Below are 144179 nucleotides of genomic sequence, written 5' to 3' on the forward strand. Positions count from 1 at the left end.
CTGTTTTCAGATAAAGGTTAGACTGCATCTGAACTAAACTTCTTTGAACTGCTAGCAGCTCCTTGCAATTTGAAGAGGGGGGATAGATCTTTTTTCCCAACCTCTCTGGAAATCTATATCCAGCCCCCCTAACAATAAGGACTGGCATCTGTGGTAAGGAGAACCGGATTAAGTTTTTTCCACTCCAACACCCTTGACTTACAAGGCTAGGGTATTTCCCTGATAGAATTATGGGACTGTCTAGATCTCTCTGCATATCATCCCCCTACAAAACAAGACCAATTAACATTAATGACCCCCAAATCATGCAAAGAGTAAACTCAGGCATCCAGCTGGTACTGTGGTCGGGGTCTTTGCTGAAACCTCAGGTGAGTCCCACCTGGGGTCTTCCTTGGAACTCATGTTGACTTGTCGCAGGGATAGGCTGGCTGACTCCTACTTGGAGGCTGGTCCAAGTGTAGAAGGCCACCTAAATATCATCAGGCCACCTCTGCACCATTTTCAACATCTGACGCCATTTCCGGGACCCCGTCCGCTCTGGCCTGCTCCTGACATAATTTCTGGAGCCCCATCTCCATGAGGGCTCTGCGTCATTTCCAGTTTCCAGTTTCAGCAAATGCCGCCATCGGAACCGCCCGAATATCTTTCTTAAGGCAAAACAAGCCAGCAGGAACAGTCTGAAAGATCTTCCCAAGACTAGAGGAACCTACTGAGGATAACGACTCCTGCCTTAACCAGGCTCCCCAGGAACAGGAAACCACTGAGGCGGGTCTTCACTTTTATCCTCCAGGTTTCCTGTTCCTAGGGGGCGGAGTCCCTCTCTCATATGGTGCAGTCATGGCAAATCCAGACTTCTCCCATTGATTTGTACTATTCATAAAAAAACAATGCCAGTATGCATATAGGATCAACTTGGGAAAGTTTAGCCTATCATCCTACAGTGTTTACCAAAGGAAGGCAAAACCTCCATGATGCAGAAGACAATTTTCCTATTTGCATTCCTAATCCTTGGATCAATAAGCCTTTTCCACAATCTAGTGACTATAACCTGTAATTTTATAATACTCCAGAAATATATCCAGGCCCTTTTTAAACTCTTTGAGCTCATAACCACTTCCTCTGGAAGAGAGGTCCATAGTCTCACTGCGAGATTCTTTACTGTGTGTTGGTGTAGAAACCTTTTTACTAGGTGTAGAGAATTCCCAATTGTTATAAATTCCTGGGTATGAATATCTCAGGGGAGAGATCTTTGTATTGACCTTTGCAATTTATTATTTTACTTTATATTTGCACACACAGTGAAATCTCTTTGAGAAGCCACCCAAATTTGCACTACAAAAAGAAAAAAAAGTCTTCAAAAAATGTGGCCTGAAAATTGTTCACATGAAATCTGATCTGGATAATAGGGTGCTCTTCTGTAGAGCTTTCACTGTAATTATTATGTATACATAGTTATAGGTTGCCCCTAAGATGTCTATCTAAAAAAAAAAAAACTAAGTTTGACAATCTTTCTGTGTACTGTATTGGTCCTATTCCATTTATTACTTTGTATGCCCGCCTTTCATCTAACTATGTCTCTCTTGTGCACTGGGGCCTAAAACTGTACACAGTATCTTATGCATGGCCTAACTAGTAATTTGTGCAGTGGTAGAACTATGTTTTCACCATATGTTTTGATGTACCCCATGATTTTATTTGCCTTGGCAGAAGCGGTCTGACACTGTTTGTTACAGGTAAGTTTACTGTAAACCTACACTCCTAAAGCCTTCCCTATGTTAGTTGTTATCCCATTAAATACATTTTCCCATATTTTTTTTCCACCCATGGACATAACCTTACAATTATTAATGGTCAACCTCATCTACCACTTCTCAGCCCAAGCCTTAAGCCTATACAGATCTATTTGTAACAATGAACTGTCCTCTATTGTGTTATCTACTATAAACTGTGCACTGTCATCTATTGTGTTATCTACAATACACAGTCCACTGTCCTGTATTGACTGCTTTATAATCCCCTCTACAAGGTCATTAATAAATATATTAAAGAGAAAAGGCCCAGACCGACCACTGTTATACCCCACTATAATCAGTCATCAGAGCATGTACCATTAACCCTTTAACGACCACGGAAATGTATGTCCTGGTGCGGAGGTACATGACCACGAGCATCGGAGGGGTGCTTGCGTCATGCATTGCAGGTCCCGGCTGCTATCAGAGGTGATATGGAGTGATAGTTACTTTGAGATAAACAGCATCACTTAGAAATCCTTCAAAAATGTACTCTGTGTAGAAGTTTAAAGGAGTACTCCACTCCCCAGCTTCCAGAACATTTTGTTCCGGATGTACCCCTTCGAACGCGGGGGGGGGGGGGGTCTCACGACGTCAAGCCCCTCCCCTCAATGCAAGTCAATGGGAGGGGACATGATGCCCCCTCCCATAGACTTGCATTGAGGGGTGTGGCGAGACGTCACAACCCCCGCACCCCGCACCGAGTGTTCAGAACAAAATGTTCCAGACGCTGGGGCAGTGAAGTACCCCTTTAAATTGAGGGCCTATATTTTTCCAGGATCACTTCTTGAACATTGGTAAAACATTTGCTGTGCTCATGTCTGTGGCACAGTGTGTGTATTCCACCTCCTTGTCTCCCTCATTCCAGTGTCTCAGAGCACTGTCGTTATATAGGGAGGAGGAGACTGAGGAGACTGAGGATATGAATGCACATCTGTGTCAGACTGTACAGCAGCCCAGTCAGGAGTTTTTAAAATTTAGCCCATAGGCCTGGTCACAACAGCATTCTCTGCAACCCCTTAAAGGGGTACTCCGGTGAAAAACTATTTTTTTTTTTTTTTTTTTTAAATCAACTAGTGTCAGAACGCTGAACAGATTTGTAAATTACTTCTATTTAAAAATCTTAACACTTCCAGTACTTATCAGCTCCTGAAGTTCTTTTCTTTTTGAATCTCTGATCACAATACTCTTGCTGACACCTCTGTCTGTCTCAGGAACTGTCCAGAGTAGGAGCAAATCCCCATAACAAACCTATCCTGCTCTTAACAGTTCCTGAGACAGACAGAGGTGTCAGCAGTGAGCACTCTGGTCAGACAGAAAAGAAATTCAAAAGGAAAAGAACTTCTCCTGTAGTATACAGTGGCTGATAATTACAGCCAAAGGCTGTGTGGGCATGCTGGGAGTTGTCGTTTTGCAACATCTGGAGGGTCACAGTTTGGAGACCACTGTGTAGTGGTCTCTAAACTGCGGTTCTCCAGATGTTGAAAAACTACAACTTTCAGCATGCACCGACTGTCTGGGCATGCTGGGAGTTGTAGTTTTGCAACATCTGAAGTGGCACTATACGGTGGTCTCAAAACTGTAGCCCTCCAGATGTTGCAAAAGCACAATTCCCAGCATGGCCAGACAGTCAGGGATGCTGGGCATGTAGTTCTGCAATATCTGGCCCTTCATATGTTGCAGAACTACAACTCCCAGCATGCCTGGACAGTCTGGGCATGCTTGGAGTTGTAGTTTTACAACATCTGGAGGGCTACAGTTTGGAGACCACTACTTAGCGGTCTCCAAACTGTTCTTCCCCAGATTTTGCATAACTACAACTCCTAGCATGCCCAGACTGTCCAAGCATGATGGGAGTTGTAGTTCTGCAACATCTGAAGGGCCAGATATTGCAGAACTACATGCCCAGCATCCCTGACTGTCTGGCCATGCTGGGAATTGTACTTTTGCAACAGCTGTAGGCACACGTTGGGAAACACTGAGCTAGAGTCTGTTGACTCAGTGATTCCAACCAGTGTGCCTCAAGCTGTTGCAAAACTACAACTCCCAGAATGCACTGACAGACCATACATGCTGGGAGTTGTAGTCTTGCAACAGCTGGAGGCCCACAGGTTGGAATCACTGAGCTAGAGTCTGTTTTCTAACTCAGTGGTTCCCCACCAGTGTGCCTACAGCTTTTGTAAAACTACAACTCCCAGCATGTATGGTCTGTCAGTGCATTCTGGGAGTTGTCATTTTGCCACAGCTGAAGGTTTGGGGTGGGGGTGCCCCCCCCCCATGTGAATATACAGGGTACATTCACATGGGCAGGTTTACAGTGGGTTTCCTTGAACAAGTTTGAGCTGCAGCTAATATTCCGCCGCAGCTCAAACTCCCAGCGGACAACTTACTGTGAACCCCCGCCTGTGTGAATGTACCCTAAAAACACTACAATAAGAAATAATAAAAAGTAAAACACTACATATACACCCCCTTACACGTCCCCCCCCCCAATAAAAATGAAACGTCTCATACGGCAGTGTTTCCTAAACTGAGCCTCCAGCTGTTGTGGCAAAACCACAACTCCCAGTATTGACAGCCATAGACTGTCCTGGCAGGCTGGGAGTCTTGCAACAGCTTGAGGCACCCTGTTTGGGAAACACTGCTGTAGGGTTTTGGTGGAGACAAGCCCCATCCTTGTAACCGGGTCCTCCCCTATTGCAAATTCCTCATCTAGGCCTCAAATGCACATGGCACTCTCTCACTTCAGAGCCCTGTCGTATTTCAAGGCAACAGTTTAGGACCACATATTTCCGTTCTCCTTTTACCCCTTATGAAAAGGTAAAGTTGGGGGCTACACCAGCATGTTAGTGTAAAAAAATTTCAATTTTTACACTAACATGCTGGTGTTGCCCCATATTTCTAATGCAATTTCTTCTGAGTACGGAAATACCCCATATGTGTACGTAAAATGCTCTGCGGAAGAACTACATGGCTCAGGAGTGAGAGAGCGCCATGTACATTTGAGGCCTAAATTGGTGATTTGCACAGGGGTGGCAGATCGTTACAGTGGATCTGACATGAACACAAAAAAAGAACACCCAGATGTGACCTAATTTTGGAAACTACACCCCTCATAGAACGTAACAAGGGGTATAGTGAGCATTTACGCCCCACAGGTCTTTGACAAATTTTCGTTAAAGTTGGACATGAAAATTAAAAATTAGTTTTTTCCCCCTGAAATGCTGGTGTTACCCCAATTTTCACAGGGGGTAATAGGAAAAAAGCCCCCCAAAATGTGTAACCCCATTTCTTCTGAGTATATAAATACCCCATATGTGGATGTAAAGTGCTCTGCGGGCGAACTACAATGCTCAGAAGAGAAGGGGCGCCATTGGGCTTTTTGAGAGAGAATTAGGCTGGAATTGAAGGCTGTGTGTGTTTACAAAGACCCCATGGTGCCAGAACAGTGGTCCCCCTTTGCATGTGACCCCATTTTGAAAACTACACCCTCACAGAATGTAACAAGGGGTGCAGTGAGCATTTACGCCCCACAGGTGTCTGACGGATTTTTTGAACAGTCGTCCGTATAAATGAAAAATTAAATATTTTTGCACAGCCCACTGTTCCAAAGATCTATCAAATGCCAGTGGGGTGTAAATGCTCACTGCACCCCTTATTAAATTCTGTGAGGGGTGTAGTTTCCAAAATAGTATGCCGTGTGTTTTTTTTTTTTTTACTGTTCTGGCATCATGGGGGCTTCCTAAATGCAACATGCCCCTAAAAACCATTTCAGCAAAATTCGCACTCCAAAAGCCCAATGTCGCTCCTTCCCTTCTGAGCCCTCTAGTGCTCCCGCAGATCACTTTACATCCACATATGAGGTATTTCCTAACTCGAGAGAAATGGGGATACAAATTTTGTGGGGAATTTTCTCCTATTACTCCTTGTGAAAATGAAAAGTTTGGGGTAACACCAGCATTTTAGTGTTAAAAATCAAATTTTTCATTTTCACGTCCCACTTTGACGAAAGTTCGTCAATCACCTGTGGGGTGTTAAGGTTCACTGTACTCCTTGTTACGTTCCTTGAGGGGTGTAGTTTCCAAAATAGTAGGCCATGTGTTTTTTTTTTGTGCTGTTTTGGCACCATAGGGGCTTTCTAAATGTGGCATACCCCCCAAAAACCATTTCAGCAAAATTTGCTTTCCAAAAGCCAAATGTGACTCCTTCACTTCTAATCATTGTAGTTCGCCCGCAGAGCATTTTACGCCCTAAGGCTGGGTTCCCATTAAGTTTTCCCCCATACGGGAGCGCATACGGCAGGGGAGAGCTAAAAACTTGCGTTCCCGTATGCCTTTCTATGTGCTCCCGTATGTAATTCATTTCAATGAGCCGACCGCAGTGAAACGTTCGGTCCGGTAGGCTCATTTTTGCCCCGTATGCGCTTTTACAACCGGACCTAAAACCGTGGTCGACCACAGTTTTAGGAGCGGGGAAAAAGCGCATACGGGGCAAAAATGAGCCGACCTGACCGAACGTTTCACTGCGGTCGGCTCATTGAAATGAATTACATACGGGAGCACATAGAAAGGCATACGGGAGCGCAAGTTTTTAGCTCTCCCCTGTCGTATGCTCTCCCGTATGGGGGGAAACGTAATGGGAACCCAGCCTTACATGAGGTATTTCCATATTCAGATGAGATGGGGTTACACATTTTGGGGGGCATTTTCTCCCATTACCCTTTGTAAAAATGGTAAATTTGAGGGAAAAACTGCAGTTTAGTGAACAATTTTTTCATTTACACATCTGAAAAGTCGTCAAACACCTGTGGGGTGTTAAGGCTCACTGTACCCCTTGTTACTTGCCTTCAGGGGTGTAGTTTCCAAAATAATATGCCATGTGTTTTTTTTTTTTTTTTGGCTGTTCTGGCACCATAGGGGCTTCCTAAATGTGACATGCCCCTCAAAAACCATTTCAGAAAAATTCACCCTCCAAAATCCCATTGTTGCTCCTTCCCTTCTGAGCCCTCTACTGCGCCCGCCAAACACCTGACATACACATATGAGGTATTTCCTTACTCGAGAGAAATTGAGTTACAAATTTTGGGTGGCTTTTTCTCCTATTACCCCATGAAAAAATTCAAAAACTGGGTCTACAAGAACATGCGAGTGTAAAAAATGAAGATATTGAATTTTCTCCTTCACTTTGCTGCTATTCCTGGGAAACACCTAAAGTTAAACTTTCTGAATGTCATTTGAATACTTTGAGGGGTGCAGTTTTTATAATGGGGTCATTTATGGGGTATTTCTAATATGAAGGCCCTCCAAATCCACTTCAAAACTGAACTGGTCCCTGAAAAATATCCAAATTTAGAAAAATTTTTGAAAAATTGGAAAATTGCTGCTGAACTTTGAAGCCCTCAGATGTCAACTTTATGATGAAAATATAAAGTAGACATATTGTATTTGTGAATCAATATATAATTTATTTGGAATGTCTGTTTTCCTTACAAGCAGAGAGCTTCAAAGTTAGAAAAAAGCATAATTTTCAATATTTTCATCAAATTTTGGAATTTTTCAGCAAGAAATGATGCAAGTATCGACAAATATTTACCACTAACATGAAGTAGAATATGTCACGAAAAAAACTCTCTTGGAATTAGAATGAAAAGTAAAAGCATCCCAGAGTTATTAATGCTTAAAGTGACAGTGGTCAGAATTGCAAAAAATGCTCCCGTCCTTAGGGTTATAATGGGCTCCATCCCCAAGGGGTTAAGCTATGCCACTGAGTGGGAGTCCTAAACTGGCAGGTATTTGGGGGGGGGGGGGCTTTCCTATGCACTTAGCTGCCATCACATTCAATTGTGAACAGGGGAGGGAGGCAAGGGCTTGGCTTAGTTTGAAACCTGGTATATGTGCCAGCATAGCCACCAAGAGGGGGTACTGCAAAACTGAAAGGAGAGTAAAAGGACAGTAGACATGTGTGAACAAGCAAGGTCAATTCAAATACATGGTCGACCATATAATAAATAGTGATGCTAACTTCTCCATAATGGCTCTTCATGGAGTATACACAATGTAAATCAAAAGATACGTATCACAGTGACAACCTGATTTCTACAGTAATAAAACAAACCATAGACGAGAATGTTAAAAGAATTCACATTTATTGATTTAAAAATCTCTAACACTTGCTAGACATGCTCTTTAAAATACATTGGTCACATTTTCAAAAAGGTAGTGGAGTTACAGATACATAAAGCTGCAGCAGGATTTGTGCTGTACTAAAGTTGAAAAAAAAATGCAGGGCAAGGGGGTAGTTTTTCAATAGGGTCTATCTTCAATTGGTATTATCCAGAGAGGACACATTCCTGCTTTACATTATTTACACAAATACATAGAATTATCACAAATATATCATTCATTCCGAAAAGGCAGCTGCCAAAAATACAGGAAAGCTATACTTTATGGGAAATGCCCTGCCTTCCTGTTATTTGGGAAAAAAAATAGTTTCTAGAGGCTCATAGTGAATCCATTCCATTGTGATGTAAGTACTATATGCACAGAGTAGATAAGACAACACTCCAGTTGAGGTGAGATCACTCTTGTGAAGATTTAGGGGAATTCCTTTAAGAATCCCCTATGGCCTTATAAGCGCTGCAACTCCTATAGCAATTCAAAAAGGAGGTAGTTTTCTAAGTGAGTGTGGTCTGCTCCAACAGCATAGGAATCTCAGCGTGAGGTAGTAGTTAGACATATGTACTTTGGTTTCAAATTTCATGAATACGGATATTCTGCTTTCATTCATAATAACTACAAAAACAGCAATGTCTTTGATGCAGAATGATCTAAGACACAAGACAGTGGTGACACCAGCGAGGCAGTTCATACAGTTTTCAATTGTTTCATTCATTTGGACTAATCACTCTATTGGACTTATTCGGTAAAATGGTGCTACCAGTCAAAATCTGCTGAAAACTAACGGAAAAACTGATAACTCTAATGTACAACACATCTAATGTTGTCAAAAGAGACCCATTACAGAGTTGTAGATAGGAACTGTATAAGGTAATTATTAAGTTGACTAAGCACAATGAGATGCCTCCTGGCATGATGGACAACTCCGTTAGAGGTCTCTTTGTTCTAAAATTCTTGATCCTACAAAGAACCTTGACAGCAATCTCTGTTATAGTAAGAACTTCTAAAGGCGGGTACACAAATGTGTAGTGATCCAGAGTAGCTGTGCTGAATCAAAAAATTTTAAATTCAGCATTTCCAATATTGTGAGTTAACAAGTCCAACACTGTGCCCCATTTCAACCTGTGAAGACACAAAGGGTCCAGATCCAGCTTGCTACATTTTTTGCCTTTTCATTTGGGGTGGCTCCAGCTTAACCAGACATATCTAAACGCAGCCTTAGTCTTAAGATGAGCTCAAAAACCCCACTACAGTAAAAGTAAATATGTGAATTTCTATACTAGAATCCATCATACGTTTCTTTTATACCACACTAAACACTATAAAACTGCATGTGATGTTACCAATGAAGCTCATTTTTGGTGGATATTAGTCCAAATCTGCTTAAGGCAACACAAGGGGGAAGATGTTCTTGTGTGTGTTACATTTTTCAAGAATTGTCAATGATGCATTCGATTCCTATCATTAACTCAACAAAACAGAAAGTTTCTTGGCCACTTTGCTTTTCTGTTTACAGAGATGTGAATTAAAATATACGGAATCTGTCCTTGCACCACATCTTGAAAGCACTTTACAATCCACTGATATATGAAGAAATTTACATTTTTAAAGACTTTTTCTGAAAAACACAAGGTTAAAACCGGTAAGGTTGAATGCCAAGGATGCAATTAGACTCTTGGCCAGTCTTTCTTCATAAACTCTGCTATAGCACAAGCACAATATTAGGCACAACTACATTAATACATAGATTTCAGGCCTGAGGTTTTGCGTCACATGGTATTTGTACATGTTAGTGTTAGTGACCGACTCAGCCGGTAAGCATACCCGTATTACCACTGAAAAAAATAAAGGCTTTTCGGCTCGTACAGTCACCAAGGGAGGGGAAGAATGTTTAGATTTATGTGCGTTAAGAGTGCTATGAGGACACAATTGTGCAGCAGCTGAAAACCAGCTAGGAAGTCCCCAAAGCTAAAACACTGAGTGGCTTTATGACTTTTAATGTAGGTTTTTTACAACATATGTTAGAGAACCAAGATGGGTGGCTCCTAAACCATCATACAGAAGGTGTCATGGAATGAATTAAGATCTCCTCTAATTTTGGTGAAAGGTTGACCATTGACTTAGTGTGAGCAGTGACAGCGAGTGTATGGTTACCAACCCTTACTTTAATTCTTCAGACAGAAAAGATACAATGAGGTAAATAATTGGGCTGCAGTTTTGCATAGATAAGTAGAAATGGTTATGTAAAATCATCATTACAAAAATGACTTCAAATCTTTTGAAAAGCTGGTGATCCTGTAAAGTTGTTGGACCATGGGATGATGGAGATCGGATTACAAATGATGAGGGAAAACAAGTGATATTCTATGTTATGACTAAGGCAGGTACTGAGGAATCGATCAAAGTCATCTACCCAGTGTCCTGCACTAGGCATTAGGCCACTTTCACATTTGCATCTGTACGTATATAGGCTCCCATATATATCACAAAACAAGTTTGATAAACCTTTTAATTGTCTACTTTGGCAGCTTTCCGATACTCTGCTATCAGATGATATTGTGGCAAATAAGGATTAGGTATGTTGGATTTATACTGCCCCATCCTTTTGTTTTTTGGAAAAATAAGACAATGCCAGAGGAGCCTGGTGGTAGCTTATCTCTCAAGAGCGCATAAGTTCTTGACTGAGCCTAACTTGAATATGTAGAAAGGGAATAGGAGAGAGAGCTGGCGGCTGAACAAATGGTCTGCCGAAAGCTGTTTCATGTGTATGGGAACCTCAAGCCGTAAACTAAGAGTGTGTCCAAAACACAGAAAAGATGCAGATCTATCAGACTTTTTCTTGGTTTATGCTCTAGTTATAGCTTTTGCAAAATACTAACCAAGAAAAATAAAGCCTAACAAAGTAAATCCGCTTTTCCTGCAGGTTGCTTTTTATATGGAATTAAATATATCCAATAACATAATATCTATGCAGCCCAAAAAGTTTCTACTGCAGACCTGAATTGTTGTTCAATGTATATTTTTCTGTCATTGGGACCATTTCTCAATGTACTTGTTGGTCAATAGACATCTTAGCCAATGGCATCTTAGAATTTAGCTTCTCAAACCAAAAAGGGCAAATTTAAAGCAAGTAACTTTGTATAAAAAAAGAGGAAATCTTAAAATCATGAAAATAAAACCTCCTTCCCTCCGGCATAACAAATCACATACAATAAAAATTTTAACCACAAAAACACAAAAGGCAAAAACAACAAACCAAAATAACCTAAAACACAAAATTCAACAATAAAATGGTTCTACCGATGGTGGTTAGAAAGATGGTGGTACATGAAGATTCAATCTATTTAGGGAACTTGGTTGCTATGATCATTTCCTCCAATTTTACACTATACCATGGGTTGCGAAATACAACTAAAACTGCCCCAAGTGTTGTGTTATGCCCTCGAGGGTCAACCCCAACCACTTCCTATGATATCTAAAATAAGAGGCAAACAAGTGTTCATGTCCACCTCTCCAGTTAAATCAATGGAAATTGCAGAAACATATGAGTGCTCTTGTTCAGGACACTGGTGGGATTTCCCAACTCCTCGAACACTCCATAAATCACTACATTTAAAATGTAATATATATAAATATGAATCAAGAAACCTTCATTTATCTACACTAGTATGGACATGTGTCTTTTAAAGAGAAGGAATATAAGAGAAATGTATCTAATATTCCAAAATCTACTGTATGTAATCATGAGGAACAAACTGTGATGCCTGAGCTTAGAACAATGTATTTTACCCTGTTTAAAATTCATGGGTACTTGTGCCTACAAGAAGATGTGGTTGAATAGGCAAAAGACAATGCCCTCCTGACCTGGTACACAAATGACAAAGGGGTGCACAATCAAATATGCACCTTGGCGAAGCAGGTGCCCCTCTTACTTAGAAGATGATATCCAAAGACAAAAATAGCAATGGCATAAAAGGTGCTACAGTAAAAACTAATGCTATAGGATTCAAAAACCTAAATATACTGTATATACCATATAGTAAAGCTTAACCTTCCTTCATTTACAAGCAAATTTACAACAAGTGGCCACAGCTTAAGGCCTGTTTCCTATCCAAAAATGTTGGCTGGTATGATCCATGTGCAGCCGCCACACCCGAGTCTGTAGAGCAGCAGCTCCCCTTGGATGACAGGAGTTAACATTTATGGAGGAGGCCATGGTTCTTCTTCAACCAGCTGTGTGCTGTGAATATATTCAATGCCAGAGGAAAGCAGCACCTAACACCATGGCATAAAATCTATTTATTGGTCTACATGTAAAATTGGAGGATAACAAAAATGCTGAGAAAAACTCAAATATGTACTTTTTATTGTATTATTTGTGTAAAAAAAAAAAATCATTGTATCTGGCTTTTGTAATCCTTTTTGTAATGATGCTTCACCACATCATTCCAGCTTCATTTTATTTAAAATATAATAAAAAATATGAGATTTTAGGTATCTCCAAGACATTTATGGGCTTCAATGTTTTAAATAACACTTTTTACCATTTGGAAAATATTTTTTTTCCCAAGGAGAAGGCGAAATTATATGTATTTTTTATTATATATTTTATTTTTGTTTAAAGGACATCTGAAGCGATAACAACTTATCCCCTATCCACAGGGTAGGGGATAAGTGTTTTATCGTGGGGTCCCCCCCGTGATCTCCCAAATGGGCCCTGGCACTGCCGCTCTGTGAGAGCGGCTAATGCGCTTAGTGTCGACCTCAGTGAGATCGACGGTATGCCCCCTCCATATGCCCCTTCCCCATACAGCTCTATGGGAGAGGCACGAACGCTGCATCCCCGCCTCTCCCATAGAACTACATGGAGGAGGTGTATCGGCCGTGGTGTCATGCTGCGGCCAACACACCTCCTGCATGGGAGAGCCGTGACCCCGTGCAAGAGATCGTGGATGTCCCAGTGCAGGGGGGGGGGGGGGGGTCCTGTGGATAGGGGGATAAGTTGTTTTTGCTACAGATTTCCTTTAACATTTTAAAATTCTGTATAGTTTTTTAAGCAGGATGGGTTAAATTATTGCTTGTTGAGTACATCTTAATGTAGCTGTTGAAGTTGATGACAGCTGTTTTAAAGGTGTCCTTCCACCTTGGTTGAGTTGGCTAAACCCACTATCTTCTGCCAACTGTCAAAAGTGTATGGTGGCCTCCAGACTCTTCACTCACAGATAAGGTTGTGGAGAGAAGAGTGGGGCTTGTTAGTTTTTTACTGCCTGACCCTATTGTTTTGGGAGAGGAGAAGCCATCGTCAGAGCTGTCTGACTGTGGCTTACCGTTTCCCTCCCCATAGAGGAAACATAAATGTCATGCCAGGCTGTTATGTACATTCGGAGATTGGCTGAATGAAAATTCCACTGACATGGCCATCTTTAAAAAAGAGGGATCAAAGCTGGATTTTAATATGTTCAATTCTTTTGTTCCCAAGGGAGATAGGCCGCAGCTGTAGGTGTCTAGAAGCACCGGTGTATTCCTCTCTCCCTACCAAATTGGTTAAACCAAGCATCTATGAGAAGGTTCAAAAGAAATAGGTGTCAGACAAAAGAGCACTCGGCCAAAAACTATCATTATGAGATCCCATTGTTACCGGTATGATCTACACAATTTACTTCTTGCCCAAAGCCAGACAATGTAAATATTCACAAAATAAATCATAAAATTCAGGGGAAAAAAAAAAACAATTGCACAAGTTAATCTCAGCATTTTTAGCAACAAAATCTATTATTAGAAAAAATTCAAACAAAATCTATTAAAAAAAAGTAATAATCGAGGTAGTTTTCTTTGCTCAAACTAATGAAATAAATTCTCACCCACTCCCAAAAAAAAAAAAAAAAAAAGGTAAATTTAAGAAAAATTACACATAAAATGGCAACACTGTAACATATCTATCCTCTCCCATAACAAGAAGAGAATCCCTCCCATAAAAAGGCTTTAAAAATTTTAGGTCTGTAAACAGCAACAAAATGCAACAACTGCATTTATGTTTGTGCACCCGTGTTGAAGATAATACATTCAACTCTGTCAAGAAATAAATAGATAAGAAAAGAGTTTAAAAAAAAAAAAAGAAAATAAAAAACATTTTTCTTTTTTTTAAATCTCCCATTCAGGGATCTCTAATTGTCCTTTTGTTTCTCCATCAACTGATGCAGGACAGCCCTGGTCCAGCATTTCGGTCAATCTTTGTTCATTCCTTACTCTTTAGTAGCACCTGTCTTGCACGAGTGGAGAAAAGCTTTAAAAAGCAGAGGCAATTGCTCCAGAGGTACATTCAGCAGTTTTCCTGTAAAACGTACAACAAAATTTTATTTTTTAAAGTTGCAAAAATTAATAGGTAGCAAATCTTTTTAATAAAATACACAAGCACTTTCCCAACTGTTTCCCTTCCCCTGTTCTTCACCATTTATTTCCCCTTTTAATGATGCCCTGTATGTCGGTTCCATGGATAGCTTTTGTAAAGCAACTATACCAATATACAGGACAGCAATGTCATTGCATACTGAAGATTGGAAAATCTGATGGCTTGCAATGAGCATACATTGTTTAACCATAGTTTTAGTGTTTAAAATGTTTATATATATATATATATATATATATATATATATATATATATATATACATACACTCTAGCTGAGTACCAGGCCCGGTTTTCCATCCTCATCCTTGTTGGGGAGGAAAATCAACAAAGGAGGAACCTTTTGACTTCATCCATATATTGTTGTCATATCCCAACCCCATATCTCGACCTCCTATCCCGACCTCTTATTCCTCATATGCCATCCTCCTATCCAGTCCTCCTATCTTGACCTCCTATCCCATCCTCCTATCTTCACCTCTTATCCCGTCCTCCTATCTTGACCTCCTCTCTTTGTGAGATGGGGTGTGGCTTGCTAGCCGGATTGACACATTCACCAGGAGATGCAGAGCGGAGCTTGTGGAGTAAGGTACTGGAAGTTCCATATACTCGCATGGGACTTGAAACAAAAACCCATCTTTTATGTAAGGGTGTAGGTAAGGGTGATATCATATCTTTTTATATGACATAAGTAATATGTGTACCAGGTATTATTGAAATATCTCCAGCCATATGGAAGTTATGGGGGAACATACATTTCCCATTGATTTGCATGGGACTTTAAACGAAAACCCCTCCATTTCACAAATGCGGGTAGTTGAGGGTTAAATTATATATATATATATATATATATATATATATATTTTAAGTGGACATATAAGTAATATGTGACCAAGTATTATCAAAATATCTCCAGCCGTTTGGAAGTTATGCAGCAACATATATTTCCCATAGACTTGTATGGGACTTTAAACAAAAACCCTGCCCCTGCCAAATGGGGGTGAGTAAGGGTTAAATCACCTATCCTGTGTTTGTTGTTGACATATTAGTAACATATGTGCCAAGTTTCATGTTAATATCTTTAGCCGTTTGGACGTGATGCTGGACCATACCCACACACACAGAGTTTTATATATATACTAGCTGAGTACCCGGTGTTGTCCGGTTTTTCCTTCCTAATCCTTGATGGGGAGGAAAATCAACAAAGGAGGAAGCTTTTGACTTCATATCTCGTCCTCCTATATTGTTGTCATATCCCGACCTCCTATCCCGTCCTCCTATCCCGTCCTCCTTTCCCGTCCTGTAATATGTGTACCAGTTATTGAAATATCTCCAGCCGTACGGAAGTTATGTGGGAACATACATTTCCCATTGATTTGCATGGGACTTTAAACAAATACCCAACCCTCACAAATGGGGGTAGTTAAGGGTTAAATTAACTATCCTATATTTTAAGTGGATATATAAGTAACATGTGACCAAGTATTATCAAAATATCTCAAGCCGTTTGGAAGTTATGCAGTAACATTTATTTCCCATTGACTTGTATGGGACTTTAAACATAAACCCCGCCCCTGGCAAATGGGGGTGAGTAAGGGTTAAATCATCCTATCCTATGTTTGTTGTTGACATATAAGTAACATGTGTGCCAAGTTTCATGTTAATATCTTCAGCCTTTTGGACGTGATGCTGGAACATACACACATACATACACACACACACACACACGTTGAGTTTTATATATATATATATATATATATATATATATATATATATATATAGATATACACACACATACACGTTGAGTTTTATATATATAGATATACGCACACACACACACACACACTTAACATTCATTTAACATTGCACTAAGAATAAGTGGGGCAAACCGATGATTCCCAAAGTCCTGGCCATCATGCAAACTAGTTGCCAAATACCTACCAGCAATATAGCGAATCTCAGGCAAACACATCATGAGGTCTGGGAATCTGCTGGGTTGATGTGGATACCTATACTCTGTAAAGTCCTGGCACACGTACCAATACCTCTTATTCAGCTGCTCAAGCTGAGAAATACTGCTTAGACCTTGGATATCTGTTGAGAAAAAACAAAAAGTTAAAATACATGCCCCTGCAGGACAGGCTTTCAGTTGTACCTGCTAAAAGACACTCAGAAATTAAAGGGGTATTCTAGTGCTGTAAAATTATTGTTGAGGGTGAAACAGGACCTTTCAGTTCAGCCAATCACTGGCCTCATATGTGTTCCCTCTCAGCCAGTGATTGGCTTAGCAGGGGGGTCCTGCTCCGATTGGGAGGTGGGTGTGGGTAGACCACAAGGAACTGCAACAGGAGCTGTAGTGGGAACTGCAGGAGAAGGTGGTAAGGCAAGTATATATTTATTTTCTTTATTTCACCAGCCCCAGCAATATATCAACAATTTAGGGACACCAGAATACCCCCTTTAACAATTAAAAACCACAGCAAACTGAAGTAAAACCATAAGAATGCGCAGGTTTTGACTTTACCTCTCCTGTTACATATGTCCGTATCCTTATTAAAGGGGTGTTCCGGCCTTAGAGGTCTGTTCGCAGGGGTCCCACCACTGGGACCACCGCGATCTCCGTGCAGCCCCCGGAATTTGGTGCTCGACACTGCTCCAGACCGAGACGTGACAGCTACGCCCCATCATGACGTCACACCACGCACCCTTTATTCAGGTCTATGAAAGGGGGAGGGGGCGATTTATTATGCGATTTATAGGGGTGTTCCGGCCTCAGACATATTAGATAAGATTTCTGATTGCAGGAGTTAGTCAGGCTCCTTCCCACAGATATGAATGGAGGGGGTGTGACGTGATGTCACGAGGGGGCGTTGTCGAGTCGTCACGTCTTGGGAGCAGCGCCCGGTACAGAATGCCGGGGGCTGCACGGAGATCGTGGGAGTCCCAGCAGCAGGACCCCTGTGAGCAGACATCTTATCCCCTATCGTTTGGATAGGGGATAATATGTCTAAGGCCGGACTACCCCTTTAAATCTTATAATAAATAGTCACCCAGACTGATAATACCACATAGTGCTATAAATGTTGTATAAGGAGTGGTAGTAGGGTCAAAAAATTGAATTCATCATTATAGTTATATTTTACATAATTTTTTTTTTTTTTTTTTTAACAGCAATAATAGAAAGAAAATAGATAGTTGAAGTGAACACAGCTTTGTAATATTAATCCAACAAATGAGAATGACACGATGTCAACCATGAGTGTATTTGTGTGGTCAACACATTGATCTACTGGTGTCAACGTTCCCAGATAAAGGGAGAACAGCTGGTGATTCTTCATACAATCCCTACTTGGTAAGGACTAATCTTCCAGTGCTTCTGCCTGTAATGCATATGTGAAGTGACGCGTGTTCTGGCCTTGGTGGCTGCACTAAATTGTTATTAAAATGTGATTAATAAATGGAAAGTTACTTCTTGCTCAGTCACAAATCCCATAAAACTGCTGTAACGCCACCTAGTGTTAACCCCTTGTCAATGCAAACCACAAAGCAGCGGACACTCACCTTGATTCAGAAAGTTAATGGCTTTCATGCAGACGTACTCTTCATTGCTCACTTTGATTTGGCTGAACTTTCGAAACAGGTAGATGAGTCTCTCCATCACTTCCATGCCTTCCTCACTAAATCTGAAGAAAAGTTCAGAAAATTATTATCAGCATTGTTTGAATGGCCACTGTCAGATTCAAAAACTTTTTATATGTTGTACACCTACAATTTTAATCTTTCTAATATACTTAGAATAGTAATCATGGGTTATAAAGAAACCCCATACCATCCAGAACATAATCCTGTCTGGCTGTACCATCATCTTTGTTCACAGGCATGGACAAAATGCAGTAAGTGAGGGTGGGAGTGGAGGGAGAGAGGGAGTTACAGAGCAGGCTGCAGTGATTGGATAAAGAGACCCAGCACAGCACAGCAGAGACAGGGAGGAAGATGAGTCATGCAGAGTTAGGGTACAGAATGACAAAGCAAGTGAGCAACAGATAGAAGATATATTTGTGAGAAATATAGGTGCTAGACACATAAAAAGTATATGTACATGATCAGGTATGCTTTAAGGGAAAAGAACATCTTTTGGCCTCTCCTGGTTGCTGGTTGGGGGTCTTAAAAGGCTACTCTGGTGGAAAACAATTTTTTTTTTTTTAAATCAACTGGTGCCAGAAAGTTAAACAGATTTGTAAATTACTTCTATTAAAAAATCTTAATCCTTCCAGTACTTATCAGCTACTGTATGCTCCAGGGAAAGTTGAGTTATTCTTCACTGTCTGACCACAGTGCTCTCTGTTGACACCTCTGTCCATGTCAGGAACTGTCTGGATCAGGAGAGGTTTGCAATGGGGATTTGTTTCTGCTCTGGACAGTTCCTGACATGGATAGAGGTGGCAGCAGAGAGCACTGTGGTCAGACAGAAAAGAACAACTCAACTTCCTGTGGAGCATATAGCCGCTGATAAGTCCTGGAATGGTTAAGATCTTTTAATAGAAGTAATTTACAAATTTGTTTAACTTGCTGGAGCCAGTTGATATGAAAAAAAATAGTTTTTCACTGGAGTACCCCTTTAAGACCGATGACGATCAGCTGGTCGCAGTAGCAGCTCTTACATTAAAAGGGATATCTGGGATAAAGCAATAGCTACATAGACTAAACAATCTTTTGGGGCTTTTCACACTACTGAAATCCACATTCATCCAAAATCCATGGTGAATGTATTCAAAGTTCATGATATGATCCAAGAGTTGAATTAAAAATCAAACTTTATTTAATACATCTCAGTCAAAGTTTTAGAACTTGTTGATTCATACTAAAAGCAAACACATTTTGAGAAAAGGGTGTTCTCCAAATTTAGGGGGTTAATCCTATCAGGGACTTTGGATACCACCACTTCAGGGAATACCAACTGGACAGCATCCATGCACCCTCCTGAAGCGGTGAACCCAGTATACATGCCAACCTTTTACAGGCTGTATTGGACATAATTAATGTATTTGAGACATAAAACCCACGCAGATTTTAAGGTAGTATATTCCACCTTGTTAATCTGAACAAACCCTTACAGTATAAACCATAACATTAACAGCAACATAAATATCATCCTAAATCAGTGTTTCTCTGGCTGTTGCAAAACTATAATTCCCAGTATGCCCGGACAGACTGGGAATTGTAGTTTTGCAACAGCAAGAGAAACACTGATGGGGCATGCTGGAAGTTGTAGGCACCCTGGTTGGGATACACTGTACTAATGTTAAATTTTCCTGTAGCGCCACCACAAGGAAAACACAGCATTACAGAGTTCCTATTAAAATCAATGCACTGAAGTGTATAACTGTGATGGTTCTGCCACTGCAGTGTCTCCCAACTGTTGAGCCTCCAGCTGTTGCAAAACTACAAAATACCAGCATGTCCAGACAGCCTTTGGCCTCCAGAGCAAGAGGCTCTATTAGCAATCCCCTTCACCTCTATTCAGAGTACCCAAATAGTGTACAGGATTTTTTTTTTTTTTTTAAAGACTAAAAAAAATAAAAATTCAGTCGGTCAGACAAGTACCGATATTCCAACAGTTCATTCCATAGTAGTTTTATACAAAAAGACAAAGCCTCGGGAGCAGATGATTGTTATGAAGTCTTTAGACATTTCCCAGCTCGGGGAGAGATGATGGTGCAGCAGCTGCAGAACACAGGCTGGCATGGCCTCAGGTGGGAGTGTAGACCAACCCGGACAATACAGCATACAGGAAACACAAGAATTACTGAGCGCCCGGCCGAGCGGCACAGACACAACGGCTTCCCATATAATCCTACTAATTAGACAGATAGTAACTGTTCCCTTGAACTGCTAACCCGGGGGGAATCTATTACACCATGTATGCATTTACACGCTTTAACAACCCAACTACAGGGCTGGAACCTCCTTCCAGGCCAGGAGAGTTCTGCAGGATGGATGACTTGCAGACGCCTTCTGAAGATATATTTTATATGTTACCTGCCCTTGTCTGAAAGAGGGCTAAGCTATGGTATATATTATGCATCACAGTCTCTACTGTAACCCAGAAAACAAGTAAAGTTAAAGGGGTACTCCGGTGAAAAACTTATTTTTTTGAACCAACTGGTGCCAGAAACTTAAACAGATTTGTAAATTACTTCTATTAAAAAATCTTAATCCTTCCTGTACTTATTAGCTGCTGAATACTACAGTGGAAATTCTTTTCCGTTTGAAACACAGAGCTGTCTGCTGACATCATGAGCACAGTGCTCTCTGCTGACATCTCTGTCCATTTTAGGAACTGCCAGCGTAAAAGGAAATCTCCATAGCAAACATATGCTGTTCTGGGCAGTTCCTAAAATGGACAGAGATGTCAGCAGAGAGCTCTGTGTTTCGAAAAGAAAATAATTTCCGCTGTAGTATTCAGCAGCTAATAAGTACAGGAAGGATTAAGATTTTTTTAATAGAAGTAATTTACAAATCTGTTTAACTTTCTGGCACCAGTTGATTTAAAAAAAAAAAAAAAAAGTTTTTCATCGGAGTACCCCTTTAAAGAAGATTTTACTCGCTAGAAAAAAAAATCTAATTGTTTCTTTTCTGTTATATTTAGTTTTTTAACGATTTTGTTGCAAGATCTCGTTGAGGGAAAGTTGGGTGACAAGCAATATGGCCATCACAAAAGCTCCAGTGGAGGCTGCCTCTTAAAGGGTAACTTCTGTACATCCATAGGATAGGGGATAAAATGTCTGATTGTGGGGGGGCTGGACCTTGAACCCCCCAGATCTCTTGCCCAGCGAGCCGGTGTGCCGAACATTGGCTCTTCTCTCACTTGGAGCGGGCGTGGTCAGCACACCGCCTCCATGCATCTCTATAGGAGAGCCAAAGATACAGCGCTCGTGTATCTCCGGTTCTCCCATACAGATGCATAAAGGGGGCATGTTGAGAGATCGCTCTTTATACAAGAAGAGCCGGGGTCCCAGCAAGTTGGACCCCCAGTGATCAGACGCATTCCTCCCTCAGGATTGGTTGGAGGTACCAGCAGTTCAACATCTAATGATCAGACACTTATCACCTATGCTGTGGTTGTCACTATGGAATAACCCCTTTTATTATTCAGTGATGGCCCCCTTTAAAAAGGTATCACTAGAAAGATGTATAATTTAGGGTTCTAAGAAGGCTGGAGGACAACCTATGTAGGTGTATATTGGTCATCAACCAAAAACAGATATAACTAACGTTCCCTACACACTTTAGTCAAAAGTCATCCGAACCTTACAACTTCGATGGGACCGACTGTCTAAAGTGTAACAAGCCTTCTGCCTCTCCCCTGTCATCATCTGTGAGAAGGAAGGGGCATGTTGGATTTCAATTGCCTGCCCCCTTTGCTCTCACAGATATAAGATACTGCCAGAGCTGTCTGACAACAGCTTACACCTCCGCTTTCACTATCAAGAACATGTAAAAATTTGGCCATCTTGAACATTCATGTATATGCAGAGATTTAAAGAGATAACCGATCAACCGTCTGTGTATTAGTGCTGGGCGGTAAACCGGTATGAACCGGATACCGTTTTTTTTTTCTTCCACGGTATGGATTTTTGCCCATACGGCTATACCGGTCGGGCCCCTCCCCCATCCTCCGGATGAATTGTAGAGCCCAGCGCGGCACCCTCACTTGTCACGGTGTGCTTATGTGGCCCGATTCACAGAAGCTAATCCATTTACTGTGTCCCCCCGCTGCGCCTGTCAGCCAGTGTCCCCGCGAGCACGATCAATCCCCACCGCTAGCGGGATCCATGTGCCCACTAGCGGTGTCACAAGAATGCCTCCCGCGAGCACGACCGCTACCATGACCGCTAGCGGGTCCCTGTGCCCACTAGCGGTGTCACAAGAATGCCGAGCGCGGCTCTGTTCCCCGTCCCTGTCAGCTCTCAGGGTAAAGGAACAGATTTACAAGCCTAGCGTTAGCCCTACGCTATTTGCGTAGTACTGCGCATGTGCAGTACTACGTTAGCTGCGCGCGAGGCTTTTAAATCTGTTCCCGTACCCTGAGAGCTGACAAGGACGGGGAACAGAGCCGCGCTCGGCATTCTTGTGACACCGCTAGTGGGCACAGGGACCCTGCTAGCGGTGATGGTAGCGATCGCGCTTGCGGAGGGCAGATTTGGCACCGCTAGCGGGCACAGGGACCCCGCTCGCGGGGTGGGGGGACAGGCGGTAATACCGTGATAATAAAAAAAATACCGTGATATTCATTTTAGGCCATACCGCCCAGCACTACTGTGTATGACCAGAAATATACTACAAATATTGTGATAATTGTTTTATGGGATTATATAAGCCTTTAAAGGAACAGTCCAGTCAAAATTGGTGCCTAGATTTATTTTTCTGCCCAACACCAAGACTGTTTGATTCTATCAATCACAGCTCAGCTTTCATATCTTATCGAGCTCTGGTGAAATGAAAGCTCAGATGTGATTGGTTGTTAAGGGTAAAACCAAACAGTCTTAGTGTCAAGCAGATTGATAAATCTGGGCTAAAGGCTGTCCGGACATGCAGAAAGTTGTATTATTTGCAACTAAAAACACAACACATAAAATTATATTAATACATTAAATAATACAATATTATAATGCATTAAATATAAACTAGGACAGAGTGCAGGATTATAATAATGCCATAAATTATTGATTAGGGCCTGTAATTAAGACACAAGAGAAATTATCATGTTATGACCACTATTTATCTAATGTGTATAGCGAGCTGGAGAAGACCGACCTCATGTTCCACAATGCTCACTTCACAATAGGAATTGTATGTGTTTATTTCGGCACTACAAATCCACGCTACCTCAGCCAACAAAATAATATTGGAGTGTTGAAATTATTTTCACAAGACTGAATGCTCACAATAAGAAACAGCAGGTGCAGAGATTGCAGAACTGCCAGGTGCCCGGATCCCACGCTGAACCGTCCTAATGAACTATATACTGGTGCAGTGGGAATTCCTCTAATACAAGCGGCTGTGACTTCTCCTTATTCCTTCATTTCACTGCAGAATTATTTTATTTTTCAAGAGATGTACCGTATTTTTCGCCCTATAGGACGCTCCGGCATATAAGACGCACCCAATTTTAAAGGAGGAAAATCTAGAATACAATGTAAAGTATAGGACAGTTATCTTCAACCAGCAGACCTCCAGATGTTGCAAAACTACAACTCCTGGCATGCCCGGACAGCCGTTGGCTGTCCGGGCATGCCAGGAGTTGTAGTTTTGCAGCATCTGGAGGTCTGCAGGTTGAAGACCACTGGTATAGGAAGTAATACATGTCCCCACTGCTCCGGACCCGTCACCGCTGCCCTGGATGTCGCCCTCCATCGCTGTCGCCGCATCCCCGGGGTTTGCCCATCGCTCCAGAATGTTTCTGCTGCCTGGTATCCTCGCTCTCTGTCGCCGCCATCACGCCGCTACGCACGCCGCTCCTATTGGATGACGGGACGGCGTGCGCGACGACGTGATGACGACGAAGGAGAGTGCTGGCCATGCAGGGGATCCCGGCACGGAGCAGACACAGAGGAGGCAGGTAAGGTCCCTCCCGATGCAGCCGGGTTAATGTCACTTTCGCTTCAAACGCGGCGGTCAGCATGATGTCCTGTATTAACCGCGGGTCCCGGCCGTTGATGGCCGCAGGGACCGCCACGATAGGTGTTTATTCGCCGTATAAGACGCACCAACTTTCCCCCCCTTTGGGGAAGAAAAAGTGCGTCTTCTACGGCGAAAAATACGGTATATCACTTGGTTTTCACATATGTCGTACTTGTGTCTCTTACTCTGGAGGACCTGTCCTGTCCAGATTTACAGACATTTTAAAATGGGCTCTTAAAAGAGGTACCCAGCCACATGGTAAGCAGGGTGTTGTAGGGATTGTCCCTATTAGCAGTATAGGTTAAGAGAGACTGATTGCAGAGAGTCCTACTGCTAGAACCCTTATCGACAATAACAATAACTGTGGATAGGTGATAAGAGTCTATCTTGGGACAACTCCTTTTAGGATGCATTTACATGTTCAGGTTTTTGCAATTATTCAATACAAAGCCAGAAACAGTTATAAATGGACATGTATAACAGAAAGACTGAGGCCGGCATTTATCATTGTAGGTGTAAGTGAAGCATTTTTCTACACCTTTTTTTGTGTGCTGATAAAAAAAAATTTAGGAGCACCAAATGTATTAAATGGTCACAGAACATTTGATTAATTTTGTGCAGGTCACATTTTCTAAAATTTCTCTCTTCACATACACCAAAAAGCTAAGCTAAGTCTAAGCTTTGCGCTTTTCACAAAAAAGGCGCAGTTCATAAAACCCTTCCATATCATGTGTATTGCCAAAATCAGTGGATTGCAACTCAAAATCAGCAGAAATGTGTAAACCAAAAGGCGCAAATAAACCATGCTTGCGCCTTTTTTGCACCTTTTCTAGACACAAAAAAACGGTCTAAAGAAATGATAAATGTCGGCCAGAGAATTTCCTTTATAAATCCATTACTTTGTATTGAATACGTGTACTTAAAAACCTTCATATTATTTCAGTCTGTTATCAACTGTATATATACAGTCATGGCCGTAAATGTTGGCACCCCTGAAATATTTCTCACAGAAAAGGATTGCAGTAACACATGTTTTGCTATACACATGTTTATTCCCTTTGTGTGTATTGGAACTAAACCAAAAAAGGGAGGAAAACAAAAGGACAAATTGGACATAATGTCACACCATACTCCAAAAATTATTGACACCCTTAACTTAATATTTGGTTGCACAGCCTTTGGGAAAAAAATTACAGAAATCAGTCGCTTCCTATAACCATCAATAAGCTTCTTACACCTCTCTGCCGGAATGTTGGACCACTCTTCCTTTACAAACTGCTCCAGATCTCTCTTATTGGAAGGGTGCCTTTTCCCAACAGCAATTTTAAGATCTCTCCACAGGTGTTCAATGGGATTTAGATCTGGACTCATTGCTGCCACTTCAGAACTCTCCAGCGCTTTGTTGACATCCATTTCTGGGTGCTTTTTGACGTATGTTTGGGGTCATTGTCCTGCTGGAAGACCCAAGATCTCGGAACCCAGCTTTCTGACACTGGGCTGTACAGTGCGACCCAAAATCCATTGGTAATCCTCAGATTTCATGATGCCTTGTACACATTCAAGGCACCCAGTGGCAGAGGCAGGAAAACGACCCCAAAACATCATTGAACCTCAACCATATTTCACTGTAGGTACTGTGTTTTTTTTCTTTGTAGGCCTCCTTCCATTTTTGGTAAACAGTAACATAGTTAATAAGGTTGAAAAAAGACCAGAGTCCTTCAAGTTCAACCTATATCCCTAATGAGTCCCTACTGAGTTGATCCAGAGGAAGGCAAAAACCCTCATACTAGAGGTAAAAATTCCTTCCCGACTCCAAATATGGCATCAGAATAAATCCCTGGATCAACGTTCTGTCCCTATAAATCTAGTTTGTATAACCAGCGGTGTTATTACTCTCCAAAAAATGCATCCAGCCCCTTTTTAATTCTTTTACAGAGTTCCCCATGACCACTTCCTCTGGCAGAGAGTTCCATAGTCTCACAACCCCGTCTGTGCTGGTGTAGAAACCCTCTTTCCTCTAGACGTAGAGGATGCCCCTTGTTATAGATACAGTCCTGGGTATACACAAATAGGATAGGGGATAAGATGTCAGATCGCCGGGGTTCCACTGCTGGGGACCCCCGGGATCTCCACTGCGGCCCCCCGCTATCATTACTGCACAAAGCAAACTCACTCTGTGCGTAATGACGAGCTCAGGGAGGACAGAAACCTCCCGTGGAGCAGAAGGGCCGTGACGTCATGAGGGGGCGGGGCTGTGATGTCACGAGGGGGCGGAGCCTTGAGATAACGATGCTCCGGCCCCTGTATTGCCCGTCATTACGCACAGAGCGAGTTTGCTCTGTGCAGTAATGATAGCGGGGTGCCGCAGTGGAGATCTCAGGGGTCCCCAGCAGCAGGACCCCGGCAATCTGACATCTTATCCCCTATCTTTTGGATAGGGGATAAGATGCTAGGGGCAGAGTACCCCTTTAAGGTTTGTTTTTTTGCAGCCCGGGCACAATAGGATAAAGAAAAGCTGCGTCGGAGTACTCCTTTAAGTGTGGAATTTGATTAGGCTATGTTCACATTAGCGTTAAAATGACAGGACTTAGCAGAGAAAAAACCTGAATGTCAATTTTCTTTTTCTCTGCTAATATTATGAAAAATAATAGACATCTGAGGTCATGTTTACACCTACCATTTCTTTCAAAGTGGTCCAGACCAGTAACTCCCTGGAGAACTGCTGAGTACCCCTGGGGGTACTTGTACCCCAGGTTGAGAACTACTGCGCTAGGACTGCTCGAAAATGCGCCATCTTATAGATGGCAATGCATTTTCGAGCGGAATTCACAGAAAGAGTAGACATAGATGCTGGGATCGGAATTTGCTGCAGAAATTCCGCAATGTGCACAGTGGGACTCCGTTGTATGAACATGGCCTAACTAAACCCAGAACGACCCCATTTAAAGTGAAGGAGACCAGTTGGGTTCCATTGGTGCCACAACCTCTGCCCCAGCCACTTTATCAGTAGTTGTGATGGAGCTCCACACTGATGTGAATGTAGCATAAAAAGTCATTTTTTATAGGATGGACAAGAGTGGTGCTGCTTTAGAAAAATAAATAAATTAAAACCTTATTTTTAATCCTGAACATTTCCTTTTAATAAATCAATGTATCATTACAACTGACCGGAGGCTCACTAGACCGATGTAACACTATGAATTGGTCTTTGTGGTAAAGCTTTTGTTGCAGGCGATAAGATAAGAGCTCTGCTGGGAGTGGGAGTTCATAGCAATGTGAACTTCTCCCAGATTCAGAGTTTTCATGGCTGCTGAGCAGTGTCACCAACAAATGGAGGTGTTCCGACTGAATCCTGAGGTGTAGGAGTGCTAGAAAGGAGCCACATATACAGAGGTTCAGATATCTTTTGGGTGTACGAGCTTGTTAGTGGTGCTCTGGAGCTGGCTAGAGGCTGGTGCAGCTGTGTGTGAACCCACAAGCAGCCCTAAATCACACTGGAATCTGGCGTCTGATAAGGGGCTGATTATGGGAAACACACGTCGTAAATCACTGCACATATTACATAGCCTGAGAGGCAGATAAGCCTAGATTTAGAGACGGACCAATACATGCAACGCAAAGACCCTGGCTCATTTCTGTTAATAAATGGCTCCAAAGGCCAGGGATCATAGTTGTAAAGAAATGTTACATTTACTTTAATGTGATATCTGAACTTTGGTGATAGGGACGAGGTAACTTACAGGGTAATGTGGCACGGCTGTTCTGTGCCATTTAACCAACTATGCAGCAACTATATTTCTAAACAAAACGGTAAGTGTTCATCTTAGCTATAGTAAGTGTAGAGGTAGCCTAGACCCCTCGGCAAAAAATATTAAACAGAAAAAACTTTCAGCTCACCACATGCCTATTCTGAATGGAGAGAGTGTCCTGTAGCAGGGAGCACGGAAGATAAACGCCAAGCCATATCCTTGGTTATTCGACAATAATTTTAAAGGAACCCCTCCGCAGCGATCATGTTCTATTTATGATACTCGTGTTTTGTTATGTGGCAGAGGGGTCTAGGAAATCCAGAAACAAAATTTAAGGGCTCCAGCTCCACAAAAAATGTTAGTAAAAATTTTTTTAAAAAAATCCCAAAAGGACAAAGACAAACATAATGTGCTCTGATGAGTTAAAAATCCACGTCCACCGACGCATTTTGAACAATGTTCTTAGTCATGACATGAGACCCTCACACTCTGCATGTTGTATATACTGTATATACTGAGGTGTTCACCCTCATACAAACATAGCTCCACCTATTGCAGTTGGAGCCCCTTCCAGCTGGAAGGACTTGTAACAAATTATCCCAGAAGAAAGCGAACTTCAATTGTAAAAACAGTACATTCACACAAGACCCAATTCAGCAAAGTTTCAAAGAATCAATGGAAAAAAATCATATTCACTGTTAAAACATTGATAAATATACACTGGATCGCGCCAGATATTTTATGCAGGTTGTCCGTTGAGCGTGGATTGCAGGAGCGATCCAGTGTATATTTATAGATGTTTTCACAGTGAATATGATTTTTTTCCATCGATTCTTTGAAACTTTGCTGAATTGGGTCTTGTGTGAATGTACTGTTTTTACAATTCAAGTTTGTTTTCTTCTGGGATAATTTGTTACAAGTCCTTCCAGCTGGAAGGAGCTCCAACTGCAATAGGTGGAGCTATGTTTGTATGAGGGTGAACACCTCAGTATATACAGTATATACACCATGCAGAGTGTGAGGGTCTCATGTCATGACGAAGAACATTATTGTTTGAAACGCGTCGGTGGACGTGGGTTTTTAACTCACCAAAGCACATTATGTTTGTCTTTGTCCTTTTTGGATTTTGAAGCATTATGGAATAAAAATTAAAAATTTTTAACTACCATTTTTTATGGAGCTGGAGCCCTTGAATTTTGTTTCTGGATTTGGTACACCCCTCTGCCACATAACAAAACACGAGTATCATAAATGGAACATGATCGCTGCGGAAGGGTTCCTTTAAAATTTTTTGACAATAATAACTTCACATTAGATATATAACTTAAAGTGTTTCCCAACCAGGGTGCCTCCAGCTGTTGCAAAACTACAACTTCCAGCATGCCTGGACAGCCTTTATACACTATGTGTGACCCTAAGCTTAGGGTGTATTCACATGTACAGTATTATGCACATATTTAATGCTCAGGATTTGAGCTTGAGTTAAATGTAAAGCAATTGACTGAACATAGCTTCAAATTTTGCGCATACAATATGCGCAGGATATTGTATGTGTGAATACGCCCTTAGGGTAGGGTTACACGTAACTGATAAACAGTGTATTTTACGCTGCGGACCCACCAGTGACCCGACCCATAGTGTGCCTCCAGCTGTTGCCACCCTTGGCCCTATCTCGCCCCACCCTTGGCCTGCTCGCAACGGCAATCCGCCGCTCTGAGCAGCCACACAGGGGCCTGCGAATCGCCGTGCGCATGTGCAGTGTACTCAGACATCGCGGCTGCTGTGCTCAGAGCGGCGGATTGTCACTGCAAGCAGGCCAGGGGGCGAGGTAAGACAGGGCAGGGGGTGGCAACAGCTGGAGGAACACTATGGGATGGGTCACCGGCAGATCCACAGTGTAAATACGCTGCGGATTCGTTACGTGCGACCCTACCGTTCGTATACTGTGCAGATTTGATTTAATTTAAAGCTGTGTTTAATAATTTAGTTTACATTGTAATCTGCAGCAGAAAATCCTGCACATCAAATCTGCGCAGAATACTGTACATGTGAACACACCATAAAGGTGTACAGCATTGATCAAAATGAATTACAGACAGTAACATTATAGTGAAAAGTTAATTATTCCTGAATGTTAGAAAAAAAAAACCTATTCAGTAATTTTCCCATTCAGATGCTAAAATACTCTCCTTGTCATTTCCTATTCACAAAGGGCACAGTCCATTACAATAACAAGCTATGATATTCCTAATGGCCTATTAACTTGTGTGAGAATGTTTTCACTCACTGCCAGCTAGCAAAGATATTGACCATAGTGTGGAATTAAAGCACATGTTAGAAACTTGCTTAAAGAGAACCTGGCATCAGATTTTACCATATATAACACATGGCAATGCGTTGTGTATGGTAAAATTGCCTTCCTTACCGCACCCAGGAGACATTACTACTGTCAGCAATTGGTGAAGATATGAACTTTTTAAAGGGTGTCCCCTGCCAGCCGTGGAGTAGTCCCCGGGCAGGAGCCATTCTCTTTAAGTCCTGTCTGGTCGGACAGCAATCGCGCCCCCCCATTGTGATCGACAGCCTGTGTCACTGCTCTGCAGCATAAATCAAACTGCGGGGCATGGTTTACGCCTGAATGGACTGGACTACAAGAGGATAGCTGAGTAGACTGGACTACAAGAGGATAGCTGAGTAGACTGGACTACAAGAGGATAGCGGAGTAGACTGGACTACAAGAGGATAGCTGAGTAGACTGGACTACAAGAGGATAGCTGAGTAGACTGGACTACAAGAGGATAGCTGAGTAGACTGGACTACAAGAGGATAGCGGAGTAGACTGGACTACAAGAGGATAGCTGAGTAGACTGGACTACAAGAGGATAGCTGAGTAGACTGGATTACAAGAGGATAGCTGAGTAGACTGGACTACAAGAGGATAGCTAAGTAGACTGGACTACAAGAGGATAGCTGAGTAGACTGGACTACAAGAGGATAGCTGAGTAGACTGGACTACAAGAGGATAGCTGAGTAGACTGGATTACAAGAGGATAGCTGAGTAGACTGGACTACAAGAGGATAGCTAAGTAGACTGGACTACAAGAGGATAGCTGAGTAGACTGGACTACAAGAGGATAGCTGAGTAGACTGGACTACAAGAGGATAGCTAAGTAAACTGAACTACAAGAGGATAGCTGAGTAGACTGGACTACAAGAGGATAGCTAAGTAGACTGGACTACAAGAGGATAGCTGAGTAGACTGGACTACAAGAGGATAGCTGAGTAGACTGGACTACAAGAGGATAGCTGAGTAGACTGGACTACAAGAGGATAGCTAAGTAGACTGGACTACAAGAGGATAGCTAATTAGACTGGACTACAAGAGTATAGCTAAGTAGACTGGACTACAAGAGGATAGCTAAGTAAACTGGACTACAAGAGGATAGCTGAGTAGACTGGACTACAAGAGGATAGCTGAGTAGACTGGACTACAAGAGGATAGCGGAGTAGACTGGACTACAAGAGGATAGCTGAGTAGACTGGACTACAAGAGGATAGCTGAGTAGACTGGATTACAAGAGGATAGCTGAGTAGACTGGACTACAAGAGGATAGCTAAGTAGACTGGACTACAAGAGGATAGCTGAGTAGACTGGACTACAAGAGGATAGCTGAGTAGACTGGACTACAGGAGGATAGCTAAGTAAACTGAACTACAAGAGGATAGCTGAGTAGACTGGACTACAAGAGGATAGCTAAGTAGACTGGACTACAAGAGGATAGCTAAGTAGACTGGACTACAAGAGGATAGCTGAGTAGACTGGACTACAAGAGGATAGCTGAGTAGACTGGACTACAAGAGGATAGCTAAGTAGACTGGACTACAAGAGGATAGCTAAGTAGACTGGACTACAAGAGTATAGCTAAGTAGACTGGACTACAAGAGGATAGCTAAGTAAACTGGACTACAAGAGGATAGCTGAGTAGACTGGACTACAAGAGGATAGCTGAGTAGACTGGACTACAAGAGGATAGCTAAGTAGACTGGACTACAAGAGGATAGCTAAGTAGACTGGACTACAAGAGGATAGCTAAGTAGACTGGACTACAAGAGGATATCTAAGTAAACTGGACTACAAGAGGATAGCTGAGTAGACTGGACTACAAGAGGATAGCTGAGTAGACTGGACTACAAGAGGATAGCTCCCGCCCAGAGGACTACTTACGACCACCGGAGGACACCTTCCAAAGTTCATATCTTCACCATTGCTGCTGGCAGGAATGTCTCCCAGGCATAGTAAGGACGATGATTTTACCATATATAACTCAGTGCCATGCTCTATATCTGCTAAAATCTTATGTCAGGTTACCTTCAACTTTTCAATGGGTACTACATGTTTTTCCTTAAGAATAACTTCCAATGCCAACAGTATTTGTATTTGTCCATTTAATATGCTACAGCATAGATATTGTTAGGGGCGCTCACCTATGTAGTTCATCTTCAGATGGAGAGTATTTAGAGGTGACATCTGCTAGATCCCCGAATATCTGTTTGTTGTATGTAGTGAGTGAGGACAGCAGGATCAACTCCTGCCACGTAGTGCTCAACAGGCACGTGTAATCTTTAATGGAAAGATCGCAGAAAAAGGGCAACTTCTTCACCCATGTGATCTGACGGAAGAGGAGCTCATCTGCGAGCCGACACAGCAAGGCAAACAGCTCAGACTGAGTAACCTTGTACCTGCAGGTGGAGAAAGAAACGTTAGGAGAACAATGGATTTTTATTTTTTTCACAAAATCACAAATACAAAGAAGTAGCTGCATAGATAGAAATGTAATCCTACCAAGTCCAGGAATAAAGATGTATTATCCAATCACTAACAAATGGGCACTGTCACTTGGAAAAACTTTTTACATGTCACAGGAGCATGTCAAAAGTTTTGATATGTCTAGGTCTTGGTGCTGAGACCCCCACCAATCAGGAGAACAAGCCCAGAGAAATGTGTGGCACTGTCAACTTCCCATCTGGCAGCAATACTGCACATTACTCTGGACGCTGAGACCCCCACCTAAGACCCAGGACAAATTGGATTTCATTAGGTAAAAAAAAAAATCCCATTGACTTCCATGGGCTTTTACGCAAGGATTCCACCTGAAGAATGAACATGTTCTATCTTTAGGCGGAACAGAATTTAGCATTGGAATTCTGCTAGTAGAAATTCCTGAGTGTGAACAGGACAACAGAAAGTTAATTAAAGTCAATTGAAAATGCTTTTTCTGCTCCAATTTATTAATAAAGTCAAGTGGAATTAATTGAGTAAATTCCTCTTGAATTCCTCAGTGTGAACGCACCCCAACGTGGGATCTTGGCCCCCCTGTAGATGACTTGCTGTTTACAGTTGCCAGCTCTGTACATTTAATAGCTGGAAGATTCTAAAGATTGGTCATCAATATCAAAAGCCAGGAAAACCACCTTGACTTTTTCCTATGCTATTCTCATAACCAATTCTGGATAAAAGTGTGATGGCTTCTGGTAAAACATTGGGGCACTGTGCTATTTTTGTAAGACAGACTTTGGAGAGTAATAATATCTAATTAAGCCTCAATAACACTGCTATATTGTGCATAAATAATGGTGCCACCCAATATTGATCAATGGTATTATAAGTGATTATAAGGTATTATATATAATGGTGCCATTCTGTAAACTGTGTAAGGGTGGGTTCACACTACGTTTTCTCCCATACGGGAGCGCATACGGCAGGGGGGAGCTAAAACCTCGCGCTCCCGTATGCCTTCGTATGCGCTCCCGTATGTCATTCATTTCAATGAGCCGGCCGGAGTGAAACGTTCGGTCCGGTCGGCTCATTTTTGCGCCGTATGCGCTTTTACAACCGGACCTAAAACTGTGGTCAACCACAGTTTGAGGTCCGGTTGTAAAAGCGCATACAGCGCAAAAATGAGCCGACCGGACCGAACGTTTCACTCCGGCCGGCTCATTGAAATGAATGACATACGGGAGCGCATAGAAAGGCATACGGGAGCGCGAGGTTTTAGCTCCCCCCTGCCGTATGCGCTCCCGTATGGGAGAAAACATAGTGTGAACCCAGCCTTATACAGAATGAACAAAGTGAAGTAATAATGTTACATAGTTCCTAAATGATTTTATATCTGCGAACAATGACAATGGATGAGCATTGGTGTGAAGAGATGGCATGCTTTTTTGGCTTGATGCCACAATGGTTGTGTGTCGAGTTTGAAGACAGTTTTTCTTTAAGTACGGTACATTTCCTAGCCCAAAGGGACACAGCAGAAGGTGAGTGGCATTAAGGTGGCTGAAGTTTGTGGCTCCATTATCTAGCAAAAATGTAGAGGTGCTCAAAGCATGTATGTATGGGTCACCACTCCTATGCACTGGATATCTCCTTGGAGGGTTAAGAACTGGGTGAAAGAGGGGGAAGGCAATTTCTAAGACTGGTCCCCAGCACTTTCATCTGCAGGAAGACAGGATTTGCTTATATCCTATTGTGGCCCTCTAAGCTTTTAGGGTCCAAACTGTAAGGGTCCAAACTTTTTCTGCTCCAATTTATTAATAAAGTCAAGTGGAATTAATTGAGTAAATTCCTCTTGAATTCCTCAGTGTGAACGCACCCCAACGTGGGATCTTGGCCCCCCTGTAGATGACTTGCTGTTTACAGTTGCCAGCTCTGTACATTTAATAGCTGGAAGATTCTAAAGATTGGTCATCAATATCAAAAGCCAGGAAAACCACCTTGACTTTTTCCTATGCTATTCTCATAACCAATTCTGGATAAAAGTGTGATGGCTTCTGGTAAAACATTGGGGCACTGTGCTATTTTTGTAAGACAGACTTTGGAGAGTAATAATATCTAATTAAGCCTCAATAACACTGCTATATTGTGCATAAATAATGGTGCCACCCAATATTGATCAATGGTATTATAAGTGATTATAAGGTATTATATATAATGGTGCCATTCTGTAAACTGTGTAAGGGTGGGTTCACACTACGTTTTCTCCCATACGGGAGCGCATACGGCAGGGGGAGCTAAAACCTCGCGCTCCCGTATGCCTTCGTATGCGCTCCCGTATGTCATTCATTTCAATGAGCCGGCCGGAGTGAAACGTTCGGTCCGGTCGGCTCATTTTTGCGCCGTATGCGCTTTTACAACCGGACCTAAAACTGTGGTCAACCACAGTTTGAGGTCCGGTTGTAAAAGCGCATACAGCGCAAAAATGAGCCGACCGGACCGAACGTTTCACTCCGGCCGGCTCATTGAAATGAATGACATACGGGAGCGCATAGAAAGGCATACGGGAGCGCGAGGTTTTAGCTCCCCCCTGCCGTATGCGCTCCCGTATGGGAGAAAACATAGTGTGAACCCAGCCTTATACAGAATGAACAAAGTGAAGTAATAATGTTACATAGTTCCTAAATGATTTTATATCTGCGAACAATGACAATGGATGAGCATTGGTGTGAAGAGATGGCATGCTTTTTTGGCTTGATGCCACAATGGTTGTGTGTCGAGTTTGAAGACAGTTTTTCTTTAAGTACGGTACATTTCCTAGCCCAAAGGGACACAGCAGAAGGTGAGTGGCATTAAGGTGGCTGAAGTTTGTGGCTCCATTATCTAGCAAAAATGTAGAGGTGCTCAAAGCATGTATGTATGGGTCACCACTCCTATGCACTGGATATCTCCTTGGAGGGTTAAGAACTGGGTGAAAGAGGGGGAAGGCAATTTCTAAGACTGGTCCCCAGCACTTTCATCTGCAGGAAGACAGGATTTGCTTATATCCTATTGTGGCCCTCTAAGCTTTTAGGGTCCAAACTGTAAGGTGTCTGGTACTCCGGGTGTTTCAACAGACTTCATTTCCTTAGATTACTATGTAGATTCAAAAGGTAAATAGGGGCATTATACATTCCTTTCATTAAATATGGATGATTCAGGACCATTTCTGGCACAAAATGGCCTTTGCGGCACATTGTATAGTCTGTTTTAATTTTTTCCTTGTTTTTCTGTAATAAAATGTATTTCTACTTTTCTTGCCTATTGAGATTCTATTATAAATTTAAATCATTTCTTTTTTCCAGGAAGGGAAGAGTGCATTGTGGAATCTCTTTGAATCGCTATGCTAATGAGTGTGCTCCAATACTAGAACTTTACAGAATTTCTATACTTCTACCTGCAATTTAATAGAAAAGAATAAGGAATAATGTGAATTATCATTAATGAATTACAATGTACAAGGCTAACAATGTCAAGGTGATGTGTGTTGGGCAGGAGTTGTTCATTAGTTGTTCAAGCCCCTGAAGTGCTGGTTCAGCCCCTCGCCCCCCTCCCATCGCTGTTAAATTGACAGTCAAGGCTCAGCCTCCAAATCTCATTTCAGATTATATAATTTGGTGGTAAAACTGAGAACTGGCAGCTGTGATTACACTAGACAAGAGTTCCCCAATATGTAGCTTTACAGCTTTTGCAAAACTACAACTTCCATTATGCGCTGACAGTTTCGCAACAGCTGGAGTGCCACTGATTGAGGAACACTGTGAGTAGAGTGGGGGCCCTATTATCTGCTGCAGCCACCACTGGAGGCAGTGTAGTGGCTTAATGTATATTGTTGTACATTGAACTCAATAAAAACACAATAGACTGTAAGTGCCTGTGATCCCTCTAGTGCAAAATTTCCCAACCAGGGAGCCAAAGGCTGTCCGGGCATGCTGGAAGTTCTAGTTTTGCAACAGCTGGAGGCACACTGGTTGGGAAACTCTGCACTAGTGGCAGATGTTGGCTGACAGAATGTTTTTAGCTTTTTTTGTTGATATTCCCATCCAATAAAGAGATGGAACATCTCTAGTTAGTAGCAGGTGGGCTTATACAGTATGAACAAAATGTGTCCTAACTACCTAATGTTAGTTTTTGTAACTGTGCTCAGACACAAAAGAGCAGTGTACAACATGGGGATGAGTGACCAAGTCTTTTTGTTTTCTAAATTTGTTTTACAGTTGTATTCTGTCCCCCTCATTTTTTTTTATTGTTTTGCCTTGGTCCCAGCTCTCCACCCAGCCATTGTTAATTGGCAGGAGACTGCAGATGGGTTAATACCTAGCGTTTCCCGGTCTGGAAGCACATGGTGAGGTGAAGGGCTCATATGAACTGGTTTGGTGATGTATGGCGCCCACTGTCGCTGTGGCACTGTCTCTGTTGGGTGGCGTGGCCCAGAGTTGGGGGCAAGGTCTGGCAGTAATGAGGCCACCAAGCCACTGAATCATTCCTTGTATGTTCATGGGTGTTGCGGTGGTGGGCCCCACAACATTTTAAGTTAGGGACCCACTTAAATCAGGTGGCCATGAAATAGCAAGTGGGCATAAAGGGGTACTCCCGTGAAAACCTTTTTGTTTTAAAATCAACTGGCGCCAGAAAGTTTAACAGATTTGTAAATCACTTCTATTAAAAAATCTTAATCCTTCCAGTACTTTTTAGGGGCTGTATACTAAAGAGAAATCCAAAAAAGAAATGAATTTCCTCTGACGTCATGACCACCTCTGCTGACCTCTGGTGTCCATTTTAGGAACTGTCCAGAGCTGGAGAAAATCCCCATAGCAAACATATACTGCTCTGGACAGTTCCTAAAATGAACAGCAGAGGTCAGCAGAGAGCACTGTGGTCATGACATCAGAGAAAATGCACTTCTTTTTTGGATTTCTCTTTAGTATACAGCCCCTAAAAAGTACTGGAAGGATTAAGATTTTTTAATAGAAGTGATTTACAAATCTGTTTAACTTTCTGGCACCAGTTGATTAAAAAAAAAAAAAAAAAAAAAAATTTCCATGGGAATACCACTTTAAAGAGTTTGATCAAAATATATACTAACTGCCTGATGTTTGCAAATGTGGCGAGAAACAATAGATCAATGCACAAGATGTTCCTGTGCGTCCATGTCCTTTTTCTTTTATTTGTGTTATATCACTAGGATATGCTATTACTTTCTGATTGGTGGGAGTTCCACTACATGCGAGGACACAACGCTGCATCCCCTTATGAGTTTGTCTATGTAAAGAGGTGCTCTCAGGCCACCCAACCCAGCCGGGTCACTCAGAAGCACAGCTGTGTAGTGACAAACACATAAAGGGGGTTCAACGTTTAGTCCTATTATAAAGGGGAGAAACGGTGGGTGGGTGGATAGAATTTCTTCAGTAATTTCCTTCTACCCTGCTATTTAATTTAAAATGTCTATGTCATGTGATCAATGTATATAACATCATTGCAGTGGGCCAGTGGTGGTGGGATTACATTAAAAAAATGTACTTTTTATTTTATGCAGGTTTCGGTAGACAAATTTTAGAAAATCTTGGAAGACTGCTTTAATTATTGGAGTGGTAGAACATAGAGATCCAAGAAAAGATGTTCCGTCATTGTTCTTTTATAGAGAACACAAGTTTTTACTGTACTAAAACAGACATACTAGGAGACTAGTTGAGGAACTGATTATGTCAGTGTTTTTCAACCAGAGTGCCTCCAGCTGTTGCAAAACTACAACTCTCAGCAGGCATGGTGGGAGCTGTAGTTTTGCAACAGCTGGAGGCATCCTGGTTGGGAAACACTAGATTATGTATTACCATAAACAGTGATAGCTGCCATCATAGATGTCTACATTTGGCCCACTTACCCATCTTCAATCAGCATTGGGGTGTTGAGTGGTTCCATATCTTCTGCCGCTAGAAGCTGGTTAATAAGCGTGTGTGACTGAGGGTCTAGGCTTCGTGTTTGCGATGGGATCAAAGCAGAATGAGCAGAGTAGCTAAAAAGATGAGGTAGATACTGATAGTGCGTTGGTCCGGGGGTCCCCAAATACTGGTCCCGTAGAGAAGTGAATCCATTTAGCTCCATTGATCTACTGTAAGGACATGGACATCAAGGTCAGTATCAAAAGAAACATTAACCCTATCTGCCATCAATGCTCCAAATGTCCCCTGTGAAGTCTATGTTACCTTGAAGAGGGTGTGGATACAGGGGAAGGCTGGTTGCTCTCAGATACTCCATTGCCCGGTGAGCTGTGATCACTGTCTCCATTGTTACTCCAAGAAGTGTTGGCTTCCTCCTCAAACTCTTGACCAGACATTATTCTTTCAATCTCTTCATCTGAAATCTGATGGGAAATATTAGAGAGAATTAAATTAAGGTAACGAGCATTGTGTTTCCTGTGATGTCAGGTAGAGTCAACTCTAATACAATTACACAGCGATTTATTTTACATTGCAATGATAAATTCCACAAATGCCTTTAGAAGTGACTCAGCAGCAAACAATGACTATTTTCAACAGAGCAGTCTATACTATAAAGAGCATGTAATGACCTATACGCCGCTATTCATTTATGATTGGTGGGGGTCCACCTAGTGATGGCCTAATATAACATATAGCTGCTGGGGGATGAGACTTAGCAGAGTGAAGAGGCAAAGGCACATGCTTGAGTACTGAGTTACACATCATGGATCTGATAAGGACTAGAATACACATTGTGTAACTAAATCTACATCAAATCCGCTCGCAATACACCTCTGATGCAAGTGAATAAGGGGTTTGCTACCCTGTTCACAAGCATTGGAAGGACTTTAGATTCACCATTGCAGACAAGAAGCACCAAAGAGAAGGAAGAGCATGTGTATTCTTTTCATTTGCCGAAACGCCAGCGTTGGGTTGGTGTCGCTCTGGTACCTGTCCTGTTACTTTGTGGTAATGTATAGAGATGAGCGAACTTACAGTAAATTCGATTCGTCATGAACTTCTCGGCTCGGCAGTTGATGACTTATCCTGCATAAATTAGTTCAGCTTTCAAGTGCTCCGGTAAACTGGAAAAGGTGGATACAGTCCTAGGAAAGATTCTCCAAGGACTGTATCCACCTTTTCCAGCCCACCGGAGCACCTGAAAGCTGAACTAATTTATGCAGGATAAGCCATCAACTGCCGAGCCGAGAAGTTCGTGACGAATCGAATTTACTGTAAGTTTGCTCATCTCTAGTAATATATCATGTTTTATGCCTTGTACTGTTGGATTCTACTTGTAATGTGCTTTTTAATATTGTGATTTGGCCTTGCAGTATACTCGGCAATTTATTTGTATTTACATGATTTTTTACATAGATTTATTATGGCAGCCTGAGTGACACCTATTGTCTCCGCTTGGGTGGAATCCTTCCTATGTTTTATCTGAGTATTTAATAAAGATTTATATATGAGAAATATACTTTTTGTAAATGACTCCATTTTCTTTTTTGTATATGTGTATGGATTGTAGAAGGAAAGGCCCAGGATAAGCTTCACTGACTAGGACTAATCCCTGTGTGGATCTGCTGGCACATCTAGCGGAAGCTACACCGGCAGACATCATATCTGTCATAAGTAAATCCATAAGATGTGAACATACACATTATTGTTTATCCAGCCATAATGCCGTACATATGGGTGTGACTGGGCCTGGTACTGCAGCTCATATGTTCTCAATCATGTCCACTTAAATGGTTTATGCTGCAGTACCAGGCACGGTCACAATGGTAAGGATGGTGCTGTGACTGGATAAACACTAAACACTCCCGTCAGTGCCTCTGTTCTTTCTCTATACCGGCGTTTCCCAACCAGGGTGCCTCCAGCTGTTGCAAAACTACAACTCCCAGCATGCCCGGACAGCCAAAGGCTGTCCGGGCATGCTGGGAGTTGTAGTTTTGCAACAGCTGGAGGCACCCCAGTTGGGAAACACTGCTCTATACTAATCACTGTGGGTGGAGAGGTGCCAGGAGTCAGCCCCCACAACTCATATTATTGGAAAGCACGGAAAAGCATGTCAAAGATTTTGCTTACTTGTACAGGACCAATGCTCTTGTTTCTTCCACCCGGCATCCCATCTTCTCGGATTGCTATAAAATGAAAAATAAATAAAAATAAGTTAAAAACATAAATAACTTTGCATAACTCACATAAAATAATGCACATAAATTGACATAACATAAAATATTGCAATAATCATAGATGATAAAGATTGATAAGAGAATAATTAATTCTGAAATTAGCTACAAGGTTCTGAGGAACGAGCGATGTAAGCAGAAGCAGTACGTACGCATGATGGACACAAGGTGGCGCTGGATAACCTACAGCCGGGCGTGTGTTCCACAACATATACTACAAATGTCACTAGATAACATTTTTGGTGCACTATTTTCACCTAAAGTAGGCCAAATAATATTCTAAACTTAGACTAGACAGTCTGTAGATGCACCAGATTTATCAGTCAGCCTGAGCCCCTACAATAAATCTGGCTCACTTGTTGATCGTCTGTCTAAATTTACACAGTTTAAAGGGGTTATCCAGGAAAAAACTATATATCAACTGGCTCCAGAAAGTTAAACAGATTTGTAAATTACTTCTATTAAAAAATCTTAATCCTTTCAGTCCTTATGAGCTTCTGAAGTTAAGGTTGTTCTTTTCTATCTAAGTGCTCTCGGATGACATGTGTCTGGGGAACCGCCCAGTTTAGAAGCAAATCCCCATAGCAAACCTCTTCTAAACTGGGCGGTTCCCGAGACAGGTGTCATCAGAGAGCACTTAGACAGAAAAGAACAACCTTAACTTCAGAAGCTCATAAGTAATGAAAGGATTAAGATTTTTTAATAGAAGTAATTTACAAATCTGTTTAACTTGAGCCAGTTGAGATATATATATATATATATATATATATATATATAAAAAAGTTTTTTCCTGGATAACCCCTTTAAGAATTAGACATTATTAGTGAATTCCCTCTAGTGTATTCACTCCACCCAGGGTCTTAGAAAGGAGTGTAATGTAATAGTGTATAAACCAATCACATATGTAACTATGTATAGTCTTGGGGGGCAGGGGGGAATTTATCATGTATGTTTCAGAGGAAGTTCTTTTCTTTTTGAATTTCCTTTCTATCTCACCACAGTGCTCTCTGCTGACACCTCTGTCCATTTTAGGAACTGTCCAGAGCAGGAGCAAACCTATCCTGCTCCGGACAGTTCCTGACATGGACAGAGGTGTCAGCAGAGAGAGAACCGTGGTCAGACAGAAAGGAAATTCAAAAAGAAAAGAACCTGTTTCCTCTGGAACATACAGCAGCTGATAAGTATTAGTGATTAAGTGATTTACAAATCTGTATAACTTTCTGGCACCAATTTATTTAAAAACAAAAAGGTTTCCAGTGGAGTACCACTTTAATATCCCTTTAAAAAAAATCACAATGTTTTGAATAGTCGGCATCTGGGTGTTTAGACCCCAACTGATCACTAAACAGAGCCATGGAAAGCATGTGGCTGAGCGCTACTCTCCCTGACTTCCCCTGACAGGTTCTATTACAAGGCTATGGAGACCGTTTTCCACAGCTTCTCTGTACAGATTACAGATTATGTCTAGAGATTCCAGCAGCAGGACAGTCTGTGATTGGTTTATCATTATAGGACCTAATAGTAGAGTTGTCTGGAGCAGGATATGTATATAGGACATCTGCTTATGTAGTATATACCACTAGGTAAAGACATCGAGAGCTAACGCTGAAGCTCCCTAAATGAAGTTCCTGTACTTGTCCCCGCATATTACGACCTGTCCCAGATTGACAAACTCAAGGACTGCATTCAACCTACAAACCCCCTAACACTTGTTCAAGGTGTCTGCATTTCAAAGCACAATATGTCTCCACCGTAAATCTCAGCGACACTTCTGGCACTCGGCTTCCTGCCTTCCGACCTTGAATACAGTAAATGGTGGAGAAATGTGGATACAGTACAGTGGGCGAGTTACTAAATTCCTATGTCACCCTTTCCTAATAGAAAAATAACTGGGGTCAACGCTTGGCTTTTACTCTCCAGGGGGCACAAAGAACACCCAGGATAATGAGTCTTAGAAAAACATGGAGAGTGCCAAGTCATTAAGAGAAGAAATGTTAGTGTAACTGCCCCAAATGGCAGCGCATAGGTTTCCCAATGTAGAAATCTTGGGTTAGTACATGGGGATCTGCACCAGAACCTCTAATGTACAGTAGATTTCCATATATGTTGTTATAACTGGCCATATAGACTGGATCGGTGGTCTCAAACCTACAGCCCTCCACTGTTGTATCTTGTGGGTGGTAGTTATTTAGCTGCTAATAGGGACGTGCCCCTTTGATAGAGAGGAACGGTAAACAACCAGCTGTCAATTTATTCATACATTTTCTGAGGGAACGACAGAGAAATGATACAACACAAAGCTATAAGAAAAGATGCTCAAAATTTGTTATTTCATAAGGAATACAAGTATTTACTTAAAGGGGTACTCCCACCCTAGACATCTTATCCCCTATCCAAAGGATAGGGGATAAGATGTCTGATCTCGGGGGTCCCGCCGCTGGTCAGTCGCGACTCAGACCCTCCAGCGCTTCCGGACAAAAACAGGTCGGTGCCGCATGCAATACTGCGAGGGTCCCCAGCGGCGGGACCCCCGAGATCAGACATCTTATCCCCTATCCTTTGGATAGGGGATAAGATGTCTAGGGTGGGAGTACCCCTTTAAATAGACAGGTCAGAAGAGGCCACAAGGCCCCTTTAATAAATTATTATTATTATTAGGATATTTCTTAGGTTTATTGTTGGAAGTTCGATAAAGCCAAAGAGAAGATAAGACCATGATTTTGGTTATCTATAATCACAGGGCTCCGGCTTGTTAATGGTTGACAGAGTGTGGCCAAGCAGGTTCTTCTGGTGAACAGTATCTGCTATCTGACTATGTTTATCTCTAGCCTTGCCCTGGGGGACGAAGAGGGGCTTTGATTGCAAACAGTAACAGAGTCATTGTCTACTTCAGAGAGTCTCTCTCCACAAAGCTCCAATAGGGTAGATCTGTTTAAGCTTGTCTTTTCTTACCATGGCAGCAAAAAAGGCCATATACTTTAGGTAGCTGTTGACAAAATTCTTGTTCGGCCAACAGCTATGCCTCCAGACCTCTCTCCGTGGGTTGACCAAGAATATAGGTGTTTCAGTGTGGAGAAGGGAATAAGCTTCTTTTCCCTAGCATCTGCCATCGGGGGAGCGTCTGGACACCTTAATACATATAAAATAAAAGGCCGGGGGGTTCAGGGGTTCAGCCGATGTTCATACATTTGGGCACAAATCTACAACTATATCATGTAAAATCTTATACCCACCAGCTGCTCTTATACAGAACACATAGGCCTCCAATGAACCTATACGGATTGCCCATCAGCGTTTACATAAACCTACAATAGCCGATTCCCCTCTACAAGGTTGGCCATTAATGCTCTCAAATATTCTCTCTAAATTTCCTATCACAGCAGATATGGTACTGTTGTATATACAGGACGGCTGTCACCATAGGTATTCATTACCTTTTCTGCAGTCAATGTCCATGAGTCAAAGGCCCAAGGCCAGGGCTGTTTATATAAAGGCTTTTATCCAGATAAAATAGGTAAGGAGTGCAGTGAATGCCTATTGTGTTACTCAATGAGTCAAAACTAACCTTCTCAGGCTGATACCATCTCCTAATCCCTTTTCCTTATCTTTGTCTTGACTGCAAACTTTCCCAAAACTTCCAGGTGTCACTAGAACTCTCCATATTCCCTGGTGTAGATCAGACTTTCATTCTCCATTGTGTTAAATATATTGTCTGCCTGAATACTATGAACCTTATTGTAAATTTACCTTTGCAACCAAATTATTTAAAGAGCCCTCTCTCACTACCCTGAATTCTTTTTTTTTTTTTTAAGTTGCAGGTTATTTTTCTGTAAAGTTGTTTCTAGGAAGGTTGGACCACAACCAATATGGCTGCTGTAAAAGCTTTAAGAGAGGAAAGTAGGGGGGGGGGGGCAATTTATCAAAACCTGTGTAGAGGAAGAGTAGTGTAATTGCCCTTAGCAACTAATCATACTGCTGATTTTATTTTTCAGAAACCTTTTTAACAAAAAAACAACAACAAAAACCATCTAATTGGTTGCTTTGGTCAACTGCACCACTCCATGCGGGTTTTGCTGAAAAAAATTGCAAATTTTTTTTTCTAATGTGTATGACAAAGTAAAAATTATCCTAACCACCCCCATTTGCAAGGATGGGGGGGGGGGGGGGGTGTTGTTGTCTTAAGTCACATGCAAGTCTATGGGAAAAGTATATTCTGGAATAACTTCCAAATGATGGGACATTTTTAGATGAAATTTGGACAGGGTAAGAGGATGAGATGTGAGGAGGGGATATGAAGATTAAATATGAAGACAGGATATATAGACAGGATATGAGGATGGGATGTGAGGACGAGGGCGTCGTCGTTTTTTTTCCCCCAAGGTTTAAGACGAAGACCGGGCAACACCAGGTACTCTACCGTAACCATAAAAAGTATTAGGCAGTGCAAGTGACCTTTAGGGTGCGTTCACACTATTTGTTTATGCGGGTTTTCTGCTGCGTATTTGAAAGTGGGCGGGCTCTTCTCGGCAGTCCGTAGCAAATTTTCCATGGCGGAATTTACGCTGCGGAAAATCCGCCACAGTCCCTGTTGACTTCAATGGGGCTTGCGGCGCATTTTCCGCAGTGGAAATTCCTCCGTGGAAAATCTGCTACGGACAGCCGAGAAGAGCCCGCCCACTTTCAAATACGCAGCAGAAACCCCGCATAAACAAATAGCGTGTGAACGCACCCTTAAGGCTGCTGCATGATGAGAATAAAATATGTCCTTTTCCCCAAAAACAGCGCCATTGGGGTACACAGGTTTGTATTGTGATGTCAGCCCAGTTCACAGGTTTAAATCGCGATACATGGATAAGAGGGGCAATGTTTCTGGAGGAAACAGCCATGTTTTGTCACTATATTAAAGGGGTTATCCAGGAAAAAACTTTTTTATATATATATATATATATATATATATATATATATATATATATCTCAACTGGCTCCAGAAAGTTAAACAGATTTGTAAATTACTTCTATTAAAAAATCTTAATCCTTTCACTACTTATGAGCTTCTGAAGTTAAGGTTGTTCTTTTCTAAGTGCTCTCTGATGACACGTGTCTTGGGAACCACCCAGTTTAGAAGCAAATCCCCATAGCAAAACTCTTCTAAACTGGGCGGTTCCCGAGACACGTGTCATCACTTTGTACTTATGAGCTTCTGAAGTTAAGGTTGTTCTTTTCTAAGTGCTCTCTGATGACACCTGTCTCGGGAAACGCCCAGTTTAGAAGCAAATCCCCATAGCAAACCTCTTCTAAACTGGGTGGTTCCCGAGACACGTGTCATTACTTAGACAGAAAAGAACAACCTTAACTTCAGAAGCTCATAAGTACTGAAAGGATTAAGATTTTTTAAAAGAAGTAATTTACAAATCTGTTTAACTTTCTGGAGCCTGTTGATATATAAAAAAAAAAAAAAAAAAGTTTTTTCCTGGATAACCTCTTTAACCCCTTTAGCAAGTCCTGCGCCTGCTGTAATACTTATAGCTCCGTATGGGGTATAATGGGACACCTGCCCGGACTGGTGTGTTCAGGTGGCAGGGACTGGCTGTTTTTCCCACAGCAGCAATAATTGATGCCATGTTTAATATTTTATGAAGTGTTGATCTAGATACAAAAAAAAAACAAAAAACAGATAAATATGTTTGTGTGTTTTTTTTAATTTTATTATTATGTGAGTATTTTGTAAAATGTGGCATAGATGGGTCACACCTGTCAAATCTATCTGTCACTATATACAACAAGTGACATATACGGTATTTTCTCTAGGCACCATACTGTATGTACGTGCAGACCGTACTGAAACAGCAGCAGGAAGTGTGGAATCAAAGAGCGAAATCTGCTATAACAGACTGCAAAAAGTAACAACCGCGGAGCTTTAAGACTGATAAAATATTCATCATTGCCTGGGGTTTTACAGCGGGGAGAAAGGAGATGTGAAGGGGCTGTGATGTGGCATCTAGGAGAGAAACATTTCAGAAAAATCGGGTTAAAAACGAGCAAGTGAGAGTCTGCATAAAAAAAGAGAAGAATGTGGAACTGACATGGTAAAGAATATGGACCTTAATGTACTGTTATATGTACATAGGATGTCATGTAAATGTAGGTAACATAAAGCCACGGGACGGCCATGAGATGCCTCTATGTGTTCTATTTTGTATAGCAGTGTTTCCCAACCAGGGTGCCCCCAGCTTTTGCAAAACTACAACTCCCAGCATGCCCGGACAGCCTTTGGCTGTCCGGGCATGCAGAGAGTTGTAGTTTTGCAACAGCTGGAGGCACCCTGTTTTGGAATTACTGCTATATACCTATACAACAGCCATTGTGTGAGACTGTGGAAAAAAAAATGTAGTGAATTTTTTAAAAGTCACAAATAATAATAATAATAATAATAAAAAATAATAATAATAATAAATAAAAAACATATATAAAAACTCACACACGGCCCTCCATCCCCCCCCCCCCCCCCCTTTTTACACAGTGGCTAAAACAGAAAATCTGCTCAGTAAAAAATAATAATAAATAAAAAAAATATTGAAAAACTCACCACCGGCCTCTCCCTCCCTTTCTTTTTTTTTTTTACACAGTGGCAAAAGTGGCTAAAACAGAAAATCTGCCCAAAATGAGTACAAAGCAGCATTGCTTTGAGACCCCCCCACCCCACCCCAGAATCAGTCAATACAGTCTGCAAGCGCAATTGGTGTCTGTCCTGCCATGTGACAAGTTATAATAATAAAAAATGCGAAGGTATACATGAACATGGGCTTACGTCATCCTGCAGTTGTACCTACTGTCCACTAGGTGGAGACGACACCCCAGTAAACGCCTCACGTGGTTAGAACTGATAAGGATTACATTGAGTGTGCTTATCCACAGACCTCAACTCACCCTTTAGTTACCTGTTGTTTAGTCTGTTTATGGGATTACGTATATACACAAAACCTTTGTATAAGACAGGGTCTCATGTATAAAGATCAGTGCAGACAGAAAGATGAGCAGCTTCCACTAAACAACCTAATCTGTGAGAATCTGAATATGATTAGTTATTATTGTGAAACTGCTGCGCTATACAGTATCTCCCATAAGTCCCATGAGTCCACCCCTCACATTATATACAGTATCTCCCATAAGTCCCATGAGTCCACCCCTCACATTATATATACAGTATCTCCCATAAGTGATTCCACCCCTCACATTATATATACAGTATCTCCCATAAGTGACTCCACCCCTCACATTATATATACAGTATCTCCCATAAGTGATTCCACCCCTCACATTACATATACAGTATATCCCATAAGTGAGTCCACCCCTCACATTATATATACAGTATATCCCATAAGTGATTCCACCCCTCACATTATATACAGTATCTCCCATAAGTCCCATGAGTCCACCCCTCACATTATATATACAGTATCTCCCATAAGTGAGTCCACCCCTCACATTATATATACAGTATCTCCCATAAGTCCCATGAGTCCACCCCTCACATTATATACAGTATCTCCCATAAGTGAGTCCACCCCTCACATTATATACAGTATCTCCCATAAGTGAGTCCACCCCTCACATTATATATAGTATATCCCATAAGTGAGTCCACCCCTCACATTATATACAGTATATCCCATAAGTGACTCCACCCCTCACATTATATATACAGTATATCCCATAAGTGAGTCCACCCCTCACATTATATACAGTATCTCCCATAAGTCCCATGAGTCCACCCCTCACATTATATATAGTATATCCCATAAGTGACTCCAGCCCTCACATTATATATACAGTATCTCCCATAAGTGAGTCCACCCCTCACATTATATATACAGTATATCCCATAAGTGACTCCACCCCTCACATTATATACAGTATCTCCCATAAGAGAGTCCACCCCTCACATTATATACAGTATATCCCATAAGTGACTCCAGCCCTCACATTATATATACAGTATCTCCCATAAGTGAGTCCACCCCTCACATTATATATACAGTATATCCCATAAGTGACTCCACCCCTCACATTATATACAGTATATCCCATAAGAGAGTCCACCCCTCACATTATATACAGTATATCCCATAAGTGACTCCACCCCTCACATTATATATACAGTATCTCCCATAAGTGAGTCCACCCCTCACATTATATATACAGTATATCCCATAAGTGACTCCACCCCTCACATTATATACAGTATCTCCCATAAGTGAGTCCACCCCTCACATTATATACAGTATCTCCCATAAGTGACTCCACCCCTCACATTATATATACAGTATCTCCCATAAGTGACTCCACCCCTCACATTATATATACAGTATATCCCATAAGTGACTCCACCCCTCACATTATATATACAGTATCTCTCATAAGTGAGTCTACCCCTCACATTATATATACAGTATCTCCCATAAGTGAGTCCACCCCTCACATTATATATACAGTATATCCCATAAGTGAGTCCACCCCTCACATTATATATACAGTATCTCCCATAAGTGAGTCCCCCCCTCACATTATGTATACAGTATATCCCATAAGTGAGTCCACCCCTCACATTATATATACAGTATCTCCCATAAGTGAGTCCACCCCTCACATTATATATACAGTATATCCCATAAGTGAGTCCATCCCTCACATTATATATACAGTATATCCCATAAGTGACTCCACCCCTCACATTATATATACAGTATATCCTATAAGTGACTCCACCCCTCACATTATAGATACAGTATCTCCCATAAGTGAGTCCACCCCTCACATTATATATACAGTATATCCCATAAGTGAGTCCATCCCTCACATTATATATACAGTATATCCCATAAGTGACTCCACCCCTCACATTATATATACAGTATATCCTATAAGTGACTCCACCCCTCACATTATATATACAGTATCTCCCATAAGTGAGTCCACCCCTCACATTATATATACAGTATCTCCCATAAGTCCCATGAGTCCACCCTCACATTATATACAGTATCTCCCATAAGTGACTCCACCCCTCACATTATATATACAGTATCTCCCATAAGTGACTCCACCCCTCACATTATATATACAGTATATCCCATAAGTGACTCCACCCCTCACATTATATACAGTATCTCCCATAAGTCACTCCACCCCTCACATTATATATACAGTATCTCCTATAAGTGAGTCCACCCCTCACATTATATATACAGTATCTCCCATAAGTGAGTCCACCCCTCACATTATATATACAGTATCTCCTATAAGTGACTCCACCCCTCACATTATATACAGTATATCCCATAAGTGAGTCCACCCCTCACATTATATATACAGTATCTCCCATAAGTGACTCCACCCCTCACATTATATATACAGTATCTCCCATAAGTGACTCCACCCCTCACATTATATACAGTATCTCCCATAAGTCCCATGAGTCCACCCCTCACATTATATATACAGTATCTCCCATAAGTGAGTCCATCCCTCACATTATATATACAGTATCTCCCATAAGTGAGTCCACCCCTCACATTATATATACAGTATCTCCCATAAGTGACTCCACCCCTCACATTATATACAGTATATCCCATAAGTGAGTCCACCCCTCACATTATATATACAGTATCTCCCATAAGTGAGTCCATCCCTCACATTATATATACAGTATATCCCATAAGTGAGTCCACCCCTCACATTATATATACAGTATCTCCCATAAGTGAGTCCACCCCTCACATTATATATACAGTATCTCCCATAAGTGAGTCCACCCCTCACATTATATACAGTATCTCCCATAAGTGACTCCACCCCTCACATTATATATACAGTATATCCCATAAGTGAGTCCACTCCTCACATTATATATACAGTATATCCCATAAGTGAGTCTACCCCTCACATTATATATACAGTATCTCCCATAAGTGAGTCTACCCCTCACATTATATATACAGTATCTCCCATAAGTGAGTCCACCCCTCACATTATATATAGAGTATATCCCATAAGTGAGTCCACCCCTCACATTATATATACAGTATCTCCCATAAGTGAGTCCACCCCTCACATTATATACAGTATCTCCCATAAGTGACTCCACCCCCTCACATTATATATACGGTATCTCCCATAAGTGAGTCCACCCCTCACATTATATACAGTATCTCCCATAAGTCCCATGAGTCCACCCCTCACATTATATATACAGTATCTCCCATAAGTGACTCCACCCCTCACATTATATACAGTATCTCCCATAAGTGAGTCCACCCCTCACATTATATATACAGTATCTCCTATAAGTGACTCCACCCCTCACATTATATATACAGTATCTCCCATAAGTGAGTCCACCCCTCACATTATATATACAGTATCTCCCATAAGTGACTCCACCCCTCACATTATATATACAGTATATCCCATAAGGGAGTCTACCCCTCACATTATATATACAATATATCCCATAAGTGAGTCTACCCCTCACATTATATATACAGTATCTCCCATAAGTGAGTCCACCCCTCACATTATATACAGTATCTCCCATAAGTGAGTCCACCCCTCACATTATATATACAGTATATCCCATAAGGGAGTCTACCCCTCACATTATATATACAATATATCCCATAAGTGAGTCTACCCCTCACATTATATATACAGTATCTCCCATAAGTGAGTCCACCCCTCACATTATATACAGTATCTCCCATAAGAGAGTCCACCCCTCACATTATATATACAGTATCTCCCATAAGTGAGTCCACCCCTCACATTATATACAGTATCTCCCATAAGTGACTCCACCCCTCACATTATATATACAGTATCTCCCATAAGTGACTCCACCCCTCACATTATATATACAGTATATCCCATAAGTGACTCCACCCCCTCACATTATATATACGGTATCTCCCATAAGTGACTCCACCCCTCACATTATATATACAGTATCTCCCATAAGTGAGTCCACCCCTCACATTATATATACGGTATCTCCCATAAGTGAGTCCACCCCTCACATTATATACAGTATCTCCCATAAGTCCCATGAGTCCACCCCTCACATTATATATACAGTATCTCCCATAAGTGACTCCACCCCTCACATTATATACAGTATCTCCCATAAGTGAGTCCACCCCTCACATTATATATACAGTATCTCCTATAAGTGACTCCACCCCTCACATTATATACAGTATATCCCATAAGTGAGTCCACCCCTCACATTATATATACAGTATCTCCTATAAGTGAGTCCACCCCTCACATTATATATACAGTATCTCCCATAAGTGAGTCCACCCCTCACATTATATATACAGTATCTCCTATAAGTGACTCCACCCCTCACATTATATACAGTATATCCCATAAGTGAGTCCACCCCTCACATTATATATACAGTATCTCCCATAAGTGAGTCCACCCCTCACATTATATACAGTATCTCCCATAAGTGACTCCACCCCTCACATTATATACAGTATCTCCCATAAGTCCCATGAGTCCACCCCTCACATTATATATACAGTATCTCCCATAAGTGAGTCCACCCCTCACATTATATACAGTATCTCCCATAAGTGAGTCCACTCCTCACATTATATATACAGTATCTCCCATAAGTGAGTCCACCCCTCACATTATATATACAGTATCTCCCATAAGTGAGTCCACCCCTCACATTATATATACAGTATATCCCATAAGTGAGTCCACCCCTCACATTATATACAGTATCTCCCATAAGTGAGTCCACCCCTCACATTATATATACAGTATCTCCCATAAGTGAGTCCATCCCTCACATTATATATACAGTATATCCCATAAGTGAGTCCACCCCTCACATTATATATACAGTATCTCCCATAAGTGAGTCCACCCCTCACATTATATACAGTATCTCCCATAAGTGACTCCACCCCTCACATTATATATACGGTATCTCCCATAAGTGAGTCCACCCCTCACATTATATACAGTATCTCCCATAAGTCCAATGAGTCCACCCCTCACATTATATATACAGTATCTCCCATAAGTGAGTCCACCCCTCACATTATATACAGTATCTCCCATAAGTGAGTCCACCCCTCACATTATATATACAGTATATCCCATAAGTGACTCCACCCCTTACATTATATATACAGTATCTCCCATAAGTGACTCCACCCCTCACATTATATATACAGTATCTTCCATAAGGGAGTCTACCCCTCACATTATATATACAGTATATCCCATAAGTGAGTCTACCCCTCACATTATATATACAGTATCTCCCATAAGTGAGTCTACCCCTCACATTATATATACAGTATCTCCCATAAGTCCAATGACTCCACCCCTCACATTATATATACAGTATCTCCCATAAGTGAGTCCACCCCTCACATTATATACAGTATCTCCCATAAGTGAGTCCACCCCTCACATTATATATACAGTATATCCCATAAGTGACTCCACCCCTTACATTATATATACAGTATCTCCCATAAGTGACTCCACCCCTCACATTATATATACAGTATCTTCCATAAGGGAGTCTACCCCTCACATTATATATACAGTATATCCCATAAGTGAGTCTACCCCTCACATTATATATACAGTATCTCCCATAAGTGAGTCTACCCCTCACATTATATATACAGTATCTCCCATAAGTGAGTCCACCCCTCACATTATATATACAGTATCTCCCATAAGTGAGTCCACCCCTCACATTATATATACAGTATCTCCCATAAGTGAGTCCACCCCTCACATTATATACAGTATCTCCCATAAGTGACTCCACCCCCTCACATTATATATACGGTATCTCCCATAAGTGAGTCCACCCCTCACATTATATACAGTATCTCCCATAAGTCCCATGAGTCCACCCCTCACATTATATATACAGTATCTCCCATAAGTGACTCCACCCCTCACATTATATACAGTATCTCCCATAAGTGAGTCCACCCCTCACATTATATACAGTATATCCCATAAGTGATTCCACCCCTCACATTATATACAGTATCTCCCATAAGTCCCATGAGTCCACCCCTCACATTATATATACAGTATCTCCCATAAGTGAGTCCACCCCTCACATTATATATACAGTATCTCCCATAAGAGACTCCACCCCTCACATTATATATACAGTATCTCCCATAAGTGAGTCTACCCCTCACATTATATATACAGTATATCCCATAAGTGAGTCTACCCCCCACATTATATATACAGTATCTCCCATAAGTGAGTCCACCCCTCACATTATATATACAGTATCTCCCATAAGTGAGTCCACCCCTCACATTATATATACAGTATCTCTCATAAGTGAGTCCACCCCTCACATTATATACAGTATCTCCCATAAGTCCCATGAGTCCACCCCTCACATTATATATACAGTATCTCCCATAAGTGAGTCCACCCCTCACATTATATATACAGTATCTCCCATAAGTGAGTCCACCCCTCACATTAAATACAGTATCTCCCATAAGTGAGTCCACCCCTCACATTATATATACAGTATCTCCCATAAGTGAGTCCACCCCTCACATTATATATACAGTATATCCCATAAGTGACTCCACCCCTCACATTATATATACAATATCTCCCATAAGTCCCATGAGTCCACCCCTCACATTATATATACAGTATCTCCCATAAGTCCCATGAGTCCACCCCTCACATTATATATACAGTATATCCCATAAGTGACTCCACCCCTCACATTATATATACAGTATCTCCCATAAGTGAGTCCACCCCTCACATTATATATACAGTATCTCCCATAAGTGAGTCCACCCCTCACATTATATACAGTATCTCCCATAAGTGAGTCCACCCCTCACATTATATACAGTATCTCCCATAAGTGAGTCCACCCCTCACATTATATATACAGTATCTCCCATAAGTGAGTCCACCCCTCACATTATATATACAGTATCTCCCATAAGTGAGTCCACCCCTCACATTATATATACAGTATCTCCCATAAGTGAGTCCACCCCTCACATTATATACAGTATATCCCCTAAGTGAGTCCACCCCTCACATTATATATACAGTATATCCCATAAGTGAGTCCACCCCTCACATTATATACAGTATCTCCCATAAGTGACTCCACCCCCTCACATTATATACAGTATATCCCCTAAGTGAGTCCACCCCTCACATTATATATACAGTATATCCCATAAGTGAGTCCACCCCTCACATTATATACAGTATCTCCCATAAGTGAATCCACCCCCTCACATTATATATACAGTATATCCCATAAGTGAGTCCACCCCTCACATTATATACAGTATCTCCCATAAGTCCCATGAGTCCACCCCTCACATTATATATACAGTATCTCCCATAAGTGACTCCACCCCTCACATTATATACAGTATCTCCCATAAGTGAGTCCACCCCTCACATTATATACAGTATATCCCATAAGTGATTCCACCCCTCACATTATATACAGTATATCCCATAAGTGAGTCCACCCCTCACATTATATATACAGTATCTCCCATAAGTGAGTCCACCAATCACATTATATATACAGTATATCCCATAAGAGAGTCCACCCCTCACATTATATACAGTATATCCCATAAGTGAGTCCACCCCTCACATTATATATACAGTATATCCCATAAGTGAGTCCACCCCTCACATTATATATACAGTATATCCCATAAGTGATTCCACCCCTCACATTATATACAGTATCTCCCATAAGTCCCATGAGTCCACCCCTCACATTATATATACAGTATCTCCCATAAGTGAGTCCACCCCTCACATTATATATACAGTATCTCCCATAAGTGAGTCCACCCCTCACATTATATATACAGTATATCCCATAAGTGAGTCCACCCCTCACATTATATACAGTATCTCCCATAAGTGAGTCCACCCCTCACATTATATATACAGTATCTCCCATAAGTGAGTCCACCAATCACATTATATATACAGTATATCCCATAAGTGACTCCCCCCCTCACATTATATATACAGTATCTCCCATAAGTGAGTCCACCCCTCACATTATATATACAGTATCTCCCATAAGTGAGTCCACCCCTCACATTATATATACAGTATATCCCATAAGTGAGTCCACCCCTCACATTATATACAGTATCTCCCATAAGTGAGTCCACCCCTCACATTATATATACAGTATCTCCCATAAGTGAGTCCACCCCTCACATTATATACACAGTATATCCCATAAGTGACTCCACCCCTCACAGTATATACAGTATCTCCCATAAGTGAGTCCACCCCTCACATTATATACACAGTATATCCCATAAGTGAGTCCACCCCTCACATTATATATACAGTATATCCCATAAGTGACTCCACCCCTCACATTATATATACAGTATCTCCCATAAGTGACTCCACCCCTCACATTATATATACAGTATCTCCCATAAGTCCCATGAGTCCACCCCTCACATTATATATACAGTATATCCCATAAGTGACTCCACCCCTCACATTATATATACAGTATCTCCCATAAGTGAGTCCACCCCTCACATTATATATACAGTATCTCCCATAAGTGAGTCCACCCCTCACATTATATACAGTATCTCCCATAAGTGAGTCCACCCCTCACATTATATATACAGTATCTCCCATAAGTGAGTCCACCCCTCACATTATATATACAGTATCTCCCATAAGTGAGTCCACCCCTCACATTATATATACAGTATATCCCATAAGTGAGTCCACCCCTCACATTATATACAGTATATCCCATAAGTGAGTCCACCCCTCACATTATATATACAGTATATCCCATAAGTGAGTCCACCCCTCACATTATATACAGTATATCCCATAAGTGACTCCACCCCTCACATTATATATACAGTATCTCCCATAAGTGAGTCCACCCCTCACATTATATATACAGTATATCCCATAAGTGAGTCCACCCCTCACATTATATATACAGTATATCCCATAAGTGAGTCCACCCCTCACATTATATACAGTATATCCCATAAGTGACTCCACCCCTCACATTATATATACAGTATCTCCCATAAGTGAGTCCACAACTCACATTATATATACAGTATATCCCATAAGTGACTCCACCCCTCACATTATATATACAGTATCTCCCATAAGTGAGTCCACCCCTCACATTATATATACAGTATCTCCTATAAGTGAGTCCACCCCTCACATTATATATACAGTATATCCCATAAGTGAGTCCCCCCCTCACATTATATATACAGTATCTCCCATAAGTGAGTCCACCCCTCACATTATATATACAGTATCTCCCATAAGTGAGTCCCCCCCTCACATTATATATACAGTATCTCCCATAAGTGAGTCCACCCCTCACATTATATATACAGTATCTCCCATAAGTGAGTCCACCCCTCATATTATATACAGTATCTCCCATAAGTCACTCCACCCCTCACATTATATATACAGTATATCCCATAAGTGAGTCCACCCCTCACATTATATACAGTATCTCCCATAAGTGAGTCCACCCCTCACATTATATACAGTATCTCCCATAAGTCACTCCACCCCTCACATTATATATACAGTATCTCCCATAAGTGAGTCCACCCCTCACATTATATATACAGTATCTCCCATAAGTGATTCCACCCCTCACATTGTATATACAGTATATCCCATAAGTGAGTCCACCCCTCACATTATATATACAGTATCTCCCATAAGTGAGTCCACCCCTCACATTATATATACAGTATATCCCATAAGTGAGTCCACCCCTCACATTATATATACAGTATTTCCCATAAGTGACTCCACCCCTCACATTATATATACAGTATATCCCATAAGTGAGTCCACCCCTCACATTATATATACAGTATTTCCCATAAGTGAGTCCACCCCTCACATTATATATACAGTATATCCCATAAGTGAGTCCACCCCTCACATTATATATACAGTATTTCCCATAAGTGACTCCACCCCTCACATTATATATACAGTATCTCCCATAAGTCACTCCACCCCTCACATTATATATACAGTATATCCCATAAGTGAGTCCACCCCTCACATTATATATACAGTATCTCCCATAAGTGAGTCCACCCCTCACATTATATATACAGTATATCCCATAAGCGAGTCCACCCCTCACATTATATATACAGTATATCCCATAAGTCACTCCACCCCTCACATTATATATACAGTATATCCCATAAGTGAGTCCACCCCTCACATTATATATACAGTATATCCCATAAGTGAGTCCACCCCTCACATTATATATACAGTATCTCCCATAAGTGAGTCCACCCCTCACATTATATATACAGTATATCCCATAAGTGAGTCCACCCCTCACATTATATATACAGTATTTCCCATAAGTCACTCCACCCCTCACATTATATATACAGTATCTCCCATAAGTGAGTCCACCCCTCACATTATATATACAGTATATCCCATAAGTGAGTCCACCCCTCACATTATATATACAGTATATCCCATAAGCGAGTCCACCCCTCACATTATATATACAGTATATCCCATAAGTCACTCCACCCCTCACATTATATATACAGTATATCCCATAAGTGAGTCCACCCCTCACATTATATATACAGTATATCCCATAAGTGAGTCCACCCCTCACATTATATATAGAGTATATCCCATAAGTGAGTCCACCCCTCACATTATATATACAGTATCCCCCATAAGTGAGTCCACCCCTCACATTATATATACAGTATATCCCATAAGTCACTCCACCCCTCACATTATATATACAGTATCTCCCATAAGTGAGTCCACCCCTTACATTATATATACAGTATCTCCCATAAGTGACTCCACCCCTCACATTATATATACAGTATATCCCATAAGTGAGTCCACCCCTCACATTATATATACAGTATCTCCCATAAGTGAGTCCACCCCTCACATTATATATACAGTATCTCCCATAAGTGTGTCCACCCCTCACATTATATATACAGTATGTCCCATAAGTTAGTCCACCCCTCACATTATATATACAGTATCTCCCATAAGTGACTCCACCCCTCACATTATATATACAGTATCTCCCATAAGTGAGTCCCCCCCTCACATTATATATACAGTATCTCACATAAGTGAGTCCCCCCCTCACATTATATATACAGTATCTACCATAAGTGAGTCCACCCCTCACATTATATATACAGTATCTCCCATAAGTGAGTCCACCCCTCACATTATATACAGTATCTCCCATAAGTGAGTCCACCCCTCACATTATATATACAGTATATCCCATAAGTGAGTCCACCCCTCACATTATATACAGTATCTCCCATAAGTGAGTCCACCCCTCACATTATATATACAGTATCTCCCATAAGTCACTCCACCCCTCACATTATATATACAGTATCTCCCATAAGTGAGTCCACCCCTCACATTATATATACAGTATCTCCCATAAGTGAGTCCACCCCTCACATTATATACAGTATCTCCCATAAGTCACTCCACCCCTCACATTATATATACAGTATCTCCCATAAGTGAGTCCACCCCTCACATTATATATACAGTATCTCCCATAAGTGATTCCACCCCTCACATTGTATATACAGTATATCCCATAAGTGAGTCCACCCCTCACATTATATATACAGTATATCCCATAAGTGAGTCCACCCCTCACATTATATATACAGTATCTCCCATAAGTGAGTCCCCCCCTCACATTATATATACAGTATCTCCCATAAGTGATTCCACCCCTCACATTATATACAGTATATCCCATAAGTGATTCCACCTCTCACATTATATACAGTATCTCCCATAAGTGAGTCCACCCCTCACATTATATATACAGTATCTCCCATAAGTGAGTCCACCCCTCACATTATATATACAGTACCTCCCATAAGTGAGTCCACCCCTCACATTATATATACAGTATCTCCCATAAGTGAGTCCACCCCTCACATTATATATACAGTATCTCCCATAAGTGAGTCCACCCCTCACATTATATATACAGTACCTCCCATAAGTGAGTCCACCCCTCACATTATATATACAGTATCTCCCATAAGTGAGTCCACCCCTCACATTATATATACAGTATGTCCCATAAGAGAGTCCACCCCTCACATTATATATACAGTACCTCCCATAAGTGAGTCCACCCCTCACATTATATATACAGTATCTCCCATAAGTGAGTCCACCCCTCACATTATATATACAGTATGTCCCATAAGAGAGTCCACCCCTCACATTATATATACAGTACCTCCCATAAGTGAGTCCACCCCTCACATTATATATACAGTATCTCCCATAAGTGAGTCCACCCCTCACATTATATATACAGTACCTCCCATAAGTGAGTCCACCCCTCACATTATATATACAGTATCTCCCATAAGTGAGTCCACCCCTCACATTATATATACAGTATCTCCCATAAGTGAGTCCACCCCTCACATTATATATACAGTATCTCCCATAAGTGAGTCCACCCCTCACATTATATACAGTATCTCCCATAAGTGAGTCCACCCCTCACATTATATATACAGTATCTCCCATAAGCGAGTCCACCCCTCACATTATATACAGTATCTCCCATAAGTGAGTCCCCCCTCACATTATATATACAGTATCTCCCATAAGTGACTCCACCCCTCACATTATATATACAGTATCTCCCATAAGTGAGTCCACCCATCACATTATATATACAGTATATCCCATAAGTGAGTCCACCCCTCACATTATATATACAGTATATCCCATAAGTGAGTCCACCCCTCACATTATATACAGTATCTCCCATAAGTGAGTCCACCCCTCACATTATATATACAGTATATCCCATAAGTGAGTCCACCCCTCACATTATATATACAGTATCTCCCATAAGTGAGTCCACCCCTCACATTATATATACAGTATATCCCATAAGTGAGTCCACCCCTCACATTATATATACAGTATCTACCATAAGTGACTCCACCCCTCACATTATATATACAGTATCTACCATAAGTGACTCCACCCCTCACATTATATATACAGTATCTCCCATAAGTGAGTCCACCCCTCACATTATATATAGTATCTCCCATAAGTGAGTCCACCCCTCACATATATATACAGTATCTCCCATAAGTGATTCCACCCCTCACATTATATACAGTATCTCCCATAAGTGAGTCCACCCCTCACATTATATATACAGTATCTCCCATAAGTGAGTCCACCCCTCACATTATATACAGTATATCCCATAAGTGAGTCCACCCCTCACATTATATATACAGTATCTCCCATAAGTGAGTCCACCCCTCACATTATATATACAGTATCTCCCATAAGTGAGTCCACCCCTCACATTATATATACAGTATCTCCCATAAGTGAGTCCACCCCTCACATTATATATACAGTATCTCCCATAAGTGAGTCCACCCCTCACATTGTATATACAGTATATCCCATAAGTGAGTCCACCCCTCACATTATATATACAGTATCTACCATAAGTGAGTCCACCCCTCACATTATATATACAGTATCTCCCATAAGTGAGTCCACCCCTCACATTATATATACAGTATCTCCCATAAGTGAGTCCACCCCTCACATTATATATACAGTATCTCCCATAAGTGAGTCCACCCCTCACATTATATATACAGTATCTCCCATAAGTGAGTCCACCCCTCACATTGTATATACAGTATATCCCATAAGTGAGTCCACCCCTCACATTATATATACAGTATCTACCATAAGTGACTCCACCCCTCACATTATATATACAGTATCTCCCATAAGTGAGTCCACCACTCATATTATATATACAGTATCTCCCATAAGTGAGTCCACCCCTCACATTATATATACAGTATCTCCCATAAGTGAGTCCACCCCTCACATTATATATACAGTATCTCCCATAAGTGAGTCCACCCCTCACATTATATATACAGTATATCCCATAAGTGAGCCCACCCCTCACATTATATATACAGTATATCCCATAAGTGAGTCCACCCATCACATTATATATACAGTATATCCCATAAGTGAGTCCACCCCTCACATTATACTGAAGAAATGACCCTCTGCTACAGTGTAAAGTAGTGAATGGACAGCCTGTATAACAGTGTTTAATGTTGTCTACATACTAATAAGTAGGCTCAGCCCGATAATAAACATTAAACATTAGAGTGCTACCAAGTGTATTAAATTACGTATACCAACAAAAGAGAAAAGGAAATACACCAAAGAAAGCAAACACCCATAGATTTCAAATACCATATAACAATCTTTATTATATATTATACACGCAATGACCTAACAGACAGACTAGGGCTGGGCGGTATGGCCAAATATGTGTATCGCGGTATTTTTGTAACTTATGGTGGTTTCACGGTATATAACGGTATTCCCTCCCCCAAAATAAATTATTAGCCCAGCGCCGCACTGTCCCCCCAGCACCGGCGCTGACACTCTCTATACTGTGCGGTATCCCTATGCCCGGGCTGCAAAAGGTAAACAAAATAAACCAACGCATGTTCCGACGTCGGCCTTAAGCTGGGGACGTGAACGTTGGCAGCCGTCAGCCTATCACCGGCCGCAGCGATGTTCCGCCTCGGCCAGTGATAGGTTGAGCCGGCTTCTTACATGACAGTGGGCTCAACCTATCACCGGCTGAGGCGGAACATCGCTGCGGCCGGTGATAGGCTGACGGCTGTCCGACGTTCCATTCCCTGGGAAGCAAGTCCGGACTGACAGGGAAGGTGAGTTAAAGTTTATTTTGTTTACCTTTTGCAGCCCGGGCATAGGGATACAGTATGGAGCAGTGGTTTGCAATCTGCGGACCTCCAGATGTTGCAAAACTACAACTTCCAGCATGCCCGGACAGGCTGTCCGGGCATGCTGGGAGTTGTAGTTTTGCAACATCTGGAGGTTGAAGACCACTGTTATAGAGTGTCAGCACTGGCGGCCGCAACAAACAGGAGGACCAGGAGGGGACAAGGAGGACCTTGCGGGTGACATATGTGAGTAGTAGCACTGGGCTGATAATCAATTGGGGGGGGGGGGGGGCATAACACCGCTCGCAGGTCACATATGATTAGTTCCCCGATGGGGACAGCGCAGCGCTGGGCTGATATTTCATTCATTCCCGAGGGGGAGGGGCCAAACCGGTATTGCGGTATGGGTTAAAATTCATATCGTGAAGCACAAAAATTTCGGTATTCGGTATGAACCGGTATACCGCCCAGCCCTAAGACAGACTACTTAAAAACAGTTAAAACACCCCTGAGGAAGTCACCCACAGGAAGTCACCCAGGCTCTCATTCTCCAGATGTGTTTTGCACTAGGCTGAGTACTAGGACTGTCACTATACAGGTTGTATTGGAACTTCACTTGGGGAATGTACTATTACTACACTGTAGACATTGTTATTGTGGGCCATAAGGAATTGTGCAATACATATTATTGATGCAGGTGTCCTGGGAGGGGTCTTAGTGACTCCCCCCTGGTTTGTGGAGTGGCCGTTTGGGCCTGTTTTAAAGGCTTTTAAGTAGTCTGTCTAGTCATTGTGTGTATAAGGGGATAAGATGTGTAAGCACCGGAGTACCCCTTTAAACACTGTTATACAGGCTGTGCACTCACTACCATTGTAGCAGAGGGTCATTTCTTCAGTGTTGTCACATGAACAAGATATACTAAAATATTTACAGTTATGTGAGACTGTATATATGATATGAGGGTAGGAATCACTTATGGGAGATACTGTATATATAATGTGAGGGGTGGACTCACTTATGGGATATACTGTATATATAATGTGAGGGGTGGACTCACTTATGGGATATACTGTATATATAATGTGAGGGGTAGACTCCCTTATGGGATATACTGTATATATAATGTGAGGGGTGGAGTCACTTATGGGAGATACTGTATATAATGTGAGGGGTGGACTCACTTATGGGATATACTGTATATATAATGTGAGGGGTGGACTCACTTATGGGAGATACTGTATATATAATGTGAGGGGTGGACTCACTTATGGGGTATACTGTATATAATGTGAGGGGTGGACTCACTTATGGGAGATATTGTATATAATGCGAGGGGTGGACTCACTTATGAGAGATACTGTATATATAGTGTGAGGGGTGGACTCACTTATGGGAGATACAGTATATATAATGTGAGGGGTGGACTCACTTATGGGACATACTGTATATAATGTGAGGGGTGGACTCACTTATGGGAGATACTGTATATATAATGTGAGGGGTGGACTCACTTATGGGATATACTGTATATAATGTGAGGGGTGGAGTCACTTATGGGATATACTGTATATAATGTGAGGGGTGGAGTCACTTATGGGATATACTGTATATATAATGTGAGGGGTGGACTCACTTATGGGATATACTGTATATAATGTGAGGGGGGGAGTCACTTATGGGATATACTGTATATAATGTGAGGGGTGGACTCACTTATGGGATATACTGTATATAATGTGAGGGGTGGAGTCACTTATGGGAGATACTGTATATATAATGTGAGGGGTGGACTCACTTATGGGATATACTGTATATAATGTGAGGGGTGGAGTCACTTATGGGAGATACTATATATAATGTGAGGGGTGGACTCACTTATGGGAGATACTGTATATATAATGTGAGGGGTGGACTCACTTATGGGAGATACTGTATATATAATGTGAGGGGGGGACTCACTCATGGGAGATACTGTATATATAATGTGAGGGGTGGACTCACTTATGGTAGATATTGTATATATAATGTGAGGGGGTGGAGTCACTTATGGGAGATACTGTATATATAATATGAGGGGTGGACTCACTTATGAGAGATACTGTATATATAATGTGAGGGGTGGACTCACTTATGGGAGATACTGTATATATAATGTGAGGGGCGGACTCACTTATGGGATATACTGTATATATAATGTGAGGGGTGGACTCACTTATGAGAGATACTGCATATATAATGTGAGGGGTGGACTCACTTATGGGAGATACTGTATATAATGTGAGGGGTGGACCCACTTATGGGAGATACTGTATATATAATGTGAGGGGTGGACTCACTTATGGGAGATACAGTATATATAATGTGAGGGGTGGACTCACTTATGGGACATACTGTATATAATGTGAGGGGTGGACTCACTTATGGGAGATACTGTATATATAATGTGAGGGGTGGACTCTCTTATGGTAGATATTGTATATATAATGTGAGGGGGTGGAGTCACTTATGGGAGATACTATATATATAATGTGAGGGGTGGACTCACTTATGGTATATACTGTATATATAATATGAGGGGTGGACTCACTTATGGGAGATACTGTATATAATATGAGGGGTGGACTCACTTATGGGAGATACTGTATATAATGTGAGGGGTGGACTCACTTATGGTATATACTGTATATATAATATGAGGGGTGGACTCACTTATGGGAGATACTGTATATAATATGAGGGGTGGACTCACTTATGGGAGATACTGTATATATATATAATGTGAGGGGTGGACTCACTTATGGGAGATACTGTATATATAATGTGAGGGGTGGACTCACTTATGGGAGATACTGTATATAATGTGAGGGGTGGAGTCACTTATGGGAGATACTGTATATACAATGTGAGGGGTGGACTCACTTATGGGAGATACTGTATATACAATGTGAGGGGTGGACTCACATGGAAACATAGAATGTGTCGGCAGATAAGAACCATTTGGCCAATCTAATCTGCCCAATAATCTGAATCCTATCAATAGTCCCTGGCCCTACCATATGAAGGATAGCCTTATGCTTATCTCATGCATGTTTAAAGGGGTTCTCCAGTGCTTTCACATCTTTTCCCCTATCCAAAGGATAGGGGATAAGATGCCTGATCGCGGGAGTCCCGCCGCTGGGGATCCCACGGGATCATGCACGTGGCACCCCGTTTGTAATCAGTCCCCGGAGCGTATTCGCTCCGGGTCTGATTACAGGCGACCACCACGCTGGTGCCGTGTGACGTCATGCCTCCGCCCCCCGTGGGACATCACGCTCCGCCCCTCAATGCAAGCCTACGGGAGGGGGCGTGATAGCTGTCACGCCCCCTCCCGTAGGCTTGCATTGAGGGGCGGAGCGTTACATCACACGGGGGCGGAGGCATGACATCACACGCCGCCGGCCCGGTGGTCGCCTGTAATCAGACCCGGAGCGAACACGCTCCGCGGACTGATTACAAACGGGGTGCCGCGTGCATGATCCCGGGGGTCCCCAGCAGCGGGACTCCCGCGATCAGGCATCTTATCCCCTATCCTTTGGATAGGGGAAAAGATGTGTAAGCACCGGAGAACCCCTTTAAACTCCTTCACTGTATTTGCAGCGACCACTCCTGCAGGAAGGCTTTTCCATGCATCCATTACTCCATCAGTAAAGTAATACTTCCCGATATTACTTTTAAATCTTTGCCCCTCTTATATATAACTATGACCTCTTGTGGGAGATACTGTGGCTCACATTTATCATTGTCTTTAGACTGTTTTTTGTGTCTACAAAAGCCACGAAAAAGGCGCAAGCATGGTTTATTTGCCCCTTTTTTGCTCCTTTCGGTTTACACATTTCTGCTGATTTTGAGTTGAAATCCACTGATTTCCGCAATACACCTAATATGGAAGGGTTTTATGAACTGCGCCTTTTGTGAAAAGGCGCAAAAAAGGCACAACACCACTGAAAAGTCTCTAAAACAACACCAGCCAAGACTTAGCTTAGCTTTTTGGTGTATGTGAAGAGAGAAATTTCAGAAAATGTGACCTGCACAAAATGTATTAAATGCTCTGTGACTATTTAATAAATGTGGTGCTCCTACACATTACAGCACATAAAAAAGGTGTAAAAAAATACTTCACTTACACCTACAATGATAAATACTTCACTTACACCTACAATGATAAATACTTCACTTACACCTACAATGATAAATACTTCACTTACACCTACAATGATAAATGCCGGCCGGTATGTCTATTTGAAGATGTTTCACTATTACATTGTTGTTGTTGTTATTATTATTATTGTTTTTACTGTGGTAAGGACACTGTACTTGCCTTTCACTTTGGTAAGGCAGCTTCAGATGGACATTCTGTAAATTCTACACAACCGGGCTGTAGGATCTTATAGCGACAACCAGCTAAGTCCAGTTCATTAGAATCCAAGAAGATCAATGAGGAAATATTTATGGTCAATTTTGTCAGACATTAATGTCAGGAGCTGTAGCTTCAAAATCTCACTTTTAAATCCCCCTTTTTTTTTTTTTAGGTTTTGAGTGGAACTAAAGGGATTTACCATCAGGTTCCTCTGGGAAGGACACTTCTCAGGAACTAGGAAGCAGCAGGGACTGGCGAGTATGACTAGTTTTTATTTTTATGTCACCCTGAGCTAATTTTAAGATAATACATGTTCACACTTCCGCAGCAAGCTCAGTCATATGACTAGAAGAGCAACACCACCATGGAAGATCCCAGAGTCAGGCTGCTGACAGAGTCCATCAAGCAATAGATTTTGCACTGTATCATGGTTTCACTTTATGATGGAAAGCGCAAGGACAGTGTGAAAGCAGCCTTAAATATTTAATTCTGTTTCATGTATACATTGGGAAAAGCTCCCAACCTATACATTAAATAGTAAAAATAAACTATACCACATGTTATACTATTTTTTTTTTTTTTTTACTTAATACCTTGTAGTAGTAGTTTATACTATTTTATTTAAAGGGGTATTCCAGGAAAAAAGAATTTTTTTTTTATATCAACTGGCTCCAGAAAGTTAAACAGATTTGTAAATTACTTCTATTAAAAAATCTTAATCCTTCCAGTAGTTATTAGCTGCTGAAGTTGAGTTGTTCTTTTGTCTGACGATAGTGCTCTCTGCTGACACCTCTGCTTGTCTCAGGAACTGTCTAGAGTAGGAGTAAATCCCCATAGCAAACCTCTAATGCTTTGGACAGTTCCTGAGACAAGCAGAGGTGTCAGGAGAGACAAGGAGAGGCGTCAGACAAAAGAACAACTCAACTTCAGCAGCTGATAACTACTAGAAGGATTAAGACTTTTTAATAGAAGTAATTTACAAATCTGTTTAACTTTCTGGAGCCAGTTGATATATATATATATATATATATATATATATTTTAAAAAAAAATTCAGAGAATACCTCTTTTTTTTTCTCTTTTAAGTATGCTATAAAAAAACACTGTTGCGGTTATGGGGACATACAAATATATTGAGAACCTGCACACACTATATAGAGACCAAAACCATAATGTGAATAAACCCTTAGACTGTAAAAACACACAACCGTATTACCTTTCCTGTTCATCCCCATTTGGAGGCACTTGAGGAGTCGACAATACTGGCAGCGGTTCCTCTGTTTGCGCGACATGACGCAGTTCTTGTCCCGACTACAGCGGTATACTCTCTTATTGCAGATGCTGCGCTTAAAGAATCCTTTGCAGCCTTCACAAGAAATGATGCCATAGTGCAGGCCTGTGGCACGATCCCCACAGATAAGGCACGCTCTCTGGTCAACGCGGTCATCTGAGGAAAAGAAAGAGAATTTTACAACGCGGAAAGAAGCAGATCTATTACGTCTATCATATACACAAGCTGGTCATTATTTAAGGGATTGTTCAAGGTTAACAACCCAACCTGTCCATTAGTGGACTTTGGTATTGCAACTCATCTCTACTGAAGTAAATGAGGCTGCAATACTACTGACAACCTGTGGACAAGCTGTGGCGCTGCTTTTTGATGATGTCAGATATGTTATTCTTATCCCATGCAACTCTTCAATGGAATTCACAAGAAGAATGCCTTATAAAATATGGGAATGTGCAGATAATGGTCATATGTAGACTGGCCCAGAGACATGTGGTCCCAGCTGATGTCACATGTGCTAGCATACATATAAAATGCCAAAATTGGGACATTTAGCCCCTCCCCAGAAGAGTTTGCACAAAGCATGTCTATTTTGCAGTCTGCTGTACAGAACTGTGCTGGCAAAATCAGGACTGTTGCTAAAGATGGTCATAAATATCTATAACTCTATGTCTAATGGACATCACAGTCACATGACATAGCCTAGACAACAATGCTGCAGCATTTAATTCTGGGGGGGGGGGGGGGGGGGCAGGTCACACTTACAAACTAGTGAAGCATCTACATCTCTACAGTAATAAAGCTATTATAGCAAAAATAAAAACTGCGGACTGGAGGATTAAAGATGAGAACATGAATGGCTAGAGCCTCATGCACACAGATCTGGAAAGGTTTCCTAATGGTCCTGAGTCTGACCTCAGATACATAAGACAAACACAAAACATAACAAAAAAGTATAATTTATTTGGTTCAACACACACAGTACAGCTTCAATTTACCCCCAATAGCTTTGTCACTGGGTAGTGTGACCCTATGGAGGTCTTCTGTCTCCAAAGACATGCGACCTTACCAAACAGAGCTTGTGGTGATGCCTCCTGTCATCTTTGAGATTGAGCTAATTGGGTAGCCTGTTTTGGTGTTACTTTATACATTTTATTATTTTAAAAAAATTCAAACATCCTGTAAAGGAAAGCTGAGTTAGGCTGTTCACATCACGTTTTCTCCCATACGGAAGCGCATACGGCAGGGGAGAGCTAAAACCTCGCACTCCCGTATGTAATTCATTTCAATGAGCCGGCCGGAGTGAAACGTTTGGTCGGCTCATTTTTGCGCCGTATGCATTTTTACAACCGGACCTAAAACCGTGGTTGACCACAGTTTTAGGTCTGGGGAAAAAGCACATGCGGCTCAAAAATGAGCCGATCAGACCGAACCTTTCACTCCGGCCGGCTCATTGAAATGAATTACATACGGGAGCGCATAGAAAGGCATACGGGAGCGTGAGGTTTTAGCAGCCAGCGACTCTACATAAAGCATCCTTCACTAAAGAATCCATCATGTCCATGCGACGTTGTGGTAAAAAAAAAAAAACTCATGTTTTCCCCCATCATTCTCCACTCAATACCCCATAATGACAAAAAATAAAATAAAAAAAATCTGCAAACATATTAAATAAAAAACACAAACATTTCTTACAGACACAAATAGAAGTGAGATGTCATGGTGCCCTATTGCACAAATAGAAGTGAGATGATTCTTCACCTTGATTGGAGTCACCTTGAGTAAATTGAGTTGATTGGACAGGATTTGGAAAGACAAAGGGGGGGGGGGGGGGAGATTTATAAAAACCTGTACAGAGGAAAGTTGCTGAGTTGCCCATAGCAACCAATCAGATCGCTTCTTTCATTTTTGATGCGGCCTATGCAAAATGAAAGAAGCCATCTGATTGGTTGCTATGGGCAACTCAAACTTTTCCCATGTACAATTTTTTTATACATCTCGCCTATAGCCTGTCTATGTAAGGTCTCACAGCTGACAATGCATTTCAGAGCAAAAACCATGACATGAGGGGGGAAAGAACTGCCTGTAGACTTCAGAGTAAGGAGTGGGTGGAGGCACAAATCTGGAGAAGGGTGCAAAACTATTTCTGCTGTATTATTAAAAGTTCCCAAGAGATAGGGGGAGGAGAGCACCTTGGTAAGAGAGGTGACCTGAAACCTAATGGTCACTCTGGCTGAGCTCAAAGATCCTGTGTGTAGACGGAATCTTCCAGGAAGACAACCATCCCTGCAGCCTCCACCACTCTGGGCCGTATTGTGGAGATGAGTTGCCAGAAAGAAGCCTCTTCTCAGCAAAAGACACATGGAAGCCTATATGGAGTTTGAAAAAAAAAACTCTCAGACCGTGAGAAACAAGATTCCCTTGTCTGATGAAACCAAGTCGTAACTTTTTGGCATCAATTCTAAACATCATGTTCAGAGGAAATCATGGGTGTTAGATAAAATAGTAAATGTTAATGAACATACCCTGTGAGTAATCCTGACAAATATCTGGTACTGGGAACTTCCAGAATCTATGTTTGATCAAATATTGGGGTCGTCTCATAGGTTTTGCATGTTATGTTTAGCTTCCACATTGTCTGGTTGTCTACACCAGGGATAGACAGACTACCTGTAGCTTCCCCGGAGCCTGGTGGAAAAGGAGGGTCCTTTGTTTTTAGCTCCTGCTTAGTGGTGCATATGTGCCATGTTTACAGTGTGTGAGTGGTGCCTGTGAAAAATGTGTCCAGATGAAATGGCATGGGAAAATAGGTTTGACATTTTTAATGTGTTAGTGGTGAGTATGTGGAATGTATCCAGTGTGGAGTATTGCATATATGGTAGATGTCCAGTGTGGAGTATTGCATATATGGTAGATGTCCAGTGTGGAGTATTGCACATATGGTAGGCGTCCAGTGTGAAGTATTGCACATATGGTAGGCGTCCAGTGTGGTGTACTGCATATATGGTAGATGTCCAGTGTGGAGTATTGCATATATGGTAGATGTCCAGTGTGGAGTATTGCACATATGGTAGGCGTCCAGTGTGAAGTATTGCACATATGGTAGGCGTCCAGTGTGGTGTACTGCATATATGGTAGATGTCCAGTGTGGAGTATTGCATATATGGTAGATGTCCAGTGTGGGGTATTGCATATATGGTAGATGTCCAGTGTGGGGTATTGCATATATGGTAGATGTCCAGTGTGGAGTATTGCATATATGGTAGATGTCCAGTGTGGGGTATTGCATATATGGTAGACGTCCAGTGTGGAGTATTGCATATATGGTAGATGTCCAGTGTGAAGTATTGCATATATGGTAGATGTCCAGTGTGGAGTATTGCATATATGGTAGGCATCCAGTGTGGAGTATTGCATATATGGTAGATGTCCAGTGTGGAGTATTGCATATATGGTAGATGTCCAGTGTGGGGTATTGCATATATGGTAGATGTCCAGTGTGGAGTATTTCATATATGGTAGATGTCCAGTGTGGAGTATTGCATATATGGTAGATGTCCGGTGTGAAGTATTGCACATATGGTAGGCGTCCAGTGTGGTGTACTGCATATATGGTAGATGTCCAGTGTGGAGTATTGCATATATGGTAGATGTCCAGTGTGGAGTATTGCATATATGGTAGATGTCCAGTGTGGAGTATTGCATATATAGTAGATGTCCAGTGTGGAGTATTGCATATATGGTAGATGTCCAGTGTGGGGTATTGCTTATATGGTAGATGTCCAGTGTGGAGTATTGCATATATGGTAGATGTCCAGTGTGGTGTATTGCATATATGGTAGATGTCCAGTGTGGAGTATTGTATATATGGTAGATGTCCAGTGTGGAGTATTGTATATATGGTAGATGTCCAGTGTGGAGTATTGCATATATGGTAGACGTCCAGTGTGGAGTATTGCATATATGGTAGATGTCCAGTGTGGAGTATTGCATATATGGTAGATGTCCAGTGTGGAGTACTGCATATATGGTAGATGTCCAGTGTGGAGTATTGCATATATGGTAGATGTCCAGTGTGGGGTATTGCATATATGGTAGATGTCCAGTGTGGAGTATTGCATATATGGTAGATGTCCAGTGTGGAGTATTGCATATATGGTAGATGTCCAGTGTGGAGTATTGCATATATGGTAGCTGTCCAGTGTGGGGTATTGCATATATGGTAGATGTCCAGTGTGGAGTATTGCATATATGGTAGATGTCCAGTGTGGAGTATTGCATATATGGTAGATGTCCAGTGTGGGGTATTGCATATATGGTAGATGTCCAGTGTGGAGTATTGCATATATGGTAGATGTCCAGTGTGGAGTATTGCATATATGGTAGATGTCCAGTGTGGAGTATTGCATATATAGTAGATGTCCAGTGTGGGGTATTGCATATATGGTAGATGTCCAGTGTGGGGTATTGCATATATGGTAGATGTCCAGTGTGGAGTATTGCATATATGGTAGATGTCCAGTGTGGGGTATTGCATATATGGTAGATGTCCAGTGTGGGGTATTGCATATATAGTAGATGTCCAGTGTGGGGTATTGCTTATATGGTAGATGTCCAGTGTGGGGTATTGCTTATATAGTAGATGTCCAGTGTGTAAGTAATACATATATGGTAGATGTCCAGTGTGGGGTATTGCATATATAGTAGATGTCCAGTGTGTAAGTAATACATATATGGTAGGGGTCCAGAATTTGAGCATTGCGAATGTGGTAGGCGTTCAGTGTGTGAGTATTGCGTGTATAACAGCAGTCCAGTGTATAAGTATAATATATATATATATATATATATATGGTAGCTGTCAAATGTGTGAGTATTACGTGTATATAGTAGATGTCCAGTGTGTAAGTAATACATATATGGTCGGGGACCAGAATTTGAGCATTGCGAATGTGGTAGGCGTTCAGTGTGTGAGTATTGCATGTATAACAGGAGTCCAGTGTATAAGTATAATATATATATATGGTAGCTGTCAAATGTGTGAGTACTGCGTGTATATAGTAGATGTCCAGTGTGTCAGTAATACATATATGATCGGGGTCCAGAGTGTGAGCATTGTGCATACAGTAAGCGTCCAGCAAGCACCCTGTGTATGTGGTGTATATGCATACTGTGTCCACTATATGAGTAGTGAATGTAAAGAAAGTGTCCAGCAAGTGAGGGGCGGGGTGGGGAGGGGTGAACAGTGCATGTAGGACAGGTTCCTAGAATGAGTGGTTTATGCCATGCATGCCGCATGTGACCTGTGTATGTGCAGCAGACCAGTGTGCGGCACGTGTCCTGAGCGGGAGGGGGGTGTTCACATGTAGGGCATCTATTCAGTGTATAATGTGTGTACATGTCCAGCGCATGGTGTGTGCGCTCTCTTTGTGGGTGACATAAGTGCTTTTTATATATTTTATATATGTACAATATATTATTTTTATTGTTTTGTGCATCCTGTTGGCATAGAAGGGATAGTGTTCCAAGCACATTTCCTGTACTGGAGCCCTACGCTATCAGTGTCTGCCCCTCATCTCTATAAAGCCACGGTGCCGAATCCAGTTATTGCAGACGGTATGGTATTACCAGCTAGGGAATGATCCATAAACCCCCATTACTCTTTTGATCGATTTTACGGTGATGTTTAGGTTGTTTGAACCAGGGTTTAATAACACTTCCTGATTTCTTTCCAAACAAGAACAGGATTCTTCCATACAATCCCTCCTGCGAGATGTGGCGCCGAGATACATTAAGGAGACTTATTTTAAGTGACTCGCAATGTGAAGCCTGATTTAAGATTAAACGCAGATCCCAGATAATGAGGATACATCTAGGGTAAGGAACGAGAACGCTCCAGTCATCATCCTGGCAGTTTCCTCTCTTCGTCTGACATCTCCGTCCCTGAAAATGACGGCACGCCAAGTAGGATTGTGCTCACAGAGTCGGCAGCCCAATTCTGTCGCAGTGGGAAAGTTACCATCAGACGATACCAAATCTCACATGACAGCTCTTCTAGCTCGCGGACATTCAATTTACATTTTCTGTTCTGACAAACGATAAAAGCCGGCATGAAACAACGTTAACCCCTTTTGTTGCAGTAGAGACTAGAAGAACATCTCTGGGAACTAAAGTGTTAACCTTGTATTTTTTTTCTTTGCTATCCCATTGTCAGCCCCCTCAAGCCCCAATGGCTGATAACAGTGGACAATAGATTAGTCAGCAGTACAGCAAATGTCATTTCTATTTCTCTAAACCTCCTCTCAGCAAGTCTATAGTATGGTAACTAATACAACCAGAGAACCATTCATCATTGGAATGGGATGTATATTACCTGGTAAGAGCTGTGTTGCTATAGGATGTACACTAGCATCTGGCAACTGCTGCTATAGGATGTACACTAGCATCTGGCAACTGCTGCTATAGGATGTACACTAGCATCTGGCAACTGCTGCTATAGGATGTACACTAGCATCTGGCAACTGCTGCTATAGGATGTACACTAGCATCTGGTAACTGCTGCTATAGGATGTACACTAGCATCTGGTAACTGCTGCTATAGGATGTACACTAGCATCTGGCAACTGCTGCTATAGGATGTACACTAGCATCTGGCAACTGCTGCTATAGGATGCATGTTGCAGTAATATGGTGTTTTGTTGTTGTTTTTTTGCTACAATTTTCGCAAAACAGTAAAAATTTGTATACAGGTATATATTAAATGACAATTCCCCACTGTGATTGTGTCCCTTTGTTATTATATTAACCAAACAACCAATCCCACCCAAAAGAAAAATTCAGCACAGCTACACTTATAGACTAATCTACATACAAACCATGTTAGTTAAAAAAAAAAAATAGATTTCCAAACTGCAACTCAATGTTGAAAGGTATAGAAAAAGTAACATACATAATACACATGTAGCGGCTGTAACCACTGAGTAAACAACATTACACCCCCCTATGCCCTTGTTGACCCTTGGGAACCACCTGTGCTGACGCACACATCATCCGCTTCAGGGCAAACCCAATCTGTATTGATTTACAAGCCTACATATGTATTTAAAGGAAGGAAGATGTCCAGCGCACACATGTGTAAAGGAACTTTTCTTCATTCGGTTGCCGAAACGCGTCACGTTGCCTGAGTACCTGATGTATCCCATGGCAACCGAATAAAGATAAGGCTCTTTACGCGTGTGTGCTCTGGACATCTTCCTTCCTTTGCATATACATGGACAATTCCTAGTCCTGTCCGTGCGCACATCTTTGGGTGAGCTGGATATACCTGTTTTGCTTCTACATATGTATTCAGCAACACTGCGGAGCCGCTGCTCAGGGACGGCTCTATTCACACAGTATATGGAAAATACACTAGAACACTCGGTAGTAACTGAGCCGAATTGTATAAGCAGGGCCGGCCTTACCTCGCTTTGTGCCTTGTGCGGTAAATTCTGTAGCCACTCTTACATATAGTTTACTATCATACAGTGTTTATATATAGAATTCAAGAACACAAGGATGTCTAGCGCAGGTAAGTGGCAAAAGGATGCTTTATTACGGTACTTCAGCACATAGGTGACAACCGTACAGATGATGCGTTTCGGCCCTGGAGTTGGGCCTTAGTCACATAGGGGGACATTTATCAATTTTTGCTTATGTATTCCTTTTTTTAGTAATTTTTTCTTGACTTTTTTTTTTTTTGCTTGTTTGGTGTCCCAGTACCGCATTTCATACGTTACTTATTTATCTATCGGTCCCCGTTACTTATTTATCTATCGGTACTCTTTTGTCCATAGAATAATGTATATAGTATTTCTGTATATAAATGGTTAATTACACCTGTTTCTATTAGCATTGCAGGACCTGCGGGTCATGTGACAAGGTGAACTCTATGGTTTTAGATTAAGGACCTTTGGAGGCCCTCTTACGTCAGTAATCCCATCACACCATGTACTGGTGAATGGCAGACGTTCGGAACATTCAGAATCGCCATGCCCCCTGCCCATATAAGGGAGCGGCGGCCATCTTCTCGCTCTCTTTCTCCTGGCTCTTGATGAGAGAAGACCTATATCGCCGTAATCGCAGTGAGTTAGGCCTGAGCTTTGCGGCAATGGCTGAATGATCTAAATTATAGAGTGTGTCATCCCCTAAGCACTCTGCAGTATCACCGGACCCAATATTTCCCCTAAATCCGGACGGATCTGCACATCACTCCCTAAATTCAGAGACTACAAGTTTAATGCAAGGTCCACAACTTCTGCCATTCGCTAAGCAACCTAAGAACTGTTATATGAGACTGTTACTACGCATTGGATATTGCAAGCACTGCAGTAAAGTTATTCAAGTTCAAGTTAAATCTGCTTGTGGACCTTCAGTCATTTCATTGCACCTATCGCTTCTGGGAAGGGCGGCGATAGGCCGGAACATAGATTCAGCATACCAGCCCTAACCCTGGCGTCACGAGTGACAGGGTTAATATTAACCCCTCATATATCAAACATCATACCATCCCTACCATACACCCCCCAAGGGCTACCACACTTGTGTGTGACTTATTTATCAACTGGTTTCAGCCTGTTACTAAATTTCTTTCACGTAAGCAATTTTTTCTTTTTTACTTTGGTAGTAGCTTTTTCTGCTCCATGTTTGAGTTGGAGTAAATTTAGTCAATTTTTAACCTTGTTGCGACTTTTTCTTGCGCAGTTGCGACTGTCGCAGTTAATGAATACCAGACTACCCGTAATCCATTTTAAATTATTACTACGTAGTTAAGTTTTGGAAAACTTGCTTTTCTCGCTTTCCAGTCAAAATGTTGCACAAAAAATCGCGTAGTCGCAGGTGCGACATTTGTGCGACATTTTTAGTAAACAAAATTTAACTAAAATCGCTTGATAAATGTCTGTCATAGTGTTTACATATACCTTTACCATACAGTCAATTTACCAGAGTAGGATATATTGATGGAGTCACAATACTCAAAAATATTCGGTACTTTGGCTTAGTAGCACTGTCACACACCACTATACTTTGCCCAAATAGTACAGACATACAGCTAGCTGTGCTATTAAAGGGAACCCAGTTTCATGCTGTTCGCACCCTGCTTAACATCAGGGCCAATTGCCTCGATGACTTGGAGCCCTGTTCCAGGCCAAAGTTCTAACAATAATTTATCTGAAACAGAGCAGGGTTCGGAGTGCATGATAGGTCATCGCGATAAGTGAGCCGGTCATCGTTTCATGCTGCTAGTTAGTCGGGCAGCATGGAAATAGTTTCCTTTAAAGAGGACCTGTAGCCAAGACAAAAAAGACAATTTACAACAATTAAAAGGCTTATCCAGCCCCCCAAAAATTTACCCCCTATCCACACAGAGCGCAACGTGATATGGTGCTGCTGGATCATGCAGTTCAGCTGTTATACACATGTAATGCAGAAATCATGATATAGACTCTTATGAGGTATTATGACATCTTCATTAGCTCTCTACTCATTACTGGAAGAAATTAAAATTTTACTTAGAAAAAGAAGGAAGCTGTGGGTTTCAGGAATTCCTTTTAAGCAGAAGAAATGTCACAAACCTGTCATTGTGAGCTATTTATATCAAGGGAGGAGCAGGGAGTGGACAATGGTGGGGGATCAATAGCCCTACATTCCAAGGGCAGATCTATTCAAAGTTACTGTACAGATGAGGACAACCTGTCACCATAAAGCCTGAATGGAGACTTAGGGTCACTCTGAAACACTGGAGCTTCCTGAACCCAGAACAAATTCTTGAATAGAATGGCAAAAAGTTCATTTCTGCTCATTGAGAAATTTTTAGCAAATAAAGTATAAAAAGTTTTACTATTTTGAAAGTGGACAAAAATTTTTTTGGGGAGATTAAATTTTTTTTTTTTTAATGTCCCTGGTCAGCAGTGTTTTGTACATGTCATGTTAGTGATTCCTTCTAAAATAAATTATCTATGAATTTATCCATGAACATGTACTTTTCTTTTTTTTTAAAGTCAAAAAATGTTTTCATTAGTGCAACCAAAATGGCTGCCATAATAGGAAACATAAGGGTGTACCCCTTGCTTTACCTATAAAGTTTTTTTTTTACTAACAAAACTTATTGATGACCTATCCTCATTATTATCAGGGTCAGAGGGGTGCAGACACTCAGCTTCCCCACCAACCAGCTGTTTGCCAGAGCCACAACACCCGCAATAAACGGAGCTGGAAGCAGAAGGCTAGATTCATTGTGTAGTGGCCATGTTGGGTTACTGCAGCTCAGTTCAGCAGCGTTGCATAACCCAGCCTGGCCACTACACAATGTACATCTGCTGCTGGCTCGATTTTACTGAGTATGCCAGAACTGGAAATCAGTTTATTGGTGGGGGGTGCTAGGTGTTGGCACCATAACAATCTGATAATGATGACCTATCCTGAAAATAGATCATCAATACATTTTGCCTGAAAAACCCTTTAACATGAAGCTGCCATGCACAAATACAACATAAAACCTCCAAACCTCCAGTCTTACTGGATTGGTTGACACCATGTTTCCAGAGAACCAGTGATGAACACAAATTAGGACCATTTAAAGAAGGACACAACTTGAAACCTTATATCACTTTTCTGATTTTAGAGGTAAAATTCTTTGTATGTAAAACTAGGTGGTAATAAGAAGGGATATTCACTATATAAAAAGGACATATTTTGATGTTAACCCTTTCCTAGATCTGCTTTAACTAGCATTGTCAGGAACCAATTAGGTACAGAACAGATATACCGATATCGGCACAATTCTATATAAACTGCAGCGCTATATTAATATTTTTGTATCGTGATCATCGAGCAATACAGTGATCCCTCAACTTACAATGGCCTCAACATACAATAGTTTCAACATACAATGGTCTTTTCTGGACCATTGTAACTTGAAACCAGACTCAACATACAATGCTATGGAATCTGCGAAACATGTCAATGGCTGGAAGAACCGACCAATCAGAATGGGCATTTCACTGGTAAAACCCCTGTATTCCTAAAGTGCATGCACTGACTGGTGTCTGGTAGCGCCCCCTACAGTACAGGGAGGTATTACATGTTCTGTACTCTTTACCTGTACCAGGGTTAGCTGTTCCTTTGGACATCAGGTTCTTTTTTTAGGACATTGCATGTTCTGTACAGGACCCGAAGAAGCTTCTGTCCTCTACATAGACCATTGTTTCCCAAAGAGGGTGCCTCCAGCTGTTGCAAAATTACAACTACTAGTATGCCCGGACAGCCGAACATGCTGGGAGTTGTAGTTTTGCAACAGCTGGAGGCATCCTGGTTGGGAAACCCTGAAATAGACAGTGATTTACAGCTCCCAGCTGTTTTTTATGTGTAAGGATTTGCTTTATGTGTATTATTTATCTACTTATTTATCTTTAATCCTCCCTTTTTCCTATTTTTGGATGACATCTTGGTGGCTTCAGAACCAATTACCAGGTTTCCATAGAGTTATGGTCTCAACATACAATGGTTTCAGCATACAATGGTCGTCCCGGAACCAATTAATATTGTAACTTGAGGGACCACTGTATAAGAATAATACAGGAGAAATCCCGTACATTATGTACATAAATGAAGGCTACCTCGGTATTTGGAGGATTGGTCTTGGGAAGATGCCTGTTTGTGGATGTCAATTGTAAGCACATTATTTATGGCCTCTCGGGGAGGTTGTTTAGAGCTGGCAGTCGTCAGGAGAGGAATGCTCCAGTTGCAGATCACTGAGACAACTCTGTTAATCTGTTTGAACATCTGACTTAGAACAATCCTCAATTCCTGCTCCTTTGCTTTGTAGCCATGAATTTTCTAATCTTCTGCAATGCTTTATCAGATCAAATATAGGGACGGGTTTAACCTTCCCATGGCATACCAGGTTATAGGATTTGTCACTGTCTTTTGTTTTAGTCCTGTCTGCAAAACTTTACGTAATTTAAGAAAGAGACTTGAGACTCATCAAACCTGAAAATAAGTATGATCATATACACAAATCACGGGTTGAGGGCCTTAATTCTAATATAAAAGGTTAAACCCATTTATTTATTTTTATTTAACAATGAAGAATCAGTGAACTGAAGGATAACAAGCTGTCTCTTTACAGTAAGGTAAATAGTCGGGGGACACAGAGAAACCATTGAACATGATCTCTGGGCTTTTAAAGCAAGTAAGCTCAGTGCATATGCTCATATTATAGAAAAGACAAACGGGTCAAGTACCCCACGGATTCCACCAACAAGTTTGTCGGTGCCCACAATACAAGCATTTACATCGAAGGCCTTAAAGCCATGGATGAACAAAGTATTCCTCAGGTCTTGATGACTATGATCTTTAGGCCTTAGGAACCAACACAACTTTTTCGACCTGTACCTAAATATGCCCATGAATTATGCAGTCACTGGGTTTGGTTAGATCTTTATCCATAGAACAATTAATAATATATGGAATGAATAGTGTCAGTGACATGCATTATATTGGCAATTACATGTACAGTGAAACCTCTCTAAAATACCCACTCCTTACACAGACCATATTTCCTATGATATATTTTAAGTTTCACTATATGTGTGTATATCTATCTGTCAAGTATATATTATTTGAGAAGACCATCCACTTTTCAATGCAATTTTGGGTGGTCCTCTCCAAGAGGTTTTACTGTTCATCAAAATAGAAACTTAGACTATCTGCCTGTGGTCTCACCTTCTAAACACAACTGAGAAACCTACAAGGTTTGTTCGGCAACAGACCGACTGGGCCACACGGGGAATGGGCCAAGAAGAAGGCATTAACCCATTGTGTACAGGCAGCAGTTGGCAATTGAAACCCAATGTAAAAGCATGCAAAGTACATTTCATTGTGTTGTGTTGCAGATTCTTATCCTAAGTCAGCAGCTTTGCACATCAAAGACGCTTCTGATACAAAAGATTGCGCTGTATTTGTCAGGGTATTTATGTCTTATGCAAGGAACCAAAAATTTTCATCAAAGATAGGAACAGAATTCCTGCATGACCATACAGCTGGAGATTTGTAGCAGCCACCTCTCCCCTATTCCAAAAAATAACTAGTTGACTATCTTGGTTCTAATTCGGCTAAGAATGAGATGGAGTGTGTGTCCTTCTTATGTTTGCATGAGTTTTCTCTGAGAACCCAACTGGGTTGTGATATATAGTATTCACTTGCCATTTTATGTTGTATATGTCACTTCAAATGTCATACATTACCTTAAAAGACCTGACAGTTTCCATGAAGGACAGAAAAATCTAATGAACAAAAAATAGTTTCTAATATCCACATTTTTTATTACAGTTAACGTGTGAATGGTTTACTATGGACTCTTTTACACATTAACAACTGATGGTCACGTTTCATAAGTATCAGAGTAGTTTAATGCTGCCCTTTTCCGCATCACCAAGGCAGAATCACACATTCCACTATGAATTACTGTATGTCACCTACTTGTCTTTACTATTCCTGGCAGCTGAACTTTGTAGCACTGAACCAAGAAAACTGGAGGATAAGAATCTGTGGATTTTTACAAGGCCCTGTAGGAATTCAAGATGACCCTATTAAGGACTCCCAAGGCCCTATTGATTTCATGACCCTATGCTCTCTGCTTCCTTTGCATATTAATGGGGACTCCTTGTGTTATACTGCAAAGTATTGGGTGGAGTGAAGGCAACATTACCATTGACCTCTCTATGCTCTCCGTGCATTAATATGCAAACCAGTCCCTTTAACCTTGATATTTGAGGTTGTTCTTTCATATCAAAAAGAAATGTAAAGCTATCACTGCTATTAGGGAACGGGATACATTTCAATATGTTGTTAACTAAGCAAAGGGATGATAAAAAATAAAGCAAATATTTCACATAGTCTCTTACAATCGGGGATAGAACATGACGATGCATTCAAAATAAACGTAAAATATTTTAGATATAAATTAGAGGCTCGTACGTGTAAATGCATAAGGACGCAGGCAGGCATTGAGACCACCCTCAGGTTAGTACAGTCAGAAGGACACTCACTGTACTCTGCCCTGTGGTTTAATTTAGCAAAGCCACTATAGTGATACTTTTCATTACGCTATATTGACAAAGAGGCTACATGATGGGCAACAATAAAAACGCACCAAGGTCTACAGAGTCATACTGTTACGCTTACAATTTAAAGGATGGTACCATTGTAGATTATGGGCCATGTTAAATATGTGAAACAGAAAGCACACACCATGAAGTCCCAAGAACATTAAAGCAAAATATGAGTTATGAGCCATATATACTGGAGTCACTATTAAAATTTAGATATACAGAACTAAACTCGGACCATATCCTTGTAGCTTGTGTAAACTGGCCACATATGAGCAGATTTTATCATGGTCCGGGTTGGTGGAAACCTGCATCATTGCAAGGTTTTTCTCAACCAACTACAACTACAGTGAGTTTTTGAGAGGAAATCAATTAGGGAGCCTTGCTAGGCTAAAGGCACAAAAATTGTGGCTCAGTGTGCAATAAAACAACAGGTGGACATGTCTTGCACCACATTTATTATAGGTATTAGATATTGGGGCTGTGTATAAGAGAGAAAACCAAATGTGGCTTACAGGAAAAGGGTGTAAAGTTAGACAAAAGTGTCTAACATGTCTAGCAACTAGTTTAGCATAATAAGCCAATGAGATAAACTTGGCTGATCATCCGACTGCCTGGTTTAAAGGCATACACATTAGTGAAATGTTGGCCAAACCCTCCATTTTTGGTGGGACCTCCCAAATATCTACAGTGTAGGAAGGCCTCCCCTGAGAGACAATGTTGAGGAAGAGAAGGATCGGGCACATTGGATTTTAACTTTTTATATTTGGGGTAGGTAAGCCACCCCCTGAGCTGTTTATGTAAGCGGAGAGATTAGATGAGATAGATGTTGGCCGAACTAATGTTTGGCCAACAGCTATTGAAGTTTTATGGGCATCATGGGGGAGATTTATCAAAACCTGTCCAGAGGAAAAGTTACCCAGTTGCTCATAGCAACCAATCAGCTCGCTTCTTTCATTTTTAACAAGACCTCTGCAAAATGAAAGAAGCAATCTGACTGGTTGCTATCGGCAACTTTTCCAAGACACAGGTTTTGATAAATCTTCCACTTTACGTTTACACTGGGTAAATATAGGACAGGATTAGTAAATCTGCATCAATATCTCCACTTCAAAGAGCAATGTTTTGAGTATAACCTGCTTTATAAAAAAGTATGCTTGTTAGGGATCCCATATTCCCAAAATCATCTGCAAGGGCATAGAAGCCAATCACATGCAAAAATACTTCATATGCCCCATGTAGGAGACCCTTCACCCACATAAATACACCAAGCCCTTCAGAACTTGGATCTCAGAACTTGGATCTTTATACTTTAGTGTCAAATAGCATGGGGTAGGGGGTGCATAAACTACAACAACAACAACAACATGTGGTGACCACAAGCTGGAGTTTATCTTTAGCGCAACCTCTGCAGGCCAACTTCATTGCAGCACAAGTGCTAAAGCAAACATAGTTGCAGTGTGTGAAAATGACAAAGCTCACAACTCAACCTCATCTTGAACCCTGTAGAATTTTATGGCTTCTGCTCCGTAAAGCCTCCCCCTTCTCACATTAAAGGGGGCATTGTTTCAAAGGTCACGGTGGGGTTCCTTCCATGTTCTCATACAATATATATATTTTGCAGTGACATCACCAACATAAAATACACATTCTTAAAGAATTCTGATGCCCGGGGCCTCAGCCACCAAAAATACATAGATTTATTCTGAAATACCATCAGTCTGGGCATGTATACTTTATTAGGTAAGACCTTTTCAACGTCAATGACCCAAAGGTTCATTACTAAGTAAATGCCAACAATAATATAATAAGATCAGAAAATAAGTGATATGTTTTTTTTGCTAACCTATTAGATGCTGTTAAGGGTCATGGGTGGCTGTTGTTGAGTCAATGAGTAATAAAAGTATTGGTTAAACTCAACTTCTTCCAAAGGTTACCCTACTATAGCATTTCAATGCTATCCATCAATGGCCAGAAGGTTATATGGTGGAACAAATACACCCAGCAGATCTATGGTTTCTAAAGATAAAAGTAATCACAGATACAGCAACAAGGTCCAGACTTCAATGAGTTAAATAAAACCCCCAACGAGCTTTGAATAGTAAGATAAGATAGAGCTCACTAAGATAATACACATTTTTTGGAAGGCAGAAAGATAAATCTTGCTACAGACTTAAGGGCTTCAAAACAAATAAGTGATCTAGTGTTTAGATAAAATAAATAATTTAAAGTATTAAAGATCTATTAAATTTAAAGAAATTTGCAGAAATAGCTGTAAGTTTATTGTGATGATGAAAGTTATGTAGTCAGCGGCTCATGCCAACCATTCTTCACTAATAATGGACATTCATATCTAAAACTATGGGGTGGGACAACACAACCTTCTAAAAATAGACATCTAGGGGCATCTGATGGTCAGAAAAAAAAAAAAAGAAAGTAATCAAAAACAGCTAAACAATCCAGATTTTACAACAACATTATGGTGAAAAGGGAAAGATAGCCTAGACTTAGGTTAAAAAATTGTGAGGGCAAGCTATAATGAATGGGGTTGGATTGGACACAGTAAGATATAGTCCTAAGAACCCAGCTAGACCACTTCAGAAGCCAACACGGTCCAGCAACAAGAAAGCTCGAGACTGAGGTTTTACATATAAATTCTTTCCATCACACACACAAACTGCAATAAAGGCTGTATCAACTTTATCGGCCTAAGAAACAAGATCTCCACTAAGGCCTTCAGCCAACAGAGTAAAATACAAGGGGCATCAATGGGATGTTTTCTCGTGTATTCTGCCTCAAGAATTAACAAGTCAATTCATATACGGAATTCATACGTGAACAGGGTCACAGAAATCACATTGAAATGAATGGGAGTCAGATTCCCTGTGGAAGTTATGCTGGATTAGAGGTGGAATACGTAGATTCTACTTCATGTGAACATACCCTAAATGCACCAACAAGTTGGCAGTGCTAAACATCTCTCTCACATAGCTAAATAAACCTAAACCTAAAATATTAGGTAATGGATAAAGGCAGCACACCACGGCAGTAGAATCCAAAAAACTGTGAATTTATTCCATGATGTGAATTACAACGTTTCGGCGATCTCTCACCGCCGAGTCGGTGAGAGATCGCCGAAACGTTGTAATTCACATTATGGAATAAATTCACAGTTTTTTGGATTCTACTGCTGTGGTGTGCTGCCTTTATCCATTAACTATCTAGCAGAACCGGAGCACCGAGGTTCAATTGGCTTGTACCCGTTACATTTAGTCGGATGTGCTGCTAAATAAACCTATTAGTCACGAGACAGGAATTGTCTACATCTTGGCCTCTTGATATATAGTCTACTTATATATGCCCACATTTGTTGAAAAAATGGGCAATAAAGGGCTCGTAGGGGCTATGAGACATTTAGCATATCTAATCATTACTTATAGGAGACAAATACTTGTTGATCAATGACCTCTATGGAAGGTGAACTGACCAAAATCTGGCACGACCTAAAAATGGCAAAACAAAGCAATATAGTATCATGCACCGCATCATACAAATACGCCTTCATAGTGTACTGATATTTTTGAGGTTGTACATAGCAGATGATGACTACTGCTCTCTAGGTGAATGAAAGAAAGGACTTCTATAAGAAGATCTACTGGCCAGATTTGGAGATCTTAACACTATTATCCCAAGAAATTCCTGAAGAACTGGATCTCTGGTAGTTTGGGCAGTTTTTTTTTTTTTTTTTAGGGGGGGGGGGGGGGGGGAAGGCGGGGGCTTTACTGTAAGCCCAGTCAAATGGTCCGATCTGATTTCTGACCCTTCTGCTTGCAACCCTGGAAAATGATTACACTCAATTAAAAGGTAAACACAAAGGGCTGAAGGGGTCTTGTCACTTATTGATCCTTTACAGATGCTGAAATCCACCTCCCCCCAACAGACACACATTGTGAAGCCACCCACCCCCTCAGCTCCGGGGACTTCCTGCACAGTAACCCATGTGCTGAAAGACCAGATTTTGCTGCTCTGCTGAATTTGGCAGTGGACTGTCCCCTCCTTCCAAATAAAGCCATCAGGTGGAAGTAAAAATAAAACAAAATTCCAAAAGTTGGGATATGTGGATAACTGGCCTCCTGCATCCCTTGAATTGAGAGGCCTAAGCTGGTGTATCCTATGCATTTGGGATTAGGGTACAGTGAGGTAACAAAGGAAATGCCAAATTCAGCTGGATACAGAAGCACCGCAGGGATAAGCCTGTATACAAACATAATACAATGTCATGAGGATTAAGAGTTTCATCGGGCAAATAAGGACTCCCCGAGACATTCTCGCTGACAGTCAAATTATAAAGAACAGATCTGCTGAGACGCCCGTCAGAAAACAGTGAGACTGTAACCTCTTATAGAGGCCAGTCTGCCCTTTAACATCATCGTGATGTATTAGACTTTCCGTATATCTCTTCATCGAGCACAACATTTTATCTACAGTATTTGACTGGCCTCACAAGTTGCAGTTACTACCTGGAGAAGACACACAATAGAGACTGGTCAGGGGTTGATTCTGCTAAGAAATAAATAAATATATATATATATATATATATATATATATATATATATATATTTTTACACAAGGGATTGGGTATATCCCTATTCGGCAGATCAGTAAACAAATCTCTGCAACCGGCATTGCAAATTGTGGTTTCTTGCATGTTGCAGTTCATACTAAAGAGTGGCCATGGTTTAAGTCTACTTAAAACTAAATATATATATATATATATATATATATATATATATATTTTTTTTTTTTTTTTTTTTTTTTGATACAAGGGTTTGGATATATCCCTATATTGACAGATCATAAATGATATCTCTGCAACCCATTTCACAAGTCACAGAATTTTTTTGCATGGAAAAGTCATACTCTGGAGTAGAGTTACCCAACCAGGGTGCCTCCAGTCATTGCAAAACTACAACTCCCAACATGCTCGGACAGCCTTTGGCTGTCCGGGCATGGGAGTTGTAGTTTTGCAACAGCTGGAGGCACCCTGGTTGGGAAACACTGCTCTAGAGACTGGCCATGGTATCAACTTACTGAGAACTAGGTGCAAATATATTCGATATATGTTAGGCCTTCCTACTACTATATCAATACTGTTAGGTTTATGAATCTAAAATACCCTTGTCCAATACCAAGTTGTAGTGGACAAGTTGTAATTTTTGGGCAAGAGTCTACAATCAATACCGATGCTGCCTATCTGCCATAGAATTAAACATGCATGGACTAGCTAAATATTTTATAATGGCCAATGATAATGGTATATCTTGATTTTAGCATGTCTTCGACCAGCTTAGCTGAGATTAGCCTCTTACCTAATACATCATTTAGGCTAATGGGACAATCAAGCGTCTGTTCTGACTAAAGGGCCATTTGCGTTGGGGCAATTACTGGCCAAGGTGACTTTAATGAGTGTGTGCTGTGATAGGGGGCCTGGTTACTGCATGCTTACTGTATACTTATAGACTTATTTTAATGATGACAAGGCCTAGTTATGTGAAATCGCGGAATACATAGAATTTATAACTAGACTAAGGCCCTGTGCCCATTATGGAAATTCGGCCCAGAAATTCCTGAACGATGACTAGCAATGAGACTTTTTCCATATACCTAGTCATATAGAATTTGTATTGGCCTACATTTATGTGGTCCATCACCTATATAAATGTATGTGGTCTGAGGTACCGTCCAAGCATAAATCTCTATAGTCCATCACCTATATAAATGTATGTGGTCTGAGGTACCGTCCAAGCATAAATCTCTATAGTCCATCACCTATATAAATGTATGTGGTCTGAGGTACTGTCCAAGCATAAATCTCTACAGTCCCTCACCTATATAAACGTATGTAGTCTGAGGTACTGTCCAATCATAAATCTCTATAGTACATTATCTAAATTAACGTATGTGGTCTGAGGTACTGTCCAAGAACAAATCTCTATAGTCCTTTATCTATACAAACGTATGTGGTCTGAGGTACTGTACAAGCATACATTTCTATAGTCCATCACCTATATAAACGAATGTGGTCTGAGGTACTGTCCAAGCATAAATCTCTATAGAGTCCATCACCTATATAAATGTATGTGGTCTGAGGTACTGTCCAAGCATAAATCTCTATAGTCCATCACCTATATAAATGTATGTGGTCTGAGGTACCGTCCAAGCATAAATCTCTATAGTCCATCACCTATATAAATGTATGTGGTCTGAGGTACCGTCCAAGCATAAATCTCTATAGTCCATCACCTATATAAATGTATGTGGTCTGAGGTACTGTCCAAGCATAAATCTCTATAGTCCATCACCTATATAAATGTATGTGGTCTGAGGTACTGTCCAAGCATAAATCTCTACAGTCCCTCACCTATATAAACGTATGTAGTCTGAGGTACTGTCCAATCATAAATCTCTATAGTACATTATCTAAATTAACGTATGTGGTCTGAGGTACTGTCCAAGAACAAATCTCTATAGTCCTTTATCTATACAAACGTATGTGGTCTGAGGTACTGTACAAGCATAAATTTCTATAGTCCATCACCTATATAAACGAATGTGGTCTGAGGTACTGTCCAAGCATAAATCTCTATAGAGTCCATCACCTATATAAATGTATGTGGTCTGAGGTACTGTACAAGCATAAATTTCTATAGTCCATCACCTATATAAACGAATGTGGTCTGAGGTACTGTCCAAGCATAAATCTCTATAGAGTCCCTCACCTATATAAATGTATGTGGTCTGAGGTACTGTCCAAGCATAAATCTCTATAGTCCATCACCTATATAAATGTATGTGGTCTGAGGTACTGTCCAAGCATAAATCTCTATAGTCCATCACCTATATAAATGTATGTGGTCTGAGGTACTGTCCAAGCACAATTCTCTATAGTCTCTTGCCTATATAAATGTATGTGGTCTGAGGTACTGTCCAAGCATAAATCTCTATAGCCCATCACCTATATAAACGAATGTGGTCTGAGGTACTGTCCAAGCATAAATCTCTATAGTCTCTCGCCTATATAAATGTATGTGGTCTGAGGTACTGTCCAAGCATAATTCTCTATAGTCTCTCGCCTATATAAATGTATGTGGTCTGAGGTACTGTCCAAGCACAATTCTCTATAGTCTCTTGCCTATATAAATGTATGTGGTCTGAGGTACTGTCCAAGCATAAATCTCTATAGCCCATCACCTATATAAACGAATGTGGTCTGAGGTACTGTCCAAGCATAAATCTCTAGTCTCTCGCCTATATAAATGTATGTGGTCTGAGGTACTGTCCAAGCATAATTCTCTATAGTCTCTCGCCTATATAAATGTATGTGGTCTGAGGTACTGTCCAAGCATAAATCTCTATAGTCCATCACATATATGCATGTATGTGGTCTGAGGTACTGTCCAAGCATAAATCTCTCATCAGAGACAGCCTTCATTCACAGCTGTCTGCCATCAATCCTGTGACACCCTCGCCCAGCTGTCGCAAACTAACGTGACGTAGTGGCACCCCCACTCGCATATTAGCTGGCAGCAATGTTCTAAGCTGCACACATATCACAATGCAGACCAAACCGTTCTGACCATAACTATGAATCCTTGAGATGTCCATTAAAATTCCATCTACTTCGAATAATAACTAGATAGATAGTCGGTGCTAGTAAACATTTCTGACCGTAACCTAGAGGTGTCCATTAAAATGCATTTATATGAAATAACAGGGCAAGGTGAACGATAAGTTTGGTTCATGTAGATAAGTTAACAGCAAGACGGATTTATAAATGCCATACATTTTTGAGAACACATTAAATGCAAAATGGAATGGTATATGAAATAACCGAACCCTTCAATATTCTACTATCTATTGTGATTGCTCAAAATAAAGAGACCTGATCAACCCTAAGTGTTGGGTAAAAAGGGAAAAATAAGATAGAGAGATAGATAGATAGATGGATAGATAGATATGAGATAGATATAAATTTAGATACATATGAGATAAACCGAAATTAGATAGATAGATATTAGATATATATATGAGATAGATAGATCGATAGATATGAGATGGATAGATAGATCGATAGATATGAGATGGATAGATAGGAAACAGATAATTGTATGACAGATAGATGATACATAAGATAGAATATATACTGTACTAGATAGATAGATAAACGTTACACTCCTCAAAGCAAAACCATTGGCCAATCTCTTCAGAGGAGGAACAATACATTCCTGACTCTCCTGAGCTAACAAGCCTAAAGTTTACAAAACTTCCTTTCCTAGTTGCGAAACTAAAACAGTTCCTCTAATTTACTGTCCTGCCCTCCCACTGCCCCATGTACCCATCTATTTTGGCTTACCAGTATAAGCAGTTTTTTGTCATTGTGTCATACAGTTTACAATGATCGTTTCTACTAAAGCATTAAAAAAGGAAATATACACACACATAAAAAATTACCTCCCTATCAATAGACATATGTCATTGCTATTCAACAGCTATTCTGTTAATTACATTATAATATATATGTACTCTATGGCCAGCAAGATACTGAAAAGCTATTGTGTAATGATACATATATATATATATATATATATACACACACACACACACACACGAGTATACACATTCATGCATACAAATCTGTATATGCAAAACACACATATCCATTACTAGTGTCTGATGGTGTTTCTACATAAGAACAATCCAGAGCCAACTAGTTGAATCCCAACAGACCTCATCTGTTTGCCCTTCCACAATGACCTACATGGCCTGATGCAGGCTCTAGATCCATAGTACATACCTTCCCATGTATCCATCTCATGCCTGTCCGGGTGTGCTGATGTGCAGCCATGGAGCTGGGCATGTCACCATGCACCCAGCAGCATGATGGGGGCTTCTCCTGTTGCTTGAAATGCCTATTCTACTCTGAGGGCTGGGAGGGACAGGGACCCTTCCTCTCGCTCTCTCACGGGTCAGTTTACAGGCTGGTCATGTGACCACACAGTTCAAGCCCTAAGGTCAGTTCTGGCCTGGGGAGGGAAGGGGGGGGGGGTTTATTACCCTGGGGTTATCTAGGTGGAACTGATCACCCTTCTTCTCTGTATATTACTGCAGTTCATGGTCGGGAACCTCAATAGCACCCTTAAAAAATAAACAAACATGTTGCAAGATAAGGGGGTATGGAGTATGCCCTGTCCTATTGTTAAATGTTTAGCGTATATTTACTTCTATCTGATATAAAAAGGTCAACACTTCAAGTACATGATCTTTTTTCAGTTTTTTTTTTCTTTTTCATGTCATGGCCCTTCTAGTTGTTCCTGGAATATCTTCCTGATTCAGCAAAGTCTTTGGGAATCCCATTAACATAAAAGCTTACTGGACTTGATTATTATGGTCTCAGAAATTGAACAGGACGTGATGTAAGAGCGGGACCAGGATCTCCTGGCACTGCCCCATAATCATGTCTGAGTGTTACCTTCCATGATGAGTAAATCCTCACACAATCCAGGAGATGCCAAGCTCGGAGGAGCCTTGATGCCCATCATTACACATTTCCAATCTTTTCACATTACGCTCAGGCAGATTGGATGCTTATGCTGATGAGCTGTGAGCTCAGAGATAAGGAGCTTTTGGCATTTACATGGAAAGGACTCTGCTGGGGGCTAAGGAGGGTTTTCAGATCTTGAGATCAGGAGGGGCTTCACAGAAACAATAAATATACCCACACCAAACATTTACTAGGTCATGTTGTATACTGTACATTTACAATGGAATTTCATCTTGACTAGCCAGGAGGCATTGGATGTACTTTCTTAAATGGAGTAGTTGTTGGAGTGGAATTGTCACCTTCTTCCAGGCAATGAGCTTTCTCTTTGGTATGGTCCCTCATCGATACAATGAAAGAGTCACCAGAAGTATTAGAATATAAGCTCAAGCGGTGTTCCTATTATAATACTTTGGGTGAATCTTACATTCTCAACTGTATCGGCAAAATACCATACCAGAGAAAAAGGACAGGACCTTGATGCAATATCAAGGAGGTGGTAATTCTATTCCAACAACTAGTTCATATCTGGACCGAGGTATCTCCATGGTTCTTGGTAGGGATCAGTGGCTGCAACCGGCATCTGTTGTGTTTGTTGTGCACAACTTACCTAATACTGCATGTTATTGCATTTCTTAATTCGGATGGAATTCACACATGGAGAATGTTACTGTTTTTCTTCTGATACGTGCAATTGCAGAGAAAGCTATTAGTCATTAAAACGTCTTGTGTTTTTTGTTTGAGGTTTTATAATTGGAGCATTTGTAACGACTGAAAGGAATCAATGAATGACCAACCAACCAATAAGTCAATAGCCAATCTATGGATAATGTAGATACCTAGCCTCATATTAGTAATAATAGGTTAACAGAAAGCTTCTTTTCATGGCCTGAGGTATGCAAATGGTCTCTTTAATGTAAAGCCCTATTGTGTCCAAACAAGAAGGACAGGAATTTGCGTATCTATAACAAATAGCCATTATGCAGATGAACCAATTGTTGTGTGTTTGTGCATTCACTGTTTGCATCAGATCAGCAAGAGGTGCACGGAGTTAACACCTTCAAGTCCACCTCACAGACTCACTAGCACCCCATACCGACTCAACATGAACTTCAGAGACAACAGGCAGTCACAGACCCGCATATTTTATGCAACTATAGAACAACAGTAGATGTTACCAAATGAAGTTGAAAAATAAAGAGAAAAAGAAAAAAAAAATACTGCTTTTTTTTTTTCTTTTTCTCTTTATTTTTCAACTTCATTTGCTATCCATATGATAAGAGCCTTCAATAACTACATGAGAACTTACCATTAGGAGACAACACAAACATTAAATTGGAATGACTTACTATGGTAGCAGTGGATTTCCCAAATTGTAGAAAAAACTAAAACTTTAAAAATTAAAGGGGGTTTAGCAGATGTGAAAATCCTAGCTCTGCCCCCTCTTGTCCCTAGCCTGTATCTGTATCAGCCCCAATCATGTTAATGAGAGTAAACTGCAATACCAGACTTCACCCAGGGACTAGTGTGGCGCTGTTTCAGGGAAAAAGCGATCATTTCTTTTTTCTCATGCAAATCTTTTAATAAGAATATTATGTTCCTCTTTATTAGCTACAAAAAGTTTAACTCATTAACAGGAAAAAGCGTTGACATTAAATGGTCTATCCAGGAACAGAAAACCAAAGCTAATTTCTGTCAAAAAAGTGTCATACCTGTCCTCATGTTGGGTAGGGTTAAAGAAGCTCAGTTTCATTAAAATGAATGGATCCAAGTTGTAATACCACACATAACCTGACGACAGATGTGGCGCTGTTTTTGAAAAAAATTTGCTCTGTTTTTCTATTCCTGGATAACCCCTTAAATGTCTGTGGACTTTCTCCGACTGTGCGTATGACAAGTGGCACTAGACATTAGATTATTTTTTGTCAGCAGACTTAAAAGGGGTATTCCAGGATTTTTTTTTATTTGACTATGCTACAGGGGCTGTGTGTGACGGTTTTATCACAATTCTTATGTGATTTTGATCCCACTATTTTTACCAGCATACAAAATGACTGTTGTCTCAGATTTTTCCCAGGTTGCAATGCGGCGGAGACCTGACTCACTAGTCAGCTGATGACAGGGAGCCTGTCTGCTTCAATGGGTGGAGCGATCGCTTGGTGGAAGAGACCTCAATCTGCAACTAATGCAACAGCTGTAGGCACCCTGATTGAAAACCACAGGTCTTTTGTTTCAATGGGTGGGGTGGCTGATGTGTGAGAGGGAGGAAAATGGCATTGTGGGATTTGTAGTAAAAAAAAACATGAGTCAAACAGGAAATACAAGTATACAAAAAGCTAGCCACAGTGTTACAGTAATCTCACAACATAGCCATTTAGCCCTAAGACAAGTGCAGATCCTTCCTAAGCATGTCCATTACTGTCTGCCAGGTATGTACTAAAATCACCTTATGGTGGATAACCTCTTTAATGACAAGCTGAGGCTAGCCATACACATTAGAGCAGTGGTCTCAAACTGTGGCCCTCCAGATGTTGCAAAACTTCAACTCCCAGCATGCCCGGACAGCCGTTGGCTGTCCGGGCATGCTGGGAGTTGAAGTTTTGCAACATCTGGAGGGTCACAGCTTGAGACCACTGCATTAGAGTGAACACTTGTTCAGCTAACAGTTACTGATCCTCCCCCGCCCCCAATAAACATACATGCTCAGTTCAATTGGGCATGCATCTCCTTTAAAAGCAACAGGACTGGGCATGATAAAATTGAACATGGAATTCCCATTCCTTTCTCCCCCAAAACCTTTAATCTGGGGAGAGCCTAGAGGACCCCATACACACAAGATGGTCTCTCCAAAATGGACGGATTCAGTCAAAATTTACCTCATGTGTAGGGCTAGCCTAATGTCTATAGAGGTCTGGTAGGGAAATCTGCGTCAGGTTTAACTTGTCCAATCCTTTGATTTCTCTCAACAACAACTATGACTGAGGGTGCGTTCACACGCTAGTAGCTAGCAGCGAGTTTCCCGCTGTGAGTTACGCTACCATTGATTTAGATGGGTCCGCGGACAGTCCGCAAATCTGACACTATTGCGGACTGTCTGTGGACCCATTCAAATCAATGGTAGCGTAACTCACAGCAGGTTTCCTGCTAGTAATAGCGTGTGAGCACACCGATTTTCCGCGGCGGAATGTACACTGCGGAAAATCTGCCACAAGCCCCATTGAAGCCAGTAGGGACTGTGGCGGATTTTCCGCAGCGTAACTTCCGCCGCAGAAAATCTGCTGCGGACAGCTGAGAAGAGCCCGCCCACTTTCAAATACGCAGCCGAAAACTCGCTAAAAAAATCTGCGCGTGTGAACGTACCCTAAAGCTAGACTTGTCAGACAGCAGCCTATTCTGCTTTTCCCATATACCTACACGATCCAAGCTGTGCATGTGAGTCTATAGTAAAGCTGGGAGAAATAGCTGCCAAGAAAATGAGCATTAAAGGGGTTTTTTTTTAAATCAACTGATGCCAGAAAGTTAAACAGATTTCTAAATGACTTCTATAAAAAAAAACTCTTTACCCTTCCAGTACTTTTTAGCAGCTGTATGCTACAGAGGAAATTATTTTCTTTTTGAATTTCTTTTTTGTCTTGTCCATAGTGCTCTCTCTGATGACACCTCTGTCTGTGTCAGGAACTGTCCAGAGCAGTATTAGGGATTTTCTCCTGCGCTGGACAGTTCCTGATACGGGCATCAGGTGTCAGCAAAGAGCACCGTGGACAGGACAAAAAAAGAAATTAAAAAAGAAAATAAAAAAGAAAACAATTTTCTCTGTACCATACAGCTACTAAAAAGTACTGGAAGGGTAAAGATTTTTTAATAGAAGTCATTTACAAATCTGTTTAACTTTCTGGCACCAGTTGATAAAAAAAAAAAAAAAAAAAGTCCACCGAAGTACCCCTTTAGGACCCGGGGTTTTTCCATTTTTGCATTTTCGTTTTTTACTCCTTACCCTTAAAAAATTATATATTTTTTGTACCGTCAATTCTATTTTGTAATGACGTCATTTTACCCAAAAATGTACATCGAAATGGGAAAAAAAATAATTGTGAGACAAAATAGAAAAAAAACTAAAACATTTTGTAACTTTTGGGGGCTCCCGTTTCTACATAGTAAATTTTTCGGTAAACATGACACCTTATTTTTATTCTGTAGGTCCATACAATTAAAATTATACCCTACTTATACAGGTTGGATTTTTTCGTACTTCTGGAAAAAATCATAACTACATGCAGGAAAATATACGTTTAAAAGGGTCATCTTCTGACCTCTATAACTTTTTTATTTTTTTGCGTATGGGGCGGTATGAGGGCTAATTTTTTTCGTAATGATCTGAGGTTTTTATCGGTACAATTTTTGCATAGGACTTATTGACTTTTTATTCATTTTTTCATGTTCTAAAAAGTGACCAAAAATACATTATTTTGGATTTTTGGAATTTTTTTGCGTGTACGCCATTGACCGTGCAGTTTAATTAATTATATATTTTTATAATTCGGACATTTCTGCACGCGGCGATACCACATATGTTTATTTTTATTTACACAGTTTTTTTGTTTAAATGGAAAAAGGGGGGTGATTCAAACTTTTATTAGGGAAGGTGGTAAATGATCTTTATTAACACTTTTTTTTTCAAAAATTTTTTTGCAGTGTTATAGCTCCCATAGGGACCTATAACACTGCACACACTGATCTTTTACATTGCTCACTGGTTTCTCATAGGAAACCATTGATCAATGATTCTGCCACTTGACTGCTCATGCCTGGATCTCAGGCACTGAGCAGTCATTCGGCGATCGGACAGCATGGAGGAAGGTAGGGACCCTCCGGCTGTCCTGTAAGCTGTTCAGGATGCCGCGATTTCATCGCGGCGATCCCGAACAGCTCCCTGAGCTAACCGGCATTGGTTTAGTTTCACTTTAGACGCGGTGTTCAACTTTGAACGCCGCGTCTAAAGGGTTAATAGCATGTGGCACTGCGATCAGGGCCGCACGCTATTAGCCACAGGTCCCGGACGTTGTTAAAGGCCGGGCCCGACCCTGGTACGTCATGGGTCCTTTAGGGGGTTAAAGGGGTACTCCTGTGGAATTTTTTTTTTTTAAATCAACTGATGACAGAAAGTTAAACAGATTTGTAAATTACTTCTATTAACAAATCTTAATCATTCCAGTACCTTTTACGGTCTGTATACTACAGAGGAAATGGTGTTCTTTTTGGAACACAGAGCTCTCTGCTGACATCATGACCACAGTGCTCTCTGCTGACATCTCTGTCCATTTTAGGAACTGTCCAAAGCAGCATATGTTTGCTATGGGGATTTTCTCCTACTCTGGACAGTTCTTAAAATGGACAGAGATGTCAGCAGAGAGCACTGTGCTCGTGATGTCAGCAAAGAGCTCTGTGTTCCAAAAAGAAAACCATTTCCTCTGTAGTATTTAGCAGCTAATAAGTACAGGAAGGATTAAAAAATTTTAATAGAAGTATTTTACAAATCTGTTTAACTCTCTTGCACCAGTTAATAAAAAAAAATAAATAAAAAAAAATAAAAAAAAATAAAGTTTTCCACGGGAGTACCCCTTTACGATAATAGCTCTATTATGTTAAAAAGGATATTCCAGCCTATAAAACTTCTCTTCTAAAGCAGTGTTTCCCAAACAGGGTGCCTCCAGCTGTTACAAAACTACAACTCCCAGCATGCCCGGACAGCCAAAGGCTGTCCGGGCATGCTGGGAGTTGTAGTTTTGAAACAGCTGGTGGCACCCTGGTTGGGAAACACTGCTCTAAAGAATTGGATCAGTGGTAGTGATAGATGGTATGCAAGTGCTATATTTGGATATCTCTAACAGCACCCCAGACAATGAATGGAACTCCAAACTCTGCAATCAGACACTTATGCACTATCCTGTCAATAGGGGATATGTTTTATAGGCTGGAATACCCCTTTAAGTGACATCAGATGTGAAAGATAAATTAAAGGGGTTTGCTAGTGCATTAAAAAAAAAAATTCAAATGCAGCTTTTATTGTTTCATAACATTGTTGAGATTTTATTTAAATTTTAATTGCTTAATGTGAATCTAAATTGCAGCTGACGTGAGAGTCAATAGGTCCGATAGAAAACGCGGACTGAGAAACTGTTGATCTATGTGTATGTACAGTTCAAACCCCATTAATCAGCCCAGACACATTCCCTGGGGTGAAGTAACCCCAAGTTTAATCATAAAAATCGAATCAAAAAGCTAAGAATTGAATACTTCCGGTTTACCAAATCAAAGTCATTATACAATACTATCTCAGGGCATCACCATAGGCGCAGAATAGAGAATTGTCATACACATGCCTTGTGCTTCTGAGCCGCCAGCAGCTGTCTGTATACAAACAGAGTGAAAGGGTCAGGTGGGTTTCGCAGAGCAGATCCTATTTTTGTTCATGTGATACACGCAGTGTTTAGTGATGTTTGTCCACACGACCTCAGAGTTCACCATGTGACGGGTCTACAGCTGGCACCCAACAAGCTCAGATCTCTTGCATAGCAGGAAGACTATGGGTATTTTCCCTTGCAGCAATGTATACAACAACATGACACCCAAAACCTTGTGTAATACTAAAGGGCATTGCTCTCTAGGAACAAAAAATAATCCCCTGGTAAATAAAACCCTCTTCTGGCAGTCTGCTGAACATTGTATTTTATTTATTTTTTTACTTCTATTGACTCATGTGAAGTCCGAGTGACAACCAACAAGGCTGACAACACTGCTCCCACTAATATGGCCGGCATCACTGCTCCCACTAATACGGCCGACATCACTGCTCCCACTAATACGGCCGACATCACTGCTCCCACTAATACGGCCGACATCACTGCTCCCACTAATACGGCCGACATCACTGCTCCCACTAATACGGCCGACATCACTGCTCCCACTAATACGGCCGACATCACTGCTCCCACTAATACGGCCGACATCACTGCTCCCACTAATACGGCCGACATCACTGCTCCCACTAATACGGCCGACATCACTGCTCCCACTAATACGGCCGACATCACTGCTCCCACTAATACGGCCGACATCACTGCTCCCACTAATACGGCCGACATCACTGCTCCCACTAATACGGCCGACATCACTGCTCCCACTAATACGGCCGACATCACTGCTCCCACTAATACGGCCGACATCACTGCTCCCACTAACACGGCCGACATCACTGCTCCCACTAACACGGCCGACATCACTGCTCCCACTAACACGGCCGACATCACTGCTCCCACTAATACGGCCGACATCACTGCTCCCACTAATACGGCTGACATCACTGCTGCCCCTAATACGGCTGACATCACTGCTGCCCCTAACACAGCTGACATCACTGCTCCCACTAATACGGCCGACATCACTGCTCCCACTAATACGGCCAACATCACTGCTCCCACTAATACAGCTGCAATCACTGCTCCCACTAATACGGCTGCAATCACTGCTCCCACTAATATGCCTGACATCACTGCTCCCACTAATACAGCTGACATCACTTCTCCCACTAATACGGCCGACATCACTTCTCCCACTAATACGGCCGACATCACTGCTCCCACTAACACGGCTGACATCACTGCTCCCACTAACACGGCTGACATCACTGCTCCCACTAACACGGCTGACATCACTGCTCCCACTAACACGGCTGACATCACTGCTCCCACTAATACGGCAGACATCACTGCTCCCACTAATACAGCTGACATGACTGCTCCCACTAATACGGCTGACATCACTGCTCCCACTAATACAGCTGCAAACACTGCTCCCACTAATACGGCCGACATCACTACTCCCACTTTTACGGCTGACATCACTGCTCCCACTAATACAGCTGACATCACTGCTCCCACTAATACAGCTCCAAACACTGCTCCCACTAATACGGCTGACATCACTGCTCCCACTAATACGGCTGACATCACTGCTCCCACTAATACAGCTGCAAACACTGCTCCCACTAATACGGCTGACATCACTGCTCCCACTAATACAGCTGACATCACTGCTCCCACTAATACAGCTGACATCACTGCTCCCACTAATACAGCTGACATCACTGCTCCCACTAACACGGCTGACATCACTGCTCCCACTAATACGGCCGACATCACTGCTCCCACTAATACAGCTGAAATCACTGCTCCCACTAATACGGCCGAAATCACTGCTCCCACTAATACGGCTGACATCACTGCTGCCCCTAACACAGCTGACATCACTGCTCCCACTAATACAGCTGAAATCACTGCTCCCACTAATACGGCCGACATCACTGCTCCCACTAATACAGCTGACATCACTGCTCCCACTAATACGGCTGACATCACTGCTCCCACTAATACAGCTGAAATCACTGCTCCCACTAAAACGGCCGACATCACTGCTCCCACTAATACAGCTGAAATCACTGCTCCCACTAATACGGCCGACATCACTGCTCCCACTAATACAGCTGACATCACTGCTCCCACTAATACAGCTGACATCACTGCTCCCACTAATACGGCCGACATCACTGCTCCCACTAATACAGCTGAAATCACTGCTCCCACTAAAACGGCCGACATCACTGCTCCCACTAATACAGCTGAAATCACTGCTCCCACTAATACGGCCGACATCACTGCTCCCACTAATACAGCTGACATCACTGCTCCCACTAATACAGCTGACATCACTGCTCCCACTAATACAGCTGACATCACTGCTCCCACTAATACAGCTGAAATCACTGCTCCCACTAATACAGCTGAAATCACTGCTCCCACTAATACAGCTGAAATCACTGCTCCCACTAATACAGCTGCAATCACTGCTTCCACGAATACTTATTCAATACTTTTAGAATTCTGGTCAAATCTGCATATGACCTATTTCAGATTACGATTTGTGTCTTCGGGACACAGATACGTTGTGAAAATGCCAAATGACATGCCAACTTATCAGCGCACGTATCAGTGACAGGCACAGGCCCCATTCATTTCAATGTCCAAAGCAAACCCAGCTAGTGACTACGTTTGGGTAATTTTCCCAACATATCAAAGTTTTGGCTCAGAAGGAGAAACATGGCTTGCAGAGATTTTCAGTCCAAGACAAAACTTGAATACGTTGGGAAAATGACCCGAATGTAGTCACTAGCTAAATATGCTTGGGCCATTGAATGGAATGGGGCCTGTGCTGTCCGAGCACGGATATGTCATTTTGACATTTTTCCAACATAGATATGCCTTAAATATCTTGCGTGCCTTAGAGGCACAAATCGTGAAGTGAACGAGGCCTATAATGAGGGCTGTATACATCAGTCAAAATTGTAACATACAAAGTGGGAAGCAAAAACATATCCTATAGATACGCCTTAAATATCTGTTGTTAAGACAACTCGAAGGGGTTTCTTCATAAGGTTAACCCCAGTCTATGTACCTACTTAGAGCTTATGAACGTCTCAGACTAAGGCCCCAGATTGGGAACCCCTAAAATAGACAGTTACTTTGTAATAACGACATTTGAATAGCCTCTGTTTAAAGGGTTTCTGCCATCATGGACATTTCCCCCCCCAAACTCAAGATAGGGATAAGCCTCTGATCACAGAGGGTACGACTACTGGGGTCCTCGCAAGCTCAAGAACAAGACTTCTGAAGCTCTTATCTGAATAGAGCGGAAGTGCACATATTTGATCAACATTCCATTTTTGACTGTGTGGAGTGCCCAAGATAGTACAGCACTTGACCATCCCCCCCATGATCAGACATGCGTATCCCATTTCCATGAACCAATGTTCACCAAATGATCTTTGCCGGCTTCCATTTGGAAACAGATTGTTTTCTTTTCATAGTTCTGTAGCGTAAATAGGTAAATTCTATACATATTAGGTTTCAATGCATTGCTTACAAGTCAAGGTAGCTCCATCAAAGAATTTCAGCAATGGTTACACGGTTATGCCTTCATTTTACTACTGTATGACACTATGTCACCATGGAGCCCATATTATTATAGTAAAATGTACAACACAAATAGAGAAACATAGCTGCACCGCCACCATTTGTATTTTGATCTACTTGCTGCTCTGAAAAATGTAAAAAACTAATAGGTTGTTAGTATACATATTGATCAAAAAGTACAAGCCCGCTCGCCACGTCAAGGTCACCTAGTCAGAGTGGGTCCCTAACCTAACACTGGCGTGGCTCCGGGCGGCGACCACCGCCTCCGAGACACCAAGCCCACAGGAGGAACGACCCAGTGGCCAGGAAAGCCCACTGCTGCCCGACCAAGCCCCTGGCTTTGGGCCGCACCACCCCACAGACAAAACATCACAGAAACAATGGCCGCCACAGAGAACCACACCAGTGTGAACACTTACCATGTGCTCCCTACCAGAGGGCTGGGAGAATGTAAGGAGGAAACCCATATGCAGTCTTCTGCTAATTAAAAACGCCTGGGCCGAATGGGTGGAGTGGAGTGGTGGCCATGGAAGAAGGGAGAGACTACAAATGTGGGCACTGGTGTTGCGGCGGTGGTGGTTGCCGCCCAGTGCTACGCCATTTTATGCTAGGGACGTTATGGACCCACTACTTACAGGTGGCCGTGACGTGGCTAGTGGGCTTGCACTTCATGATCATAATGTACACTAACCAACTGTTTGTTAAATAAATGTTGCTGAGACGCATGAGATCATTGTGCATGTTGTGGATGTGTGACCATGTCTGTATTCTCTATTTGAATTCACATTATTATAGTAAAATAGTGGTAACATCTGCCCATGGCCCACATCTGCCCATAGCCAACATCACCCCCCCCCCCCCCAACCACCTTCACCCACCTCACACTGATGACCATGGATTTCACCTTCCCTTCTAAAGGAATCGTGTGAGACAAATGGATCCACTTTATTATTTTATTGCACTTAAGACCCTTGGTTCTAATCGCACACCGGTCTGTCAAATCCCCCCCCCCCCCCCTCCTTCCCATTACACAATAAAACATTCGCAAACCTTTTAAACCTGTAGGAGCTGCCGGCATATTGCGAAGAGCCTGACAATCCCCTGCTAGCTGTGAAAGGGTTAAATAATTTTGTTTCCGCGTAAATCCTGAATATTCAAAGAACCGCACAGATATTGCATTGCTGCATTTTTTTTCCCCCAGTGTCCTTCATTGACATGTACAATGTCTCACTGTGCACAGAGCCCCCTTTGTGGGCTGAAGCTGACTGGGGGGGGGGGGGGGGGGTTGTGTTGATTGCAAAAAAAAAAAAAGCGAGGACAAAGTGAACAATGGAATCTGAATTGTTTCCATTTAGTTTAACTTGCATTTAAAACAATAAAGGACTGCAAGAAATAATACCTTCTCTATTCCTATGTGCTGACAAGGTGAAATTGCCTAAACTCTCTACAATGGCTTAATGCATCTTTTAGCACAGTGTTAAAAGCATAAAATAGTTTTTTTTTTTAAGTTTATTGTTTGTTATGTAGTGTTTTTGTGTTCATTCTTTAAAATAATGTTATTTTTGGCGCCCTTACAACAGTGTTTTCCAAACAGTGTGTCACCAGCTGTTGCAAAACTACAATTCCCAGCATGCCCGGACAGCCAAAGGCTGTCCGGGCATGCTGGGAGTTGTAGTTTTGCAACAGCTGGAAATACACGATTTGGAAAACACTGTCTTACAGTAGTTGTCACTAAATCCAACAAGGCCGACTCTACTCTAAGGCCATGTTTACACGGCAGAATTTCTAAGCAGAATATGGCGGAAATATTCCGCTCGGAAATTCCGCTGCAGCGGAGTCCCATTGATTTCAATGGGACTCTGCTGCATCGTGCACACGGCGGAATCTCTGCAGCCGATTTAGCCATCGTTTCTGCGGATTCCGCTCGAAAAATGCACTGCCGTCTATGAGTGTTCACCAAAAATCAGGGTACGTTCACAGGAGCTGATGTGTTTGCAAACTCACAGTGTGTTTCCTGCTGCGAGTTAGAATGAAGGGGTGGGCTCTTCGTGACAAATTTTCGGTAGCAGTCCACCGCAGACCCTATTGATTTCGCTAACAAATCCGCTTGTGTGAGCGTACCCTTTCTGAGGAATCGCCAAGTGGATTTGTGCATCGAAAATCCGCAGCATTTACAGTAAATTCGATTTGTCACGAACTTCTCGGCTCGGCAGTTGATGATTTATCCTGCATCCTGCATAAATTAGTTCAGCTTTCCGTTGCTCCGGTGGGCTGGAAAAGGTGGATACAGTCCTAGGAAAGAGTCTCCTAGGTCTGTATCCACCTTTTCCAGCCCACGGGAGCACCTGAAAGCTGAACTAATTTATGCAGGATAAGTCATCCACTGCCGAGCCGAGAAGTTTGTGACGAATCGAATTTACTGTAAATTCACCCATCTCTAATTACTACATAATATCTGCAGGTGAGATCTTATCCATATAAAGTGGAAAAATTCCATTTAATAACGGACCTGTGGTACAGATGGTTTTACAGTTGTAGCACAAAAATTTCAGTTGCGGATAAACAAGGATTTGTTGCACATTTTTCCCCCATTAAGGTAGTTAATTCCGCAAAAAAAAAAAAAAAATATCAGCAATAATCTGCAAAAATCTAATTTAGTGGATTCCAAGAATATACAAAATGTAAAAAAAAAAAGTATATATATATATATATATATATATATATATATATATATATATATATAAATAAATAAAATGATTTTTATTATTAGTAATGTTATACAGTATACACCCATCTAGAGCTGCCATTGCAACACTTTCCTAGTCCCCCAGCTGGTGTCTTCTTATTGACCCCAAGCGACAAACGTGTTGTGTCACATGTGTCGACACCTCAGGGCAGGGGCCAGAGGAATAGCGACCAGTGAAGAATTAAAGGAGATGTCCGGTGCTCACTTTTCTTATTGTATCCGTTCCGGGCTGCAAAAAAAAATAGAAGATAAGCTTTCTCTTGCCTGCCTACGCTCCCCCGGTGCTCCGGTACAGACGTTCGGTCCCCGGGCTGTATTCTTCTTACTTCCTGTTAGCCCGGCACGTCACACGGAGCTTCAGCCTATCACTGGCCGAGGCGGGACATCGCTGTGGCCGGTGATAGGTTGAAGCTCCGTGTGACGTGTCGGGCTAACAGGAAGTAAGAAGAATACAGCCCGGCGACTGAACACCTGTACTGAAGCACTGGGGGAGCGTAGGCAGGTAAGAGAAAGTTTGTTTTCTTTTATTTTTCACCTCGGAACAGTGAGCACCGGACATCTCCTTTAAGGAAGCCTTAAAGGGGTTCTTCAGTGGAAAACAAATTTTTTTTTTTTTCAAATCAACTGGTACCAAAAAATTTAACATTTGTTAATTACTTCTATTAAAAATCTTAATCCTTCCAATACTTAGCTGCTGTATACTACAGAAGAAGTGGAGTTGTTTTTTTTTCTGTCTAACCACAGCACTCTCTGCTGACACCTTTGTCCATTTCAGGAAATGTCCAGAGCAGGATAGGTTTGCTGTGGATATTTGCTCCTACTCTGGACAGTTCCTGACATGGACAGAGGTGTCAGCAGAGAGCACTGTGGTCAGTCAGAAAAGAACTACACAACTTCCTTTGTAGTATACAGCAGCTGATAAGTACTGAAAGGATTAAGATTTTTTACAGAAGTAATTTACAAATCTGTTTAACTTTCTGGAGACAGTTGATATGAATTTTTACTATAGATATACTTTTCTTTTACACACTCAGATGTTCTCCAATATGCAGGGATATTACAGCCCAAATCTGTACAATCTGACCAATGAATGATGGCAGGAGAGGGACAAACAAAGATCCAGCAGTCGTTTGTACGGCCCTCCCTGAGCATTGGTCGAGCCTTGTAATAAGCTAAGCAAATGATTGTCAATCTACAAGATTGGCACGTGTTTACATTGTGCATTAGAGCCCTATTATATGGTGTAATTATCAGCCAAACAGTCTGGTAACGCCCCGTGTAATAAGGGCAGGGATCTGCTGACAAACAAGCAAATGCCCGTTCGTTGGCTGATCGGGTCGTTTTGACCCGCAAAAAAATAAAAAAATAAAAAATCATTGGCCGTACATTTCTCCATGTAATAGGGTCTGAGGCCATTGGCTGATTGCCATAAAGGGCTGCATGATATACGAGCCACGTAATCGGCTCTACAAGATGGGCACCTTTTTTCAGGGCGACTATGGTCAGTAGGTTATGGCTTTAGCATTGGACCTAGGAAATTCACCCTATGGGTTTGCCTGCTGGTTGGTACTTGCTCACTCCACCACACCCATACCCTGGGGGAGTGAAGGGCACCATGAACCCTGGGCTGCTTCCCCCTCCCTTGATTGCTAATGTTCCAATGACTGTAGATAAGAAAAGCTCAACACCCCCACTGCCTCTGTGGAAGGCGAGTGAGGTTAACCAGAGCTAAGGGCTATGCCACATATACCCTTAGTAACAATCTATTTTACAATTTAATAAATTCCTTACCAAGAAAGTTAATCCTTTGCTGCTAAGGATTTATTCTTAGGCCTATCCTACCATAATAATCCTCCATTATAATGATCTAGCACTGAGATGTATCTATGGCTGATGGCCTCTCCGTAGTCTTCTCTATCTAAGTTGGTTCATCTTTGTTGGCCACAGCCATACACCCACAATCGCTCTGAATAAATCTGTCTTGTCTACAGAATGCATCATATCCTACACAACTTATGCCTGAGACAGCGATACACAAAACTTAACACAATCGGGTGTAGAAAGTCTGTAATTGTGCTATAGGGACATGACAAAATATGAGGAAAAATATATTTTTGAAACAAAACAAAAAAGGTGCCAATCTATCGACTATAGTTTTTCTTGGTGTCTGTTCCGCTCCTGGTTTTGATGAGAAAAACTGACTATAATACATTGGGGAAGATTTATCAAAACCTGTGCAGAGGGAAATTTGCCCAGTTGCCCATAGCAATTGCCTCAGGATCAGATCGCTTCTTTCATTTCTAACGAGGCCTCTGGGAAAATGAAAGAAGCGATCTGATTGGTTTCTATGGGCAACTGGGAAAATTTTCCTCTACACAGGTTTTGATAAATCTCCCCCATGGTGTTTCTGCATTTAGCCCAGAGGTCTCAAACTCAAATTATCTGGGGGCCACTGGAGGTAGAGGCTGGGCCGCATGCACCCCTCATATATAATGCCCCCATCATGCACCCTTCATATATATATTGCCCCCATCATGCGCCCCTCACATATAATGCCCCCATCATGCGCCCCTCACATATAATGCCCCCATCATGCCCCCTCACATATAATGCCCCCATCATGCCCCCTCACATATAATGCCCCCATCATGCGCCCTTCATATATATTGCCCCCATCATGCGCCCCTCACATAAAATGCCCCCATCATGCGACCCTCACATATAATGCCCCCATCATGCCCCCTCACATATAATGCCCCCATCATGCCCCCTCACATATAATGCCCCCATCACATATAATGCCTCCGTCATGCCCCCCTCACATATAATGCCCCCATCATATATAATGCCCCCCTCACATATAATGCCCCCATCATTCGCCCCTCACATATAATGCTCCCTGTGCTGTGCCCCTAACATATAATGCCCCCATCATGTGCCCCTCACATATAATGCTCCCTGTGCTGTGCCCCAACATATAATGCCCCCTGTGCTGTGCCCCTCATATATAATGCTCCTGTCATGTGCCCCTCACATATAATGCCCCCTGTGCTTTGCTCTTCACATTAAATATTCTCTTTTCTCTGCCACCACCCCCTCCCCTCCTCCTGTACGATATAGTGCCCCCTGGGCCCTGAGCATACTCGTCTTACTTACAGTATGCAAGCCGCGGGAACGGGATCTCCAGACGCAGACGTGATTATGTGACGTCATTGTGCCAGGCTCCGTGGATCACGTCCCCGCAGCAAAGACGCTGTGTACTCACAGCCTGTGAGGAAGGTTAGTGAATGGCGGAGCGGGAGCTTACAGCTTCCCCTCCACCATGCTAGAGTACGGAGGCACCCCCACTTGCTACGCCACTGTGCAGCGGGCCGCAAAATTTTGTTCCGCGGGCCGCGAGTTTGAGACCCCTGATTTAGCCTTAAATAAGCCTTGTTCTCCCCATTGTTATGACTCGCATGGACATCACAAAAAGCAGTGTGATCCTAATATTTCATACCCTCATTCCCAAACCTTTCCACAAAGCCGAACATTTGTGAAGCAAAAGTAAGAGCACCTTGAGCCTTATAGCTTCAGTCACAGGTCATTCCAGAAAATCTTTTACTGCTTCTACCCATTGTCTTATCCAGATTTTGAGATGTAAAAACGGTCAGCCTTCAATGTAGTAACAGCATTTTTTTCTATAAGGCTCTGTTCACATAACATTTGGGCTTTCCATTTCAGAAGCATTTCCTGACGTATATATTTCCAAAAGAAGACTCTGCAGACCACTGCAGAGGCATACATCCCCCCACAGCAGTGTTTGTGCCTCCAGTTGTTGCAAATCTACAACTCTCAGCATGGCTTATTGCTGTCTGGGCATGCTGAGAGTTGTAGTTTTGCAATAGACTTCCAAATGATTTGTTGAATAGGCCATGTATAAGGTAGGTTCACACGAGCGGATTACCTGTAGCGTATTTGCTGCAGAAAATTCTTGACTTCAATGGGTCCGAAGGAAAATCTACAAAATCTACCTCTATTGTGAATTTTCTGCTGACCCATTGTTGTCAGTGGTAGCAAAATCTGCTGCTGAAGTATATGCTGCAAAATCTAGCAGGTAATCCGCCCGTGTGACTGGACCCTAATGCTCATTTTCATCAGTGGTGCTGCAGAGAAACTGAACACTTTCTACCAAGTATCCCCACAGATAACAAATGATTGTTGGGGGTCCCAGCATGGGACACTATAAAATCTGCTTAAAGTCAAGGGACACTTCTGACAAGAAGAGATTTTCCAAAGCAGAATAAAATATAAAAAAAAAAAAAAAACGATACTATATACCACATAGGATTTATTTACACTATTTGAAATGTATAGCCATCTGTGCCTTCTAATACAGTTAAAATGGCTGTGTTTCAATGTATAATGGCCAAATTAATGTAAGGAGGACACTTTTTTGGCTTTTATGGGCATATGAAAGATGCATAAGAACAATTACATATGCTGGCCACTGGGAGGCACTGCCACTAATGAGTAAAGGGCGCAGAGACTTTCACAGTCCATACTGGAAAGGTATATGGTCATCACCCATTACCATTATCATTCATTACCCAAAAAATCTAGGTCTAGTAGCAATAAACCACTGAAGGTCAAGGTGTTCGGCTATATTCATACACAATAATTTGGACGATAAAACGATCAGAAACTTGACTTTCATGGTGGTTAATTTCAATTCAGTAACATTTTGCCCCTGTAAAATTTTCATTCCAAAAAAAAAAAAAGGGGAACATGCAAAAAAGGGATCAAATTTTACCCATTGTTTGACAAAAGAAAATTTCTGAACGGAATTTTTCTGTGTAAAATACAATGCTTCTGCCTCCCATTGTTTTTAGTGGGATTCTGCTGCATCGCTTACACGTCAGGATTGTCTCAGATGTTCCGCCATGGAAATTTCATATCCAAGACTCCGACAAAAGAATGAAGTGTTCTATTTAAATTACAGTTTCTATAAGGGCTTTTTGCATTTTTTTTTCTTTTTTTTAACATTTATATTTATTTTTTTATTTATTTTACTGCTTTTTATTTCTACTATTTTTTATGGTAATATAAGTGAGATCTCCTTCATTTATGGCTTTTCTATGAAGGCACCCCTTTTCTGCCTTTTCAGGGATAGTGGGTAAAAGAGGGTAAAGATGGGGTAAAGAAAAAAATAAGGTCTGTGTGCAATAGTGCATAAACAAATTCAATAGAATTAGAATTTACCGCAGTGTTTTCCAGCCAGGTCGACTGCAGCTGTTGCAAAACTACAACTCTGGGTATGCTGGTAGTTGTAGTTTTGCAACAGCTGGAGGCGCACTGGTTGGGAAACACTGATCTACGGACTTCAGCAATGCAGTTTCCCCAATGGTCACCAGATGGCGCCATAAGTCACTCACTGAACCATCCTAGAGACTGTATCACGTTACTAATGTTAGTCCTTAGAGCAAAAGCGATGCATTTACCTAAAAGCATTTGTATGTCGCTTCATGCATATAGTTATAAGCGCATACACCACGTACAACCTTTTTAGCGTTTGATTTAACAACATCCCAAAATAGAGCTGCATAAATAGATGCCACTTTTTAACCTAAACTGATGACACCATCAGCTAACAATTGTTTCTAACTATTAAAAGTACAATAAAGATAATGTAAAAAAAAAAATATATAATAATAATAATAATCGGATAAGCATAATCTATTTACGCCACTAGGGGCGTTTTTTTTTGTTTTTGTTTTTTTTTAAATTAACTGGTGCCAGAAAGTTAAACAGATTTGTTAATTGCTTCTGTTGATTAAATCCTTCCAGTACTTATCAGCTTGCTGTATGCTCCAGAGGAAGTTCTTTTCTTTTTGTTTGACCACAGTGCTCTCTGCTGACAACTCTGTCCATTTTAGAAACTAAAAGTTAGAGCAAATCACCATAGCAAATCTATCCTGTTCTGGACAGTTTCTGACATGTACAGAGGCGTCAGCAGAGAGCACTGTGGTCAGACAGAAAGGAAATTCAATAAGGAAAGAACTTCCTGTGGAGCATACAGCAGCTGATAAGTACTGGAATGCTTAAGATTTTTAAACAGAAGTAATTTACAAGTATAATAAATTTTCTGATATCAGTCGACTAAAAAAAAAAACGTGGGAATTTCTGTTGCCGATGCGTGTCGGGCGGGGACTGGACCAGGATGCCTGCTGAATGATTTCGACGAAATTGCCCAGGGGGGTCCTGAGATGCCCCCATTTCGGTGTGAATTCATCTGCAGCAATTCCGGTCATACCGGTCGGGTCACGTGCGACCCGATTTTAGAAGATGATCGGCGGTGTTAATTCACCGTCGATCTGTGGTGATCTCCAACATCGGGGTTAATGTCCCCTTCTCTCTGCTCTGCTAGCCCACCGAGTTCAGTCAGCTGGCAGAGGTGAGAGAAGGAGCCAGGGAACCCCCCCCCCCCCCCCTCTGCCAAGATCTCCAGTGTCCAATAGCCCATGGTGAGTTTCCAATACAGGGACAGGTAGGTGTAAAAAAAAAGTAAAAAAATAAATAAAATTAAAAAATCCGCCCCCGACCCCCTAATAGGTCCTCAAGGGTTCGCCACAGATTTTGAAGCACGACCTGGGCCCTATTAGGGTTTCAGGGCGCTGCATTTGGCCACTTTTTTTTTTATCGCAGCGTTTTTGTTTTTATTATAACGGTGTGTGTGTGATTTCTAATCACACATCATTATATATAGTATACACCAAACACATGCACTACCCACTTCCCCGCCCCTACCCCCCCCCCCCCACCACCACCATAGAAAAAAGGTGATGGCATACGCTTTACTTGCCTCCGACTCCGAACCTGCTAGTGAGAACGAGGAAGGACCTACTGTTCTGTGTTCTTCCTCGTCCTCCTTATCATCTAGCACTGATGATGAGTCCCCCAGAAGGCGGCGGCGGCGATGTGGCTAGGCGAGGCCATGCACCCCCATGAAAGTGACCCAGTGGCTGAGACTAGTACCATGCCGCTCGTAATAGGAGTCCAACCCCCAGACAAGCGTACCGGAGCCCCCTTCTGGTGAACCTGTCTGGAGACCCCCAGAGGGATATTAGCCACGGATTCCTGAGTTTGTTGGCAACTCAGGAATCCAGATTGACATGGCCGAATACACTGAAATAGACTATTTTAGTTATTTTTTTCAGTGACTACTTTGTCAATCACATGGTGGAGCAAATAAACTTGTACGCCCAACAGTTCATTGCCCACCACCCAGATTCGCTTTTGGCTAGGCCCAATGAATGGTACGCCATCAATGCAGACAAAATGAGGAAATTTTGGGGCCTCATGCTGCATATGGGCCTAGTCAAAAAATCAAGTGTCATGTAGTACTGGAGCAGGGACATCCTCAAACAGACCCCACTTTACAGTATGGTCATGGCACGGAGGCAGTTCAAGGCCATTCAGGAATGCCTCCATTACACTCATAATGCGGCCTACATACCCCTCATGAAGCTCTCGGTAGAGGAGTCTCTTATCAGTTTTAAGGGGAGACTCATCTTCTGCCAGTATATTCCCTCGAAGCGGGCGCGGTATGGTGTGAAACTCTACAAACTTTGTGAGAGTACCTCTGGGTACACTTTCAAGTTTAGAGTATATGAGGGACAAGATTCCCGTATTGAACCCTCAGAATGTCCCCCCACTCTGGGTGTTAGCTGGAAAATCATTTGGGACCTTGTGCACCCATTGCTGGATAAGGGTTACCACCTTTACATTTACAACTTTTATACCAGCATCCCTCTGTTCACATCCCTTGCCATCAGATCCCCGTCTGCTTGTGGGACCAGAGAGGCCTCCCTCTAAATTTACTCCAGACACCTATGCCCAAGGGTGAGTCCCGTGCCCTTACCCATGAAAACCTGTTGCTGGTCAGGTATAAGAGCGATGTCCTTATGCTGACCACAATTCATGGTAACGGCAGCTCACCTGTCCCTGTACGAGGTACCACAACAACGGTCCTCAAACCTGATTGTATTCTGGACTACAATAAGTATATGGGGGGAGTTGATCTCTCTGATCAAGTCCTCAAGCAATACAATGACACGCGGAAAACATGGGTATGGTACAAAAAAGTTGCGGTCTACTTGGTACAGGTTGCCATGTACAACTCTTTTGTACTGTCCCAGCGCGCTGGCAATACAGGGACATTCCTCCAGTTCCAAGAAGAAGTCCTAAAGGTCCTGATCTTTGGTGACTGGGAAAGAGCAGGCTGGACTTCCCAAGGAACTGGAGTAACAGGTACACCACTACTCAATGTGACACTTGCCCCGATCATCCGGGCCTCTGCATTAAAAACTGCTTCAGGGAGTATCACACTTTCATGGAGCACTAAATTTTCCCTTTTCATTTTAATTTCCCATAATTTTACCCCAATGTAACCACTAAATTGCTCAAAAAACTTTCTATTATATATAAAAAAAAAATGGATAAGACCTCTGGGGTATTTTTTCCAGAAATGGGTCATGGGTCACTGAATCACTATCATCGGGGACTTTTTATGTTACCTCAAATGCGCAGCACTCTCTCTCCACCTGAGCGGGGTGCACATTTGAGGCAACAGGTTAGGGACGGCCACACACATCACATTCCCAGAATGATGATTCAGAGCATAGGGTTTGGGTGGGCATATTTTTTACTTATGCTCTGGGTCATCATTCTGGGAACATAACCTATTTTGTAATTTTACGGCCCACTGTACCCCACTTTAGTAACCCATGTAGTGTAACCCATGTAACGCTCCATGGGGGGGGGCTCCTGTTTTTCTGGCTCCATAGGTAGATCAGTAAATGCTCAAGGCCCCTGACTGCCATTTTAGTGAAAAAAAAATAATTATTTACACATCCAACTTTAACGAAAAGTCGTCAAACACCTGTACCCCTGTTACGTTCCTTGAGGGGTGTAATTCCCAAAATAGTATGCCACATGTTTGTTTGTTTTTTTGCTGTTCTGGCACCATAGGGGCTTCCTAAATGCGACTTGCGAATTGTCACACCTTCCCTTCTGAGCCCTCTACTGCGCCCGCCGAACACTTTACATAGACATATGAGGTATTTCCTTACTCGAGAGAAATTGGGCTACAAATTTTGGGGAGGATTTCTCTCCTTTTACCCCTTGTGAAAATTCAAAAACTGAGTCTACACGAACATGCGTGTGTAAAAAATGAACATTTTTAATTTTCTCCTTCACTTTCCTGCTATTCCTGTGAAACATCTAAAGGGTTAACACACTCACTGAATGTCATTTTATATACTTTGAGGGGTGCAGTTTTTATAATGGGGTCATTCATGGGGTATTTCTAATATGAAGGCCCTTAAAATCCACTTCAAATTTTCAAAATCTGAATTTTTCAGTTCAGTTTTGGTGAAAAATTGGAAAATTGCTGCTGAACTTTGAAGCCCTCTGATGTCTTCCAAAAGTATAAACATGTCAACTTTATGATGCAAACATAAAGTAGACATATTGTATATGTGAATCAGTATATAATTTATTTGGTATGTATTTTCCTTACAAGCAGAGAGCTTCAAAATTAAAAAAATGCTAAATTTTCTAATTTTTCAAGAAATGATGCAAGTATCTGCGAAAATCTACCACTATGTTAAAGTAGAATATGTCACGATATAACAATCTCGGAATCAAATTAATAAGTAAAAGCATTCCAGAGTTATTGATGCTTAAAGTGACAGTGGTCAGATGTGCAAAAAATGCTCTGGTCCTTAAAGACTGGTCCTTAAATCAACTGGTGCAAGAAAGTTAAACAAATCTGTAAATTACTTCTATAAAAAATTCTTATCCTTCCAGCTGCTGTATACTACAGATAAAGTGGAGTTGTTCTTTTCAGTCTGTCCACAGTGCTCTCTGATGACACCTCTGTCTGTGTCAGGAACTGTCCAGAGTAGGAGCAAACCCCCATAGCAAACCTATCCTGCTCAGAACAGTTCCTGACATGGACAGAGGTGTTAGCAGAGAGCACTGTGGTCAGACGGAAAAGAACTATACAACTTCCTCTGTAGTATACAGCAGCTGATAAGTACTGGAAGGATTAAGATTATTTTAAATAAAAGTAATTTACAAATCTGTTTAACTTTCTGGCACAAGTTGACTTGAAAATTTTAAAGGGCACCTCCATGTCAAACAAATGACCTTTCCATAAATTTCTCAGGACATGGAATGACCTGTATGTTTAAACAAAAATGTGTAAAAGCAAATGAAATGTACAGCAAGCTCATGCCTCTATTCATGATAACAGGAAGGAACTGGTAAGGCTGTGTTCACATGGCTCCACAGTGTAGCTGTAACTGCATTAAATAACCATAGTGATCAGGACGGTAATAAAATGGTAAAAGCAGCCTAACTGGGCAGCATAAAGGAAAATAAATTCCATGTTCTTATCCTGTGAATACAATGGTGCAGAAGACACGGGCTGTGCTAAAGCAGCTTATGTCTGCAACTGGGAATTGCAGCTGCTGTGCCCTATTACTGGATCATTCCAACTCTTATAGTCGCTGACTTATGGTTTACAGAAGATGAACCATGCTCTAACCCTTTCCACTGCAGCTACTATTGGCAATTGTGTTCTTGTTTTTTTCTTCATTCTCTCCTATCAAGAGCATAATTTATTTTATTTAATTATACCGCCAACCAAGATATATACAGGTACATATATGTACACACAGGGAAGATACACTGCAGATTTTCTGCAGGAGACTTGCATGCAGAAATCTGGTAGCATTTTACAGTAGATGCAAAGTGGAAGGGAGTCCTAAAAATCTCATCCACATGCTGTCTAAAAAAACTACAACAGAATTCTTTTTTTTTTCAGGAGTGACTTCCGTTCCAACTTTGGGTCACACACTGAAAAAAACAACAATAACTGGGACAGCACTCATACTTTCGTGAGTGGTACTCCTATACCACTAACTCATGCACGTCAAGAGAACTAGAAATGAGCTTTTAGCCTTTTCAGCAGGAAAAAACTTGTTCCTCCTCAGTAAATATCGAGCCATGCAAAAAAAAAAAGAAAATGTATAAAAAAAAGGAGAGCAGACCTCAGGCAGTATCCTCCAAAATCTTCTTTGTCCCTATACTGTAATAAGTGTGCAAGGAAACTGTCCAGGGATGTGGATTTCAAATGCTGAGCACGTCAATTTATGCAGTGGAAATGCTGCAGATTTTCCCCATAGACTTCCAAAGGGAAGACAATATCGACAATTAGGGTCTATTCACACGGGCAGAATTTACGCCTCAAATGAAAGTCCAATAGACTTCAATGAGATTCCACACTTCTGAATTTCCGCACCAAGTCCACACAAAATCCGTACAAGCTGGAAACCACCCAAGGAAGCGGAATTGGTGCGGAAATTCCGCCCGTGTGAATAGACCTTAAAGGGGTACTCCACTGCTCAATGTTTGGAACAAACTGTTCCAAACGCTGGAGCCGGCGCCAGGAGCTTGTAGCGTCATAGCCCCACCCCCTCAATGCAAGTCTACGGGAGGGAACGTGACGGTTCATAGAGTTGCATTGAGGGGGTGGAGCATGACATCATGGGGGGGCAGAGCTATGGCGTCACAAGCTCGTAGAGCCGGCTCCAGCGTTCAGAACAGTTTGTTACAAACGATGAGCAGTGGAGTACCCCTTTAAGGCTCGTTTACACAGGAGGATCCGCAGCGAATTAAGGGCCCGTTCACACGAGCGGATTTCTTTTCAAACTCACAGAGGATCTCCCGCTCTGCCCCTTTTCAAACTTGCAACGAGTGCTGCGAGTTTGAAAAGAAATCCGCTCATGTGAACTAGCCCTAAGGGTATATTTACAGGCAGAATCTCCGCACATCTGCACCAATTCCCCGTCGGCATTCATTTGGGTGGGATTTTGGCTTGTGTGGATTTCACATGCTGGAATTCTGAAGTGTGAATGGGAGTCCCATTGAAGTCTATTGGGCTTTAATTTGATGCAGAAATTCTGCCATGCCAATATACCCTTAGGCCATGTTTACACTACGGAATATCCGCAAATGAATCTCTGTGCAGGCATTCCAGACACTGCAGGGCATAATATGGTGGAGCTAGGAATGCACAGGAATGCGCAGTCTCCACATGTCTTCATTCTTTGTGGGGACACGGAAAAGGCAATTTCTGTGCCGTAAACATCTGGCACAGAAATTCCGCTGTGTGCACAACGCAGCAGGATCCTGTTGAATTCAAGAGGACTCTGCTGCAGCAGAATATCTGTGCCGGATTCCAATGCAGAATCCGGCACGGAAATTCCAACGTGTGAACATGGCCTAAGGGTCTGTTCACACGGGTAGATTTCACAGTGTATTAGCTGAGGAAAATCCGCAGAGGTTTCTGACACCATTGACTTTAATAAGTCAGCAGAAAATTTGCTGCAGATTTTCTGCAGAAAATACGCAAGTGTGAACGTACGCTTAATAGACAGCTGTTGAGAATTTTGCAACAGAAATGCTGGGGATCTGCAGCATAATCTGCAACTGCATATGTGGGGTCCCAGTACCGCATCCTATACGGTACCTGTATATAGGTCCCCATAGCCAGAGTCCCTAGGACGTCGGGGTCCTTCTTATTTAGTTCACCCCTTGTCACCTCTCATCTAGGATATTAGTTATCTTACAGTTTACTCAGAATTTCTCTAAATGTAATTGTACAACTGTATATAAGTGGTTAATTACCTGTACGGAGCGTAGCAGGACCTGCGGGTCACGTGATCAGGTAAACTCTATGGTTTTTGCTTAAGGACCTTTGGAGGTCCCTATGACGTATTGCGCCCACAATTCCTTGTAACAGTGAGTGACAGATGTTCGGACCAATTAAAACAGCCCTGCCCCTGCCCATATAAGGGAGTGGTGGCCATAGCTCGCTCTCTTGTTCCTGTGCTGCCAAGCAGTAAGCATCACTCTTGTTCCCGGGCTTTGATGAGAGAAGGATCTGCGCTGATGTCATCAGTGAGTTTAGGCCTGAGCCTTGCGGCAACGGCTGATCATTACCAGACCGTGAGTGTATCAATCCCTAAGCACTCTGCAAGATCACCGGACCTTATCTATCCCCTAAATCCGGACGGATCTTCGCAATTAACCCTAAATTCATAGACTTATAAAACAAGTCAAGGTCCGCAACAACTGCCAGTCACTGAAGTGTATAGAGACTGTATTGATGAGACTGTTACTGTTCATTGGATGTACCGCAAGTTTTCTATCGTTACTGGGAAGGACGGCGATAGGCCGGAGAATTACCTCAGCATACTAGCCCTCAGCCTGGCATCATGAACTATAGGGTTAACCTTAACCCCTGATATACTAAAGCAAAACCCTGACTACACTACCACTACCCCAAAGGCCTACCACACATATTTTTTTAGAAGACACAATAATTATTTTAATGAGAACATTTCATAAAGTCTATTGAAAAATATTTGTAAGAGCAATAGAAAAAAAATGCAATTGCACCATAGTTTTGGGGTTAATGTTTAGGGTATCACTTTTTTTTTAATGGAAATAAAGTAAAATGTATGCAGCTTGGCCTTGACTAGACTATTTTAAAATTAGTTGGACCCCTCAAGAGAAATTACCTGCCACCTAGGTCTGTCTGACTATGCTGTTATGAGCAGAGATTACGTGAGGACGTGCACACAGACATGCACACAGACAAATAGTATAGAGGATCGATTGATCCACCAACAAGCACCAGCAGTTACCACAGTTTCCTTGTCCACCATCCAGACACAGGTGGGCACCTTTATTACACATCCCTGCCTCTGCCGGACCATTTTCAGGCAGTTGGCAGAAGGAAATTTGGTGTTATGGCGCCCGTTGTGTTCTGCCTTTGACAGCCAGCTACTGTCACCTATGTTTTCAGTAGGGTCATAAAGCAGCCTGGGAGAAACGTGGCTCCGATGTAGTGGTCCGGCATGCTGCATCACCCAGTGGCACTCCGCTCGCTCCGTCTTTCAGCCAGCCAAGGCTCCACCACCTCAGCCGGAGGGAGCTGTGTGTCATACACTCCTTCTGTTGCTCCAGATGCTCCTGCTCCTCCTACTTTTAGTCAGCCATTCTGCCAACAATCCTGCACAGCCACAAAACAAACTTGGACAGGTCACGCCACTTCCTTCTCCACGCTCTGAGGCCAGTTGTCCTCCACCCCCTGCATGGCACACATGTTCAATCTGGTTGTTAAGCAGTTCCTGAAGTGTTCCCCCCCATTTGCAAGACATCCTTGCAATGGGAAGGAAACTTTGCATGCACTTCAGCCACTCGTACGCCGCAAAGCACACCGTCCTTGAGCTACAGCGTCAGAACAGTATCCCCCAACATAGTCTGATTAGTGATGTTGCCACACATTGGAATTCCACCCTCCATATGTTGGACAGACTGTACGCACAGAAAAAAGCCATCACCGATTTCTTGATGATATAAGCGGATATGGGTACTCCCCTGTGTAACTTCAATGTGAACCAGTGGAAGCTCATACGCGACACCTGCCGTTTGCTCAGGCCCTTTGAGGAAACCACATTATTAGTAAGTAGCCAAGATTACAGGATGAACGACGTCATTCCACTGCTTCATTTCTTACAACACGTGTTGGAAACGATGGCTGGTCAGGGCACTGGAGACGTGGCGCTTACATCTCACAGCCACATGAGCCCTGTGGGGGCTGAACTGGAGGAGGAGGAGGGGCACAGTGGAGCACAGTTTAGGTTTCCCCAAATGGGTGGTTTTTCTAGCCATCTGAAAGGAGAGGAGGAGCAAGAGCAGCCAGAAGAGAAAGAGGGTTGTGAGACAGAGGACCCAGACACACCGTGGGGAGCAGAGGAGATGGAGGCAGGGAGTCCCTGTGAGTCCCTTGCACAAATGGCACGATGCATGCTCCCGTGCTTGCGTAGTGACAGCCGAATTTTCACCATTCGGCAGCGGGATGACTTCTGGATCTCCACCTTATTGGACCCTCGCTACCGCCACAAAATAGGGGCCTTTTTTACACCCACTGAGAGGGAGGACAAAGTGACCTACTACAGAGGCATCCTATATAGTCAGTTGGCCGATGGCTATTGGTGCCATCGTACATTCTCTTGCAATTGAATTAATGTCATGGCTTCTGGGGAGAGGTTGGGTGGCAGGAGCAGTACCAGCTCCATTAGCAGCAGCCTGAGTCTACAGTCGCTGATGAGTAGCTTTCTTCACCCGCATAGTGAAGCACCTCATCAGCAGCAGGTAGACATGGAGCAGGACCTAAACCAGCAGGTGGTAGCATACCTTGACATGCCCATGCCAACACACCTTGAAGATCCGCTGGACTTCTGGGCAGCCAAAATTGATTTGTGGCCTCAACTAGCAGAGTTTGCCCTGGAAAAGCTTCTCTGCCCGGCCAATAGTGTGCCACCAGAGGAGGTGTTTAGTGCGACGGGGGCCATAGTCACCCAAAGGAGAACTCGTCTGTCCATGAAAAATGTGGAGAGACTGACCCTTGTGAAGATGAATGAGGCATGGATCAGCCAGGATTTCCACCCACCAATGCCTGATGCATCAGAGTAGATTGACCATAGTACCACACCAACACTTGACAAATATGGATAGTGCCAAACAGATTTTAGGCGCTGCTCCCCAGTTACAAACATTCCTCTGCATCAGACCTTTTTTCACCCACCTTCGTCACCGGGTACTGGTATTGCCACTCTTCACACCACTCTATCACTGGGTTACTTTCAGGACTGCTGCTGCTGCTTCCACCTCCAGGCTGTGTCATTCAGCCACTATATGGTCTCTTCATACTTCAGCCACCTCCAGGCTGTGCCATTCAGCCACTATATGGTCTCCTCATTCATCAGCCACTATATGGTCTCCTCATGCTTCAATCAACTCCAGGATGTGCCTTTCAGGCACTATATAGTCTCCTCATGCTTCAGACACCTCCTGGCTGTGCCATTCTGCCACTATATGGTCTCCTCATGCTTCAGCCAACTCCAGGCTATGTCATTCTTCCACTATATAGTCTCATCCTGCTTCAGCCACCTCTAGGCTGTGACATTCAGCCACTATATGGTCTCCTCATGATTCAGCCACCTCCAGCCTGTGTCATTCAGCCAATATATGGTGTACTGATGCTGCTGGGCCTAAGCACTAGTTACCATAAATCTTCAATTCAAATTTCAAAATTCATCTTTTAATCTTAGGGACTGTGAAGCCCTAGTGTCTACTCATGCTGCTGCCAGCTCCAGGCTGTGTCATTCAGCAACTATATGGTCTCCTAATGCTGCCAACACCTCCAGGCTGTGTCATTCAGCCACTATGTGGTCTCCTCATGCTGCCAACACCTCCACGCTGTGTCATTCAGCCACTATATGGTCTCCTCATGCTTCAGCCACATCCAAGCTGTCATTCAGCCACTATATGGTCTCCACATGCTGCCAACTCCTCCACGCTGTGTCATTCAGCCACTATATGGTCTCCTCATGCTGCCAACACCTCCACGCTGTCGCACTCAGCCCCTATATGGTCTCCACATGCTGCCAACACCTCTACGCTGTGTCATTCAGCCACTATATGTTCTCATACTGATGCCACCTCCAGGCTCTGTCATTGTGCCTTTCAGCAGCAGTGATTCTAATAGCGATGCCTGTAATCTGCATGTCATACTGAATAACAGTATTATTTCACTACCCCAGCACACTCCATATGCGTGTTAAAAGAAAGCAAAGTGTTCTACACCCCTATTAAGGCTCTCTGTAGGCCAGAAATAGCTGTTTTTAATATAGATTCGCTGCAAATAAATTCAACCCGAAACAAATTTTTGGGGAAAATTCGCCGAATCGGCCGAATAAAATTTTTCAAAACATCTCTGTTGTGGAGCAACAAACTTCCCCAACTACTGATTTAATGATCTGGGGAACCATCACATATGACAGGCTTTCACCCCTTGTAGTGATATGAGGGACACTTACAGCTCAGTGATAAGTGCAGGACATCCTTCGTCGACACGTTACCTCACACGGCTTCCAACTGGTATTTTTCAGCAGGATAATACTCACCCACACTCACGTTTTTCCTGGGAATGTATCCACCAGACTGCATCACTTCCTTGGCCTGTCTGATTGTCAGATTTATCACCATTTACAGAACCAGCTAAGACCCCAGGTTCAGAGAGTGCAGGATCTACAGGCTGAGCTGCAGCATCGGCGGACAAATGACCGACAAGATGCCATACCTGTATGCCTCCATGCCCAACCCTATCTTATCTTGTATCCAGGCTACAGATGCCTAATAGGGCACTAGAGCCTTATTTCAAGTACAGTTTTACCCAAAAAACGTATCTAACTCTAATATTACAACATAATATCATTACATTCACCGTTTAATTTTTTCCAACAATTTATTTTGTCATTGAATGTACAACACGTCTTTATAACAGTAAATTTTTATTAAAGTATTTTAACATTACAGAAAAATAAGACAAAAAAAAGACTATATAGTGTAGACACCCAATGGTCAAAAAGAAGATACATGCATTATAACAAGCAACATGTAATAATTAGGCAACCACAGCCCATCATCCACACCCTCTCCCAGCTGGCCCCAGGAAGGGCCCATTTAGGAGCAATGAAACACTGAAGTATTCAAAGGTAGGATGGGAGGGGGAGGGGAGCAAACCAAAAACAAATGTCAGAACACAAAATACCTAGAGAATAATTCTCATAATCAAGCATGGATACATACATAAAAGACAAATACACATAGACAAATATGAAGCAGAGTCAGAAGATCAGTGCAAGAAACGAAAAAGGAGAAAGGTAGAAGAAAGGAGAAAGAGACTCAGTCAATGAGGCTGTTGATCAGTAAAGCGATCCCATGGCTCCCAAACTGAGAGAAATAGAGGCACAGTATCGTTCAAGGAGGCAGTAAGAGATTCAAGAGAGCGGATCTCACGGATACGAGCAACAAGATCATCCTCAGAGGGAAGGATGGTCCTCTTCCAGTATTTTGCAATAAGCGTCTTTGCAGCAAGAACTACGTGCATGAAAAGTTTGAACGGGAATACAAAAGATGGAGTAGATAGGTCAGGGAATGAAGAGGGACAGAAACACCCACTACAGAACAAACGCTGTACCATTCTCCAGTAATCCACTATAAGTGGACACGCCAAAAAGATGTGAAAAACCGTACCTAGACCATCCCCACAACACCAACACTGGGGAGGGATGGCAAGGTTCAGCTTATTCAATAGCTCAGGGGTATGATACCATCCCATCAGCATTTTGAATTGGGTTTCCTTGTAGGCTGTGCAATTGGACACCTTAGAGGCGCGTTCCCAAATCACCCGCCACTGAGGGAGTGTAATAGAGGTTTGGAGGGCTTCCTCCCAGCGATGTATATAGCAATTTGATGGGGCCATGAGAAGGACAGTCGTTCAAAACTTGTGGATAAGGACACAGCCATAGACCCCTGCTTGGAGGACATATAATGACAAAGCTGTTGGTAGTGGAACTCTTCAGACGAAGGGAGATTCCAGTGAGAGACCAGTTGGTCAAATGACAAAAGAGTATGCGAAAGGGGGTCACCCACATCAGCCCCACAGAAAAGACCCCGAGAACCCCACTCCCGGACCATTTGTGAGGTCAGACCAGAGGGAAAAGCAGGATGGTAAAGAAAAGACTGGAGGGGAGAGAAAGAGGAGTAGAGGTTAAACTTCCTAGAGCAGTGTTCCCAGAAATAATGAGAAAAGGACATAGGACCTAGAAGCGGACCCAAGGAGGCGTAGGGGAAGGGACACTCCAGAAGAGAGCATTCAGATGGACCGGGGCAAGCCACAGCTTCTCCAACTCCATCCACTGGCTGTAAGCATGATACGTAGACCATACAGCTAGATGGTGTAGATGGGCATCCCAATAGTACATCAGGTACACCCAGTCCCCCCAGAGATCTACTGTCCAGCATTACCAGCATCGGGAGCCGATGTCTCTTAGCATCCAAGATAAAATGGAAAATAGCATGCCTGATGAAGATCCCAATTTGGGATTGAAACGCGCTGCAATAAAATATTAACCATATATCTACTGGGAGAAGCGCCTTCATTCAGAGGAACCACTTTCTACATGCTCGCATCATTTCCCTACCGGATTAACTGACGTCACCCCCGTGAGTTCCTAGTGGCAGCCTTCCCGCATCTTTCTCTCCAGACGCTACTGTAGGTGTTGTGCCCTGAGTGTCAGACCTAGGGATAAGGACCCTATAGTTTTTTGCGCTATTTCACCTTCATAACGGTCCTCACTAGGGGCACACCTCATGTTGTTGTTTCTTACTCTATTTATTTAAGAGCAGATAATGGGACTCTGACAAGTAGGGTCTCAAAATAATAAAGCAACTTAGGCAAGATAGTCATCTTCTTAACCACCGCAATACGGCCAAAAAACAAGAGATATTGGGATTGCCACTTCTCCATAAGGGCTCGCAGGTCGCGAAAAAAAAGATGGGAAATTAGAGGAGTAAAGGGAAGAGTAGGAAGGGGATAACAGTACTCCCAGGTTTTTAAATGCAGAAGGTGACCATTTGAATGAATATTTGGCTCGCAGAAGGGTAGACAGAAACAGGGGAAGATTGAGGGGTAGCACTTCAGTTTTGCAGAGATTCACCTTATATTCCAAGACCACCCCATAGGAATGAAGGACCCGGTACAGATTACGAAGGGAAACCAGGGGGTTAGTAAGAGTAAGGAGGACATCATCTGCGAATAAACAAATCTTAAACTCTCTATCATGAAGTGTAATACCAGAAATGTCCAGGTCTCCCCGGATCACAACAAGAAGTTCAATACAGAGAGCAAAGATCCGGGGGGACAATGGGCAACCCTGCCTAGTTCAATTAAAGAGGGGTAAAGTGGAGGAGGAAGCATGAGGAAGCTTAAAAGGGGTATTCCGCTGAGCAGTGGAGTACCCCTTTAAGGGAAGCAGTAGGGGAAGAATAGAGACCCAGCAGCACCGTTACAAAGTTGCCAGTAATGCCAAACTTATGAAGGCTTGCAAAAAGAAAGGGCCACCCCAATCTATCAAAGGCCTTCTCAGCGTCTAAGCTAAGGATATACAACACGTCCTTTATGATACAATCCCCTTTCTTGGCAATACAGTTGTCTCTCAAGCTACAACAAGTTACAATATGAATTTATTCTGGAACGGCCACGGAAAACATTGGAATTGGAGGCTATAACTCTATAGTGAACTAGTAATTCACAATAAAGCCACAAAAGTTTTGAGATTGAAAAAAATAAATAATTTAGATAAAAACAAAAAACTAATAGATAAAGTGAACTTATTATAATATTCAGAAAGAGCTGTATGAAGCTATAAATTTATTTCTATATAGAGGACAGGAGCTTCTTCAGGGTCCTGTGAACTCAATAGAACATGTAGCCACCTTCACCTGGTCCAAAGGAGCTGCTCATCTGGACACAGGTAAAGAGCGGAAGTGACATATGGTACATTAGAAAGGAGCTACTAGAAAGCTAAATTAGTAGATTCACTTCAATAATCCAGGGGTTTTGATTTCAGGGAGATATGCCACCATCAGACCTGTCTGGCATCGGCTTACCTCTCTACTCCTAATTTAGAACACACAAATGTTTGTTTGGCTACAGAAGGTGTATGGGCACCTTTACTTAGTCTCTATCTCACAAAAGTTAATTGTTAGGCTATAGTTACACGTCATGGATCTGCAATAAAAACCTTCAGCAAGAACTTCTAAATCAAAGATTATATGGCAAAAAACTGTATACTTCCTTCCCATGGCCACGTATTCCTGGTACCTTGTCGGTCTGTATTTTTTAGGCCTCCAGTCATGATGTGTCAAGCCATTTAACTAATGAATTAAAACATGTTATTATAACATGTTGCTGGAGGACCAGGAAAGCATTACAAAAGGAATGCCAGATAAACAGTTAATATGATTATGGCATTGTTGGTAGAGCGATCTAGATAAAAACTTGCCACTAAACACTGATTATTTTAGCCATCAAGATCAATCAACTGAAATGGGCAAAATCAAACTAGTGAAGTGGCTAGTGCATCACAGTTGCTGCATAGCCGGAATGGTCAGAGTGCCCATACTGACCACTGTCTATCACCAAAAATACCTACATTAGCCACATGAGCATCAAGACCAATACTGTTGCCATTAATTGGTGTACTTTATCTGCAACAATGTTTACGTGATATTTCATCAACCTGATTCATCAGACAAAGCTGCTTTCTTTCTTCTCTTTTTATAGCCTAAAATTTTCAAGCCTACTTTAGGCTAATGTTACATTAAAGGGGGTGTTTGAGAAAAGGGAAAGGGCCTGTGTTTTTATTTATTCTAGAAATAACACCATTCCTCCCCATGTTCTTTGTTTGCTATTGCAATTCTGCTGAGCTGCAAAAGAAACCAATGGACAAAAGAGGCACTTCTTCTGGTATTAAAAAAGGACCCTTTTTAATCTCATAATTTAAGGGTGGTTACAAAATTGCATCACCATGTTTATATTAGTCAAGAATAGTCAGATAAGACAAGAAGCTTCTCTAACTGGAGGGGCCAGCATGTATTACACACATTGCCCACTGATTTCTAAGTAAACTCTGCAGTGCTTAATTTTTCCTGAGGAGGCACTGCAGGGAAATTGAGCACTTGACACCAGGCACCTCCATAGACTGCTGAGGGTCTCAGTAGTGGACAAATCAGCTTTTACATCAGGGGACCTTTTTAAAATGTCAGGATCCTTGATTTACGCAATTTTTTTCACAGAAACAAAAACTAGCAACACGGGAAGGGAGATGCATAGGCATCAATTTAATGGTTTACCAATCCAGTCCCTTTAGCAGTAAAGTCAAATGTAAATATTTAAAGAAGACAAAACAAATGGTCAACAATGGCTGCATTCAATCATAATCGACATGTTTTTGTTACTCCATTTAAGATTTACGAATTCCAACACAAAAGCGCATTGAGGACCCCCCTCCCCCTTCCGTTAAGGCACAAAAACTTACAGACTGTTGCTTCAGTTCCACTGCGCATCTCCCCATGGATCGCACCACGTTACATCAGTCCTCGAGCTTCTAATGCAGCCATTGGACGGCTGGCTCTTGTTTCCTGCTCGCTGCGGGTTTATTGTTGCTCCAGATCTGTCAGTTCGTATCAACACCTTCCCCACTCATTGCCTACAGAAATAACAGCCCTCAACAAGGCTGCACAAACCATTTCTGCTGCTCCAATTACTCCCTGACATAACCTCTTTTGCTGCTATTTTGCCTTCTCTAACCTTTCTTGCCAGCATAGGTTTTGTCAGAACATGAAGTGCGTGGGGTGAACTTACCCAAGGACTTTTTAATCGCAAATAATATAAAACATTATTTTTACTTAGTAAAACACAAGCAAATTACATCCTAATTTACACAAGTCTATTTTACAGTAGGTGTGACCGATTTCAATTAGGAAGCCTCAAAACTTGAAGGAAGCATTCCGAATAGACGAAAGAAAAAAGAAAAAAAATGTAATATATTTTTGATTAAAAAGTTATACGGGACTATGTGTATCTTCTAATGGGCTAGTTACATAACATTACTCAACACTTCAGGCAACCACATTTGAATTGGATGTCCCCTGAGATATGCTGAACCTAAGGCAGTAGGAGCCGTTGTTCGGCAATGCGATCATGGAGGAACCAATGTACAGTAGCCCCCTTGTACAAGGCAAATCTATTACTTGATAGTGAGCCACTTGAATAAATTGATCCTACAATACGATGGATGTTTACAAAATTTGAATTGTTCCATGTCCTACCAATAATTTGATTTGCACATCGGAGAACAACTGTTTATAAGGGACCTTTTAGACGGGCAGACCTATGTCCGATACTAGTGATCTAACAGATTAATGTGCAGTGATGCCCTAAAATATTAGACAATAAATGAAGGCATTGTTATGCCATAGTTTCCCTATTATGTAGTTGTAGTTACAATTTAACACAATGTCAATCATTGCTCGATAGACTAAAGACTCCCATAGAAATGCTGCCCCCCCCCCAAATATATTATGTTTCTTGGACCTCATCTGAACAATTAGTCGGCCACTCCTTTGTTATCTTTAGATTATGGCCGTGCTGCATAATCCTCAGCTCTTCATCAATGTCCTGAGGAAATTACAAGGTCTTTCTTTAGATTAGGGCCGTGCTCTGCTGTTCACAATATTGCTTTACTATGACAATGTCCTGAGGGAAGAAGAAGGGCTCTTACTGTAGCAATGGGTCAAAAGTCAAGCCTTGGACCCCAAGGAAAGTCATGCAAACCAAGACCTTTTGCTCCACTACAACTTGGGGAGGGTTGTCCTTTGTAAATAAGAATAAGTACTAAATAGGGAGGCTATATCCTTATAGTTAGTGTTGTTAGCAAATAAATGATTTGCTATTGAAAATGTTCCAGAATTCTGCCGTAATTTGCACACAAAAAAAAAACAAACACACATCAGTGGCAAATTTGATGCACGTTTTAGATACTTTTTTCCCAATGTCTAACAAAAGGGGTCTGTCCTCAGTAAAAAGGGAAAGTGGCAAGGCCTAAGATGCAACACTATTCACCAAAAATGCATCAGGATTCTGGCACAAGATTCTGGCACAGTTTAATGGGTTTTCCAGGAAAAACTGATTAATGGCCTATCCTCAAGATTGGCTATTATTTGCAGATGGGTGAGGTGCCAGTACCTGGCACCTCTGCCAATCATAGCAAACGGATCAGAAAGCAGTTGGCTCCATTAATTGTGTAGTGGCCATGCCAGGTTCCTGCAGCTCAGCTCCCACTGAAGTGAATGGGAAATGAATTGCAGCAACCCCACACAACCATTACCCAATGTATGGAGGTGAGACTTCTATCTATGTACACTGCGTTTACATTTAGATGCCATGGCTAACCCAAACAGCTAATGAAAGAAGGTGCCAGGTGCCAGCAACCCTGTGAACAGCCATTAATGGCCTATCCAGAGTACAGACCATGAATTTGTTTTCTCTGAAAACCAATTTAAAAGCCAATGAAAAGTTAGTCTTAAAGGGGAATTCTAGGATTTTTATTTATTTAACTATGCTACAGGGGCTGTAAAGTTAGAGTAGTTCATAATATAGTGTCTGTACCTGTGTGTGACAGTTTTCTCACAATTCTTATGTGATTTTCACTCCAATATTTATTTTTACCAGCATACAAAATGACTATTGTCTCAAATTTTTCCCAGCTTGCAATGCGGCAGAGACCTGACTTACTAGTCAGCTGATGACAGGGAGCCTTTCTGCTTCAATGAGTGGAGCGATCGCTTGGTGGGAGAGAGATCAATCTGCAACTAATGCAACAGCTGTAGGCACCCTGATTAAAAACCACAGGTCTTTGAATGGATGCAGCTATTTTATGTTTCAATGGGTGGGGTGGCCGATGTGTGGGAGGCAGGGAAATGGAATTGTGGGATTTGTAGTCAAAAAAGAAAAGTCAAACAGGAAATATCAGTTAACAAAAAGCTAGCCACAGTATTATGATACTCTGACAACATAGCCGTGTAGCCCCAAGACAAGCGCAGATCCTTCCTAAGCATGTCCATTACTGTCTGCCAGGTACGTACTAAAATCACCTTATGGTGGATAACCCCTTTAACTAAGACAAGACAGTAAAAGAATACAACAGATCTATTAAACAGCCCGATAAGATGTGCTAGTAAATGTTATTCAATTTTTGACGTAATTTTTTAAACTGTAGTCCTAGAATGAAAAAAAAATTGTAAAAAAAAAAAAAAAAGGAGATGCATACAATTGCAACAACAGCAAACATTCTAGGTTCTGGAGAAATTATTATGCAAATAGTAAATATCACTAACTGTGGGTGACAAGTCATTACTGACTACAGGGTCTCAAGAAGAAAGAATATAGAACTCTCCAAACACTAAGGGTGCGTTCACACGCTAGTAGCTAGCAGCGAGTTTCCCACTGCGAGTTACGCTACCATTGATTTAAATAGGTCCGCAGACAGTCCACAAATCTGACACTATTATGGACTGTCTGTGGACCCATTCAAATCAATGGTAGTGTAACTCGCAGCAGGTTTCCCGAAGCGTGAAACCCGCTGCTAGTAATAGCGTGTGAATGCACCCTAATACAGAGACTACATGCACCTTTACCAAGATAGATCAATTTCTTGTAAACATTCTAGTGGCCCAGAGTGAAAACGGAACAGACTTATTTTTCAAAAAGGTTTGCTGGTTAGTTCACTCTATTCTTTATATAAACCTATGGGATGTTTTGGCTTAGCACAGAGCGATTCTCAAGCCATGAAGTTTAGAAACAGAATGTTGGAACACTTTGTGAATGAACCAGTAATACTTCTTACCAAAAATACTGGCTGCTGATTAGGGGGTTAAAGATCTGTTGCTGATTTTACCGCCGATTCTGAAGCAAATCAGTCTGCATGTTTTACAGATACTGCTGATTTCAACCTTTGCGTTACAATGGTAAAATCCACAACAAAAATCTTCTAGAAGAGCTGACGTGATGTGGATTTAAAATCTGCATGACATGCCACTTTACGGGCAGATATTTCTCCGCAATGTGTGGATGAGTTTTTGAGATTTTTCTCCAATTGTTTTATGTTGTGAATTTAGATTTAAAGTGTTTTCACTATGTGTGGAAGCAGACAACAGTAACTTACCATGACAGATGGCTTATTGGTTAGATATGCAATGAGTGTCTGATCACAGGGTCCAATCTCTGAGAAACATATCCCTGAAACTGCCTTCATGCATTGCCCCTTTATCATTTTTATTTTCACACAGCTCAATTCCCAACCAAGCACGGTCTTGGAGTTGTAACACATCACTATTCACGTGATTGGGTCTGTGTAAACAAATTCAAGAACAGTACTAGGTCATCACATGTGTAGGTCTCACTGATTGGTCAATGACCAAGAATCTAATGTTGGTAGATCTGGGACCATGTGCTTGGATTGGTATTTTAGCGATGGATTAAAGGGGAACTCCATTGGAAAAAAAATGTTTGCAAATCAACTGGTGCCAAAAAGTTAAACAGATTTATAAATTACTTCTATTTAAAAATCTTAATCCTTCTAGTACTTATCAGCTGCTGTATACTACAGATAAACTACAGAGAAATTTGTGTTCTTTCCAGTGTGAACACAGTGCTCTCTGCTGCCACCTCTGTCCAAGTCAGGAACTGTACAGAGCAGAAAAGCTTTTCAATGGGGATTTGCTTCTACTCTAGACAGTTCCTGACACGGACAGCGGTGTCAGCAGAGAGCACTGTGGTCAGACAGAAATGAACTACACAATTTTCTCTGTAGTATAAAGCAGCTGATAAGTACTGGAAGGATTACAATTTTTAAATAGAAGTAATTTACAAATCTGTTTAACTTTCTGGCACCAGTTGTTTTGAAAACATTTGTTTCCCACTTGTTTTCCACCGGAGTTCCCCTTTAAGATTTTTTACAATACATTTTTTCTATTGAAAACTACTAAAGTACAATAACCATTGGAGAATTGGTGTTACATACATATTTACAATTAGAAGCTGTTTTAATCTTGTGGCAACAGATAAGGTGATGAAATCATTCATGATCTCCAGGAGAAACCGCTTCTCCTGTCTGCTTCAGTAGCATGACAGCCAATATACTCAAGAACTTTATTTATTATGGCTGGACTCCTATAACTCACAACAATATAAATGGCCGTGAACAGACATAACATCAATACAAAGATGACTTTGCTTCCACAGGGATGAATAGTTACAGGTATAGTCCTCCCCGCTGAAGCAATGTTTATTTTTAGTTTGGGAATTAGGTTCAATGAAGGGAGGAATATTTTAGAAAGAATATAATCTAGTGGAACAGAGATTGTTTTTAATTTAAAATAAAACTAAAAATTCTCCAATAGAAAAAGCCAAAATGACCAGGGGACTGGGTCTCCTACTATTTTCATGAAGTTGCTAAAAGTTTTTGTACCTCTTTAATCATGAGAGCTTGGGGTCAAGGCATTCGGCAAGGCTAAAGATCCCTGCAGCTCTGGTGGCAACAGCCCTACTTTTTCAAAGTAAGTTTTAGTTGGAGACTTATGGTGAGCACTTGCCTAAAGCTCGAGAGCACTACCTTCTGCTCTACAAACAGTAGGTAAACATCTTACATTCTAACATCAATAGTGACATAATTGATCCTAGCCAAGGGAACTTTAACTAAACTATGCATCAAACTATGGACAGGCATTTCCAAACTAAATTAAAAAAAAACGTATGGCTGGTTGCTAAGTTTTCTTATCAGGGCGAGTCACGTAATTCTTTCCACATTGCATATGGTAAGCTTTTTGTCCCCCATGCAAGGACATCGTGCTACATGAAATCACAGTACGTCTCGATATATAAGCTCGGGGTAGCTGGAAGTGATTACCTCATCTACTCTCCTACATGTGACATTTTGTTTGCGAAACTGTGAGGAACTGCAGGCAGTAAAGTGTATTCCATACAGAAAAGTCTACAGACAGTGTGTCATTAAACATTTAGAAGTAAATCTATTAAAGCAGCCGGCACCTCGCGCAGGATGGCATCGCTTCATACAATGTTCTACGGGAATGATTAACTCCTGCGACGATAAACAGCTTATTAAGAGCACCATTATGTAAAATGGAGCACATACAAGAAAATGACACATTATACTCTGAATAGTACAAGAGACTGAATGACTGGGAACCATAGATAGATATGTATGGCCTTCGAAGCGACCAATTGTGTAGTCAAATCCGCCTCCTTATTAATATCCCGAGTAGAAGCTCAATTTAGAAAATCTAGGTCGAGTGGTTCTGCTCAAGACTTTATGGCTGATACAACACCATCCAGATTTATCATCTGCTTAAGATAAATACTTTTGTGGCGTTGAAAACAAGAGGAGAGTAGACAGGCTCTGACAGTTTAGCATATTAATCCCCTATCTGAGCACAGTCCATTTGTTCTGCCCTAATCCTTCCTAAGCTGCACAGAATTGGGGAGAAAGTGTGGATTTCTCATTTATGAATGAGGTCTGGCCACATGCAATCAGCTCTCATCTGGTACAGTGTGTAAGTCATCCATATTAATTTTGAAAAAAAAAACAAAAAAAAAACAGAAATAGACCAATGCGCATCCAAGCGCAATTATGCTTTTTTATTATTTTTTTATTTATTTTTTGATAAATGTAAAAAAATGCAGGAAAAGGTTTGCTCACCTTTGGATGTTGTACTTTGAGCACAACACCATTGAGGGTTTGATACCACAATCTGTGGTGCGATGGAGGAGTGCAGCCTACACCAGTCCCGTTCTAAGCTGGCGGAGGACGGTCTTTGGAAAATGCAGATGGGGGAGAAAATTCTCCTGAAAGTGTTGTCCTCTACGGTGCTCTCCTCTGAAAAGTCTGGTTTCAGGATGACTGTCTGGACAAACTGGATTTGGAACCATCCAGCCTTACTCTGTGAATGCCACTATTGTTATAACAGAGGCAGAAAAAATGCCATAGTAGCTTCTCTGGGCTCCAGATCCATGCAGAGGCCTACAGAGAAACTGAAATGTTTTGCCTTCCATATGTAATGCAGATATACGTCCAACAGCCATAACATTAAAACCAATGACAGGTGAAGTGAAAAGAATCAATTATCTCATAACCATGGCATCTGTCAAGGGGTGAAGTCAGTTACTGAAGTTGACTTGTTGGAAACAGGAACAATGGGCAAGCGTTTGGATCAACCCAGCATTGACCAGCTATTGTTATAGCTAGACAACTGGATAAAAATGGCAAGTTTTGTTGGATGTAGTCCCAGTATGCAGGTGTTTAATACCTACTAAAAATGGTTTAAGCAAGGACAAATGGCGAAAAAACACTGAAGGCTCATTGATGTATGTGAAGACTAGCCAGTTCTGATCAAACAGGGGAGCTAGTGTAATACAAATTGCTGAAAAAGTTAACACTTGTAGTAAAACACAGTCGTGAGAACACACATTGCTCCTCAGCTTGCTGTGTATGTGGTTGTGTACGTAGAGTTGTTAGAAGACCTATACGGATGCTTGTCCAACTCAAAGCATTAACATGCATGTGAGGACCAAAACTGGACCATGGAGCAATATGAGAGGGTAGCTTTGTCTGATAAATCACGTTTTGTTTTACAGCTTGTGGAGACATTGTAATTACCTGTAAACTGTTTTGCTGTGAGTAGCTTAAAGGGGTACTCCGCCCCAAGACATCTTATCCCCTATCCAAAGGATAGGGGATAAGATGTCAGATCGCCGCGGTCCCGCTGCTGGGGACCCCTGGGATCCCTGCTGCGGCACCCTGCTATCATTGCTGCACAGAGCGAGTTTGCTCTGCACGTAATGATAGGCGGTACAGGGGCCGGAGTATCGTTACATCACGGCTCCTTCCCTCGTGATGTCACGGCCCGCCCCTTTCAATACAAGTCTATGGGAGGGGGCGTGGCGGTCGTCACGCCCCCTCCCATAGACTTGCATTAAGGGGAAGGGCCGTGATGTCACGAGGGGCGGAGCCATGACGTCATGCTGCTCCGTCCCCCGTATCGCCCGTCATTACGCTCAGAGCGAACTCGCTCTGTGCTGTAATGATAGCGCAGTGCCGCAACGAGGATCCCAGGGGTCCCCAGCAGCGGGACCGCGGCGATCTGACATCTTATCCCCTATCCTTTGGATAGAGGATAAGATGTCTAGGGGCGGAATACCCCTTTAAGGGTAGTGTCAAACGTAGCGTATACACAGCATTTTTCACGATGTGCAAACCTTACTGCACACACAGGGCTGGAATCGTACAGCCTGAGTGTCTGCTCATAGGAGAATACACAGTGCATTTCCCCGCTGCGCAGTGGATTTTGCGCAGCATAACGTTTGCTGTGTATATGGTACGTGTGACCCTACCCTAAAGATACATTTTATCGATAGATAACAGAAATTACTTAAAGACAGGGCTGTATTTGCTATAAGGCACCTGTGGGCCTGTGCCTAGGGCAGCAGTGCTTTAGTGAATACAACAAAATGATAAATACTTTTTCTGTAGCTGCTGCAGCCTCGAGGAAAAAATAAATAAAATCAACTTCCCCACTTTGGTTGAATCCACATAGGTGAGAACTGCAGATTTTGAGCCGCAGCCACTTTCAATACACTAGATTTGTCATAGGTGTAAAGCATGCTTTCTTTTTAGTGACAGACAAGAAATAAATACCTACGCTTGTGGAATCACCCTAATGCCTAACTGGGAAAGAGGGGGGGGGGGGTGGTATTCAGTCCAGGAGCATAGGGCAGCACTAGCTGTAAATACGCATCTGGCCATGGCTCATATATTCCTGTATTAATAAGTCAATAATCACGACTATCTAAAACATTCCCTATTCATATAACAAGTACAAATTCTGTGACGTTCCTGTGCTAAAATTCTGTTCATTGCAGCTATTCTCTGGAAGCATGGCTGTAGTGGAAGAGGTCAATATATGCCGGTATGTATAGGAGACTAGAGGGAAGGATTTATATATATAGTGATCAATGCACTCATAACAGCCTATGCAGTAGTAGACACAAACAACGTGGTCCATATATTACAGCAATCAATAATGCTAGTCATAAAGAGACATAACTTTACAGAGATAAAAGACTATTCTTGTATTCATAAACCGCATACATTAAATAAATATATATATATATATATATATATATATATAGCAAATGAATTCCTGTGTGAAAGATAAGAATTGAAGATCAAAATAAAGCAATTAAGAAAACACTGGATATCTGGAATGGGGAAAAATCCTCAATGTATATGGACAGCTTAAGATATTAATAGGTATCTAATTAAAAATAGACATTCAAAATAAATGAAGCCACAATTTCCTGCAGAATCATAAGGAGGGCATTGTTTAGTTGATAAGATGCCAGTCACTGTGAAGAGGATCCTTTATTTGGATAACATAAAAATATGAATAAACAAAAACCGCTAGGACAATAGTAACATGTCTACCCTTCCGTATATAAAAAATAAATTAAAAATGTTAAAAAAAAAAAAATATATATATATATATATATATATATATATATATGTATGTATATAATTGGTGATAGGCACATAAAATGTTGATGACATGCAAGGCTTGGAGGAAATCGCTGAGTTTGAACATATCTCTTGCACACAGATACATTCCGAAAGATCTCGAGGTCTGACCTCCAGTACAAATCAGGGCTTTGCTTTATATTTCGGTCTAATGAAGGCATGGGTGACCTACATTTGCAGACTGGCTTCTCTCGCACAGATTAACATGGGAGAAGAAGCCCGGTTCACTGGATGAAGACCACGGACGATTCAGGGGAGAAAAAAAAAACACGTCCCACAAATAACCTACCCAGACTTTACATATAATTTAATGGCAAGGGATGTGGTAAATCACCAAAATTAAGCAAACATCAAAATATTATAATTTCCCAAGCCCCAGAAACAAAAAATGTAACAATGTTAAAATTAAAAAAAAGTAAAAGTAACAGTATACAAGATGGTTAAAAACATACAAAAAAAAGGTTAATGGAAATAGCCGTGCAGAAGTCTTCAAGAGTCAGTATTCAAAAGATTTGCACCAGATTGGTTGGTAAATGAAGATACACATCCCCTTTGCAAAAACAAATTGTAAAATTATGCAGAATCTGTTGGTCGCTATAGAATTAAAAGGGGTATACCAGGAAAAAACTTTTTTTTTTATATATCAACTGGCTCCCGAAAGTTAAACAGATCTGTAAATTATTCTATTAAAAAATCTTAATCCTTCCAATAATTATCCGCTGCTGAAGTTGAGTTGTTCTTTCCTGTCTAACAACAGTGCTCTCTGTTGACATCTCTGCTTGTCTCGGGAACTGCACAGAGTAGAAGAGGTTTGCTATGGGGATTTGCTTCTACTCTGGACAGTTCCAGAGACAGGTGTCATCAGGGAGCACTTAGACAGAAAAGAACAACTCAACTTCAGAAGCTCATAAATACTGAAAGGATTACGATTTTTTAATAGAAGCAATTTACAAATCTGTATAATTTTCTGGAGACAGTTGATACATATAAAAAAGTTTTTTTCCAGACGTGGTAGTGCAAATTATTCTAATAATCTTTAATGGATAAATAGAAAAGAAACTGGATGTTTCAATGATTTGATAATAATAGCGTTGAAAACACAATCTGCATTCACAATATATCAGACCTACAAATCTGGGCTAAACACTTACAAAATTAGACTTGAAGAAAAAGCTATTTTGTATTATACACCTCCATGTAAATCAAAAAGGAACAATAAAAATGTTGGAAATTTTTAAGAAGTTATATTGTGCAAAAATAATAATGTTATCTTTTTGCTGGTTTGTTAAGTGTGAACAGAAGTCTTACTATATGGCTACTTAAAATAGTCTTTGTGTCTGGTAATTCTTTTTTAGGCTATATACGGTAAATGTTGCTGAACGAGAGACTCGGTATAGGCAGTTGACCCCGATGAAGAGCTGATCTAACTGATAGGATATATGAGATTTAGGTCAAGCTGCCAGATCTGCTCTTATATAGTACCCTCTCTGAAAATCATACATATCAAACTCAGGAGAGGAAGTGATTATGTGAGTGGAAGTATATAGACTTACTGAATATACTGCAAAAGAAATTCTGCAGCAGGGACTAGGGTCTTCATTAGTATCCTCACAGTTTAATATAATTCCATTTATAATTTATTTTGGTAAACTTGGCTTTAAAAAAAAATACATATTCAAATATAAAATAAAAAAAGTTCTACTCAACTAATATTTTATACAATATTTATAAAGTTATATAAGTATAATACCAATATAATTTTATAAAAATATAAATTATAGAAGTATAATAAAATATATTTCTTAGAAAATTATATTTTATTTTTATATAGAAAAAAATTGTAATTCATTTTTATAATATTTTATTTTTTGTACTTAATTTTTATTACATGATTACATCTTCCCCCACTTGGCTTCTTTGATAATACAGCTATTGCTACAAATACTGCACATGGAGGCCTCTGCAATAAAAGACATGTGGCATACACTTGACTGTGATCTATATTACCTTGGAAGTGGGTGCAGTCATTCCCCCCCCCCCCCCCCACCCCTCCCCCCTTACACACATTGTGAGTGTGTTACCATATTTCTTGCTTAATGCACATTTGAAAGAGTTCTCTCCATTATTTATACAACTGCAATGCTTTTAACCCCTTAAGGACGCAGGGTTTTTCCATTTTTGCACTTTAGTTTTTTCCTCCTTTTTAAAAATCATAACCCTTTCAATTTTGCACCTAAAAATCCATATGATGGCTTATTTTTTGTACCAACATCTCTGCTTTGTAATAATATCAGTAATTTTACATAAAAATATATGGCAAAATGGGGATAAAAATCATTGTGTGACAAAATGGAAGAAAAATCTCAATTTTGTAACTTTTGGGGGCGTCCGTTTCTACGCAGTAAATTTTTCGGTAAAAATAACACCTTATCATTATTCTGTAGGTTCATATGATTAAAATGATACCCTACTTATATAGGTTTGATTTTGTCTTACTTCTGAAAAAAATCATAACTACATGTACGAAAATTAATGCGTTTAATATTGTAATCTTCTGACCCCTATAACTTTTTTATTTTTCCGCTTATGGGGTGGTATGAGGGCTCATTTTTTGTGCCGTGATCTGACGTTTTTATGGGTTCCATTTTTGTATTGATCAGACTTTTTGATCGCTTTTTATTAATTTTTTCATGATATAAAAAGTGACCAAAAATACGCCATTTTGGAATTTTGGATTTTTGTTGCGCGTACACCATTGAGTGTGCGATTTAATTAACTATATATTTTTATAGATCAGACATTTACGCACGGCTACATATTTTTTATATGGAATTTTGGAAAAGGGTGGTGATTTAAACTTTTAATAAGGAAGGGGTTAATGGGTGTTTTTTTTAAACTTTTTATTCAACTTTGAACCACATTGATCTGTGTGCTCTGTGCTTGATTGATAAAGCCTGGCTCTGTTAGGCTTTATCATTCTCAGCGCAGGAGCCGGCAGTGAAGGAGAGGTAAGCCCTCAGGCTACCTCAGAAGTGGATCGCACCCCCACGATTGCACTGCGGCGGGGGGGACGATCCACCCCACTACACCACCAGGGATGGTTTAAATGTCCCTTTAGACGCCGCTGTCAACTTTGACAGCGGCGATCTAAAGGGTTAATAGCTGCCCATGGCAATTGCCGCATGTCGGCTATTAATGCTGGCCCTCAGCTACAAGTATCAGCTGGGGACCGGCCAGGATGACGGGGGCTTGAGTCGGGAGCCCGCATCATACACCGCTTGCCGTCTCAGGATGAGCCGGCTCGTCCTTAGTCGGCAACTGGTTAAGCCCAGACAGCTACCACCAAATATGTTTTACCTGTTAAAAAAAGACTATTATAAATCTCTTAACCTCTTATCAACATATTTATATATATATATATATATATATATATATATATATATATATATATATATATAAAAAACTCATAATAAAAAAAAAGAATACAGATATATTAATCCTTTCAATTGTAGAAGTAATGTCACACCTGCATGAGGAGGTATCGAGGAGACGAGAGATTTAACTAGCAGCTATGTGACTAAGCTTCCTACTAGCAATGACTGAACGCGAGCAAGAAGATTATTACCGAGCCTCTGTAGTCACATCTGAATTTGAATGGTTTTAGAGTTTTACAAATATTTTTTTGCTTAAAGGTATCAAATAATAACGTAAAGTTCAAAGCACCCTCATTTTTTTATGCAACATAAACATTTAAGAACACAAGGTATATTCCTGTAAAATCCTACTAAGTGGGTTCCAAAGGACTCTTCTTCAACATAGCTTGTCTGTATAGTAATTTGGATTTATCTGTTTAAGTGTCATTGTTCGTTTGTGCATGAAAAAAAATCTACCCTCGCCCCTGTAGACACGGTTCCAATGCCAAATTCAGTAGAACCTGCAATGTTACTTAGTTGTAGCAACTAAAGTTGTAAAATATAAATTCTTGCTAATAATTTTTCTATTTGGTTAACCGTCTGTACTTCTCCCTGAATAGTCAAGTGGGCAGGAACTTAATTGCAAAATGGGCTGTGATTTGCTGGACTCGAGGGGTAACATTAGAACCTTAGTAATTACACACACACCATTCACAACCCCTCAGTCTCCTTACCCAACCCCTGCAGCCTAGCATTCGGTAAAAAGTCAACAAAACAGCCAAATCCCTATATCTTGGGAATGGTAAAAACACCATTGGAATCGGGAGGATTTATTAAAAGTGGTTGTGGTATGCCTTTTTTGTTAGCAGGTTTTCTTGTGTTGATTTTGGCACACAGCATGTGGTAAATCTGGCGCAGATTAAACAGCATTCAATAATTGCTCTGCACAGGCACTTTACTAAGTGTGCGTCTTTTGAGGGGTGTTTGCACCAGATTTATGTGATATATATATATATATATATATATTTTTTTTTTCCCTAAAGACACACATATATTAAATTCATGACCACTGCACGAACATCCAAAAACTGACTACTCTAGAAGACCTTACAAATTTCTCTATTTGAAAAGGCCCACACTTTTGATGCAAAAATTGCATTGCCAAACAAATGCGCCATAAATAGACAAAAAAAAAAAATTCAATTGTAATGAAAAATTCCTCCCAAGGTGTCCGAGACTGTAATATGATTAAAAAAAAAAAAAAACAGACCTTTTTGGACTGACCACTGGTCCGATTAAAATTATACTGGGCCAAAAATTTTTAACTTTCAACAATTTTACTTTTTTTTGTTTTTACGTTACAACTTAGAGCCTCTTCCTCTTTTCCTGTTCATTACCAATAGGGATTGATTGCATTTCTTTGTATTAAATTGTTTTGCTGGCTGTTCATTAGGTTCTCAGTAGTATGAGATAATACTTTGGTGATTTCCACTATATTGGGAACCACTTTGTTTTACAGTCCGCACTTAACAGCCTTTTTGATAACAATCTCTATTTTTTGGCCATTTTTTGTGATATAGGTAATAAAACAAACAAATATATGTAATAAAAGTTAGGTTTTGGTGATTTTTAAGTGATATTTCATTAACCACTTCTGCCCATGATTTTTTTGATCCAGAGTCCCTTGGCTTCTCCTTCTCACCTGTCATACCAGTTCAAACTAAGTGAAATTAGTCTCAAACCAGTCAATGGAAAACAAGTTTGACTATTTTTCCCCATCAGGATGCTGGTCAATGTCCATCATATATTTCAAGATTTCTGCAATAATGGAAATAATAACATTGTGTTCATGTCTTTTCTAATCTTAAAATTGATGACATGCTACAAATATAGTGTTTAACCAGATGTGTTCAAGAAATGGTTGAAACAAATTATGTTCTCGTTTTGACCAATGCAACAATTTCTAGGTCAAAAAAAGATTTTGGTACCAAACACACATTATGACTATTGTTGCACCATTGGATTTTATGGTCAGATCATTAGTAATCACCATTACACTTATGGCCAACACTGCACAGTTTTCATATGGCAGCCTTATGTACATCACTTATGTCATCCGTATGACAACTAATAAGAAGAGGATAGATATAGAGCGGCTCTGTAATAAAGCAGAAGCTCTCTGCCTCGGCGCGATGTAATTTTCCCTGACATATTGAGTCTATGCTTTTGCCTCCAGAACTCCACAGCTGTGCCCTCATTTCTTCTGTGATGGCCTTGATGATCTCACTTCTGTCTTTCCAGCCACAGCTATTTTTGGCCATTCTGGCAGACTTTTCATTGGTCAACTCTAAGCAACTTCAGAATTATATGGACCACAGAAAACAGGATGCTTCAGTCCATATGCCACCATGTAGGACAAAAGATCAAGAGTACAAATTATAAGGGGGAAATAAAAATATGCTCACATAATCCATGGGTTATGAAATACGTTAAATAAAATGGATTGTTGTCCTAAAGCAAAATGTATTAGGAGGCCTTTCAATAGAAACAAAAGCATTGAATTGTCATTGCTTATTTGTTTTTAGGAGACCTCATGACTTTTAATGGGATTTTCCACCGAAAGAAACAATCTATGTATGGTGTGAAAAAGTCTAAAAGTGCAACTTACTAATATAAAGTTATTAGCCATACTGCACACATCTTCCATTATTAGCTGTTACTCTCTTTGAAAAAACTGCTCATGTTCGTGCTCCCCTCCTTCTCTCCAGTCTCCTCAGGATAAGACCATTAATGGGAAGAGGAAAAGCTCATATTACTGCTCATTAGATTTTCAGGCAGCAGGAATCTTACCCCCCCCCAAAAAAAATAAAACTGCAGTAAGCCTGTTCTGATTGAAACTACTGTGACTGAGAAAGGCTTTAATGCTGCCTTAAAATCTAAAACAGTAATATAAGCTCCCCCTCTTAACCTCAATGGTTTGGTCCTCAGCAGACAGGAGAGAAAGGGGGGGGGGAGGAACAGATGCTTTACGTTAAGAGAATGTGACGTAATGTCACAGCTACAGAGGGAGAGAGCAGAGCTCATCTTGGCAGTACAGCCAATAAAAATATATAAGTAAGTTGCTTTATCATACTTTTTGACACCATACACAGATTGTTTCTTTTACTGGACAATCGCTTAAAAAAAATGGTCTGTGCTACATTAGAAAATCAAGGCTGCTTGCTTCCATAAAAAGCACCACACTGCTCTGTGGTTTGTCTGGTATCACATCTCTGCCCAATGAAAACTAATAGAGACAGGCTTCAATATAATTAACATACTTTAGAAATCTATGGAATTGTTTTTGGAAGATGGTCTTCACGGTTGCCCAGTGGTAAGACAAGAGCTACAGCTACATCTTCATGGGGCTTTTATGTTTTTCCTGTGTTTATAAGGATTTTCTCTGTGTACTCAGGTGGTCTTCCATACTCCAAAAAACACACTGGGGTTAAAGGGGTACTCCACTGCTAGAAATCTTATCCTTTATCCAAAGGATAGGGTATAAGATGTCGGATCGTGGGGGTGCCGCTGCTGGGGCCCCCTGCAATCTTCTGCAGCACCCGGCGTTCTATACAAACGCTGGGTTCCTGCGGCAGTGGTCGTGACATCACAGTCGCGCCCCCTCATGACACCATGCCCCTCCATTTATGTCTATGGGAGGGGGTGTCTGCCATACACATAACAGGAGGGGGTGTGGTGTGACGTCACAAGAGGGCGTGGCTGTGACGTCATGATCACAGCCTTTGGCTCCGAGCATTCTAAACAAAATGTTCAGAACGCTGGAGCACAAGAGTACCCCTTTAAGTTAGCCCCAACATAGCATGCTGCGGAATTTATATCAATACAAATTGATTTAAAAAAGGTCACGTTTTCTAATCCTTGCCAGCCACTGCATTAATACAAATCCAAGTTACCCATAAGGGATCTCCTCGAAATACTATATAAATTTTCAATTTCCCATTCAGGCTTTCGCCCTCATGGGACTATTTTCCCAAACTAGGGAACTCTATAATCATTAAAACTTCTCTTCATTATTATACTTAAAAAAATTATCAAACTTGTGAAAAACTAAAAAATATGTTGTGCAATAACCTCTTGGGGACGAAGGGCGTACAGGTATGCCCTCGCGTCCTGGCAGTTAAGGACAGAGGGCGTACCTGTACGCCCATGGAAATTTCAGCAGGCATCCTGTGTCTCAGGAACCCCCCCCCCATGTCGGCAATCGCCGCAAATCAGTGATCAATTCCGATGACCCGATAGCCCGGAAAATAGGGATGATCATCCTGAAGGATAGGAGTGAGGTGGCAGGGGTGCCACTTCCTCCTATCCCTTGCAATTGGCCGATCAAGACTTATCGGCAAATTGCAGGGCAGGGGTGAAAGTTCACTTCCCCCGCTCTGCCCGTTGGATGTCGGGGCAGAGCGGGGGAAGATGGCGTCGAGGTGTGGGACCGGCGGCCGACATGAGGCAGAAGGCAAGTGGTGCGTCAGCGGTGTCAGATGCTGCAGTGAAGATCGCCGTAAAGTGATCTTCAATGCAGCTTCTAGGAGTTTCAAAACTAGCCTTTGGCTGTCTGGGCATGCTGGGAGTTGTAGTTTTAAAACTT

The 144179-nt window shown here is 41.5% G+C and overlaps 1 protein-coding gene across 1 annotated transcript; it reads right to left on the minus strand.

The window, feature by feature from the left end:
• Nucleotides 1-13845: 13845 nt before the first annotated feature.
• On the minus strand, nt 13846-92170 carry LOC130346293 (nuclear receptor subfamily 6 group A member 1-like). Its single transcript, XM_056554533.1, has 9 exons — nt 92104-92170; nt 68356-68586; nt 40682-40737; nt 38816-38973; nt 38494-38721; nt 32288-32542; nt 17931-18052; nt 16311-16463; nt 13846-14297 (listed from the first exon to the last, which is right to left on the minus strand). The coding sequence occupies exons 1-9, from the start codon at nt 92168-92170 to the stop codon at nt 14209-14211; spliced, it is 1359 nt and encodes a 452-aa protein (XP_056410508.1). The 3' UTR covers nt 13846-14208.
• Nucleotides 92171-144179: the final 52009 nt, after the last annotated feature.

Source organism: Hyla sarda, unplaced genomic scaffold (assembly GCF_029499605.1).
Source record: "Hyla sarda isolate aHylSar1 unplaced genomic scaffold, aHylSar1.hap1 scaffold_78, whole genome shotgun sequence".
Taxonomy (NCBI): Eukaryota; Metazoa; Chordata; class Amphibia; order Anura; family Hylidae; genus Hyla; species Hyla sarda.

Coding starts and splice junctions, on each gene's coding strand:
- LOC130346293 (XM_056554533.1), bottom strand. CDS start 92,170: ATGGGCATCAAGGCTCCTCCGAGCTTGGCATCTCCTGGATTGTGTGAG. Junction 40,738..68,355: donor AATGGGGATGAACAGGAAAG/GTAATACGGTTG, acceptor TTCATTTTATAG/CAATCCGAGAAGATGGGATG. Junction 38,722..38,815: donor GTATCCACACCCTCTTCAAG/GTAACATAGACT, acceptor ATGTCCTTACAG/TAGATCAATGGAGCTAAATG.